A 144,179-nucleotide genomic window follows, 5' to 3' on the forward strand; every position below is an offset into this window, starting at 1 on the left:
TTCTAGGCGCATAAAAGGAGCTTTCATGATGGGACAGCAAGGCTAGCCCCATCAGGTCCTGTTTCCAGATTGACACACAACATAAGTAGCTGTGGTTTCTAAGAGGTCAAAAGAGACCTAGCTACCTACTTGGCTCTTCCCAGAATCAATTTTTCTGCACAGGGTGTTGTACGTGTAGTGAAGTGCCTAGAGAATAGACTGCCCTAGGTCTCTAAGAGCCCTGTGCATGTCCCAAAGCCTGAAGTGTTACACAGAACACTGTGCTGTAGTGGAAGTTGGAATGCAAGCCGTCTTTCTCCTTGAGATACGGTGACTTCAGGTCTGAGGTCCTCGAAGGACTTCAAAGCAGAGAGGTTTACTCAGTACAGCTCAGAATCGGGTGAGGAGGCAGACTTCCATGGTTTGCTGGCCTTGCTAGAACCGTGTTCCTGAGGCTGATGGTGAGCTGAGGAAATCTAGCTTTCCCAAGAAAGAGTGCAGTTTGTTATCTTTCACTCGGCCTAAAAAGGGGCACACTGAAGGGCCTACGGGTCTGAGTGTGGCCCAGCAGGCCCAGGGGAGTCCTGGGGTACTCAGAGTTCTTGTACGCAAATGGGTACTGACACGAGTGGGCCTGGAGTCCTGAGAAGAGTAGTACCTTTAAACTAATGCAGAACTGCGACTAAGGCCTCAAGGAAAATGCTGCACAACTACCCTTCTGGAGGGCAAATCAGAGCCTTAGGTCGAGGGTAGGGCGCACGTTGAGATTCTCCTTAGCTCTAGTGCAGGGCAGGATATGCTCCCCACCAGGGCCTGGAAGCACCCTCTTTCTTTCAAGAAAACTCATTTTCTTCCAGAGCCATGCCTGGAGTGGGGACAAGTCCGACAACCACAGTGTTTTTCAGGTAGCTTCAAGGCCGCATGAATGGAGCTTTCAAGACGGGAAAACAAGGCTTGTCTCCTAAGGCCGCCATTTCCAGGCTGACACGCAGAAGAAGCATCTGTGGTTTCTAACAGGTCAAAAGAGACCTAGCTCCTCACTGGGTCCTTGGAGAATCAACTTTTCTCTGCAGGGTGTTCTGCGTGTAGTGAACTGCCTAAATGAAAGAATTCCCTAGGTGTCCTGGGCTTCTGTGCATCTTCCAAAAGCCTGCGGCATTACACCAGAAAGTGTGCTCTAGTTGCACTTGGACCACAAGCCGACTTTCTCCTAGAGGTTGGTTGACTTCAGCTAGGAGCTGGTAGAAGGAACTGTAAGCAAAGAGTTTTCCTCAGTACAGCTCGGACTACTGTAAGCAGGCAGACTTGCATGGCATGTTGCCCCTATTACAACCGTGTTCCTGAGGCTGTTGGTGAGCTGCGGAAATCGAGCTCCCCCGAGGGAGCGTGCATCATGCTGCCCTTCACTCGGCACAGACACGAGGACTCCGAAGGGCCTACGTGTCTGAATGTTGATCTTCACCTCAGGGGAGCCTGGGGGGTACTCAGTGTCTCTGTACGGAAACGGGTGCAGACGCAAGGGAGCAGGAGTTTGAGAAGATTAGTACCGTGAAACTATTGCAGAAGGGCGACTAAGGCCTCATGGAAGCTGCGCACTCCTACCCTGCTGCATGGCATATCAGGGCCCTCCTTGGAAGCTAGGCCTCCCTTTGAGATTCCCTTTAGCTATAGAACAGAACAGGATGAGCTCTGACCGAGAAACTGGGATACCCTGTTTCTTCGTGAAACCTTTTTTTCCCTCTCACAGCCATGCCTGCCGTGAGTATAAGGCTGACAACCACAGTTTTTTTTAAGGGAGCTTCAAGGCGCAGAAGAGGAGCTTTCAAGGTGGGAAAACAAGGCCAGTCCCATCAAGCACCATCTCCAGGTTGACACGCAGCATAAGTGTCTCTGGCTTCTGGCAGGTCAAAAGAGACCTAGCTACCTCCCTGGCTCTTCCCTGATTCAAATTTTCTACACAGGGTGCTCTGTGTGTAGTGAACTCCCTAGACGAAAGAGTGCCCTAGGTCTCCTAGGGTCCTGTGCCTCTCCCAAAAGCCTCAAGTGTTCCACAGAAAACTGTGCTGAAGTGGAAGTTGCAATGCAAGCTGCCTTCCTCCTTGAGATACGGTGACTTCAGGTATGAGGTCCTAGAAAGACTTGTAAGCAGAGAGTTTTTCTCAGTACAGCTCAGACTAGGGTCACGAGGACGACTTCCATGGTATGCTGGGTTTTCTAGAATCGTGTTCATGAAACCTTCCTGTAGCTGGGGATACCTAGCTCCCCGAATGAAGCGTGCAGCGTGTTACCCTTCACTCCGCCTACCCATGGGCACCCTGACAGGCCTACGCATCTGATTGTGGCCCAGCAAGCCCAGGGAAGCCTTGGGGTACTCAGTGTCCGTGTACGGAAACGAGTGCTGCCGCGAGGGGTCTAGGAGTCCTGAATACCTTACTAGCGTTCAACTAAAGCAAGAGAGCGACTAAGGCCTCATGGAAGCTGTTGCACGCCTACTCCGCTACATGGCATATCAGGGCCCTCCTTCGAAGCGAGGGCTCACTTTGAGTTTCCCTTTAGCTATAAAACAGGACAGGATTAGCTCTGAATCAGAAACTGAAATACCCTGTCTCTTCGTGTAACCTCTTTTTCCCTCTCACAGCCATGCCTGCCGTGAGTATAAGCCAGACAACCACAGTGTTTTTAAGGGAGCTTCAAGGCACATAAGAGGAGCTTTCAAGGTGGGAAAACGAGGCCAGTCCCATCAGGCACCACCTCCAGGTTGACACGCAGCGTAAGTGTCTCCGGCTTCTGGCAGGTCAAAAGAGACCTAGCTACCTCCCTGGCTCTTCCTTGATTCAACTTTTCTACATAAGGTGCTCTGCGTGTAGCGAACTGCTTAGATGAAAGACTGCCCTAGGACTCCTAGGGCCCTGTGCCTCTCCCAAAATTCTGAAGTGTTACACACAAAACTGTGCTGTAGTGGAAGTTGCAATGCAAGCTGCCTTTCTCCTTGAGATACGGTGACTTCAGGTATGAGGTCCTAGAAGGACTTGTAAGCGGAGAGTTTTTCTCAGTACCGCTCAGAGTAGGGCAACGAGGACGAATTTCATGGTATGCTGGACTTGCTAGGACCGCGTTCATGAAGCCGTTGGCGAGCTGGGGATATCTAGCTCGCCCAAGGAAGAGTGCAGCGTGTGACTCTTCACTCGACCTACGCAGGGCCACCCTGAATGGCCTACGGGTCTGAGTGTGGCCCAGCAAGCTCAGGGGAGCCTGGGGGTGCTCAGGGTCCTTGTACGGAAACGAGTGCTGCCGCGAGGGGGTCTACGAGTCCTGAAAAGCTTACTAGCGTTCAACTAAAGCAGAAGAGCGACTAAGGCCTCATGGAAGCTGCTGCACGCCTACTCCGCTGCATGGCATGTCAGGGCCCTCCTTCGAAGCTAGGCCTCACTTTGAGTTTCCCTTTAGCTAGAGAACAGGACAGGATGAGCTCTGAATCAAAAACTGGAATACGTGTTTCTTCGTGAAACCTCTTTTTCCCTCTCACAGCCATGCCTGTCGTGAGTATAAGCCCGACACCAACAGTGTTTTTCAGTTAGCTTCTAGCTTCTAGGCGCATAAAAGGAGCTTTCATGATGGGACAGCAAGGCTAGCCCCATCAGGTCCTGTTTCCAGATTGACACACAACATAAGTAGCTGTGGTTTCTAAGAGGTCAAAAGAGACCTAGCTACCTACTTGGCTCTTCCCAGAATCAATTTTTCTGCACAGGGTGTTGTACGTGTAGTGAAGTGCCTAGAGAATAGACTGCCCTAGGTCTCTAAGAGCCCTGTGCATGTCCCAAAGCCTGAAGTGTTACACAGAACACTGTGCTGTAGTGGAAGTTGGAATGCAAGCCGTCTTTCTCCTTGAGATACGGTGACTTCAGGTCTGAGGTCCTCGAAGGACTTCAAAGCAGAGAGGTTTACTCAGTACAGCTCAGAATCGGGTGAGGAGGCAGACTTCCATGGTTTGCTGGCCTTGCTAGAACCGTGTTCCTGAGGCTGATGGTGAGCTGAGGAAATCTAGCTTTCCCAAGAAAGAGTGCAGTTTGTTATCTTTCACTCGGCCTAAAAAGGGGCACACTGAAGGGCCTACGGGTCTGAGTGTGGCCCAGCAGGCCCAGGGGAGTCCTGGGGTACTCAGAGTTCTTGTACGCAAATGGGTACTGACACGAGTGGGCCTGGAGTCCTGAGAAGAGTAGTACCTTTAAACTAATGCAGAACTGCGACTAAGGCCTCAAGGAAAATGCTGCACAACTACCCTTCTGGAGGGCAAATCAGAGCCTTAGGTCGAGGGTAGGGCGCACGTTGAGATTCTCCTTAGCTCTAGTGCAGGGCAGGATATGCTCCCCACCAGGGCCTGGAAGCACCCTCTTTCTTTCAAGAAAACTCATTTTCTTCCAGAGCCATGCCTGGAGTGGGGACAAGTCCGACAACCACAGTGTTTTTCAGGTAGCTTCAAGGCCGCATGAATGGAGCTTTCAAGACGGGAAAACAAGGCTTGTCTCCTAAGGCCGCCATTTCCAGGCTGACACGCAGAAGAAGCATCTGTGGTTTCTAACAGGTCAAAAGAGACCTAGCTCCTCACTGGGTCCTTGGAGAATCAACTTTTCTCTGCAGGGTGTTCTGCGTGTAGTGAACTGCCTAAATGAAAGAATTCCCTAGGTGTCCTGGGCTTCTGTGCATCTTCCAAAAGCCTGCGGCATTACACCAGAAAGTGTGCTCTAGTTGCACTTGGACCACAAGCCGACTTTCTCCTAGAGGTTGGTTGACTTCAGCTAGGAGCTGGTAGAAGGAACTGTAAGCAAAGAGTTTTCCTCAGTACAGCTCGGACTACTGTAAGCAGGCAGACTTGCATGGCATGTTGCCCCTATTACAACCGTGTTCCTGAGGCTGTTGGTGAGCTGCGGAAATCGAGCTCCCCCGAGGGAGCGTGCATCATGCTGCCCTTCACTCGGCACAGACACGAGGACTCCGAAGGGCCTACGTGTCTGAATGTTGATCTTCACCTCAGGGGAGCCTGGGGGGTACTCAGTGTCTCTGTACGGAAACGGGTGCAGACGCAAGGGAGCAGGAGTTTGAGAAGATTAGTACCGTGAAACTATTGCAGAAGGGCGACTAAGGCCTCATGGAAGCTGCGCACTCCTACCCTGCTGCATGGCATATCAGGGCCCTCCTTGGAAGCTAGGCCTCCCTTTGAGATTCCCTTTAGCTATAGAACAGAACAGGATGAGCTCTGACCGAGAAACTGGGATACCCTGTTTCTTCGTGAAACCTTTTTTTCCCTCTCACAGCCATGCCTGCCGTGAGTATAAGGCTGACAACCACAGTTTTTTTTAAGGGAGCTTCAAGGCGCAGAAGAGGAGCTTTCAAGGTGGGAAAACAAGGCCAGTCCCATCAAGCACCATCTCCAGGTTGACACGCAGCATAAGTGTCTCTGGCTTCTGGCAGGTCAAAAGAGACCTAGCTACCTCCCTGGCTCTTCCCTGATTCAAATTTTCTACACAGGGTGCTCTGTGTGTAGTGAACTCCCTAGACGAAAGAGTGCCCTAGGTCTCCTAGGGTCCTGTGCCTCTCCCAAAAGCCTCAAGTGTTCCACAGAAAACTGTGCTGAAGTGGAAGTTGCAATGCAAGCTGCCTTCCTCCTTGAGATACGGTGACTTAAGGTATGAGGTCCTAGAAGGACTTGTAAGCGGAGAGTTTTTCTCAGTACCGCTCAGACTAGGGTCACGAGGACGACTTCCATGGTATGCTGGGTTTTCTAGAATCGTGTTCATGAAACCTTTCTGTAGCTGGGGATACCTAGCTCCCCGAATGAAGCGTGCAGCGTGTTACCCTTCACTCCGCCTACCCATGGGCACCCTGACAGGCCTACGCATCTGATTGTGGCCCAGCAAGCCCAGGGAAGCGTTGGAGTACTCAGTGTCCTTGTACGGAAACGAGTGCTGCCGCGAGGGGTCTAGGAGTCCTGAATACCTTACTAGCGTTCAACTAAAGCAAGAGAGCGACTAAGGCCTCATGGAAGCTGTTGCACGCCTACTCCGCTACATGGCATATCAGGGCCCTCCTTCGAAGCGAGGGCTCACTTTGAGTTTCCCTTTAGCTATAAAACAGGACAGGATTAGCTCTGAATCAGAAACTGAAATACCCTGTCTCTTCGTGTAACCTCTTTTTCCCTCTCACAGCCATGCCTGCCGTGAGTATAAGCCAGACAACCACAGTGTTTTTAAGGGAGCTTCAAGGCACATAAGAGGAGCTTTCAAGGTGGGAAAACGAGGCCAGTCCCATCAGGCACCACCTCCAGGTTGACACGCAGCGTAAGTGTCTCCGGCTTCTGGCAGGTCAAAAGAGACCTAGCTACCTCCCTGGCTCTTCCTTGATTCAACTTTTCTACATAAGGTGCTCTGCGTGTAGCGAACTGCTTAGATGAAAGACTGCCCTAGGACTCCTAGGGCCCTGTGCCTCTCCTGAAGTGTTACACACAAAACTGTGCTGTAGTGGAAGTTGCAATGCAAGCTGCCTTTCTCCTTGAGATACGGTGACTTCAGGTATGAGGTCCTAGAAGGACTTGTAAGCGGAGAGTTTTTCTCAGTACCGCTCAGAGTAGGGCAACGAGGACGAATTTCATGGTATGCTGGACTTGCTAGGACCGCGTTCATGAAGCCGTTGGCGAGCTGGGGATATCTAGCTCGCCCAAGGAAGAGTGCAGCGTGTGACTCTTCACTCGACCTACGCAGGGCCACCCTGAATGGCCTACGGGTCTGAGTGTGGCCCAGCAAGCTCAGGGGAGCCTGGGGGTGCTCAGGGTCCTTGTACGGAAACGAGTGCTGCCGCGAGGGGGTCTACGAGTCCTGAAAAGCTTACTAGCGTTCAACTAAAGCAGAAGAGCGACTAAGGCCTCATGGAAGCTGCTGCACGCCTACTCCGCTGCATGGCATGTCAGGGCCCTCCTTCGAAGCTAGGCCTCACTTTGAGTTTCCCTTTAGCTAGAGAACAGGACAGGATGAGCTCTGAATCAGAAACTGGAATACGTGTTTCTTCGTGAAACCTCTTTTTCCCTCTCACAGCCATGCCTGTCGTGAGTATAAGCCCGACACCAACAGTGTTTTTCAGTTAGCTTCTAGCTTCTAGGCGCATAAAAGGAGCTTTCATGATGGGACAGCAAGGCTAGCCCCATCAGGTCCTGTTTCCAGATTGACACACAACATAAGTAGCTGTGGTTTCTAAGAGGTCAAAAGAGACCTAGCTACCTACTTGGCTCTTCCCAGAATCAATTTCTCTGCACAGGGTGTTGTACGTGTAGTGAAGTGCCTAGAGAATAGACTGCCCTAGGTCTCTAAGAGCCCTGTGCATGTCCCAAAGCCTGAAGTGTTACACAGAACACTGTGCTGTAGTGGAAGTTGGAATGCAAGCCGTCTTTCTCCTTGAGATACGGTGACTTCAGGTCTGAGGTCCTCGAAGGACTTCAAAGCAGAGAGGTTTACTCAGTACAGCTCAGAATCGGCTGAGGAGGCAGACTTCCATGGTTTGCTGGCCTTGCTAGAACCGTGTTCCTGAGGCTGATGGTGAGCTGAGGAAATCTAGCTTTCCCAAGAAAGAGTGCAGTTTGTTATCTTTCACTCGGCCTAAAAAGGGGCACACTGAAGGGCCTACGGGTCTGAGTGTGGCCCAGCAGGCCCAGGGGAGTCCTGGGGTACTCAGAGTTCTTGTACGCAAATGGGTACTGACACGAGTGGGCCTGGAGTCCTGAGAAGAGTAGTACCTTTAAACTAATGCAGAACTGCAACTAAGGCCTCAAGGAAAATGCTGCACAACTACCCTTCTGGAGGGCAAATCAGAGCCTTAGGTCGAGGGTAGGGCGCACGTTGAGATTCTCCTTAGCTCTAGTGCAGGGCAGGATATGCTCCCCACCAGGGCCTGGAAGCACCCTCTTTCTTTCAAGAAAACTCATTTTCTTCCAGAGCCATGCCTGGAGTGGGGACAAGTCCGACAACCACAGTGTTTTTCAGGTAGCTTCAAGGCCGCATGAATGGAGCTTTCAAGACGGGAAAACAAGGCTTGTCTCCTAAGGCCGCCATTTCCAGGCTGACACGCAGAAGAAGCATCTGTGGTTTCTAACAGGTCAAAAGAGACCTAGCTCCTCACTGGGTCCTTGGAGAATCAACTTTTCTCTGCAGGGTGTTCTGCGTGTAGTGAACTGCCTAAATGAAAGAATTCCCTAGGTGTCCTGGGCTTCTGTGCATCTTCCAAAAGCCTGCGGCATTACACCAGAAAGTGTGCTCTAGTTGCACTTGGACCACAAGCCGACTTTCTCCTAGAGGTTGGTTGACTTCAGCTAGGAGCTGGTAGAAGGAACTGTAAGCAAAGAGTTTTCCTCAGTACAGCTCGGACTACTGTAAGCAGGCAGACTTGCATGGCATGTTGCCCCTATTACAACCGTGTTCCTGAGGCTGTTGGTGAGCTGCGGAAATCGAGCTCCCCCGAGGGAGCGTGCATCATGCTGCCCTTCACTCGGCACAGACACGAGGACTCCGAAGGGCCTACGTGTCTGAATGTTGATCTTCACCTCAGGGGAGCCTGGGGGGTACTCAGTGTCTCTGTACGGAAACGGGTGCAGACGCAAGGGAGCAGGAGTTTGAGAAGATTAGTACCGTGAAACTATTGCAGAAGGGCGACTAAGGCCTCATGGAAGCTGCGCACTCCTACCCTGCTGCATGGCATATCAGGGCCCTCCTTGGAAGCTAGGCCTCCCTTTGAGATTCCCTTTAGCTATAGAACAGAACAGGATGAGCTCTGACCGAGAAACTGGGATACCCTGTTTCTTCGTGAAACCTTTTTTTCCCTCTCACAGCCATGCCTGCCGTGAGTATAAGCCAGACAACCACAGTGTTTTTAAGGGAGCTTCAAGGCACATAAGAGGAGCTTTCAAGGTGGGAAAACGAGGCCAGTCCCATCAGGCACCACCTCCAGGTTGACACGCAGCGTAAGTGTCTCCGGCTTCTGGCAGGTCAAAAGAGACCTAGCTACCTCCCTGGCTCTTCCTTGATTCAACTTTTCTACATAAGGTGCTCTGCGTGTAGCGAACTGCTTAGATGAAAGACTGCCCTAGGACTCCTAGGGCCCTGTGCCTCTCCTGAAGTGTTACACACAAAACTGTGCTGTAGTGGAAGTTGCAATGCAAGCTGCCTTTCTCCTTGAGATACGGTGACTTCAGGTATGAGGTCCTAGAAGGACTTGTAAGCGGAGAGTTTTTCTCAGTACCGCTCAGAGTAGGGCAACGAGGACGAATTTCATGGTATGCTGGACTTGCTAGGACCGCGTTCATGAAGCCGTTGGCGAGCTGGGGATATCTAGCTCGCCCAAGGAAGAGTGCAGCGTGTGACTCTTCACTCGACCTACGCAGGGCCACCCTGAATGGCCTACGGGTCTGAGTGTGGCCCAGCAAGCTCAGGGGAGCCTGGGGGTGCTCAGGGTCCTTGTACGGAAACGAGTGCTGCCGCGAGGGCTCTACGAGTCCTGAAAAGCTTACTAGCGTTCAACTAAAGCAGAAGAGCGACTAAGGCCTCCTGGAAGCTGCTGCACGCCTACTCCACTGCATGGCGTATCAGGGCCCTCCTTCGAAGCTAGGCCTCACTTTGAGTTTCCCTTTAGCTAGAGAACAGGACAGGATGAGCTCTGAATCAGAAACTGGAATACGTGTTTATTTGTGAAACCTCTTTTTCCCTCTCACAGCCATGACTGTCGTGACTATAAGCCCGACACCAACATTGTTTTTCAGTTAGCTTCTAGCTTCTAGGCGCATAAAAGGAGCTTTCATGATGGGACAGCAAGGCTAGCCCCTTCAGGTCCTGTTTCCAGATTGACACACAACATAAGTAGCTGTGGTTTCTAAGAGGTCAAAAGAGACCTAGCTACCTACTTGGCTCTTCCCAGAATCAATTTCTCTGCACAGGGTGTTGTACGTGTAGTGAAGTGCCTAGAGAATAGACTGCCCTAGGTCTCTAAGAGCCCTGTGCATGTCCCAAAGCCTGAAGTGTTACACAGAACACTGTGCTGTAGTGGAAGTTGGAATGCAAGCCGTCTTTCTCCTTGAGATACGGTGACTTCAGGTCTGAGGTCCTCGAAGGACTTCAAAGCAGAGAGGTTTACTCAGTACAGCTCAGAATCGGGTGAGGAGGCAGACTTCCATGGTTTGCTGGCCTTGCTAGAACCGTGTTCCTGAGGCTGATGGTGAGCTGAGGAAATCTAGCTTTCCCAAGAAAGAGTGCAGTTTGTTATCTTTCACTCGGCCTAAAAAGGGGCACACTGAAGGGCCTACGGGTCTGAGTGTGGCCCAGCAGGCCCAGGGGAGTCCTGGGGTACTCAGAGTTCTTGTACGCAAATGGGTACTGACACGAGTGGGCCTGGAGTCCTGAGAAGAGTAGTACCTTTAAACTAATGCAGAACTGCGACTAAGGCCTCAAGGAAAATGCTGCACAACTACCCTTCTGGAGGGCAAATCAGAGCCTTAGGTCGAGGGTAGGGCGCACGTTGAGATTCTCCTTAGCTCTAGTGCAGGGCAGGATATGCTCCCCACCAGGGCCTGGAAGCACCCTCTTTCTTTCAAGAAAACTCATTTTCTTCCAGAGCCATGCCTGGAGTGGGGACAAGTCCGACAACCACAGTGTTTTTCAGGTAGCTTCAAGGCCGCATGAATGGAGCTTTCAAGACGGGAAAACAAGGCTTGTCTCCTAAGGCCGCCATTTCCAGGCTGACACGCAGAAGAAGCATCTGTGGTTTCTAACAGGTCAAAAGAGACCTAGCTCCTCACTGGGTCCTTGGAGAATCAACTTTTCTCTGCAGGGTGTTCTGCGTGTAGTGAACTGCCTAAATGAAAGAATTCCCTAGGTGTCCTGGGCTTCTGTGCATCTTCCAAAAGCCTGCGGCATTACACCAGAAAGTGTGCTCTAGTTGCACTTGGACCACAAGCCGACTTTCTCCTAGAGGTTGGTTGACTTCAGCTAGGAGCTGGTAGAAGGAACTGTAAGCAAAGAGTTTTCCTCAGTACAGCTCGGACTACTGTAAGCAGGCAGACTTGCATGGCATGTTGCCCCTATTACAACCGTGTTCCTGAGGCTGTTGGTGAGCTGCGGAAATCGAGCTCCCCCGAGGGAGCGTGCATCATGCTGCCCTTCACTCGGCACAGACACGAGGACTCCGAAGGGCCTACGTGTCTGAATGTTGATCTTCACCTCAGGGGAGCCTGGGGGGTACTCAGTGTCTCTGTACGGAAACGGGTGCAGACGCAAGGGAGCAGGAGTTTGAGAAGATTAGTACCGTGAAACTATTGCAGAAGGGCGACTAAGGCCTCATGGAAGCTGCGCACTCCTACCCTGCTGCATGGCATATCAGGGCCCTCCTTGGAAGCTAGGCCTCCCTTTGAGATTCCCTTTAGCTATAGAACAGAACAGGATGAGCTCTGACCGAGAAACTGGGATACCCTGTTTCTTCGTGAAACCTTTTTTTCCCTCTCACAGCCATGCCTGCCGTGAGTATAAGGCTGACAACCACAGTTTTTTTTAAGGGAGCTTCAAGGCGCAGAAGAGGAGCTTTCAAGGTGGGAAAACAAGGCCAGTCCCATCAAGCACCATCTCCAGGTTGACACGCAGCATAAGTGTCTCTGGCTTCTGGCAGGTCAAAAGAGACCTAGCTACCTCCCTGGCTCTTCCCTGATTCAAATTTTCTACACAGGGTGCTCTGTGTGTAGTGAACTCCCTAGACGAAAGAGTGCCCTAGGTCTCCTAGGGTCCTGTGCCTCTCCCAAAAGCCTCAAGTGTTCCACAGAAAACTGTGCTGAAGTGGAAGTTGCAATGCAAGCTGCCTTCCTCCTTGAGATACGGTGACTTCAGGTATGAGGTCCTAGAAAGACTTGTAAGCAGAGAGTTTTTCTCAGTACAGCTCAGACTAGGGTCACGAGGACGACTTCCATGGTATGCTGGGTTTTCTAGAATCGTGTTCATGAAACCTTCCTGTAGCTGGGGATACCTAGCTCCCCGAATGAAGCGTGCAGCATGTTACCCTTCACTCCGCCTACCCATGGGCACCCTGACAGGCCTACGCATCTGATTGTGGCCCAGCAAGCCCAGGGAAGCCTTGGGGTACTCAGTGTCCGTGTACGGAAACGAGTGCTGCCGCGAGGGGTCTAGGAGTCCTGAATACCTTACTAGCGTTCAACTAAAGCAAGAGAGCGACTAAGGCCTCATGGAAGCTGTTGCACGCCTACTCCGCTACATGGCATATCAGGGCCCTCCTTCGAAGCGAGGGCTCACTTTGAGTTTCCCTTTAGCTATAAAACAGGACAGGATTAGCTCTGAATCAGAAACTGAAATACCCTGTCTCTTCGTGTAACCTCTTTTTCCCTCTCACAGCCATGCCTGCCGTGAGTATAAGCCAGACAACCACAGTGTTTTTAAGGGAGCTTCAAGGCACATAAGAGGAGCTTTCAAGGTGGGAAAACGAGGCCAGTCCCATCAGGCACCACCTCCAGGTTGACACGCAGCGTAAGTGTCTCCGGCTTCTGGCAGGTCAAAAGAGACCTAGCTACCTCCCTGGCTCTTCCTTGATTCAACTTTTCTACATAAGGTGCTCTGCGTGTAGCGAACTGCTTAGATGAAAGACTGCCCTAGGACTCCTAGGGCCCTGTGCCTCTCCCAAAATTCTGAAGTGTTACACACAAAACTGTGCTGTAGTGGAAGTTGCAATGCAAGCTGCCTTTCTCCTTGAGATACGGTGACTTCAGGTATGAGGTCCTAGAAGGACTTGTAAGCGGAGAGTTTTTCTCAGTACCGCTCAGAGTAGGGCAACGAGGACGAATTTCATGGTATGCTGGACTTGCTAGGACCGCGTTCATGAAGCCGTTGGCGAGCTGGGGATATCTAGCTCGCCCAAGGAAGAGTGCAGCGTGTGACTCTTCACTCGACCTACGCAGGGCCACCCTGAATGGCCTACGGGTCTGAGTGTGGCCCAGCAAGCTCAGGGGAGCCTGGGGGTGCTCAGGGTCCTTGTACGGAAACGAGTGCTGCCGCGAGGGGGTCTACGAGTCCTGAAAAGCTTACTAGCGTTCAACTAAAGCAGAAGAGCGACTAAGGCCTCATGGAAGCTGCTGCACGCCTACTCCGCTGCATGGCATGTCAGGGCCCTCCTTCGAAGCTAGGCCTCACTTTGAGTTTCCCTTTAGCTAGAGAACAGGACAGGATGAGCTCTGAATCAGAAACTGGAATACGTGTTTCTTCGTGAAACCTCTTTTTCCCTCTCACAGCCATGCCTGTCGTGAGTATAAGCCCGACACCAACAGTGTTTTTCAGTTAGCTTCTAGCTTCTAGGCGCATAAAAGGAGCTTTCATGATGGGACAGCAAGGCTAGCCCCATCAGGTCCTGTTTCCAGATTGACACACAACATAAGTAGCTGTGGTTTCTAAGAGGTCAAAAGAGACCTAGCTACCTACTTGGCTCTTCCCAGAATCAATTTTTCTGCACAGGGTGTTGTACGTGTAGTGAAGTGCCTAGAGAATAGACTGCCCTAGGTCTCTAAGAGCCCTGTGCATGTCCCAAAGCCTGAAGTGTTACACAGAACACTGTGCTGTAGTGGAAGTTGGAATGCAAGCCGTCTTTCTCCTTGAGATACGGTGACTTCAGGTCTGAGGTCCTCGAAGGACTTCAAAGCAGAGAGGTTTACTCAGTACAGCTCAGAATCGGGTGAGGAGGCAGACTTCCATGGTTTGCTGGCCTTGCTAGAACCGTGTTCCTGAGGCTGATGGTGAGCTGAGGAAATCTAGCTTTCCCAAGAAAGAGTGCAGTTTGTTATCTTTCACTCGGCCTAAAAAGGGGCACACTGAAGGGCCTACGGGTCTGAGTGTGGCCCAGCAGGCCCAGGGGAGTCCTGGGGTACTCAGAGTTCTTGTACGCAAATGGGTACTGACACGAGTGGGCCTGGAGTCCTGAGAAGAGTAGTACCTTTAAACTAATGCAGAACTGCGACTAAGGCCTCAAGGAAAATGCTGCACAACTACCCTTCTGGAGGGCAAATCAGAGCCTTAGGTCGAGGGTAGGGCGCACGTTGAGATTCTCCTTAGCTCTAGTGCAGGGCAGGATATGCTCCCCACCAGGGCCTGGAAGCACCCTCTTTCTTTCAAGAAAACTCATTTTCTTCCAGAGCCATGCCTGGAGTGGGGACAAGTCCGACAACCACAGTGTTTTTCAGGTAGCTTCAAGGCCGCATGAATGGAGCTTTCAAGACGGGAAAACAAGGCTTGTCTCCTAAGGCCGCCATTTCCAGGCTGACACGCAGAAGAAGCATCTGTGGTTTCTAACAGGTCAAAAGAGACCTAGCTCCTCACTGGGTCCTTGGAGAATCAACTTTTCTCTGCAGGGTGTTCTGCGTGTAGTGAACTGCCTAAATGAAAGAATTCCCTAGGTGTCCTGGGCTTCTGTGCATCTTCCAAAAGCCTGCGGCATTACACCAGAAAGTGTGCTCTAGTTGCACTTGGACCACAAGCCGACTTTCTCCTAGAGGTTGGTTGACTTCAGCTAGGAGCTGGTAGAAGGAACTGTAAGCAAAGAGTTTTCCTCAGTACAGCTCGGACTACTGTAAGCAGGCAGACTTGCATGGCATGTTGCCCCTATTACAACCGTGTTCCTGAGGCTGTTGGTGAGCTGCGGAAATCGAGCTCCCCCGAGGGAGCGTGCATCATGCTGCCCTTCACTCGGCACAGACACGAGGACTCCGAAGGGCCTACGTGTCTGAATGTTGATCTTCACCTCAGGGGAGCCTGGGGGGTACTCAGTGTCTCTGTACGGAAACGGGTGCAGACGCAAGGGAGCAGGAGTTTGAGAAGATTAGTACCGTGAAACTATTGCAGAAGGGCGACTAAGGCCTCATGGAAGCTGCGCACTCCTACCCTGCTGCATGGCATATCAGGGCCCTCCTTGGAAGCTAGGCCTCCCTTTGAGATTCCCTTTAGCTATAGAACAGAACAGGATGAGCTCTGACCGAGAAACTGGGATACCCTGTTTCTTCGTGAAACCTTTTTTTCCCTCTCACAGCCATGCCTGCCGTGAGTATAAGGCTGACAACCACAGTTTTTTTTAAGGGAGCTTCAAGGCGCAGAAGAGGAGCTTTCAAGGTGGGAAAACAAGGCCAGTCCCATCAAGCACCATCTCCAGGTTGACACGCAGCATAAGTGTCTCTGGCTTCTGGCAGGTCAAAAGAGACCTAGCTACCTCCCTGGCTCTTCCCTGATTCAAATTTTCTACACAGGGTGCTCTGTGTGTAGTGAACTCCCTAGACGAAAGAGTGCCCTAGGTCTCCTAGGGTCCTGTGCCTCTCCCAAAAGCCTCAAGTGTTCCACAGAAAACTGTGCTGAAGTGGAAGTTGCAATGCAAGCTGCCTTCCACCTTGAGATACGGTGACTTCAGGTATGAGGTCCTAGAAAGACTTGTAAGCAGAGAGTTTTTCTCAGTACAGCTCAGACTAGGGTCACGAGGACGACTTCCATGGTATGCTGGGTTTTCTAGAATCGTGTTCATGAAACCTTTCTGTAGCTGGGGATACCTAGCTCCCCGAATGAAGCGTGCAGCGTGTTACCCTTCACTCCGCCTACCCATGGGCACCCTGACAGGCCTACGCATCTGATTGTGGCCCAGCAAGCCCAGGGAAGCCTTGGGGTACTCAGTGTCCGTGTACGGAAACGAGTGCTGCCGCGAGGGGTCTAGGAGTCCTGAATACCTTACTAGCGTTCAACTAAAGCAAGAGAGCGACTAAGGCCTCATGGAAGCTGTTGCACGCCTACTCCGCTACATGGCATATCAGGGCCCTCCTTCGAAGCGAGGGCTCACTTTGAGTTTCCCTTTAGCTATAAAACAGGACAGGATTAGCTCTGAATCAGAAACTGAAATACCCTGTCTCTTCGTGTAACCTCTTTTTCCCTCTCACAGCCATGCCTGCCGTGAGTATAAGCCAGACAACCACAGTGTTTTTAAGGGAGCTTCAAGGCACATAAGAGGAGCTTTCAAGGTGGGAAAACGAGGCCAGTCCCATCAGGCACCACCTCCAGGTTGACACGCAGCGTAAGTGTCTCCGGCTTCTGGCAGGTCAAAAGAGACCTAGCTACCTCCCTGGCTCTTCCTTGATTCAACTTTTCTACATAAGGTGCTCTGCGTGTAGCGAACTGCTTAGATGAAAGACTGCCCTAGGACTCCTAGGGCCCTGTGCCTCTCCCAAAATTCTGAAGTGTTACACACAAAACTGTGCTGTAGTGGAAGTTGCAATGCAAGCTGCCTTTCTCCTTGAGATACGGTGACTTCAGGTATGAGGTCCTAGAAGGACTTGTAAGCGGAGAGTTTTTCTCAGTACCGCTCAGAGTAGGGCAACGAGGACGAATTTCATGGTATGCTGGACTTGCTAGGACCGCGTTCATGAAGCCGTTGGCGAGCTGGGGATATCTAGCTCGCCCAAGGAAGAGTGCAGCGTGTGACTCTTCACTCGACCTACGCAGGGCCACCCTGAATGGCCTACGGGTCTGAGTGTGGCCCAGCAAGCTCAGGGGAGCCTGGGGGTGCTCAGGGTCCTTGTACGGAAACGAGTGCTGCCGCGAGGGGGTCTACGAGTCCTGAAAAGCTTACTAGCGTTCAACTAAAGCAGAAGAGCGACTAAGGCCTCATGGAAGCTGCTGCACGCCTACTCCGCTGCATGGCATGTCAGGGCCCTCCTTCGAAGCTAGGCCTCACTTTGAGTTTCCCTTTAGCTAGAGAACAGGACAGGATGAGCTCTGAATCAGAAACTGGAATACGTGTTTCTTCGTGAAACCTCTTTTTCCCTCTCACAGCCATGCCTGTCGTGAGTATAAGCCCGACACCAACATTGTTTTTCAGTTAGCTTCTAGCTTCTAGGCGCATAAAAGGAGCTTTCATGATGGGACAGCAAGGCTAGCCCCATCAGGTCCTGTTTCCAGATTGACACACAACATAAGTAGCTGTGGTTTCTAAGAGGTCAAAAGAGACCTAGCTACCTACTTGGCTCTTCCCAGAATCAATTTTTCTGCACAGGGTGTTGTACGTGTAGTGAAGTGCCTAGAGAATAGACTGCCCTAGGTCTCTAAGAGCCCTGTGCATGTCCCAAAGCCTGAAGTGTTACACAGAACACTGTGCTGTAGTGGAAGTTGGAATGCAAGCCGTCTTTCTCCTTGAGATACGGTGACTTCAGGTCTGAGGTCCTCGAAGGACTTCAAAGCAGAGAGGTTTACTCAGTACAGCTCAGAATCGGCTGAGGAGGCAGACTTCCATGGTTTGCTGGCCTTGCTAGAACCGTGTTCCTGAGGCTGATGGTGAGCTGAGGAAATCTAGCTTTCCCAAGAAAGAGTGCAGTTTGTTATCTTTCACTCGGCCTAAAAAGGGGCACACTGAAGGGCCTACGGGTCTGAGTGTGGCCCAGCAAGCCCAGGGGAGTCCTGGGGTACTCAGAGTTCTTGTACGCAAATGGGTACTGACACGAGTGGGCCTGGAGTCCTGAGAAGAGTAGTACCTTTAAACTAATGCAGAACTGCCACTAAGGCCTCAAGGAAAATGCTGCACAACTATCCTTCTGGAGGGCAAATCAGAGCCTTAGGTCGAGGGTAGGGCGCACGTTGAGATTCCCCTTAGCTCTAGTGCAGGGCAGGATATGCTCCCCACCAGGGCCTGGAAGCACCCTCTTTCTTTCAAGAAAACTCATTTTCTTCCAGAGCCATGCCTGGAGTGAGGACAAGTCCGACAACCACAGTGTTTTTCAGGTAGCTTCAAGGCCGCATGAATGGAGCTTTCAAGACGGGAAAACAAGGCTTGTCTCCTAAGGCCGCCATTTCCAGGCTGACACGCAGAAGAAGCATCTGTGGTTTCTAACAGGTCAAAAGAGACCTAGCTCCTCACTGGGTCCTTGGAGAATCAACTTTTCTCTGCAGGGTGTTCTGCGTGTAGTGAACTGCCTAAATGAAAGAATTCCCTAGGTGTCCTGGGCTTCTGTGCATCTTCCAAAAGCCTGCGGCATTACACCAGAAAGTGTGCTCTAGTTGCACTTGGACCACAAGCCGACTTTCTCCTAGAGGTTGGTTGACTTCAGCTAGGAGCTGGTAGAAGGAACTGTAAGCAAAGAGTTTTCCTCAGTACAGCTCGGACTACTGTAAGCAGGCAGACTTGCATGGCATGTTGCCCCTATTACAACCGTGTTCCTGAGGCTGTTGGTGAGCTGCGGAAATCGAGCTCCCCCGAGGGAGCGTGCATCATGCTGCCCTTCACTCGGCACAGACACGAGGACTCCGAAGGGCCTACGTGTCTGAATGTTGATCTTCACCTCAGGGGAGCCTGGGGGGTACTCAGTGTCTCTGTACGGAAACGGGTGCAGACGCAAGGGAGCAGGAGTTTGAGAAGATTAGTACCGTGAAACTATTGCAGAAGGGCGACTAAGGCCTCATGGAAGCTGCGCACTCCTACCCTGCTGCATGGCATATCAGGGCCCTCCTTGGAAGCTAGGCCTCCCTTTGAGATTCCCTTTAGCTATAGAACAGAACAGGATGAGCTCTGACCGAGAAACTGGGATACCCTGTTTCTTCGTGAAACCTTTTTTTCCCTCTCACAGCCATGCCTGCCGTGAGTATAAGGCTGACAACCACAGTTTTTTTTAAGGGAGCTTCAAGGCGCAGAAGAGGAGCTTTCAAGGTGGGAAAACAAGGCCAGTCCCATCAAGCACCATCTCCAGGTTGACACGCAGCATAAGTGTCTCTGGCTTCTGGCAGGTCAAAAGAGACCTAGCTACCTCCCTGGCTCTTCCCTGATTCAAATTTTCTACACAGGGTGCTCTGTGTGTAGTGAACTCCCTAGACGAAAGAGTGCCCTAGGTCTCCTAGGGTCCTGTGCCTCTCCCAAAAGCCTCAAGTGTTCCACAGAAAACTGTGCTGAAGTGGAAGTTGCAATGCAAGCTGCCTTCCTCCTTGAGATACGGTGACTTAAGGTATGAGGTCCTAGAAGGACTTGTAAGCGGAGAGTTTTTCTCAGTACCGCTCAGACTAGGGTCACGAGGACGACTTCCATGGTATGCTGGGTTTTCTAGAATCGTGTTCATGAAACCTTTCTGTAGCTGGGGATACCTAGCTCCCCGAATGAAGCGTGCAGCGTGTTACCCTTCACTCCGCCTACCCATGGGCACCCTGACAGGCCTACGCATCTGATTGTGGCCCAGCAAGCCCAGGGAAGCGTTGGAGTACTCAGTGTCCTTGTACGGAAACGAGTGCTGCCGCGAGGGGTCTAGGAGTCCTGAATACCTTACTAGCGTTCAACTAAAGCAAGAGAGCGACTAAGGCCTCATGGAAGCTGTTGCACGCCTACTCCGCTACATGGCATATCAGGGCCCTCCTTCGAAGCGAGGGCTCACTTTGAGTTTCCCTTTAGCTATAAAACAGGACAGGATTAGCTCTGAATCAGAAACTGAAATACCCTGTCTCTTCGTGTAACCTCTTTTTCCCTCTCACAGCCATGCCTGCCGTGAGTATAAGCCAGACAACCACAGTGTTTTTAAGGGAGCTTCAAGGCACATAAGAGGAGCTTTCAAGGTGGGAAAACGAGGCCAGTCCCATCAGGCACCACCTCCAGGTTGACACGCAGCGTAAGTGTCTCCGGCTTCTGGCAGGTCAAAAGAGACCTAGCTACCTCCCTGGCTCTTCCTTGATTCAACTTTTCTACATAAGGTGCTCTGCGTGTAGCGAACTGCTTAGATGAAACACTGCCCTAGGACTCCTAGGGCCCTGTGCCTCTCCTGAAGTGTTACACACAAAACTGTGCTGTAGTGGAAGTTGCAATGCAAGCTGCCTTTCTCCTTGAGATACGGTGACTTCAGGTATGAGGTCCTAGAAGGACTTGTAAGCGGAGAGTTTTTCTCAGTACCGCTCAGAGTAGGGCAACGAGGACGAATTTCATGGTATGCTGGACTTGCTAGGACCGCGTTCATGAAGCCGTTGGCGAGCTGGGGATATCTAGCTCGCCCAAGGAAGAGTGCAGCGTGTGACTCTTCACTCGACCTACGCAGGGCCACCCTGAATGGCCTACGGGTCTGAGTGTGGCCCAGCAAGCTCAGGGGAGCCTGGGGGTGCTCAGGGTCCTTGTACGGAAACGAGTGCTGCCGCGAGGGGGTCTACGAGTCCTGAAAAGCTTACTAGCGTTCAACTAAAGCAGAAGAGCGACTAAGGCCTCATGGAAGCTGCTGCACGCCTACTCCGCTGCATGGCATGTCAGGGCCCTCCTTCGAAGCTAGGCCTCACTTTGAGTTTCCCTTTAGCTAGAGAACAGGACAGGATGAGCTCTGAATCAGAAACTGGAATACGTGTTTCTTCGTGAAACCTCTTTTTCCCTCTCACAGCCATGCCTGTCGTGAGTATAAGCCCGACACCAACATTGTTTTTCAGTTAGCTTCTAGCTTCTAGGCGCATAAAAGGAGCTTTCATGATGGGACAGCAAGGCTAGCCCCATCAGGTCCTGTTTCCAGATTGACACACAACATAAGTAGCTGTGGTTTCTAAGAGGTCAAAAGAGACCTAGCTACCTACTTGGCTCTTCCCAGAATCAATTTTTCTGCACAGGGTGTTGTACGTGTAGTGAAGTGCCTAGAGAATAGACTGCCCTAGGTCTCTAAGAGCCCTGTGCATGTCCCAAAGCCTGAAGTGTTACACAGAACACTGTGCTGTAGTGGAAGTTGGAATGCAAGCCGTCTTTCTCCTTGAGATACGGTGACTTCAGGTCTGAGGTCCTCGAAGGACTTCAAAGCAGAGAGGTTTACTCAGTACAGCTCAGAATCGGCTGAGGAGGCAGACTTCCATGGTTTGCTGGCCTTGCTAGAACCGTGTTCCTGAGGCTGATGGTGAGCTGAGGAAATCTAGCTTTCCCAAGAAAGAGTGCAGTTTGTTATCTTTCACTCGGCCTAAAAAGGGGCACACTGAAGGGCCTACGGGTCTGAGTGTGGCCCAGCAAGCCCAGGGGAGTCCTGGGGTACTCAGAGTTCTTGTACGCAAATGGGTACTGACACGAGTGGGCCTGGAGTCCTGAGAAGAGTAGTACCTTTAAACTAATGCAGAACTGCCACTAAGGCCTCAAGGAAAATGCTGCACAACTATCCTTCTGGAGGGCAAATCAGAGCCTTAGGTCGAGGGTAGGGCGCACGTTGAGATTCCCCTTAGCTCTAGTGCAGGGCAGGATATGCTCCCCACCAGGGCCTGGAAGCACCCTCTTTCTTTCAAGAAAACTCATTTTCTTCCAGAGCCATGCCTGGAGTGAGGACAAGTCCGACAACCACAGTGTTTTTCAGGTAGCTTCAAGGCCGCATGAATGGAGCTTTCAAGACGGGAAAACAAGGCTTGTCTCCTAAGGCCGCCATTTCCAGGCTGACACGCAGAAGAAGCATCTGTGGTTTCTAACAGGTCAAAAGAGACCTAGCTCCTCACTGGGTCCTTGGAGAATCAACTTTTCTCTGCAGGGTGTTCTGCGTGTAGTGAACTGCCTAAATGAAAGAATTCCCTAGGTGTCCTGGGCTTCTGTGCATCTTCCAAAAGCCTGCGGCATTACACCAGAAAGTGTGCTCTAGTTGCACTTGGACCACAAGCCGACTTTCTCCTAGAGGTTGGTTGACTTCAGCTAGGAGCTGGTAGAAGGAACTGTAAGCAAAGAGTTTTCCTCAGTACAGCTCGGACTACTGTAAGCAGGCAGACTTGCATGGCATGTTGCCCCTATTACAACCGTGTTCCTGAGGCTGTTGGTGAGCTGCGGAAATCGAGCTCCCCCGAGGGAGCGTGCATCATGCTGCCCTTCACTCGGCACAGACACGAGGACTCCGAAGGGCCTACGTGTCTGAATGTTGATCTTCACCTCAGGGGAGCCTGGGGGGTACTCAGTGTCTCTGTACGGAAACGGGTGCAGACGCAAGGGAGCAGGAGTTTGAGAAGATTAGTACCGTGAAACTATTGCAGAAGGGCGACTAAGGCCTCATGGAAGCTGCGCACTCCTACCCTGCTGCATGGCATATCAGGGCCCTCCTTGGAAGCTAGGCCTCCCTTTGAGATTCCCTTTAGCTATAGAACAGAACAGGATGAGCTCTGACCGAGAAACTGGGATACCCTGTTTCTTCGTGAAACCTTTTTTTCCCTCTCACAGCCATGCCTGCCGTGAGTATAAGGCTGACAACCACAGTTTTTTTTAAGGGAGCTTCAAGGCGCAGAAGAGGAGCTTTCAAGGTGGGAAAACAAGGCCAGTCCCATCAAGCACCATCTCCAGGTTGACACGCAGCATAAGTGTCTCTGGCTTCTGGCAGGTCAAAAGAGACCTAGCTACCTCCCTGGCTCTTCCCTGATTCAAATTTTCTACACAGGGTGCTCTGTGTGTAGTGAACTCCCTAGACGAAAGAGTGCCCTAGGTCTCCTAGGGTCCTGTGCCTCTCCCAAAAGCCTCAAGTGTTCCACAGAAAACTGTGCTGAAGTGGAAGTTGCAATGCAAGCTGCCTTCCTCCTTGAGATACGGTGACTTAAGGTATGAGGTCCTAGAAGGACTTGTAAGCGGAGAGTTTTTCTCAGTACCGCTCAGACTAGGGTCACGAGGACGACTTCCATGGTATGCTGGGTTTTCTAGAATCGTGTTCATGAAACCTTTCTGTAGCTGGGGATACCTAGCTCCCCGAATGAAGCGTGCAGCGTGTTACCCTTCACTCCGCCTACCCATGGGCACCCTGACAGGCCTACGCATCTGATTGTGGCCCAGCAAGCCCAGGGAAGCGTTGGAGTACTCAGTGTCCTTGTACGGAAACGAGTGCTGCCGCGAGGGGTCTAGGAGTCCTGAATACCTTACTAGCGTTCAACTAAAGCAAGAGAGCGACTAAGGCCTCATGGAAGCTGTTGCACGCCTACTCCGCTACATGGCATATCAGGGCCCTCCTTCGAAGCGAGGGCTCACTTTGAGTTTCCCTTTAGCTATAAAACAGGACAGGATTAGCTCTGAATCAGAAACTGAAATACCCTGTCTCTTCGTGTAACCTCTTTTTCCCTCTCACAGCCATGCCTGCCGTGAGTATAAGCCAGACAACCACAGTGTTTTTAAGGGAGCTTCAAGGCACATAAGAGGAGCTTTCAAGGTGGGAAAACGAGGCCAGTCCCATCAGGCACCACCTCCAGGTTGACACGCAGCGTAAGTGTCTCCGGCTTCTGGCAGGTCAAAAGAGACCTAGCTACCTCCCTGGCTCTTCCTTGATTCAACTTTTCTACATAAGGTGCTCTGCGTGTAGCGAACTGCTTAGATGAAACACTGCCCTAGGACTCCTAGGGCCCTGTGCCTCTCCTGAAGTGTTACACACAAAACTGTGCTGTAGTGGAAGTTGCAATGCAAGCTGCCTTTCTCCTTGAGATACGGTGACTTCAGGTATGAGGTCCTAGAAGGACTTGTAAGCGGAGAGTTTTTCTCAGTACCGCTCAGAGTAGGGCAACGAGGACGAATTTCATGGTATGCTGGACTTGCTAGGACCGCGTTCATGAAGCCGTTGGCGAGCTGGGGATATCTAGCTCGCCCAAGGAAGAGTGCAGCGTGTGACTCTTCACTCGACCTACGCAGGGCCACCCTGAATGGCCTACGGGTCTGAGTGTGGCCCAGCAAGCTCAGGGGAGCCTGGGGGTGCTCAGGGTCCTTGTACGGAAACGAGTGCTGCCGCGAGGGGGTCTACGAGTCCTGAAAAGCTTACTAGCGTTCAACTAAAGCAGAAGAGCGACTAAGGCCTCATGGAAGCTGCTGCACGCCTACTCCGCTGCATGGCATGTCAGGGCCCTCCTTCGAAGCTAGGCCTCACTTTGAGTTTCCCTTTAGCTAGAGAACAGGACAGGATGAGCTCTGAATCAGAAACTGGAATACGTGTTTCTTCGTGAAACCTCTTTTTCCCTCTCACAGCCATGCCTGTCGTGAGTATAAGCCCGACACCAACAGTGTTTTTCAGTTAGCTTCTAGCTTCTAGGCGCATAAAAGGAGCTTTCATGATGGGACAGCAAGGCTAGCCCCATCAGGTCCTGTTTCCAGATTGACACACAACATAAGTAGCTGTGGTTTCTAAGAGGTCAAAAGAGACCTAGCTACCTACTTGGCTCTTCCCAGAATCAATTTTTCTGCACAGGGTGTTGTACGTGTAGTGAAGTGCCTAGAGAATAGACTGCCCTAGGTCTCTAAGAGCCCTGTGCATGTCCCAAAGCCTGAAGTGTTACACAGAACACTGTGCTGTAGTGGAAGTTGGAATGCAAGCCGTCTTTCTCCTTGAGATACGGTGACTTCAGGTCTGAGGTCCTCGAAGGACTTCAAAGCAGAGAGGTTTACTCAGTACAGCTCAGAATCGGGTGAGGAGGCAGACTTCCATGGTTTGCTGGCCTTGCTAGAACCGTGTTCCTGAGGCTGATGGTGAGCTGAGGAAATCTAGCTTTCCCAAGAAAGAGTGCAGTTTGTTATCTTTCACTCGGCCTAAAAAGGGGCACACTGAAGGGCCTACGGGTCTGAGTGTGGCCCAGCAGGCCCAGGGGAGTCCTGGGGTACTCAGAGTTCTTGTACGCAAATGGGTACTGACACGAGTGGGCCTGGAGTCCTGAGAAGAGTAGTACCTTTAAACTAATGCAGAACTGCAACTAAGGCCTCAAGGAAAATGCTGCACAACTACCCTTCTGGAGGGCAAATCAGAGCCTTAGGTCGAGGGTAGGGCGCACGTTGAGATTCTCCTTAGCTCTAGTGCAGGGCAGGATATGCTCCCCACCAGGGCCTGGAAGCACCCTCTTTCTTTCAAGAAAACTCATTTTCTTCCAGAGCCATGCCTGGAGTGGGGACAAGTCCGACAACCACAGTGTTTTTCAGGTAGCTTCAAGGCCGCATGAATGGAGCTTTCAAGACGGGAAAACAAGGCTTGTCTCCTAAGGCCGCCATTTCCAGGCTGACACGCAGAAGAAGCATCTGTGGTTTCTAACAGGTCAAAAGAGACCTAGCTCCTCACTGGGTCCTTGGAGAATCAACTTTTCTCTGCAGGGTGTTCTGCGTGTAGTGAACTGCCTAAATGAAAGAATTCCCTAGGTGTCCTGGGCTTCTGTGCATCTTCCAAAAGCCTGCGGCATTACACCAGAAAGTGTGCTCTAGTTGCACTTGGACCACAAGCCGACTTTCTCCTAGAGGTTGGTTGACTTCAGCTAGGAGCTGGTAGAAGGAACTGTAAGCAAAGAGTTTTCCTCAGTACAGCTCGGACTACTGTAAGCAGGCAGACTTGCATGGCATGTTGCCCCTATTACAACCGTGTTCCTGAGGCTGTTGGTGAGCTGCGGAAATCGAGCTCCCCCGAGGGAGCGTGCATCATGCTGCCCTTCACTCGGCACAGACACGAGGACTCCGAAGGGCCTACGTGTCTGAATGTTGATCTTCACCTCAGGGGAGCCTGGGGGGTACTCAGTGTCTCTGTACGGAAACGGGTGCAGACGCAAGGGAGCAGGAGTTTGAGAAGATTAGTACCGTGAAACTATTGCAGAAGGGCGACTAAGGCCTCATGGAAGCTGCGCACTCCTACCCTGCTGCATGGCATATCAGGGCCCTCCTTGGAAGCTAGGCCTCCCTTTGAGATTCCCTTTAGCTATAGAACAGAACAGGATGAGCTCTGACCGAGAAACTGGGATACCCTGTTTCTTCGTGAAACCTTTTTTTCCCTCTCACAGCCATGCCTGCCGTGAGTATAAGCCAGACAACCACAGTGTTTTTAAGGGAGCTTCAAGGCACATAAGAGGAGCTTTCAAGGTGGGAAAACGAGGCCAGTCCCATCAGGCACCACCTCCAGGTTGACACGCAGCGTAAGTGTCTCCGGCTTCTGGCAGGTCAAAAGAGACCTAGCTACCTCCCTGGCTCTTCCTTGATTCAACTTTTCTACATAAGGTGCTCTGCGTGTAGCGAACTGCTTAGATGAAAGACTGCCCTAGGACTCCTAGGGCCCTGTGCCTCTCCTGAAGTGTTACACACAAAACTGTGCTGTAGTGGAAGTTGCAATGCAAGCTGCCTTTCTCCTTGAGATACGGTGACTTCAGGTATGAGGTCCTAGAAGGACTTGTAAGCGGAGAGTTTTTCTCAGTACCGCTCAGAGTAGGGCAACGAGGACGAATTTCATGGTATGCTGGACTTGCTAGGACCGCGTTCATGAAGCCGTTGGCGAGCTGGGGATATCTAGCTCGCCCAAGGAAGAGTGCAGCGTGTGACTCTTCACTCGACCTACGCAGGGCCACCCTGAATGGCCTACGGGTCTGAGTGTGGCCCAGCAAGCTCAGGGGAGCCTGGGGGTGCTCAGGGTCCTTGTACGGAAACGAGTGCTGCCGCGAGGGGTCTACGAGTCCTGAAAAGCTTACTAGCGTTCAACTAAAGCAGAAGAGCGACTAAGGCCTCATGGAAGCTGCTGCACGCCTACTCCGCTGCATGGCATATCAGGGCCCTCCTTCGAAGCTAGGCCTCACTTTGAGTTTCCCTTTAGCTAGAGAACAGGACAGGATGAGCTCTGAATCAGAAACTGGAATACGTGTTTCTTCGTGAAACCTCTTTTTCCCTCTCACAGCCATGCCTGTCGTGAGTATAAGCCCGACACCAACAGTGTTTTTCAGTTAGCTTCTAGCTTCTAGGCGCATAAAAGGAGCTTTCATGATGGGACAGCAAGGCTAGCCCCATCAGGTCCTGTTTCCAGATTGACACACAACATAAGTAGCTGTGGTTTCTAAGAGGTCAAAAGAGACCTAGCTACCTACTTGGCTCTTCCCAGAATCAATTTTTCTGCACAGGGTGTTGTACGTGTAGTGAAGTGCCTAGAGAATAGACTGCCCTAGGTCTCTAAGAGCCCTGTGCATGTCCCAAAGCCTGAAGTGTTACACAGAACACTGTGCTGTAGTGGAAGTTGGAATGCAAGCCGTCTTTCTCCTTGAGATACGGTGACTTCAGGTCTGAGGTCCTCGAAGGACTTCAAAGCAGAGAGGTTTACTCAGTACAGCTCAGAATCGGCTGAGGAGGCAGACTTCCATGGTTTGCTGGCCTTGCTAGAACCGTGTTCCTGAGGCTGATGGTGAGCTGAGGAAATCTAGCTTTCCCAAGAAAGAGTGCAGTTTGTTATCTTTCACTCGGCCTAAAAAGGGGCACACTGAAGGGCCTACGGGTCTGAATGTGGCCCAGCAGGCCCAGGGGAGTCCTGGGGTACTCAGAGTTCTTGTACGCAAATGGGTACTGACACGAGTGGGCCTGGAGTCCTGAGAAGACTAGTACCTTTAAACTAATGCAGAACTGCGACTAAGGCCTCAAGGAAAATGCTGCACAACTACCCTTCTGGAGGGCAAATCAGAGCCTTAGGTCGAGGGTAGGGCGCACGTTGAGATTCTCCTTAGCTCTAGTGCAGGGCAGGATATGCTCCCCACCAGGGCCTGGAAGCACCCTCTTTCTTTCAAGAAAACTCATTTTCTTCCAGAGCCATGCCTGGAGTGGGGACAAGTCCGACAACCACAGTGTTTTTCAGGTAGCTTCAAGGCCGCATGAATGGAGCTTTCAAGACGGGAAAACAAGGCTTGTCTCCTAAGGCCGCCATTTCCAGGCTGACACGCAGAAGAAGCATCTGTGGTTTCTAACAGGTCAAAAGAGACCTAGCTCCTCACTGGGTCCTTGGAGAATCAACTTTTCTCTGCAGGGTGTTCTGCGTGTAGTGAACTGCCTAAATGAAAGAATTCCCTAGGTGTCCTGGGCTTCTGTGCATCTTCCAAAAGCCTGCGGCATTACACCAGAAAGTGTGCTCTAGTTGCACTTGGACCACAAGCCGACTTTCTCCTAGAGGTTGGTTGACTTCAGCTAGGAGCTGGTAGAAGGAACTGTAAGCAAAGAGTTTTCCTCAGTACAGCTCGGACTACTGTAAGCAGGCAGACTTGCATGGCATGTTGCCCCTATTACAACCGTGTTCCTGAGGCTGTTGGTGAGCTGCGGAAATCGAGCTCCCCCGAGGGAGCGTGCATCATGCTGCCCTTCACTCGGCACAGACACGAGGACTCCGAAGGGCCTACGTGTCTGAATGTTGATCTTCACCTCAGGGGAGCCTGGGGGGTACTCAGTGTCTCTGTACGGAAACGGGTGCAGACGCAAGGGAGCAGGAGTTTGAGAAGATTAGTACCGTGAAACTATTGCAGAAGGGCGACTAAGGCCTCATGGAAGCTGCGCACTCCTACCCTGCTGCATGGCATATCAGGGCCCTCCTTGGAAGCTAGGCCTCCCTTTGAGATTCCCTTTAGCTATAGAACAGAACAGGATGAGCTCTGACCGAGAAACTGGGATACCCTGTTTCTTCGTGAAACCTTTTTTTCCCTCTCACAGCCATGCCTGCCGTGAGTATAAGGCTGACAACCACAGTTTTTTTTAAGGGAGCTTCAAGGCGCAGAAGAGGAGCTTTCAAGGTGGGAAAACAAGGCCAGTCCCATCAAGCACCATCTCCAGGTTGACACGCAGCATAAGTGTCTCTGGCTTCTGGCAGGTCAAAAGAGACCTAGCTACCTCCCTGGCTCTTCCCTGATTCAAATTTTCTACACAGGGTGCTCTGTGTGTAGTGAACTCCCTAGACGAAAGAGTGCCCTAGGTCTCCTAGGGTCCTGTGCCTCTCCCAAAAGCCTCAAGTGTTCCACAGAAAACTGTGCTGAAGTGGAAGTTGCAATGCAAGCTGCCTTCCACCTTGAGATACGGTGACTTCAGGTATGAGGTCCTAGAAAGACTTGTAAGCAGAGAGTTTTTCTCAGTACAGCTCAGACTAGGGTCACGAGGACGACTTCCATGGTATGCTGGGTTTTCTAGAATCGTGTTCATGAAACCTTTCTGTAGCTGGGGATACCTAGCTCCCCGAATGAAGCGTGCAGCGTGTTACCCTTCACTCCGCCTACCCATGGGCACCCTGACAGGCCTACGCATCTGATTGTGGCCCAGCAAGCCCAGGGAAGCCTTGGGGTACTCAGTGTCCGTGTACGGAAACGAGTGCTGCCGCGAGGGGTCTAGGAGTCCTGAATACCTTACTAGCGTTCAACTAAAGCAAGAGAGCGACTAAGGCCTCATGGAAGCTGTTGCACGCCTACTCCGCTACATGGCATATCAGGGCCCTCCTTCGAAGCGAGGGCTCACTTTGAGTTTCCCTTTAGCTATAAAACAGGACAGGATTAGCTCTGAATCAGAAACTGAAATACCCTGTCTCTTCGTGTAACCTCTTTTTCCCTCTCACAGCCATGCCTGCCGTGAGTATAAGCCAGACAACCACAGTGTTTTTAAGGGAGCTTCAAGGCACATAAGAGGAGCTTTCAAGGTGGGAAAACGAGGCCAGTCCCATCAGGCACCACCTCCAGGTTGACACGCAGCGTAAGTGTCTCCGGCTTCTGGCAGGTCAAAAGAGACCTAGCTACCTCCCTGGCTCTTCCTTGATTCAACTTTTCTACATAAGGTGCTCTGCGTGTAGCGAACTGCTTAGATGAAAGACTGCCCTAGGACTCCTAGGGCCCTGTGCCTCTCCCAAAATTCTGAAGTGTTACACACAAAACTGTGCTGTAGTGGAAGTTGCAATGCAAGCTGCCTTTCTCCTTGAGATACGGTGACTTCAGGTATGAGGTCCTAGAAGGACTTGTAAGCGGAGAGTTTTTCTCAGTACCGCTCAGAGTAGGGCAACGAGGACGAATTTCATGGTATGCTGGACTTGCTAGGACCGCGTTCATGAAGCCGTTGGCGAGCTGGGGATATCTAGCTCGCCCAAGGAAGAGTGCAGCGTGTGACTCTTCACTCGACCTACGCAGGGCCACCCTGAATGGCCTACGGGTCTGAGTGTGGCCCAGCAAGCTCAGGGGAGCCTGGGGGTGCTCAGGGTCCTTGTACGGAAACGAGTGCTGCCGCGAGGGGGTCTACGAGTCCTGAAAAGCTTACTAGCGTTCAACTAAAGCAGAAGAGCGACTAAGGCCTCATGGAAGCTGCTGCACGCCTACTCCGCTGCATGGCATGTCAGGGCCCTCCTTCGAAGCTAGGCCTCACTTTGAGTTTCCCTTTAGCTAGAGAACAGGACAGGATGAGCTCTGAATCAGAAACTGGAATACGTGTTTCTTCGTGAAACCTCTTTTTCCCTCTCACAGCCATGCCTGTCGTGAGTATAAGCCCGACACCAACAGTGTTTTTCAGTTAGCTTCTAGCTTCTAGGCGCATAAAAGGAGCTTTCATGATGGGACAGCAAGGCTAGCCCCATCAGGTCCTGTTTCCAGATTGACACACAACATAAGTAGCTGTGGTTTCTAAGAGGTCAAAAGAGACCTAGCTACCTACTTGGCTCTTCCCAGAATCAATTTTTCTGCACAGGGTGTTGTACGTGTAGTGAAGTGCCTAGAGAATAGACTGCCCTAGGTCTCTAAGAGCCCTGTGCATGTCCCAAAGCCTGAAGTGTTACACAGAACACTGTGCTGTAGTGGAAGTTGGAATGCAAGCCGTCTTTCTCCTTGAGATACGGTGACTTCAGGTCTGAGGTCCTCGAAGGACTTCAAAGCAGAGAGGTTTACTCAGTACAGCTCAGAATCGGCTGAGGAGGCAGACTTCCATGGTTTGCTGGCCTTGCTAGAACCGTGTTCCTGAGGCTGATGGTGAGCTGAGGAAATCTAGCTTTCCCAAGAAAGAGTGCAGTTTGTTATCTTTCACTCGGCCTAAAAAGGGGCACACTGAAGGGCCTACGGGTCTGAGTGTGGCCCAGCAAGCCCAGGGGAGTCCTGGGGTACTCAGAGTTCTTGTACGCAAATGGGTACTGACACGAGTGGGCCTGGAGTCCTGAGAAGAGTAGTACCTTTAAACTAATGCAGAACTGCGACTAAGGCCTCAAGGAAAATGCTGCACAACTATCCTTCTGGAGGGCAAATCAGAGCCTTAGGTCGAGGGTAGGGCGCACGTTGAGATTCCCCTTAGCTCTAGTGCAGGGCAGGATATGCTCCCCACCAGGGCCTGGAAGCACCCTCTTTCTTTCAAGAAAACTCATTTTCTTCCAGAGCCATGCCTGGAGTGAGGACAAGTCCGACAACCACAGTGTTTTTCAGGTAGCTTCAAGGCCGCATGAATGGAGCTTTCAAGACGGGAAAACAAGGCTTGTCTCCTAAGGCCGCCATTTCCAGGCTGACACGCAGAAGAAGCATCTGTGGTTTCTAACAGGTCAAAAGAGACCTAGCTCCTCACTGGGTCCTTGGAGAATCAACTTTTCTCTGCAGGGTGTTCTGCGTGTAGTGAACTGCCTAAATGAAAGAATTCCCTAGGTGTCCTGGGCTTCTGTGCATCTTCCAAAAGCCTGCGGCATTACACCAGAAAGTGTGCTCTAGTTGCACTTGGACCACAAGCCGACTTTCTCCTAGAGGTTGGTTGACTTCAGCTAGGAGCTGGTAGAAGGAACTGTAAGCAAAGAGTTTTCCTCAGTACAGCTCGGACTACTGTAAGCAGGCAGACTTGCATGGCATGTTGCCCCTATTACAACCGTGTTCCTGAGGCTGTTGGTGAGCTGCGGAAATCGAGCTCCCCCGAGGGAGCGTGCATCATGCTGCCCTTCACTCGGCACAGACACGAGGACTCCGAAGGGCCTACGTGTCTGAATGTTGATCTTCACCTCAGGGGAGCCTGGGGGGTACTCAGTGTCTCTGTACGGAAACGGGTGCAGACGCAAGGGAGCAGGAGTTTGAGAAGATTAGTACCGTGAAACTATTGCAGAAGGGCGACTAAGGCCTCATGGAAGCTGCGCACTCCTACCCTGCTGCATGGCATATCAGGGCCCTCCTTGGAAGCTAGGCCTCCCTTTGAGATTCCCTTTAGCTATAGAACAGAACAGGATGAGCTCTGACCGAGAAACTGGGATACCCTGTTTCTTCGTGAAACCTTGTTTTCCCTCTCACAGCCATGCCTGCCGTGAGTATAAGGCTGACAACCACAGTTTTTTTTAAGGGAGCTTCAAGGCGCAGAAGAGGAGCTTTCAAGGTGGGAAAACAAGGCCAGTCCCATCAAGCACCATCTCCAGGTTGACACGCAGCATAAGTGTCTCTGGCTTCTGGCAGGTCAAAAGAGACCTAGCTACCTCCCTGGCTCTTCCCTGATTCAAATTTTCTACACAGGGTGCTCTGTGTGTAGTGAACTCCCTAGACGAAAGAGTGCCCTAGGTCTCCTAGGGTCCTGTGCCTCTCCCAAAAGCCTCAAGTGTTCCACAGAAAACTGTGCTGAAGTGGAAGTTGCAATGCAAGCTGCCTTCCTCCTTGAGATACGGTGACTTAAGGTATGAGGTCGTAGAAGGACTTGTAAGCGGAGAGTTTTTCTCAGTACCGCTCAGACTAGGGTCACGAGGACGACTTCCATGGTATGCTGGGTTTTCTAGAATCGTGTTCATGAAACCTTTCTGTAGCTGGGGATACCTAGCTCCCCGAATGAAGCGTGCAGCGTGTTACCCTTCACTCCGCCTACCCATGGGCACCCTGACAGGCCTACGCATCTGATTGTGGCCCAGCAAGCCCAGGGAAGCGTTGGAGTACTCAGTGTCCTTGTACGGAAACGAGTGCTGCCGCGAGGGGTCTAGGAGTCCTGAATACCTTACTAGCGTTCAACTAAAGCAAGAGAGCGACTAAGGCCTCATGGAAGCTGTTGCACGCCTACTCCGCTACATGGCATATCAGGGCCCTCCTTCGAAGCGAGGGCTCACTTTGAGTTTCCCTTTAGCTATAAAACAGGACAGGATTAGCTCTGAATCAGAAACTGAAATACCCTGTCTCTTCGTGTAACCTCTTTTTCCCTCTCACAGCCATGCCTGCCGTGAGTATAAGCCAGACAACCACAGTGTTTTTAAGGGAGCTTCAAGGCACATAAGAGGAGCTTTCAAGGTGGGAAAACGAGGCCAGTCCCATCAGGCACCACCTCCAGGTTGACACGCAGCGTAAGTGTCTCCGGCTTCTGGCAGGTCAAAAGAGACCTAGCTACCTCCCTGGCTCTTCCTTGATTCAACTTTTCTACATAAGGTGCTCTGCGTGTAGCGAACTGCTTAGATGAAAGACTGCCCTAGGACTCCTAGGGCCCTGTGCCTCTCCTGAAGTGTTACACACAAAACTGTGCTGTAGTGGAAGTTGCAATGCAAGCTGCCTTTCTCCTTGAGATACGGTGACTTCAGGTATGAGGTCCTAGAAGGACTTGTAAGCGGAGAGTTTTTCTCAGTACCGCTCAGAGTAGGGCAACGAGGACGAATTTCATGGTATGCTGGACTTGCTAGGACCGCGTTCATGAAGCCGTTGGCGAGCTGGGGATATCTAGCTCGCCCAAGGAAGAGTGCAGCGTGTGACTCTTCACTCGACCTACGCAGGGCCACCCTGAATGGCCTACGGGTCTGAGTGTGGCCCAGCAAGCTCAGGGGAGCCTGGGGGTGCTCAGGGTCCTTGTACGGAAACGAGTGCTGCCGCGAGGGGGTCTACGAGTCCTGAAAAGCTTACTAGCGTTCAACTAAAGCAGAAGAGCGACTAAGGCCTCATGGAAGCTGCTGCACGCCTACTCCGCTGCATGGCATGTCAGGGCCCTCCTTCGAAGCTAGGCCTCACTTTGAGTTTCCCTTTAGCTAGAGAACAGGACAGGATGAGCTCTGAATCAGAAACTGGAATACGTGTTTCTTCGTGAAACCTCTTTTTCCCTCTCACAGCCATGCCTGTCGTGAGTATAAGCCCGACACCAACAGTGTTTTTCAGTTAGCTTCTAGCTTCTAGGCACATAAAAGGAGCTTTCATGATGGGACAGCAAGGCTAGCCCCATCAGGTCCTGTTTCCAGATTGACACACAACATAAGTAGCTGTGGTTTCTAAGAGGTCAAAAGAGACCTAGCTACCTACTTGGCTCTTCCCAGAATCAATTTCTCTGCACAGGGTGTTGTACGTGTAGTGAAGTGCCTAGAGAATAGACTGCCCTAGGTCTCTAAGAGCCCTGTGCATGTCCCAAAGCCTGAAGTGTTACACAGAACACTGTGCTGTAGTGGAAGTTGGAATGCAAGCCGTCTTTCTCCTTGAGATACGGTGACTTCAGGTCTGAGGTCCTCGAAGGACTTCAAAGCAGAGAGGTTTACTCAGTACAGCTCAGAATCGGCTGAGGAGGCAGACTTCCATGGTTTGCTGGCCTTGCTAGAACCGTGTTCCTGAGGCTGATGGTGAGCTGAGGAAATCTAGCTTTCCCAAGAAAGAGTGCAGTTTGTTATCTTTCACTCGGCCTAAAAAGGGGCACACTGAAGGGCCTACGGGTCTGAGTGTGGCCCAGCAGGCCCAGGGGAGTCCTGGGGTACTCAGAGTTCTTGTACGCAAATGGGTACTGACACGAGTGGGCCTGGAGTCCTGAGAAGAGTAGTACCTTTAAACTAATGCAGAACTGCAACTAAGGCCTCAAGGAAAATGCTGCACAACTACCCTTCTGGAGGGCAAATCAGAGCCTTAGGTCGAGGGTAGGGCGCACGTTGAGATTCTCCTTAGCTCTAGTGCAGGGCAGGATATGCTCCCCACCAGGGCCTGGAAGCACCCTCTTTCTTTCAAGAAAACTCATTTTCTTCCAGAGCCATGCCTGGAGTGGGGACAAGTCCGACAACCACAGTGTTTTTCAGGTAGCTTCAAGGCCGCATGAATGGAGCTTTCAAGACGGGAAAACAAGGCTTGTCTCCTAAGGCCGCCATTTCCAGGCTGACACGCAGAAGAAGCATCTGTGGTTTCTAACAGGTCAAAAGAGACCTAGCTCCTCACTGGGTCCTTGGAGAATCAACTTTTCTCTGCAGGGTGTTCTGCGTGTAGTGAACTGCCTAAATGAAAGAATTCCCTAGGTGTCCTGGGCTTCTGTGCATCTTCCAAAAGCCTGCGGCATTACACCAGAAAGTGTGCTCTAGTTGCACTTGGACCACAAGCCGACTTTCTCCTAGAGGTTGGTTGACTTCAGCTAGGAGCTGGTAGAAGGAACTGTAAGCAAAGAGTTTTCCTCAGTACAGCTCGGACTACTGTAAGCAGGCAGACTTGCATGGCATGTTGCCCCTATTACAACCGTGTTCCTGAGGCTGTTGGTGAGCTGCGGAAATCGAGCTCCCCCGAGGGAGCGTGCATCATGCTGCCCTTCACTCGGCACAGACACGAGGACTCCGAAGGGCCTACGTGTCTGAATGTTGATCTTCACCTCAGGGGAGCCTGGGGGGTACTCAGTGTCTCTGTACGGAAACGGGTGCAGACGCAAGGGAGCAGGAGTTTGAGAAGATTAGTACCGTGAAACTATTGCAGAAGGGCGACTAAGGCCTCATGGAAGCTGCGCACTCCTACCCTGCTGCATGGCATATCAGGGCCCTCCTTGGAAGCTAGGCCTCCCTTTGAGATTCCCTTTAGCTATAGAACAGAACAGGATGAGCTCTGACCGAGAAACTGGGATACCCTGTTTCTTCGTGAAACCTTTTTTTCCCTCTCACAGCCATGCCTGCCGTGAGTATAAGCCAGACAACCACAGTGTTTTTAAGGGAGCTTCAAGGCACATAAGAGGAGCTTTCAAGGTGGGAAAACGAGGCCAGTCCCATCAGGCACCACCTCCAGGTTGACACGCAGCGTAAGTGTCTCCGGCTTCTGGCAGGTCAAAAGAGACCTAGCTACCTCCCTGGCTCTTCCTTGATTCAACTTTTCTACATAAGGTGCTCTGCGTGTAGCGAACTGCTTAGATGAAAGACTGCCCTAGGACTCCTAGGGCCCTGTGCCTCTCCTGAAGTGTTACACACAAAACTGTGCTGTAGTGGAAGTTGCAATGCAAGCTGCCTTTCTCCTTGAGATACGGTGACTTCAGGTATGAGGTCCTAGAAGGACTTGTAAGCGGAGAGTTTTTCTCAGTACCGCTCAGAGTAGGGCAACGAGGACGAATTTCATGGTATGCTGGACTTGCTAGGACCGCGTTCATGAAGCCGTTGGCGAGCTGGGGATATCTAGCTCGCCCAAGGAAGAGTGCAGCGTGTGACTCTTCACTCGACCTACGCAGGGCCACCCTGAATGGCCTACGGGTCTGAGTGTGGCCCAGCAAGCTCAGGGGAGCCTGGGGGTGCTCAGGGTCCTTGTACGGAAACGAGTGCTGCCGCGAGGGGTCTACGAGTCCTGAAAAGCTTACTAGCGTTCAACTAAAGCAGAAGAGCGACTAAGGCCTCATGGAAGCTGCTGCACGCCTACTCCGCTGCATGGCATATCAGGGCCCTCCTTCGAAGCTAGGCCTCACTTTGAGTTTCCCTTTAGCTAGAGAACAGGACAGGATGAGCTCTGAATCAGAAACTGGAATACGTGTTTCTTCGTGAAACCTCTTTTTCCCTCTCACAGCCATGCCTGTCGTGAGTATAAGCCCGACACCAACAGTGTTTTTCAGTTAGCTTCTAGCTTCTAGGCGCATAAAAGGAGCTTTCATGATGGGACAGCAAGGCTAGCCCCATCAGGTCCTGTTTCCAGATTGACACACAACATAAGTAGCTGTGGTTTCTAAGAGGTCAAAAGAGACCTAGCTACCTACTTGGCTCTTCCCAGAATCAATTTTTCTGCACAGGGTGTTGTACGTGTAGTGAAGTGCCTAGAGAATAGACTGCCCTAGGTCTCTAAGAGCCCTGTGCATGTCCCAAAGCCTGAAGTGTTACACAGAACACTGTGCTGTAGTGGAAGTTGGAATGCAAGCCGTCTTTCTCCTTGAGATACGGTGACTTCAGGTCTGAGGTCCTCGAAGGACTTCAAAGCAGAGAGGTTTACTCAGTACAGCTCAGAATCGGCTGAGGAGGCAGACTTCCATGGTTTGCTGGCCTTGCTAGAACCGTGTTCCTGAGGCTGATGGTGAGCTGAGGAAATCTAGCTTTCCCAAGAAAGAGTGCAGTTTGTTATCTTTCACTCGGCCTAAAAAGGGGCACACTGAAGGGCCTACGGGTCTGAGTGTGGCCCAGCAGGCCCAGGGGAGTCCTGGGGTACTCAGAGTTCTTGTACGCAAATGGGTACTGACACGAGTGGGCCTGGAGTCCTGAGAAGACTAGTACCTTTAAACTAATGCAGAACTGCGACTAAGGCCTCAAGGAAAATGCTGCACAACTACCCTTCTGGAGGGCAAATCAGAGCCTTAGGTCGAGGGTAGGGCGCACGTTGAGATTCTCCTTAGCTCTAGTGCAGGGCAGGATATGCTCCCCACCAGGGCCTGGAAGCACCCTCTTTCTTTCAAGAAAACTCATTTTCTTCCAGAGCCATGCCTGGAGTGGGGACAAGTCCGACAACCACAGTGTTTTTCAGGTAGCTTCAAGGCCGCATGAATGGAGCTTTCAAGACGGGAAAACAAGGCTTGTCTCCTAAGGCCGCCATTTCCAGGCTGACACGCAGAAGAAGCATCTGTGGTTTCTAACAGGTCAAAAGAGACCTAGCTCCTCACTGGGTCCTTGGAGAATCAACTTTTCTCTGCAGGGTGTTCTGCGTGTAGTGAACTGCCTAAATGAAAGAATTCCCTAGGTGTCCTGGGCTTCTGTGCATCTTCCAAAAGCCTGCGGCATTACACCAGAAAGTGTGCTCTAGTTGCACTTGGACCACAAGCCGACTTTCTCCTAGAGGTTGGTTGACTTCAGCTAGGAGCTGGTAGAAGGAACTGTAAGCAAAGAGTTTTCCTCAGTACAGCTCGGACTACTGTAAGCAGGCAGACTTGCATGGCATGTTGCCCCTATTACAACCGTGTTCCTGAGGCTGTTGGTGAGCTGCGGAAATCGAGCTCCCCCGAGGGAGCGTGCATCATGCTGCCCTTCACTCGGCACAGACACGAGGACTCCGAAGGGCCTACGTGTCTGAATGTTGATCTTCACCTCAGGGGAGCCTGGGGGGTACTCAGTGTCTCTGTACGGAAACGGGTGCAGACGCAAGGGAGCAGGAGTTTGAGAAGATTAGTACCGTGAAACTATTGCAGAAGGGCGACTAAGGCCTCATGGAAGCTGCGCACTCCTACCCTGCTGCATGGCATATCAGGGCCCTCCTTGGAAGCTAGGCCTCCCTTTGAGATTCCCTTTAGCTATAGAACAGAACAGGATGAGCTCTGACCGAGAAACTGGGATACCCTGTTTCTTCGTGAAACCTTTTTTTCCCTCTCACAGCCATGCCTGCCGTGAGTATAAGGCTGACAACCACAGTTTTTTTTAAGGGAGCTTCAAGGCGCAGAAGAGGAGCTTTCAAGGTGGGAAAACAAGGCCAGTCCCATCAAGCACCATCTCCAGGTTGACACGCAGCATAAGTGTCTCTGGCTTCTGGCAGGTCAAAAGAGACCTAGCTACCTCCCTGGCTCTTCCCTGATTCAAATTTTCTACACAGGGTGCTCTGTGTGTAGTGAACTCCCTAGACGAAAGAGTGCCCTAGGTCTCCTAGGGTCCTGTGCCTCTCCCAAAAGCCTCAAGTGTTCCACAGAAAACTGTGCTGAAGTGGAAGTTGCAATGCAAGCTGCCTTCCACCTTGAGATACGGTGACTTCAGGTATGAGGTCCTAGAAAGACTTGTAAGCAGAGAGTTTTTCTCAGTACAGCTCAGACTAGGGTCACGAGGACGACTTCCATGGTATGCTGGGTTTTCTAGAATCGTGTTCATGAAACCTTTCTGTAGCTGGGGATACCTAGCTCCCCGAATGAAGCGTGCAGCGTGTTACCCTTCACTCCGCCTACCCATGGGCACCCTGACAGGCCTACGCATCTGATTGTGGCCCAGCAAGCCCAGGGAAGCCTTGGGGTACTCAGTGTCCGTGTACGGAAACGAGTGCTGCCGCGAGGGGTCTAGGAGTCCTGAATACCTTACTAGCGTTCAACTAAAGCAAGAGAGCGACTAAGGCCTCATGGAAGCTGTTGCACGCCTACTCCGCTACATGGCATATCAGGGCCCTCCTTCGAAGCGAGGGCTCACTTTGAGTTTCCCTTTAGCTATAAAACAGGACAGGATTAGCTCTGAATCAGAAACTGAAATACCCTGTCTCTTCGTGTAACCTCTTTTTCCCTCTCACAGCCATGCCTGCCGTGAGTATAAGCCAGACAACCACAGTGTTTTTAAGGGAGCTTCAAGGCACATAAGAGGAGCTTTCAAGGTGGGAAAACGAGGCCAGTCCCATCAGGCACCACCTCCAGGTTGACACGCAGCGTAAGTGTCTCCGGCTTCTGGCAGGTCAAAAGAGACCTAGCTACCTCCCTGGCTCTTCCTTGATTCAACTTTTCTACATAAGGTGCTCTGCGTGTAGCGAACTGCTTAGATGAAAGACTGCCCTAGGACTCCTAGGGCCCTGTGCCTCTCCCAAAATTCTGAAGTGTTACACACAAAACTGTGCTGTAGTGGAAGTTGCAATGCAAGCTGCCTTTCTCCTTGAGATACGGTGACTTCAGGTATGAGGTCCTAGAAGGACTTGTAAGCAGAGAGTTTTTCTCAGTACCGCTCAGAGTAGGGCAACGAGGACGAATTTCATGGTATGCTGGACTTGCTAGGACCGCGTTCATGAAGCCGTTGGCGAGCTGGGGATATCTAGCTCGCCCAAGGAAGAGTGCAGCGTGTGACTCTTCACTCGACCTACGCAGGGCCACCCTGAATGGCCTACGGGTCTGAGTGTGGCCCAGCAAGCTCAGGGGAGCCTGGGGGTGCTCAGGGTCCTTGTACGGAAACGAGTGCTGCCGCGAGGGGTCTACGAGTCCTGAAAAGCTTACTAGCGTTCAACTAAAGCAGAAGAGCGACTAAGGCCTCATGGAAGCTGCTGCACGCCTACTCCGCTGCATGGCATATCAGGGCCCTCCTTCGAAGCTAGGCCTCACTTTGAGTTTCCCTTTAGCTAGAGAACAGGACAGGATGAGCTCTGAATCAGAAACTGGAATACGTGTTTATTCGTGAAACCTCTTTTTCCCTCTCACAGCCATGACTGTCGTGACTATAAGCCCGACACCAACATTGTTTTTCAGTTAGCTTCTAGCTTCTAGGCGCATAAAAGGAGCTTTCATGATGGGACAGCAAGGCTAGCCCCATCAGGTCCTGTTTCCAGATTGACACACAACATAAGTAGCTGTGGTTTCTAAGAGGTCAAAAGAGACCTAGCTACCTACTTGGCTCTTCCCAGAATCAATTTCTCTGCACAGGGTGTTGTACGTGTAGTGAAGTGCCTAGAGAATAGACTGCCCTAGGTCTCTAAGAGCCCTGTGCATGTCCCAAAGCCTGAAGTGTTACACAGAACACTGTGCTGTAGTGGAAGTTGGAATGCAAGCCGTCTTTCTCCTTGAGATACGGTGACTTCAGGTCTGAGGTCCTCGAAGGACTTCAAAGCAGAGAGGTTTACTCAGTACAGCTCAGAATCGGCTGAGGAGGCAGATTTCCATGGTTTGCTGGCCTTGCTAGAACCGTGTTCCTGAGGCTGATGGTGAGCTGAGGAAATCTAGCTTTCCCAAGAAAGAGTGCAGTTTGTTATCTTTCACTCGGCCTAAAAAGGGGCACACTGAAGGGCCTACGGGTCTGAGTGTGGCCCAGCAGGCCCAGGGGAGTCCTGGGGTACTCAGAGTTCTTGTACGCAAATGGGTACTGACACGAGTGGGCCTGGAGTCCTGAGAAGACTAGTACCTTTAAACTAATGCAGAACTGCGACTAAGGCCTCAAGGAAAATGCTGCACAACTACCCTTCTGGAGGGCAAATCAGAGCCTTAGGTCGAGGGTAGGGCGCACGTTGAGATTCTCCTTAGCTCTAGTGCAGGGCAGGATATGCTCCCCACCAGGGCCTGGAAGCACCCTCTTTCTTTCAAGAAAACTCATTTTCTTCCAGAGCCATGCCTGGAGTGGGGACAAGTCCGACAACCACAGTGTTTTTCAGGTAGCTTCAAGGCCGCATGAATGGAGCTTTCAAGACGGGAAAACAAGGCTTGTCTCCTAAGGCCGCCATTTCCAGGCTGACACGCAGAAGAAGCATCTGTGGTTTCTAACAGGTCAAAAGAGACCTAGCTCCTCACTGGGTCCTTGGAGAATCAACTTTTCTCTGCAGGGTGTTCTGCGTGTAGTGAACTGCCTAAATGAAAGAATTCCCTAGGTGTCCTGGGCTTCTGTGCATCTTCCAAAAGCCTGCGGCATTACACCAGAAAGTGTGCTCTAGTTGCACTTGGACCACAAGCCGACTTTCTCCTAGAGGTTGGTTGACTTCAGCTAGGAGCTGGTAGAAGGAACTGTAAGCAAAGAGTTTTCCTCAGTACAGCTCGGACTACTGTAAGCAGGCAGACTTGCATGGCATGTTGCCCCTATTACAACCGTGTTCCTGAGGCTGTTGGTGAGCTGCGGAAATCGAGCTCCCCCGAGGGAGCGTGCATCATGCTGCCCTTCACTCGGCACAGACACGAGGACTCCGAAGGGCCTACGTGTCTGAATGTTGATCTTCACCTCAGGGGAGCCTGGGGGGTACTCAGTGTCTCTGTACGGAAACGGGTGCAGACGCAAGGGAGCAGGAGTTTGAGAAGATTAGTACCGTGAAACTATTGCAGAAGGGCGACTAAGGCCTCATGGAAGCTGCGCACTCCTACCCTGCTGCATGGCATATCAGGGCCCTCCTTGGAAGCTAGGCCTCCCTTTGAGATTCCCTTTAGCTATAGAACAGAACAGGATGAGCTCTGACCGAGAAACTGGGATACCCTGTTTCTTCGTGAAACCTTTTTTTCCCTCTCACAGCCATGCCTGCCGTGAGTATAAGGCTGACAACCACAGTTTTTTTTAAGGGAGCTTCAAGGCGCAGAAGAGGAGCTTTCAAGGTGGGAAAACAAGGCCAGTCCCATCAAGCACCATCTCCAGGTTGACACGCAGCATAAGTGTCTCTGGCTTCTGGCAGGTCAAAAGAGACCTAGCTACCTCCCTGGCTCTTCCCTGATTCAAATTTTCTACACAGGGTGCTCTGTGTGTAGTGAACTCCCTAGACGAAAGAGTGCCCTAGGTCTCCTAGGGTCCTGTGCCTCTCCCAAAAGCCTCAAGTGTTCCACAGAAAACTGTGCTGAAGTGGAAGTTGCAATGCAAGCTGCCTTCCACCTTGAGATACGGTGACTTCAGGTATGAGGTCCTAGAAAGACTTGTAAGCAGAGAGTTTTTCTCAGTACAGCTCAGACTAGGGTCACGAGGACGACTTCCATGGTATGCTGGGTTTTCTAGAATCGTGTTCATGAAACCTTTCTGTAGCTGGGGATACCTAGCTCCCCGAATGAAGCGTGCAGCGTGTTACCCTTCACTCCGCCTACCCATGGGCACCCTGACAGGCCTACGCATCTGATTGTGGCCCAGCAAGCCCAGGGAAGCCTTGGGGTACTCAGTGTCCGTGTACGGAAACGAGTGCTGCCGCGAGGGGTCTAGGAGTCCTGAATACCTTACTAGCGTTCAACTAAAGCAAGAGAGCGACTAAGGCCTCATGGAAGCTGTTGCACGCCTACTCCGCTACATGGCATATCAGGGCCCTCCTTCGAAGCGAGGGCTCACTTTGAGTTTCCCTTTAGCTATAAAACAGGACAGGATTAGCTCTGAATCAGAAACTGAAATACCCTGTCTCTTCGTGTAACCTCTTTTTCCCTCTCACAGCCATGCCTGCCGTGAGTATAAGCCAGACAACCACAGTGTTTTTAAGGGAGCTTCAAGGCACATAAGAGGAGCTTTCAAGGTGGGAAAACGAGGCCAGTCCCATCAGGCACCACCTCCAGGTTGACACGCAGCGTAAGTGTCTCCGGCTTCTGGCAGGTCAAAAGAGACCTAGCTACCTCCCTGGCTCTTCCTTGATTCAACTTTTCTACATAAGGTGCTCTGCGTGTAGCGAACTGCTTAGATGAAAGACTGCCCTAGGACTCCTAGGGCCCTGTGCCTCTCCCAAAATTCTGAAGTGTTACACACAAAACTGTGCTGTAGTGGAAGTTGCAATGCAAGCTGCCTTTCTCCTTGAGATACGGTGACTTCAGGTATGAGGTCCTAGAAGGACTTGTAAGCGGAGAGTTTTTCTCAGTACCGCTCAGAGTAGGGCAACGAGGACGAATTTCATGGTATGCTGGACTTGCTAGGACCGCGTTCATGAAGCCGTTGGCGAGCTGGGGATATCTAGCTCGCCCAAGGAAGAGTGCAGCGTGTGACTCTTCACTCGACCTACGCAGGGCCACCCTGAATGGCCTACGGGTCTGAGTGTGGCCCAGCAAGCTCAGGGGAGCCTGGGGGTGCTCAGGGTCCTTGTACGGAAACGAGTGCTGCCGCGAGGGGGTCTACGAGTCCTGAAAAGCTTACTAGCGTTCAACTAAAGCAGAAGAGCGACTAAGGCCTCATGGAAGCTGCTGCACGCCTACTCCGCTGCATGGCATGTCAGGGCCCTCCTTCGAAGCTAGGCCTCACTTTGAGTTTCCCTTTAGCTAGAGAACAGGACAGGATGAGCTCTGAATCAGAAACTGGAATACGTGTTTCTTCGTGAAACCTCTTTTTCCCTCTCACAGCCATGCCTGTCGTGAGTATAAGCCCGACACCAACAGTGTTTTTCAGTTAGCTTCTAGCTTCTAGGCGCATAAAAGGAGCTTTCATGATGGGACAGCAAGGCTAGCCCCATCAGGTCCTGTTTCCAGATTGACACACAACATAAGTAGCTGTGGTTTCTAAGAGGTCAAAAGAGACCTAGCTACCTACTTGGCTCTTCCCAGAATCAATTTTTCTGCACAGGGTGTTGTACGTGTAGTGAAGTGCCTAGAGAATAGACTGCCCTAGGTCTCTAAGAGCCCTGTGCATGTCCCAAAGCCTGAAGTGTTACACAGAACACTGTGCTGTAGTGGAAGTTGGAATGCAAGCCGTCTTTCTCCTTGAGATACGGTGACTTCAGGTCTGAGGTCCTCGAAGGACTTCAAAGCAGAGAGGTTTACTCAGTACAGCTCAGAATCGGCTGAGGAGGCAGACTTCCATGGTTTGCTGGCCTTGCTAGAACCGTGTTCCTGAGGCTGATGGTGAGCTGAGGAAATCTAGCTTTCCCAAGAAAGAGTGCAGTTTGTTATCTTTCACTCGGCCTAAAAAGGGGCACACTGAAGGGCCTACGGGTCTGAGTGTGGCCCAGCAAGCCCAGGGGAGTCCTGGGGTACTCAGAGTTCTTGTACGCAAATGGGTACTGACACGAGTGGGCCTGGAGTCCTGAGAAGAGTAGTACCTTTAAACTAATGCAGAACTGCGACTAAGGCCTCAAGGAAAATGCTGCACAACTATCCTTCTGGAGGGCAAATCAGAGCCTTAGGTCGAGGGTAGGGCGCACGTTGAGATTCCCCTTAGCTCTAGTGCAGGGCAGGATATGCTCCCCACCAGGGCCTGGAAGCACCCTCTTTCTTTCAAGAAAACTCATTTTCTTCCAGAGCCATGCCTGGAGTGAGGACAAGTCCGACAACCACAGTGTTTTTCAGGTAGCTTCAAGGCCGCATGAATGGAGCTTTCAAGACGGGAAAACAAGGCTTGTCTCCTAAGGCCGCCATTTCCAGGCTGACACGCAGAAGAAGCATCTGTGGTTTCTAACAGGTCAAAAGAGACCTAGCTCCTCACTGGGTCCTTGGAGAATCAACTTTTCTCTGCAGGGTGTTCTGCGTGTAGTGAACTGCCTAAATGAAAGAATTCCCTAGGTGTCCTGGGCTTCTGTGCATCTTCCAAAAGCCTGCGGCATTACACCAGAAAGTGTGCTCTAGTTGCACTTGGACCACAAGCCGACTTTCTCCTAGAGGTTGGTTGACTTCAGCTAGGAGCTGGTAGAAGGAACTGTAAGCAAAGAGTTTTCCTCAGTACAGCTCGGACTACTGTAAGCAGGCAGACTTGCATGGCATGTTGCCCCTATTACAACCGTGTTCCTGAGGCTGTTGGTGAGCTGCGGAAATCGAGCTCCCCCGAGGGAGCGTGCATCATGCTGCCCTTCACTCGGCACAGACACGAGGACTCCGAAGGGCCTACGTGTCTGAATGTTGATCTTCACCTCAGGGGAGCCTGGGGGGTACTCAGTGTCTCTGTACGGAAACGGGTGCAGACGCAAGGGAGCAGGAGTTTGAGAAGATTAGTACCGTGAAACTATTGCAGAAGGGCGACTAAGGCCTCATGGAAGCTGCGCACTCCTACCCTGCTGCATGGCATATCAGGGCCCTCCTTGGAAGCTAGGCCTCCCTTTGAGATTCCCTTTAGCTATAGAACAGAACAGGATGAGCTCTGACCGAGAAACTGGGATACCCTGTTTCTTCGTGAAACCTTTTTTTCCCTCTCACAGCCATGCCTGCCGTGAGTATAAGGCTGACAACCACAGTTTTTTTTAAGGGAGCTTCAAGGCGCAGAAGAGGAGCTTTCAAGGTGGGAAAACAAGGCCAGTCCCATCAAGCACCATCTCCAGGTTGACACGCAGCATAAGTGTCTCTGGCTTCTGGCAGGTCAAAAGAGACCTAGCTACCTCCCTGGCTCTTCCCTGATTCAAATTTTCTACACAGGGTGCTCTGTGTGTAGTGAACTCCCTAGACGAAAGAGTGCCCTAGGTCTCCTAGGGTCCTGTGCCTCTCCCAAAAGCCTCAAGTGTTCCACAGAAAACTGTGCTGAAGTGGAAGTTGCAATGCAAGCTGCCTTCCTCCTTGAGATACGGTGACTTAAGGTATGAGGTCCTAGAAGGACTTGTAAGCGGAGAGTTTTTCTCAGTACCGCTCAGACTAGGGTCACGAGGACGACTTCCATGGTATGCTGGGTTTTCTAGAATCGTGTTCATGAAACCTTTCTGTAGCTGGGGATACCTAGCTCCCCGAATGAAGCGTGCAGCGTGTTACCCTTCACTCCGCCTACCCATGGGCACCCTGACAGGCCTACGCATCTGATTGTGGCCCAGCAAGCCCAGGGAAGCGTTGGAGTACTCAGTGTCCTTGTACGGAAACGAGTGCTGCCGCGAGGGGTCTAGGAGTCCTGAATACCTTACTAGCGTTCAACTAAAGCAAGAGAGCGACTAAGGCCTCATGGAAGCTGTTGCACGCCTACTCCGCTACATGGCATATCAGGGCCCTCCTTCGAAGCGAGGGCTCACTTTGAGTTTCCCTTTAGCTATAAAACAGGACAGGATTAGCTCTGAATCAGAAACTGAAATACCCTGTCTCTTCGTGTAACCTCTTTTTCCCTCTCACAGCCATGCCTGCCGTGAGTATAAGCCAGACAACCACAGTGTTTTTAAGGGAGCTTCAAGGCACATAAGAGGAGCTTTCAAGGTGGGAAAACGAGGCCAGTCCCATCAGGCACCACCTCCAGGTTGACACGCAGCGTAAGTGTCTCCGGCTTCTGGCAGGTCAAAAGAGACCTAGCTACCTCCCTGGCTCTTCCTTGATTCAACTTTTCTACATAAGGTGCTCTGCGTGTAGCGAACTGCTTAGATGAAAGACTGCCCTAGGACTCCTAGGGCCCTGTGCCTCTCCTGAAGTGTTACACACAAAACTGTGCTGTAGTGGAAGTTGCAATGCAAGCTGCCTTTCTCCTTGAGATACGGTGACTTCAGGTATGAGGTCCTAGAAGGACTTGTAAGCGGAGAGTTTTTCTCAGTACCGCTCAGAGTAGGGCAACGAGGACGAATTTCATGGTATGCTGGACTTGCTAGGACCGCGTTCATGAAGCCGTTGGCGAGCTGGGGATATCTAGCTCGCCCAAGGAAGAGTGCAGCGTGTGACTCTTCACTCGACCTACGCAGGGCCACCCTGAATGGCCTACGGGTCTGAGTGTGGCCCAGCAAGCTCAGGGGAGCCTGGGGGTGCTCAGGGTCCTTGTACGGAAACGAGTGCTGCCGCGAGGGGGTCTACGAGTCCTGAAAAGCTTACTAGCGTTCAACTAAAGCAGAAGAGCGACTAAGGCCTCATGGAAGCTGCTGCACGCCTACTCCGCTGCATGGCATGTCAGGGCCCTCCTTCGAAGCTAGGCCTCACTTTGAGTTTCCCTTTAGCTAGAGAACAGGACAGGATGAGCTCTGAATCAGAAACTGGAATACGTGTTTCTTCGTGAAACCTCTTTTTCCCTCTCACAGCCATGCCTGTCGTGAGTATAAGCCCGACACCAACAGTGTTTTTCAGTTAGCTTCTAGCTTCTAGGCGCATAAAAGGAGCTTTCATGATGGGACAGCAAGGCTAGCCCCATCAGGTCCTGTTTCCAGATTGACACACAACATAAGTAGCTGTGGTTTCTAAGAGGTCAAAAGAGACCTAGCTACCTACTTGGCTCTTCCCAGAATCAATTTTTCTGCACAGGGTGTTGTACGTGTAGTGAAGTGCCTAGAGAATAGACTGCCCTAGGTCTCTAAGAGCCCTGTGCATGTCCCAAAGCCTGAAGTGTTACACAGAACACTGTGCTGTAGTGGAAGTTGGAATGCAAGCCGTCTTTCTCCTTGAGATACGGTGACTTCAGGTCTGAGGTCCTCGAAGGACTTCAAAGCAGAGAGGTTTACTCAGTACAGCTCAGAATCGGCTGAGGAGGCAGACTTCCATGGTTTGCTGGCCTTGCTAGAACCGTGTTCCTGAGGCTGATGGTGAGCTGAGGAAATCTAGCTTTCCCAAGAAAGAGTGCAGTTTGTTATCTTTCACTCGGCCTAAAAAGGGGCACACTGAAGGGCCTACGGGTCTGAGTGTGGCCCAGCAAGCCCAGGGGAGTCCTGGGGTACTCAGAGTTCTTGTACGCAAATGGGTACTGACACGAGTGGGCCTGGAGTCCTGAGAAGAGTAGTACCTTTAAACTAATGCAGAACTGCGACTAAGGCCTCAAGGAAAATGCTGCACAACTATCCTTCTGGAGGGCAAATCAGAGCCTTAGGTCGAGGGTAGGGCGCACGTTGAGATTCCCCTTAGCTCTAGTGCAGGGCAGGATATGCTCCCCACCAGGGCCTGGAAGCACCCTCTTTCTTTCGAGAAAACTCATTTTCTTCCAGAGCCATGCCTGGAGTGAGGACAAGTCCGACAACCACAGTGTTTTTCAGGTAGCTTCAAGGCCGCATGAATGGAGCTTTCAAGACGGGAAAACAAGGCTTGTCTCCTAAGGCCGCCATTTCCAGGCTGACACGCAGAAGAAGCATCTGTGGTTTCTAACAGGTCAAAAGAGACCTAGCTCCTCACTGGGTCCTTGGAGAATCAACTTTTCTCTGCAGGGTGTTCTGCGTGTAGTGAACTGCCTAAATGAAAGAATTCCCTAGGTGTCCTGGGCTTCTGTGCATCTTCCAAAAGCCTGCGGCATTACACCAGAAAGTGTGCTCTAGTTGCACTTGGACCACAAGCCGACTTTCTCCTAGAGGTTGGTTGACTTCAGCTAGGAGCTGGTAGAAGGAACTGTAAGCAAAGAGTTTTCCTCAGTACAGCTCGGACTACTGTAAGCAGGCAGACTTCCATGGCATGTTGCCCCTATTACAACCGTGTTCCTGAGGCTGTTGGTGAGCTGCGGAAATCGAGCTCCCCCGAGGGAGCGTGCATCATGCTGCCCTTCACTCGGCACAGACACGAGGACTCCGAAGGGCCTACGTGTCTGAATGTTGATCTTCACCTCAGGGGAGCCTGGGGGGTACTCAGTGTCTCTGTACGGAAACGGGTGCAGACGCAAGGGAGCAGGAGTTTGAGAAGATTAGTACCGTGAAACTATTGCAGAAGGGCGACTAAGGCCTCATGGAAGCTGCGCACTCCTACCCTGCTGCATGGCATATCAGGGCCCTCCTTGGAAGCTAGGCCTCCCTTTGAGATTCCCTTTAGCTATAGAACAGAACAGGATGAGCTCTGACCGAGAAACTGGGATACCCTGTTTCTTCGTGAAACCTTTTTTTCCCTCTCACAGCCATGCCTGCCGTGAGTATAAGGCTGACAACCACAGTTTTTTTTAAGGGAGCTTCAAGGCGCAGAAGAGGAGCTTTCAAGGTGGGAAAACAAGGCCAGTCCCATCAAGCACCATCTCCAGGTTGACACGCAGCATAAGTGTCTCTGGCTTCTGGCAGGTCAAAAGAGACCTAGCTACCTCCCTGGCTCTTCCCTGATTCAAATTTTCTACACAGGGTGCTCTGTGTGTAGTGAACTCCCTAGACGAAAGAGTGCCCTAGGTCTCCTAGGGTCCTGTGCCTCTCCCAAAAGCCTCAAGTGTTCCACAGAAAACTGTGCTGAAGTGGAAGTTGCAATGCAAGCTGCCTTCCACCTTGAGATACGGTGACTTCAGGTATGAGGTCCTAGAAAGACTTGTAAGCAGAGAGTTTTTCTCAGTACAGCTCAGACTAGGGTCACGAGGACGACTTCCATGGTATGCTGGGTTTTCTAGAATCGTGTTCATGAAACCTTTCTGTAGCTGGGGATACCTAGCTCCCCGAATGAAGCGTGCAGCGTGTTACCCTTCACTCCGCCTACCCATGGGCACCCTGACAGGCCTACGCATCTGATTGTGGCCCAGCAAGCCCAGGGAAGCCTTGGGGTACTCAGTGTCCGTGTACGGAAACGAGTGCTGCCGCGAGGGGTCTAGGAGTCCTGAATACCTTACTAGCGTTCAACTAAAGCAAGAGAGCGACTAAGGCCTCATGGAAGCTGTTGCACGCCTACTCCGCTACATGGCATATCAGGGCCCTCCTTCGAAGCGAGGGCTCACTTTGAGTTTCCCTTTAGCTATAAAACAGGACAGGATTAGCTCTGAATCAGAAACTGAAATACCCTGTCTCTTCGTGTAACCTCTTTTTCCCTCTCACAGCCATGCCTGCCGTGAGTATAAGCCAGACAACCACAGTGTTTTTAAGGGAGCTTCAAGGCACATAAGAGGAGCTTTCAAGGTGGGAAAACGAGGCCAGTCCCATCAGGCACCACCTCCAGGTTGACACGCAGCGTAAGTGTCTCCGGCTTCTGGCAGGTCAAAAGAGACCTAGCTACCTCCCTGGCTCTTCCTTGATTCAACTTTTCTACATAAGGTGCTCTGCGTGTAGCGAACTGCTTAGATGAAAGACTGCCCTAGGACTCCTAGGGCCCTGTGCCTCTCCCAAAATTCTGAAGTGTTACACACAAAACTGTGCTGTAGTGGAAGTTGCAATGCAAGCTGCCTTTCTCCTTGAGATACGGTGACTTCAGGTATGAGGTCCTAGAAGGACTTGTAAGCGGAGAGTTTTTCTCAGTACCGCTCAGAGTAGGGCAACGAGGACGAATTTCATGGTATGCTGGACTTGCTAGGACCGCGTTCATGAAGCCGTTGGCGAGCTGGGGATATCTAGCTCGCCCAAGGAAGAGTGCAGCGTGTGACTCTTCACTCGACCTACGCAGGGCCACCCTGAATGGCCTACGGGTCTGAGTGTGGCCCAGCAAGCTCAGGGGAGCCTGGGGGTGCTCAGGGTCCTTGTACGGAAACGAGTGCTGCCGCGAGGGGGTCTACGAGTCCTGAAAAGCTTACTAGCGTTCAACTAAAGCAGAAGAGCGACTAAGGCCTCATGGAAGCTGCTGCACGCCTACTCCGCTGCATGGCATATCAGGGCCCTCCTTCGAAGCTAGGCCTCACTTTGAGTTTCCCTTTAGCTAGAGAACAGGACAGGATGAGCTCTGAATCAGAAACTGGAATACGTGTTTCTTCGTGAAACCTCTTTTTCCCTCTCACAGCCATGCCTGTCGTGAGTATAAGCCCGACACCAACAGTGTTTTTCAGTTAGCTTCTAGCTTCTAGGCGCATAAAAGGAGCTTTCATGATGGGACAGCAAGGCTAGCCCCATCAGGTCCTGTTTCCAGATTGACACACAACATAAGTAGCTGTGGTTTCTAAGAGGTCAAAAGAGACCTAGCTACCTACTTGGCTCTTCCCAGAATCAATTTCTCTGCACAGGGTGTTGTACGTGTAGTGAAGTGCCTAGAGAATAGACTGCCCTAGGTCTCTAAGAGCCCTGTGCATGTCCCAAAGCCTGAAGTGTTACACAGAACACTGTGCTGTAGTGGAAGTTGGAATGCAAGCCGTCTTTCTCCTTGAGATACGGTGACTTCAGGTCTGAGGTCCTCGAAGGACTTCAAAGCAGAGAGGTTTACTCAGTACAGCTCAGAATCGGCTGAGGAGGCAGACTTCCATGGTTTGCTGGCCTTGCTAGAACCGTGTTCCTGAGGCTGATGGTGAGCTGAGGAAATCTAGCTTTCCCAAGAAAGAGTGCAGTTTGTTATCTTTCGCTCGGCCTAAAAAGGGGCACACTGAAGGGCCTACGGGTCTGAGTGTGGCCCAGCAAGCCCAGGGGAGTCCTGGGGTACTCAGAGTTCTTGTACGCAAATGGGTACTGACACGAGTGGGCCTGGAGTCCTGAGAAGAGTAGTACCTTTAAACTAATGCAGAACTGCGACTAAGGCCTCAAGGAAAATGCTGCACAACTATCCTTCTGGAGGGCAAATCAGAGCCTTAGGTCGAGGGTAGGGCGCACGTTGAGATTCCCCTTAGCTCTAGTGCAGGGCAGGATATGCTCCCCACCAGGGCCTGGAAGCACCCTCTTTCTTTCGAGAAAACTCATTTTCTTCCAGAGCCATGCCTGGAGTGAGGACAAGTCCGACAACCACAGTGTTTTTCAGGTAGCTTCAAGGCCGCATGAATGGAGCTTTCAAGACGGGAAAACAAGGCTTGTCTCCTAAGGCCGCCATTTCCAGGCTGACACGCAGAAGAAGCATCTGTGGTTTCTAACAGGTCAAAAGAGACCTAGCTCCTCACTGGGTCCTTGGAGAATCAACTTTTCTCTGCAGGGTGTTCTGCGTGTAGTGAACTGCCTAAATGAAAGAATTCCCTAGGTGTCCTGGGCTTCTGTGCATCTTCCAAAAGCCTGCGGCATTACACCAGAAAGTGTGCTCTAGTTGCACTTGGACCACAAGCCGACTTTCTCCTAGAGGTTGGTTGACTTCAGCTAGGAGCTGGTAGAAGGAACTGTAAGCAAAGAGTTTTCCTCAGTACAGCTCGGACTACTGTAAGCAGGCAGACTTCCATGGCATGTTGCCCCTATTACAACCGTGTTCCTGAGGCTGTTGGTGAGCTGAGGAAATCGAGCTCCCCCGAGGGAGCGTGCATCATGCTGCCCTTCACTCGGCACAGACACGAGGACTCCGAAGGGCCTACGTGTCTGAATGTTGATCTTCACCTCAGGGGAGCCTGGGGGGTACTCAGTGTCTCTGTACGGAAACGGGTGCAGACGCAAGGGAGCAGGAGTTTGAGAAGATTAGTACCGTGAAACTATTGCAGAAGGGCGACTAAGGCCTCATGGAAGCTGCGCACTCCTACCCTGCTGCATGGCATATCAGGGCCCTCCTTGGAAGCTAGGCCTCCCTTTGAGATTCCCTTTAGCTATAGAACAGAACAGGATGAGCTCTGACCGAGAAACTGGGATACCCTGTTTCTTCGTGAAACCTTTTTTTCCCTCTCACAGCCATGCCTGCCGTGAGTATAAGGCTGACAACCACAGTTTTTTTTAAGGGAGCTTCAAGGCGCAGAAGAGGAGCTTTCAAGGTGGGAAAACAAGGCCAGTCCCATCAAGCACCATCTCCAGGTTGACACGCAGCATAAGTGTCTCTGGCTTCTGGCAGGTCAAAAGAGACCTAGCTACCTCCCTGGCTCTTCCCTGATTCAAATTTTCTACACAGGGTGCTCTGTGTGTAGTGAACTCCCTAGACGAAAGAGTGCCCTAGGTCTCCTAGGGTCCTGTGCCTCTCCCAAAAGCCTCAAGTGTTCCACAGAAAACTGTGCTGAAGTGGAAGTTGCAATGCAAGCTGCCTTCCACCTTGAGATACGGTGACTTCAGGTATGAGGTCCTAGAAAGACTTGTAAGCAGAGAGTTTTTCTCAGTACAGCTCAGACTAGGGTCACGAGGACGACTTCCATGGTATGCTGGGTTTTCTAGAATCGTGTTCATGAAACCTTTCTGTAGCTGGGGATACCTAGCTCCCCGAATGAAGCGTGCAGCGTGTTACCCTTCACTCCGCCTACCCATGGGCACCCTGACAGGCCTACGCATCTGATTGTGGCCCAGCAAGCCCAGGGAAGCCTTGGGGTACTCAGTGTCCGTGTACGGAAACGAGTGCTGCCGCGAGGGGTCTAGGAGTCCTGAATACCTTACTAGCGTTCAACTAAAGCAAGAGAGCGACTAAGGCCTCATGGAAGCTGTTGCACGCCTACTCCGCTACATGGCATATCAGGGCCCTCCTTCGAAGCGAGGGCTCACTTTGAGTTTCCCTTTAGCTATAAAACAGGACAGGATTAGCTCTGAATCAGAAACTGAAATACCCTGTCTCTTCGTGTAACCTCTTTTTCCCTCTCACAGCCATGCCTGCCGTGAGTATAAGCCAGACAACCACAGTGTTTTTAAGGGAGCTTCAAGGCACATAAGAGGAGCTTTCAAGGTGGGAAAACGAGGCCAGTCCCATCAGGCACCACCTCCAGGTTGACACGCAGCGTAAGTGTCTCCGGCTTCTGGCAGGTCAAAAGAGACCTAGCTACCTCCCTGGCTCTTCCTTGATTCAACTTTTCTACATAAGGTGCTCTGCGTGTAGCGAACTGCTTAGATGAAAGACTGCCCTAGGACTCCTAGGGCCCTGTGCCTCTCCCAAAATTCTGAAGTGTTACACACAAAACTGTGCTGTAGTGGAAGTTGCAATGCAAGCTGCCTTTCTCCTTGAGATACGGTGACTTCAGGTATGAGGTCCTAGAAGGACTTGTAAGCGGAGAGTTTTTCTCAGTACCGCTCAGAGTAGGGCAACGAGGACGAATTTCATGGTATGCTGGACTTGCTAGGACCGCGTTCATGAAGCCGTTGGCGAGCTGGGGATATCTAGCTCGCCCAAGGAAGAGTGCAGCGTGTGACTCTTCACTCGACCTACGCAGGGCCACCCTGAATGGCCTACGGGTCTGAGTGTGGCCCAGCAAGCTCAGGGGAGCCTGGGGGTGCTCAGGGTCCTTGTACGGAAACGAGTGCTGCCGCGAGGGGGTCTACGAGTCCTGAAAAGCTTACTAGCGTTCAACTAAAGCAGAAGAGCGACTAAGGCCTCATGGAAGCTGCTGCACGCCTACTCCGCTGCATGGCATGTCAGGGCCCTCCTTCGAAGCTAGGCCTCACTTTGAGTTTCCCTTTAGCTAGAGAACAGGACAGGATGAGCTCTGAATCAGAAACTGGAATACGTGTTTCTTCGTGAAACCTCTTTTTCCCTCTCACAGCCATGCCTGTCGTGAGTATAAGCCCGACACCAACAGTGTTTTTCAGTTAGCTTCTAGCTTCTAGGCGCATAAAAGGAGCTTTCATGATGGGACAGCAAGGCTAGCCCCATCAGGTCCTGTTTCCAGATTGACACACAACATAAGTAGCTGTGGTTTCTAAGAGGTCAAAAGAGACCTAGCTACCTACTTGGCTCTTCCCAGAATCAATTTTTCTGCACAGGGTGTTGTACGTGTAGTGAAGTGCCTAGAGAATAGACTGCCCTAGGTCTCTAAGAGCCCTGTGCATGTCCCAAAGCCTGAAGTGTTACACAGAACACTGTGCTGTAGTGGAAGTTGGAATGCAAGCCGTCTTTCTCCTTGAGATACGGTGACTTCAGGTCTGAGGTCCTCGAAGGACTTCAAAGCAGAGAGGTTTACTCAGTACAGCTCAGAATCGGCTGAGGAGGCAGACTTCCATGGTTTGCTGGCCTTGCTAGAACCGTGTTCCTGAGGCTGATGGTGAGCTGAGGAAATCTAGCTTTCCCAAGAAAGAGTGCAGTTTGTTATCTTTCACTCGGCCTAAAAAGGGGCACACTGAAGGGCCTACGGGTCTGAGTGTGGCCCAGCAAGCCCAGGGGAGTCCTGGGGTACTCAGAGTTCTTGTACGCAAATGGGTACTGACACGAGTGGGCCTGGAGTCCTGAGAAGAGTAGTACCTTTAAACTAATGCAGAACTGCCACTAAGGCCTCAAGGAAAATGCTGCACAACTATCCTTCTGGAGGGCAAATCAGAGCCTTAGGTCGAGGGTAGGGCGCACGTTGAGATTCCCCTTAGCTCTAGTGCAGGGCAGGATATGCTCCCCACCAGGGCCTGGAAGCACCCTCTTTCTTTCAAGAAAACTCATTTTCTTCCAGAGCCATGCCTGGAGTGAGGACAAGTCCGACAACCACAGTGTTTTTCAGGTAGCTTCAAGGCCGCATGAATGGAGCTTTCAAGACGGGAAAACAAGGCTTGTCTCCTAAGGCCGCCATTTCCAGGCTGACACGCAGAAGAAGCATCTGTGGTTTCTAACAGGTCAAAAGAGACCTAGCTCCTCACTGGGTCCTTGGAGAATCAACTTTTCTCTGCAGGGTGTTCTGCGTGTAGTGAACTGCCTAAATGAAAGAATTCCCTAGGTGTCCTGGGCTTCTGTGCATCTTCCAAAAGCCTGCGGCATTACACCAGAAAGTGTGCTCTAGTTGCACTTGGACCACAAGCCGACTTTCTCCTAGAGGTTGGTTGACTTCAGCTAGGAGCTGGTAGAAGGAACTGTAAGCAAAGAGTTTTCCTCAGTACAGCTCGGACTACTGTAAGCAGGCAGACTTGCATGGCATGTTGCCCCTATTACAACCGTGTTCCTGAGGCTGTTGGTGAGCTGCGGAAATCGAGCTCCCCCGAGGGAGCGTGCATCATGCTGCCCTTCACTCGGCACAGACACGAGGACTCCGAAGGGCCTACGTGTCTGAATGTTGATCTTCACCTCAGGGGAGCCTGGGGGGTACTCAGTGTCTCTGTACGGAAACGGGTGCAGACGCAAGGGAGCAGGAGTTTGAGAAGATTAGTACCGTGAAACTATTGCAGAAGGGCGACTAAGGCCTCATGGAAGCTGCGCACTCCTACCCTGCTGCATGGCATATCAGGGCCCTCCTTGGAAGCTAGGCCTCCCTTTGAGATTCCCTTTAGCTATAGAACAGAACAGGATGAGCTCTGACCGAGAAACTGGGATACCCTGTTTCTTCGTGAAACCTTTTTTTCCCTCTCACAGCCATGCCTGCCGTGAGTATAAGGCTGACAACCACAGTTTTTTTTAAGGGAGCTTCAAGGCGCAGAAGAGGAGCTTTCAAGGTGGGAAAACAAGGCCAGTCCCATCAAGCACCATCTCCAGGTTGACACGCAGCATAAGTGTCTCTGGCTTCTGGCAGGTCAAAAGAGACCTAGCTACCTCCCTGGCTCTTCCCTGATTCAAATTTTCTACACAGGGTGCTCTGTGTGTAGTGAACTCCCTAGACGAAAGAGTGCCCTAGGTCTCCTAGGGTCCTGTGCCTCTCCCAAAAGCCTCAAGTGTTCCACAGAAAACTGTGCTGAAGTGGAAGTTGCAATGCAAGCTGCCTTCCTCCTTGAGATACGGTGACTTAAGGTATGAGGTCCTAGAAGGACTTGTAAGCGGAGAGTTTTTCTCAGTACCGCTCAGACTAGGGTCACGAGGACGACTTCCATGGTATGCTGGGTTTTCTAGAATCGTGTTCATGAAACCTTTCTGTAGCTGGGGATACCTAGCTCCCCGAATGAAGCGTGCAGCGTGTTACCCTTCACTCCGCCTACCCATGGGCACCCTGACAGGCCTACGCATCTGATTGTGGCCCAGCAAGCCCAGGGAAGCGTTGGAGTACTCAGTGTCCTTGTACGGAAACGAGTGCTGCCGCGAGGGGTCTAGGAGTCCTGAATACCTTACTAGCGTTCAACTAAAGCAAGAGAGCGACTAAGGCCTCATGGAAGCTGTTGCACGCCTACTCCGCTACATGGCATATCAGGGCCCTCCTTCGAAGCGAGGGCTCACTTTGAGTTTCCCTTTAGCTATAAAACAGGACAGGATTAGCTCTGAATCAGAAACTGAAATACCCTGTCTCTTCGTGTAACCTCTTTTTCCCTCTCACAGCCATGCCTGCCGTGAGTATAAGCCAGACAACCACAGTGTTTTTAAGGGAGCTTCAAGGCACATAAGAGGAGCTTTCAAGGTGGGAAAACGAGGCCAGTCCCATCAGGCACCACCTCCAGGTTGACACGCAGCGTAAGTGTCTCCGGCTTCTGGCAGGTCAAAAGAGACCTAGCTACCTCCCTGGCTCTTCCTTGATTCAACTTTTCTACATAAGGTGCTCTGCGTGTAGCGAACTGCTTAGATGAAAGACTGCCCTAGGACTCCTAGGGCCCTGTGCCTCTCCTGAAGTGTTACACACAAAACTGTGCTGTAGTGGAAGTTGCAATGCAAGCTGCCTTTCTCCTTGAGATACGGTGACTTCAGGTATGAGGTCCTAGAAGGACTTGTAAGCGGAGAGTTTTTCTCAGTACCGCTCAGAGTAGGGCAACGAGGACGAATTTCATGGTATGCTGGACTTGCTAGGACCGCGTTCATGAAGCCGTTGGCGAGCTGGGGATATCTAGCTCGCCCAAGGAAGAGTGCAGCGTGTGACTCTTCACTCGACCTACGCAGGGCCACCCTGAATGGCCTACGGGTCTGAGTGTGGCCCAGCAAGCTCAGGGGAGCCTGGGGGTGCTCAGGGTCCTTGTACGGAAACGAGTGCTGCCGCGAGGGGGTCTACGAGTCCTGAAAAGCTTACTAGCGTTCAACTAAAGCAGAAGAGCGACTAAGGCCTCATGGAAGCTGCTGCACGCCTACTCCGCTGCATGGCATGTCAGGGCCCTCCTTCGAAGCTAGGCCTCACTTTGAGTTTCCCTTTAGCTAGAGAACAGGACAGGATGAGCTCTGAATCAGAAACTGGAATACGTGTTTCTTCGTGAAACCTCTTTTTCCCTCTCACAGCCATGCCTGTCGTGAGTATAAGCCCGACACCAACAGTGTTTTTCAGTTAGCTTCTAGCTTCTAGGCACATAAAAGGAGCTTTCATGATGGGACAGCAAGGCTAGCCCCATCAGGTCCTGTTTCCAGATTGACACACAACATAAGTAGCTGTGGTTTCTAAGAGGTCAAAAGAGACCTAGCTACCTACTTGGCTCTTCCCAGAATCAATTTCTCTGCACAGGGTGTTGTACGTGTAGTGAAGTGCCTAGAGAATAGACTGCCCTAGGTCTCTAAGAGCCCTGTGCATGTCCCAAAGCCTGAAGTGTTACACAGAACACTGTGCTGTAGTGGAAGTTGGAATGCAAGCCGTCTTTCTCCTTGAGATACGGTGACTTCAGGTCTGAGGTCCTCGAAGGACTTCAAAGCAGAGAGGTTTACTCAGTACAGCTCAGAATCGGCTGAGGAGGCAGACTTCCATGGTTTGCTGGCCTTGCTAGAACCGTGTTCCTGAGGCTGATGGTGAGCTGAGGAAATCTAGCTTTCCCAAGAAAGAGTGCAGTTTGTTATCTTTCACTCGGCCTAAAAAGGGGCACACTGAAGGGCCTACGGGTCTGAGTGTGGCCCAGCAGGCCCAGGGGAGTCCTGGGGTACTCAGAGTTCTTGTACGCAAATGGGTACTGACACGAGTGGGCCTGGAGTCCTGAGAAGAGTAGTACCTTTAAACTAATGCAGAACTGCAACTAAGGCCTCAAGGAAAATGCTGCACAACTACCCTTCTGGAGGGCAAATCAGAGCCTTAGGTCGAGGGTAGGGCGCACGTTGAGATTCTCCTTAGCTCTAGTGCAGGGCAGGATATGCTCCCCACCAGGGCCTGGAAGCACCCTCTTTCTTTCAAGAAAACTCATTTTCTTCCAGAGCCATGCCTGGAGTGGGGACAAGTCCGACAACCACAGTGTTTTTCAGGTAGCTTCAAGGCCGCATGAATGGAGCTTTCAAGACGGGAAAACAAGGCTTGTCTCCTAAGGCCGCCATTTCCAGGCTGACACGCAGAAGAAGCATCTGTGGTTTCTAACAGGTCAAAAGAGACCTAGCTCCTCACTGGGTCCTTGGAGAATCAACTTTTCTCTGCAGGGTGTTCTGCGTGTAGTGAACTGCCTAAATGAAAGAATTCCCTAGGTGTCCTGGGCTTCTGTGCATCTTCCAAAAGCCTGCGGCATTACACCAGAAAGTGTGCTCTAGTTGCACTTGGACCACAAGCCGACTTTCTCCTAGAGGTTGGTTGACTTCAGCTAGGAGCTGGTAGAAGGAACTGTAAGCAAAGAGTTTTCCTCAGTACAGCTCGGACTACTGTAAGCAGGCAGACTTGCATGGCATGTTGCCCCTATTACAACCGTGTTCCTGAGGCTGTTGGTGAGCTGCGGAAATCGAGCTCCCCCGAGGGAGCGTGCATCATGCTGCCCTTCACTCGGCACAGACACGAGGACTCCGAAGGGCCTACGTGTCTGAATGTTGATCTTCACCTCAGGGGAGCCTGGGGGGTACTCAGTGTCTCTGTACGGAAACGGGTGCAGACGCAAGGGAGCAGGAGTTTGAGAAGATTAGTACCGTGAAACTATTGCAGAAGGGCGACTAAGGCCTCATGGAAGCTGCGCACTCCTACCCTGCTGCATGGCATATCAGGGCCCTCCTTGGAAGCTAGGCCTCCCTTTGAGATTCCCTTTAGCTATAGAACAGAACAGGATGAGCTCTGACCGAGAAACTGGGATACCCTGTTTCTTCGTGAAACCTTTTTTTCCCTCTCACAGCCATGCCTGCCGTGAGTATAAGCCAGACAACCACAGTGTTTTTAAGGGAGCTTCAAGGCACATAAGAGGAGCTTTCAAGGTGGGAAAACGAGGCCAGTCCCATCAGGCACCACCTCCAGGTTGACACGCAGCGTAAGTGTCTCCGGCTTCTGGCAGGTCAAAAGAGACCTAGCTACCTCCCTGGCTCTTCCTTGATTCAACTTTTCTACATAAGGTGCTCTGCGTGTAGCGAACTGCTTAGATGAAAGACTGCCCTAGGACTCCTAGGGCCCTGTGCCTCTCCTGAAGTGTTACACACAAAACTGTGCTGTAGTGGAAGTTGCAATGCAAGCTGCCTTTCTCCTTGAGATACGGTGACTTCAGGTATGAGGTCCTAGAAGGACTTGTAAGCGGAGAGTTTTTCTCAGTACCGCTCAGAGTAGGGCAACGAGGACGAATTTCATGGTATGCTGGACTTGCTAGGACCGCGTTCATGAAGCCGTTGGCGAGCTGGGGATATCTAGCTCGCCCAAGGAAGAGTGCAGCGTGTGACTCTTCACTCGACCTACGCAGGGCCACCCTGAATGGCCTACGGGTCTGAGTGTGGCCCAGCAAGCTCAGGGGAGCCTGGGGGTGCTCAGGGTCCTTGTACGGAAACGAGTGCTGCCGCGAGGGGTCTACGAGTCCTGAAAAGCTTACTAGCGTTCAACTAAAGCAGAAGAGCGACTAAGGCCTCATGGAAGCTGCTGCACGCCTACTCCGCTGCATGGCATATCAGGGCCCTCCTTCGAAGCTAGGCCTCACTTTGAGTTTCCCTTTAGCTAGAGAACAGGACAGGATGAGCTCTGAATCAGAAACTGGAATACGTGTTTCTTCGTGAAACCTCTTTTTCCCTCTCACAGCCATGCCTGTCGTGAGTATAAGCCCGACACCAACAGTGTTTTTCAGTTAGCTTCTAGCTTCTAGGCGCATAAAAGGAGCTTTCATGATGGGACAGCAAGGCTAGCCCCATCAGGTCCTGTTTCCAGATTGACACACAACATAAGTAGCTGTGGTTTCTAAGAGGTCAAAAGAGACCTAGCTACCTACTTGGCTCTTCCCAGAATCAATTTTTCTGCACAGGGTGTTGTACGTGTAGTGAAGTGCCTAGAGAATAGACTGCCCTAGGTCTCTAAGAGCCCTGTGCATGTCCCAAAGCCTGAAGTGTTACACAGAACACTGTGCTGTAGTGGAAGTTGGAATGCAAGCCGTCTTTCTCCTTGAGATACGGTGACTTCAGGTCTGAGGTCCTCGAAGGACTTCAAAGCAGAGAGGTTTACTCAGTACAGCTCAGAATCGGCTGAGGAGGCAGACTTCCATGGTTTGCTGGCCTTGCTAGAACCGTGTTCCTGAGGCTGATGGTGAGCTGAGGAAATCTAGCTTTCCCAAGAAAGAGTGCAGTTTGTTATCTTTCACTCGGCCTAAAAAGGGGCACACTGAAGGGCCTACGGGTCTGAATGTGGCCCAGCAGGCCCAGGGGAGTCCTGGGGTACTCAGAGTTCTTGTACGCAAATGGGTACTGACACGAGTGGGCCTGGAGTCCTGAGAAGACTAGTACCTTTAAACTAATGCAGAACTGCGACTAAGGCCTCAAGGAAAATGCTGCACAACTACCCTTCTGGAGGGCAAATCAGAGCCTTAGGTCGAGGGTAGGGCGCACGTTGAGATTCTCCTTAGCTCTAGTGCAGGGCAGGATATGCTCCCCACCAGGGCCTGGAAGCACCCTCTTTCTTTCAAGAAAACTCATTTTCTTCCAGAGCCATGCCTGGAGTGGGGACAAGTCCGACAACCACAGTGTTTTTCAGGTAGCTTCAAGGCCGCATGAATGGAGCTTTCAAGACGGGAAAACAAGGCTTGTCTCCTAAGGCCGCCATTTCCAGGCTGACACGCAGAAGAAGCATCTGTGGTTTCTAACAGGTCAAAAGAGACCTAGCTCCTCACTGGGTCCTTGGAGAATCAACTTTTCTCTGCAGGGTGTTCTGCGTGTAGTGAACTGCCTAAATGAAAGAATTCCCTAGGTGTCCTGGGCTTCTGTGCATCTTCCAAAAGCCTGCGGCATTACACCAGAAAGTGTGCTCTAGTTGCACTTGGACCACAAGCCGACTTTCTCCTAGAGGTTGGTTGACTTCAGCTAGGAGCTGGTAGAAGGAACTGTAAGCAAAGAGTTTTCCTCAGTACAGCTCGGACTACTGTAAGCAGGCAGACTTGCATGGCATGTTGCCCCTATTACAACCGTGTTCCTGAGGCTGTTGGTGAGCTGCGGAAATCGAGCTCCCCCGAGGGAGCGTGCATCATGCTGCCCTTCACTCGGCACAGACACGAGGACTCCGAAGGGCCTACGTGTCTGAATGTTGATCTTCACCTCAGGGGAGCCTGGGGGGTACTCAGTGTCTCTGTACGGAAACGGGTGCAGACGCAAGGGAGCAGGAGTTTGAGAAGATTAGTACCGTGAAACTATTGCAGAAGGGCGACTAAGGCCTCATGGAAGCTGCGCACTCCTACCCTGCTGCATGGCATATCAGGGCCCTCCTTGGAAGCTAGGCCTCCCTTTGAGATTCCCTTTAGCTATAGAACAGAACAGGATGAGCTCTGACCGAGAAACTGGGATACCCTGTTTCTTCGTGAAACCTTTTTTTCCCTCTCACAGCCATGCCTGCCGTGAGTATAAGGCTGACAACCACAGTTTTTTTTAAGGGAGCTTCAAGGCGCAGAAGAGGAGCTTTCAAGGTGGGAAAACAAGGCCAGTCCCATCAAGCACCATCTCCAGGTTGACACGCAGCATAAGTGTCTCTGGCTTCTGGCAGGTCAAAAGAGACCTAGCTACCTCCCTGGCTCTTCCCTGATTCAAATTTTCTACACAGGGTGCTCTGTGTGTAGTGAACTCCCTAGACGAAAGAGTGCCCTAGGTCTCCTAGGGTCCTGTGCCTCTCCCAAAAGCCTCAAGTGTTCCACAGAAAACTGTGCTGAAGTGGAAGTTGCAATGCAAGCTGCCTTCCACCTTGAGATACGGTGACTTCAGGTATGAGGTCCTAGAAAGACTTGTAAGCAGAGAGTTTTTCTCAGTACAGCTCAGACTAGGGTCACGAGGACGACTTCCATGGTATGCTGGGTTTTCTAGAATCGTGTTCATGAAACCTTTCTGTAGCTGGGGATACCTAGCTCCCCGAATGAAGCGTGCAGCGTGTTACCCTTCACTCCGCCTACCCATGGGCACCCTGACAGGCCTACGCATCTGATTGTGGCCCAGCAAGCCCAGGGAAGCCTTGGGGTACTCAGTGTCCGTGTACGGAAACGAGTGCTGCCGCGAGGGGTCTAGGAGTCCTGAATACCTTACTAGCGTTCAACTAAAGCAAGAGAGCGACTAAGGCCTCATGGAAGCTGTTGCACGCCTACTCCGCTACATGGCATATCAGGGCCCTCCTTCGAAGCGAGGGCTCACTTTGAGTTTCCCTTTAGCTATAAAACAGGACAGGATTAGCTCTGAATCAGAAACTGAAATACCCTGTCTCTTCGTGTAACCTCTTTTTCCCTCTCACAGCCATGCCTGCCGTGAGTATAAGCCAGACAACCACAGTGTTTTTAAGGGAGCTTCAAGGCACATAAGAGGAGCTTTCAAGGTGGGAAAACGAGGCCAGTCCCATCAGGCACCACCTCCAGGTTGACACGCAGCGTAAGTGTCTCCGGCTTCTGGCAGGTCAAAAGAGACCTAGCTACCTCCCTGGCTCTTCCTTGATTCAACTTTTCTACATAAGGTGCTCTGCGTGTAGCGAACTGCTTAGATGAAAGACTGCCCTAGGACTCCTAGGGCCCTGTGCCTCTCCCAAAATTCTGAAGTGTTACACACAAAACTGTGCTGTAGTGGAAGTTGCAATGCAAGCTGCCTTTCTCCTTGAGATACGGTGACTTCAGGTATGAGGTCCTAGAAGGACTTGTAAGCAGAGAGTTTTTCTCAGTACCGCTCAGAGTAGGGCAACGAGGACGAATTTCATGGTATGCTGGACTTGCTAGGACCGCGTTCATGAAGCCGTTGGCGAGCTGGGGATATCTAGCTCGCCCAAGGAAGAGTGCAGCGTGTGACTCTTCACTCGACCTACGCAGGGCCACCCTGAATGGCCTACGGGTCTGAGTGTGGCCCAGCAAGCTCAGGGGAGCCTGGGGGTGCTCAGGGTCCTTGTACGGAAACGAGTGCTGCCGCGAGGGGTCTACGAGTCCTGAAAAGCTTACTAGCGTTCAACTAAAGCAGAAGAGCGACTAAGGCCTCATGGAAGCTGCTGCACGCCTACTCCGCTGCATGGCATATCAGGGCCCTCCTTCGAAGCTAGGCCTCACTTTGAGTTTCCCTTTAGCTAGAGAACAGGACAGGATGAGCTCTGAATCAGAAACTGGAATACGTGTTTATTCGTGAAACCTCTTTTTCCCTCTCACAGCCATGACTGTCGTGACTATAAGCCCGACACCAACATTGTTTTTCAGTTAGCTTCTAGCTTCTAGGCGCATAAAAGGAGCTTTCATGATGGGACAGCAAGGCTAGCCCCATCAGGTCCTGTTTCCAGATTGACACACAACATAAGTAGCTGTGGTTTCTAAGAGGTCAAAAGAGACCTAGCTACCTACTTGGCTCTTCCCAGAATCAATTTCTCTGCACAGGGTGTTGTACGTGTAGTGAAGTGCCTAGAGAATAGACTGCCCTAGGTCTCTAAGAGCCCTGTGCATGTCCCAAAGCCTGAAGTGTTACACAGAACACTGTGCTGTAGTGGAAGTTGGAATGCAAGCCGTCTTTCTCCTTGAGATACGGTGACTTCAGGTCTGAGGTCCTCGAAGGACTTCAAAGCAGAGAGGTTTACTCAGTACAGCTCAGAATCGGCTGAGGAGGCAGATTTCCATGGTTTGCTGGCCTTGCTAGAACCGTGTTCCTGAGGCTGATGGTGAGCTGAGGAAATCTAGCTTTCCCAAGAAAGAGTGCAGTTTGTTATCTTTCACTCGGCCTAAAAAGGGGCACACTGAAGGGCCTACGGGTCTGAGTGTGGCCCAGCAGGCCCAGGGGAGTCCTGGGGTACTCAGAGTTCTTGTACGCAAATGGGTACTGACACGAGTGGGCCTGGAGTCCTGAGAAGACTAGTACCTTTAAACTAATGCAGAACTGCGACTAAGGCCTCAAGGAAAATGCTGCACAACTACCCTTCTGGAGGGCAAATCAGAGCCTTAGGTCGAGGGTAGGGCGCACGTTGAGATTCTCCTTAGCTCTAGTGCAGGGCAGGATATGCTCCCCACCAGGGCCTGGAAGCACCCTCTTTCTTTCAAGAAAACTCATTTTCTTCCAGAGCCATGCCTGGAGTGGGGACAAGTCCGACAACCACAGTGTTTTTCAGGTAGCTTCAAGGCCGCATGAATGGAGCTTTCAAGACGGGAAAACAAGGCTTGTCTCCTAAGGCCGCCATTTCCAGGCTGACACGCAGAAGAAGCATCTGTGGTTTCTAACAGGTCAAAAGAGACCTAGCTCCTCACTGGGTCCTTGGAGAATCAACTTTTCTCTGCAGGGTGTTCTGCGTGTAGTGAACTGCCTAAATGAAAGAATTCCCTAGGTGTCCTGGGCTTCTGTGCATCTTCCAAAAGCCTGCGGCATTACACCAGAAAGTGTGCTCTAGTTGCACTTGGACCACAAGCCGACTTTCTCCTAGAGGTTGGTTGACTTCAGCTAGGAGCTGGTAGAAGGAACTGTAAGCAAAGAGTTTTCCTCAGTACAGCTCGGACTACTGTAAGCAGGCAGACTTGCATGGCATGTTGCCCCTATTACAACCGTGTTCCTGAGGCTGTTGGTGAGCTGCGGAAATCGAGCTCCCCCGAGGGAGCGTGCATCATGCTGCCCTTCACTCGGCACAGACACGAGGACTCCGAAGGGCCTACGTGTCTGAATGTTGATCTTCACCTCAGGGGAGCCTGGGGGGTACTCAGTGTCTCTGTACGGAAACGGGTGCAGACGCAAGGGAGCAGGAGTTTGAGAAGATTAGTACCGTGAAACTATTGCAGAAGGGCGACTAAGGCCTCATGGAAGCTGCGCACTCCTACCCTGCTGCATGGCATATCAGGGCCCTCCTTGGAAGCTAGGCCTCCCTTTGAGATTCCCTTTAGCTATAGAACAGAACAGGATGAGCTCTGACCGAGAAACTGGGATACCCTGTTTCTTCGTGAAACCTTTTTTTCCCTCTCACAGCCATGCCTGCCGTGAGTATAAGGCTGACAACCACAGTTTTTTTTAAGGGAGCTTCAAGGCGCAGAAGAGGAGCTTTCAAGGTGGGAAAACAAGGCCAGTCCCATCAAGCACCATCTCCAGGTTGACACGCAGCATAAGTGTCTCTGGCTTCTGGCAGGTCAAAAGAGACCTAGCTACCTCCCTGGCTCTTCCCTGATTCAAATTTTCTACACAGGGTGCTCTGTGTGTAGTGAACTCCCTAGACGAAAGAGTGCCCTAGGTCTCCTAGGGTCCTGTGCCTCTCCCAAAAGCCTCAAGTGTTCCACAGAAAACTGTGCTGAAGTGGAAGTTGCAATGCAAGCTGCCTTCCACCTTGAGATACGGTGACTTCAGGTATGAGGTCCTAGAAAGACTTGTAAGCAGAGAGTTTTTCTCAGTACAGCTCAGACTAGGGTCACGAGGACGACTTCCATGGTATGCTGGGTTTTCTAGAATCGTGTTCATGAAACCTTTCTGTAGCTGGGGATACCTAGCTCCCCGAATGAAGCGTGCAGCGTGTTACCCTTCACTCCGCCTACCCATGGGCACCCTGACAGGCCTACGCATCTGATTGTGGCCCAGCAAGCCCAGGGAAGCCTTGGGGTACTCAGTGTCCGTGTACGGAAACGAGTGCTGCCGCGAGGGGTCTAGGAGTCCTGAATACCTTACTAGCGTTCAACTAAAGCAAGAGAGCGACTAAGGCCTCATGGAAGCTGTTGCACGCCTACTCCGCTACATGGCATATCAGGGCCCTCCTTCGAAGCGAGGGCTCACTTTGAGTTTCCCTTTAGCTATAAAACAGGACAGGATTAGCTCTGAATCAGAAACTGAAATACCCTGTCTCTTCGTGTAACCTCTTTTTCCCTCTCACAGCCATGCCTGCCGTGAGTATAAGCCAGACAACCACAGTGTTTTTAAGGGAGCTTCAAGGCACATAAGAGGAGCTTTCAAGGTGGGAAAACGAGGCCAGTCCCATCAGGCACCACCTCCAGGTTGACACGCAGCGTAAGTGTCTCCGGCTTCTGGCAGGTCAAAAGAGACCTAGCTACCTCCCTGGCTCTTCCTTGATTCAACTTTTCTACATAAGGTGCTCTGCGTGTAGCGAACTGCTTAGATGAAAGACTGCCCTAGGACTCCTAGGGCCCTGTGCCTCTCCCAAAATTCTGAAGTGTTACACACAAAACTGTGCTGTAGTGGAAGTTGCAATGCAAGCTGCCTTTCTCCTTGAGATACGGTGACTTCAGGTATGAGGTCCTAGAAGGACTTGTAAGCGGAGAGTTTTTCTCAGTACCGCTCAGAGTAGGGCAACGAGGACGAATTTCATGGTATGCTGGACTTGCTAGGACCGCGTTCATGAAGCCGTTGGCGAGCTGGGGATATCTAGCTCGCCCAAGGAAGAGTGCAGCGTGTGACTCTTCACTCGACCTACGCAGGGCCACCCTGAATGGCCTACGGGTCTGAGTGTGGCCCAGCAAGCTCAGGGGAGCCTGGGGGTGCTCAGGGTCCTTGTACGGAAACGAGTGCTGCCGCGAGGGGGTCTACGAGTCCTGAAAAGCTTACTAGCGTTCAACTAAAGCAGAAGAGCGACTAAGGCCTCATGGAAGCTGCTGCACGCCTACTCCGCTGCATGGCATGTCAGGGCCCTCCTTCGAAGCTAGGCCTCACTTTGAGTTTCCCTTTAGCTAGAGAACAGGACAGGATGAGCTCTGAATCAGAAACTGGAATACGTGTTTCTTCGTGAAACCTCTTTTTCCCTCTCACAGCCATGCCTGTCGTGAGTATAAGCCCGACACCAACAGTGTTTTTCAGTTAGCTTCTAGCTTCTAGGCGCATAAAAGGAGCTTTCATGATGGGACAGCAAGGCTAGCCCCATCAGGTCCTGTTTCCAGATTGACACACAACATAAGTAGCTGTGGTTTCTAAGAGGTCAAAAGAGACCTAGCTACCTACTTGGCTCTTCCCAGAATCAATTTTTCTGCACAGGGTGTTGTACGTGTAGTGAAGTGCCTAGAGAATAGACTGCCCTAGGTCTCTAAGAGCCCTGTGCATGTCCCAAAGCCTGAAGTGTTACACAGAACACTGTGCTGTAGTGGAAGTTGGAATGCAAGCCGTCTTTCTCCTTGAGATACGGTGACTTCAGGTCTGAGGTCCTCGAAGGACTTCAAAGCAGAGAGGTTTACTCAGTACAGCTCAGAATCGGCTGAGGAGGCAGACTTCCATGGTTTGCTGGCCTTGCTAGAACCGTGTTCCTGAGGCTGATGGTGAGCTGAGGAAATCTAGCTTTCCCAAGAAAGAGTGCAGTTTGTTATCTTTCACTCGGCCTAAAAAGGGGCACACTGAAGGGCCTACGGGTCTGAGTGTGGCCCAGCAAGCCCAGGGGAGTCCTGGGGTACTCAGAGTTCTTGTACGCAAATGGGTACTGACACGAGTGGGCCTGGAGTCCTGAGAAGAGTAGTACCTTTAAACTAATGCAGAACTGCGACTAAGGCCTCAAGGAAAATGCTGCACAACTATCCTTCTGGAGGGCAAATCAGAGCCTTAGGTCGAGGGTAGGGCGCACGTTGAGATTCCCCTTAGCTCTAGTGCAGGGCAGGATATGCTCCCCACCAGGGCCTGGAAGCACCCTCTTTCTTTCAAGAAAACTCATTTTCTTCCAGAGCCATGCCTGGAGTGAGGACAAGTCCGACAACCACAGTGTTTTTCAGGTAGCTTCAAGGCCGCATGAATGGAGCTTTCAAGACGGGAAAACAAGGCTTGTCTCCTAAGGCCGCCATTTCCAGGCTGACACGCAGAAGAAGCATCTGTGGTTTCTAACAGGTCAAAAGAGACCTAGCTCCTCACTGGGTCCTTGGAGAATCAACTTTTCTCTGCAGGGTGTTCTGCGTGTAGTGAACTGCCTAAATGAAAGAATTCCCTAGGTGTCCTGGGCTTCTGTGCATCTTCCAAAAGCCTGCGGCATTACACCAGAAAGTGTGCTCTAGTTGCACTTGGACCACAAGCCGACTTTCTCCTAGAGGTTGGTTGACTTCAGCTAGGAGCTGGTAGAAGGAACTGTAAGCAAAGAGTTTTCCTCAGTACAGCTCGGACTACTGTAAGCAGGCAGACTTGCATGGCATGTTGCCCCTATTACAACCGTGTTCCTGAGGCTGTTGGTGAGCTGCGGAAATCGAGCTCCCCCGAGGGAGCGTGCATCATGCTGCCCTTCACTCGGCACAGACACGAGGACTCCGAAGGGCCTACGTGTCTGAATGTTGATCTTCACCTCAGGGGAGCCTGGGGGGTACTCAGTGTCTCTGTACGGAAACGGGTGCAGACGCAAGGGAGCAGGAGTTTGAGAAGATTAGTACCGTGAAAGTATTGCAGAAGGGCGACTAAGGCCTCATGGAAGCTGCGCACTCCTACCCTGCTGCATGGCATATCAGGGCCCTCCTTGGAAGCTAGGCCTCCCTTTGAGATTCCCTTTAGCTATAGAACAGAACAGGATGAGCTCTGACCGAGAAACTGGGATACCCTGTTTCTTCGTGAAACCTTTTTTTCCCTCTCACAGCCATGCCTGCCGTGAGTATAAGGCTGACAACCACAGTTTTTTTTAAGGGAGCTTCAAGGCGCAGAAGAGGAGCTTTCAAGGTGGGAAAACAAGGCCAGTCCCATCAAGCACCATCTCCAGGTTGACACGCAGCATAAGTGTCTCTGGCTTCTGGCAGGTCAAAAGAGACCTAGCTACCTCCCTGGCTCTTCCCTGATTCAAATTTTCTACACAGGGTGCTCTGTGTGTAGTGAACTCCCTAGACGAAAGAGTGCCCTAGGTCTCCTAGGGTCCTGTGCCTCTCCCAAAAGCCTCAAGTGTTCCACAGAAAACTGTGCTGAAGTGGAAGTTGCAATGCAAGCTGCCTTCCTCCTTGAGATACGGTGACTTAAGGTATGAGGTCCTAGAAGGACTTGTAAGCGGAGAGTTTTTCTCAGTACCGCTCAGACTAGGGTCACGAGGACGACTTCCATGGTATGCTGGGTTTTCTAGAATCGTGTTCATGAAACCTTTCTGTAGCTGGGGATACCTAGCTCCCCGAATGAAGCGTGCAGCGTGTTACCCTTCACTCCGCCTACCCATGGGCACCCTGACAGGCCTACGCATCTGATTGTGGCCCAGCAAGCCCAGGGAAGCGTTGGAGTACTCAGTGTCCTTGTACGGAAACGAGTGCTGCCGCGAGGGGTCTAGGAGTCCTGAATACCTTACTAGCGTTCAACTAAAGCAAGAGAGCGACTAAGGCCTCATGGAAGCTGTTGCACGCCTACTCCGCTACATGGCATATCAGGGCCCTCCTTCGAAGCGAGGGCTCACTTTGAGTTTCCCTTTAGCTATAAAACAGGACAGGATTAGCTCTGAATCAGAAACTGAAATACCCTGTCTCTTCGTGTAACCTCTTTTTCCCTCTCACAGCCATGCCTGCCGTGAGTATAAGCCAGACAACCACAGTGTTTTTAAGGGAGCTTCAAGGCACATAAGAGGAGCTTTCAAGGTGGGAAAACGAGGCCAGTCCCATCAGGCACCACCTCCAGGTTGACACGCAGCGTAAGTGTCTCCGGCTTCTGGCAGGTCAAAAGAGACCTAGCTACCTCCCTGGCTCTTCCTTGATTCAACTTTTCTACATAAGGTGCTCTGCGTGTAGCGAACTGCTTAGATGAAAGACTGCCCTAGGACTCCTAGGGCCCTGTGCCTCTCCTGAAGTGTTACACACAAAACTGTGCTGTAGTGGAAGTTGCAATGCAAGCTGCCTTTCTCCTTGAGATACGGTGACTTCAGGTATGAGGTCCTAGAAGGACTTGTAAGCGGAGAGTTTTTCTCAGTACCGCTCAGAGTAGGGCAACGAGGACGAATTTCATGGTATGCTGGACTTGCTAGGACCGCGTTCATGAAGCCGTTGGCGAGCTGGGGATATCTAGCTCGCCCAAGGAAGAGTGCAGCGTGTGACTCTTCACTCGACCTACGCAGGGCCACCCTGAATGGCCTACGGGTCTGAGTGTGGCCCAGCAAGCTCAGGGGAGCCTGGGGGTGCTCAGGGTCCTTGTACGGAAACGAGTGCTGCCGCGAGGGGGTCTACGAGTCCTGAAAAGCTTACTAGCGTTCAACTAAAGCAGAAGAGCGACTAAGGCCTCATGGAAGCTGCTGCACGCCTACTCCGCTGCATGGCATGTCAGGGCCCTCCTTCGAAGCTAGGCCTCACTTTGAGTTTCCCTTTAGCTAGAGAACAGGACAGGATGAGCTCTGAATCAGAAACTGGAATACGTGTTTCTTCGTGAAACCTCTTTTTCCCTCTCACAGCCATGCCTGTCGTGAGTATAAGCCCGACACCAACAGTGTTTTTCAGTTAGCTTCTAGCTTCTAGGCGCATAAAAGGAGCTTTCATGATGGGACAGCAAGGCTAGCCCCATCAGGTCCTGTTTCCAGATTGACACACAACATAAGTAGCTGTGGTTTCTAAGAGGTCAAAAGAGACCTAGCTACCTACTTGGCTCTTCCCAGAATCAATTTTTCTGCACAGGGTGTTGTACGTGTAGTGAAGTGCCTAGAGAATAGACTGCCCTAGGTCTCTAAGAGCCCTGTGCATGTCCCAAAGCCTGAAGTGTTACACAGAACACTGTGCTGTAGTGGAAGTTGGAATGCAAGCCGTCTTTCTCCTTGAGATACGGTGACTTCAGGTCTGAGGTCCTCGAAGGACTTCAAAGCAGAGAGGTTTACTCAGTACAGCTCAGAATCGGCTGAGGAGGCAGACTTCCATGGTTTGCTGGCCTTGCTAGAACCGTGTTCCTGAGGCTGATGGTGAGCTGAGGAAATCTAGCTTTCCCAAGAAAGAGTGCAGTTTGTTATCTTTCACTCGGCCTAAAAAGGGGCACACTGAAGGGCCTACGGGTCTGAGTGTGGCCCAGCAAGCCCAGGGGAGTCCTGGGGTACTCAGAGTTCTTGTACGCAAATGGGTACTGACACGAGTGGGCCTGGAGTCCTGAGAAGAGTAGTACCTTTAAACTAATGCAGAACTGCGACTAAGGCCTCAAGGAAAATGCTGCACAACTATCCTTCTGGAGGGCAAATCAGAGCCTTAGGTCGAGGGTAGGGCGCACGTTGAGATTCCCCTTAGCTCTAGTGCAGGGCAGGATATGCTCCCCACCAGGGCCTGGAAGCACCCTCTTTCTTTCGAGAAAACTCATTTTCTTCCAGAGCCATGCCTGGAGTGAGGACAAGTCCGACAACCACAGTGTTTTTCAGGTAGCTTCAAGGCCGCATGAATGGAGCTTTCAAGACGGGAAAACAAGGCTTGTCTCCTAAGGCCGCCATTTCCAGGCTGACACGCAGAAGAAGCATCTGTGGTTTCTAACAGGTCAAAAGAGACCTAGCTCCTCACTGGGTCCTTGGAGAATCAACTTTTCTCTGCAGGGTGTTCTGCGTGTAGTGAACTGCCTAAATGAAAGAATTCCCTAGGTGTCCTGGGCTTCTGTGCATCTTCCAAAAGCCTGCGGCATTACACCAGAAAGTGTGCTCTAGTTGCACTTGGACCACAAGCCGACTTTCTCCTAGAGGTTGGTTGACTTCAGCTAGGAGCTGGTAGAAGGAACTGTAAGCAAAGAGTTTTCCTCAGTACAGCTCGGACTACTGTAAGCAGGCAGACTTCCATGGCATGTTGCCCCTATTACAACCGTGTTCCTGAGGCTGTTGGTGAGCTGCGGAAATCGAGCTCCCCCGAGGGAGCGTGCATCATGCTGCCCTTCACTCGGCACAGACACGAGGACTCCGAAGGGCCTACGTGTCTGAATGTTGATCTTCACCTCAGGGGAGCCTGGGGGGTACTCAGTGTCTCTGTACGGAAACGGGTGCAGACGCAAGGGAGCAGGAGTTTGAGAAGATTAGTACCGTGAAACTATTGCAGAAGGGCGACTAAGGACTCATGGAAGCTGCGCACTCCTACCCTGCTGCATGGCATATCAGGGCCCTCCTTGGAAGCTAGGCCTCCCTTTGAGATTCCCTTTAGCTATAGAACAGAACAGGATGAGCTCTGACCGAGAAACTGGGATACCCTGTTTCTTCGTGAAACCTTTTTTTCCCTCTCACAGCCATGCCTGCCGTGAGTATAAGGCTGACAACCACAGTTTTTTTTAAGGGAGCTTCAAGGCGCAGAAGAGGAGCTTTCAAGGTGGGAAAACAAGGCCAGTCCCATCAAGCACCATCTCCAGGTTGACACGCAGCATAAGTGTCTCTGGCTTCTGGCAGGTCAAAAGAGACCTAGCTACCTCCCTGGCTCTTCCCTGATTCAAATTTTCTACACAGGGTGCTCTGTGTGTAGTGAACTCCCTAGACGAAAGAGTGCCCTAGGTCTCCTAGGGTCCTGTGCCTCTCCCAAAAGCCTCAAGTGTTCCACAGAAAACTGTGCTGAAGTGGAAGTTGCAATGCAAGCTGCCTTCCACCTTGAGATACGGTGACTTCAGGTATGAGGTCCTAGAAAGACTTGTAAGCAGAGAGTTTTTCTCAGTACAGCTCAGACTAGGGTCACGAGGACGACTTCCATGGTATGCTGGGTTTTCTAGAATCGTGTTCATGAAACCTTTCTGTAGCTGGGGATACCTAGCTCCCCGAATGAAGCGTGCAGCGTGTTACCCTTCACTCCGCCTACCCATGGGCACCCTGACAGGCCTACGCATCTGATTGTGGCCCAGCAAGCCCAGGGAAGCCTTGGGGTACTCAGTGTCCGTGTACGGAAACGAGTGCTGCCGCGAGGGGTCTAGGAGTCCTGAATACCTTACTAGCGTTCAACTAAAGCAAGAGAGCGACTAAGGCCTCATGGAAGCTGTTGCACGCCTACTCCGCTACATGGCATATCAGGGCCCTCCTTCGAAGCGAGGGCTCACTTTGAGTTTCCCTTTAGCTATAAAACAGGACAGGATTAGCTCTGAATCAGAAACTGAAATACCCTGTCTCTTCGTGTAACCTCTTTTTCCCTCTCACAGCCATGCCTGCCGTGAGTATAAGCCAGACAACCACAGTGTTTTTAAGGGAGCTTCAAGGCACATAAGAGGAGCTTTCAAGGTGGGAAAACGAGGCCAGTCCCATCAGGCACCACCTCCAGGTTGACACGCAGCGTAAGTGTCTCCGGCTTCTGGCAGGTCAAAAGAGACCTAGCTACCTCCCTGGCTCTTCCTTGATTCAACTTTTCTACATAAGGTGCTCTGCGTGTAGCGAACTGCTTAGATGAAAGACTGCCCTAGGACTCCTAGGGCCCTGTGCCTCTCCCAAAATTCTGAAGTGTTACACACAAAACTGTGCTGTAGTGGAAGTTGCAATGCAAGCTGCCTTTCTCCTTGAGATACGGTGACTTCAGGTATGAGGTCCTAGAAGGACTTGTAAGCGGAGAGTTTTTCTCAGTACCGCTCAGAGTAGGGCAACGAGGACGAATTTCATGGTATGCTGGACTTGCTAGGACCGCGTTCATGAAGCCGTTGGCGAGCTGGGGATATCTAGCTCGCCCAAGGAAGAGTGCAGCGTGTGACTCTTCACTCGACCTACGCAGGGCCACCCTGAATGGCCTACGGGTCTGAGTGTGGCCCAGCAAGCTCAGGGGAGCCTGGGGGTGCTCAGGGTCCTTGTACGGAAACGAGTGCTGCCGCGAGGGGGTCTACGAGTCCTGAAAAGCTTACTAGCGTTCAACTAAAGCAGAAGAGCGACTAAGGCCTCATGGAAGCTGCTGCACGCCTACTCCGCTGCATGGCATATCAGGGCCCTCCTTCGAAGCTAGGCCTCACTTTGAGTTTCCCTTTAGCTAGAGAACAGGACAGGATGAGCTCTGAATCAGAAACTGGAATACGTGTTTCTTCGTGAAACCTCTTTTTCCCTCTCACAGCCATGCCTGTCGTGAGTATAAGCCCGACACCAACAGTGTTTTTCAGTTAGCTTCTAGCTTCTAGGCGCATAAAAGGAGCTTTCATGATGGGACAGCAAGGCTAGCCCCATCAGGTCCTGTTTCCAGATTGACACACAACATAAGTAGCTGTGGTTTCTAAGAGGTCAAAAGAGACCTAGCTACCTACTTGGCTCTTCCCAGAATCAATTTCTCTGCACAGGGTGTTGTACGTGTAGTGAAGTGCCTAGAGAATAGACTGCCCTAGGTCTCTAAGAGCCCTGTGCATGTCCCAAAGCCTGAAGTGTTACACAGAACACTGTGCTGTAGTGGAAGTTGGAATGCAAGCCGTCTTTCTCCTTGAGATACGGTGACTTCAGGTCTGAGGTCCTCGAAGGACTTCAAAGCAGAGAGGTTTACTCAGTACAGCTCAGAATCGGCTGAGGAGGCAGACTTCCATGGTTTGCTGGCCTTGCTAGAACCGTGTTCCTGAGGCTGATGGTGAGCTGAGGAAATCTAGCTTTCCCAAGAAAGAGTGCAGTTTGTTATCTTTCGCTCGGCCTAAAAAGGGGCACACTGAAGGGCCTACGGGTCTGAGTGTGGCCCAGCAAGCCCAGGGGAGTCCTGGGGTACTCAGAGTTCTTGTACGCAAATGGGTACTGACACGAGTGGGCCTGGAGTCCTGAGAAGAGTAGTACCTTTAAACTAATGCAGAACTGCGACTAAGGCCTCAAGGAAAATGCTGCACAACTATCCTTCTGGAGGGCAAATCAGAGCCTTAGGTCGAGGGTAGGGCGCACGTTGAGATTCCCCTTAGCTCTAGTGCAGGGCAGGATATGCTCCCCACCAGGGCCTGGAAGCACCCTCTTTCTTTCGAGAAAACTCATTTTCTTCCAGAGCCATGCCTGGAGTGAGGACAAGTCCGACAACCACAGTGTTTTTCAGGTAGCTTCAAGGCCGCATGAATGGAGCTTTCAAGACGGGAAAACAAGGCTTGTCTCCTAAGGCCGCCATTTCCAGGCTGACACGCAGAAGAAGCATCTGTGGTTTCTAACAGGTCAAAAGAGACCTAGCTCCTCACTGGGTCCTTGGAGAATCAACTTTTCTCTGCAGGGTGTTCTGCGTGTAGTGAACTGCCTAAATGAAAGAATTCCCTAGGTGTCCTGGGCTTCTGTGCATCTTCCAAAAGCCTGCGGCATTACACCAGAAAGTGTGCTCTAGTTGCACTTGGACCACAAGCCGACTTTCTCCTAGAGGTTGGTTGACTTCAGCTAGGAGCTGGTAGAAGGAACTGTAAGCAAAGAGTTTTCCTCAGTACAGCTCGGACTACTGTAAGCAGGCAGACTTCCATGGCATGTTGCCCCTATTACAACCGTGTTCCTGAGGCTGTTGGTGAGCTGAGGAAATCGAGCTCCCCCGAGGGAGCGTGCATCATGCTGCCCTTCACTCGGCACAGACACGAGGACTCCGAAGGGCCTACGTGTCTGAATGTTGATCTTCACCTCAGGGGAGCCTGGGGGGTACTCAGTGTCTCTGTACGGAAACGGGTGCAGACGCAAGGGAGCAGGAGTTTGAGAAGATTAGTACCGTGAAACTATTGCAGAAGGGCGACTAAGGCCTCATGGAAGCTGCGCACTCCTACCCTGCTGCATGGCATATCAGGGCCCTCCTTGGAAGCTAGGCCTCCCTTTGAGATTCCCTTTAGCTATAGAACAGAACAGGATGAGCTCTGACCGAGAAACTGGGATACCCTGTTTCTTCGTGAAACCTTTTTTTCCCTCTCACAGCCATGCCTGCCGTGAGTATAAGGCTGACAACCACAGTTTTTTTTAAGGGAGCTTCAAGGCGCAGAAGAGGAGCTTTCAAGGTGGGAAAACAAGGCCAGTCCCATCAAGCACCATCTCCAGGTTGACACGCAGCATAAGTGTCTCTGGCTTCTGGCAGGTCAAAAGAGACCTAGCTACCTCCCTGGCTCTTCCCTGATTCAAATTTTCTACACAGGGTGCTCTGTGTGTAGTGAACTCCCTAGACGAAAGAGTGCCCTAGGTCTCCTAGGGTCCTGTGCCTCTCCCAAAAGCCTCAAGTGTTCCACAGAAAACTGTGCTGAAGTGGAAGTTGCAATGCAAGCTGCCTTCCACCTTGAGATACGGTGACTTCAGGTATGAGGTCCTAGAAAGACTTGTAAGCAGAGAGTTTTTCTCAGTACAGCTCAGACTAGGGTCACGAGGACGACTTCCATGGTATGCTGGGTTTTCTAGAATCGTGTTCATGAAACCTTTCTGTAGCTGGGGATACCTAGCTCCCCGAATGAAGCGTGCAGCGTGTTACCCTTCACTCCGCCTACCCATGGGCACCCTGACAGGCCTACGCATCTGATTGTGGCCCAGCAAGCCCAGGGAAGCCTTGGGGTACTCAGTGTCCGTGTACGGAAACGAGTGCTGCCGCGAGGGGTCTAGGAGTCCTGAATACCTTACTAGCGTTCAACTAAAGCAAGAGAGCGACTAAGGCCTCATGGAAGCTGTTGCACGCCTACTCCGCTACATGGCATATCAGGGCCCTCCTTCGAAGCGAGGGCTCACTTTGAGTTTCCCTTTAGCTATAAAACAGGACAGGATTAGCTCTGAATCAGAAACTGAAATACCCTGTCTCTTCGTGTAACCTCTTTTTCCCTCTCACAGCCATGCCTGCCGTGAGTATAAGCCAGACAACCACAGTGTTTTTAAGGGAGCTTCAAGGCACATAAGAGGAGCTTTCAAGGTGGGAAAACGAGGCCAGTCCCATCAGGCACCACCTCCAGGTTGACACGCAGCGTAAGTGTCTCCGGCTTCTGGCAGGTCAAAAGAGACCTAGCTACCTCCCTGGCTCTTCCTTGATTCAACTTTTCTACATAAGGTGCTCTGCGTGTAGCGAACTGCTTAGATGAAAGACTGCCCTAGGACTCCTAGGGCCCTGTGCCTCTCCCAAAATTCTGAAGTGTTACACACAAAACTGTGCTGTAGTGGAAGTTGCAATGCAAGCTGCCTTTCTCCTTGAGATACGGTGACTTCAGGTATGAGGTCCTAGAAGGACTTGTAAGCGGAGAGTTTTTCTCAGTACCGCTCAGAGTAGGGCAACGAGGACGAATTTCATGGTATGCTGGACTTGCTAGGACCGCGTTCATGAAGCCGTTGGCGAGCTGGGGATATCTAGCTCGCCCAAGGAAGAGTGCAGCGTGTGACTCTTCACTCGACCTACGCAGGGCCACCCTGAATGGCCTACGGGTCTGAGTGTGGCCCAGCAAGCTCAGGGGAGCCTGGGGGTGCTCAGGGTCCTTGTACGGAAACGAGTGCTGCCGCGAGGGGGTCTACGAGTCCTGAAAAGCTTACTAGCGTTCAACTAAAGCAGAAGAGCGACTAAGGCCTCATGGAAGCTGCTGCACGCCTACTCCGCTGCATGGCATATCAGGGCCCTCCTTCGAAGCTAGGCCTCACTTTGAGTTTCCCTTTAGCTAGAGAACAGGACAGGATGAGCTCTGAATCAGAAACTGGAATACGTGTTTCTTCGTGAAACCTCTTTTTCCCTCTCACAGCCATGCCTGTCGTGAGTATAAGCCCGACACCAACAGTGTTTTTCAGTTAGCTTCTAGCTTCTAGGCGCATAAAAGGAGCTTTCATGATGGGACAGCAAGGCTAGCCCCATCAGGTCCTGTTTCCAGATTGACACACAACATAAGTAGCTGTGGTTTCTAAGAGGTCAAAAGAGACCTAGCTACCTACTTGGCTCTTCCCAGAATCAATTTCTCTGCACAGGGTGTTGTACGTGTAGTGAAGTGCCTAGAGAATAGACTGCCCTAGGTCTCTAAGAGCCCTGTGCATGTCCCAAAGCCTGAAGTGTTACACAGAACACTGTGCTGTAGTGGAAGTTGGAATGCAAGCCGTCTTTCTCCTTGAGATACGGTGACTTCAGGTCTGAGGTCCTCGAAGGACTTCAAAGCAGAGAGGTTTACTCAGTACAGCTCAGAATCGGCTGAGGAGGCAGACTTCCATGGTTTGCTGGCCTTGCTAGAACCGTGTTCCTGAGGCTGATGGTGAGCTGAGGAAATCTAGCTTTCCCAAGAAAGAGTGCAGTTTGTTATCTTTCGCTCGGCCTAAAAAGGGGCACACTGAAGGGCCTACGGGTCTGAGTGTGGCCCAGCAAGCCCAGGGGAGTCCTGGGGTACTCAGAGTTCTTGTACGCAAATGGGTACTGACACGAGTGGGCCTGGAGTCCTGAGAAGAGTAGTACCTTTAAACTAATGCAGAACTGCGACTAAGGCCTCAAGGAAAATGCTGCACAACTATCCTTCTGGAGGGCAAATCAGAGCCTTAGGTCGAGGGTAGGGCGCACGTTGAGATTCCCCTTAGCTCTAGTGCAGGGCAGGATATGCTCCCCACCAGGGCCTGGAAGCACCCTCTTTCTTTCGAGAAAACTCATTTTCTTCCAGAGCCATGCCTGGAGTGAGGACAAGTCCGACAACCACAGTGTTTTTCAGGTAGCTTCAAGGCCGCATGAATGGAGCTTTCAAGACGGGAAAACAAGGCTTGTCTCCTAAGGCCGCCATTTCCAGGCTGACACGCAGAAGAAGCATCTGTGGTTTCTAACAGGTCAAAAGAGACCTAGCTCCTCACTGGGTCCTTGGAGAATCAACTTTTCTCTGCAGGGTGTTCTGCGTGTAGTGAACTGCCTAAATGAAAGAATTCCCTAGGTGTCCTGGGCTTCTGTGCATCTTCCAAAAGCCTGCGGCATTACACCAGAAAGTGTGCTCTAGTTGCACTTGGACCACAAGCCGACTTTCTCCTAGAGGTTGGTTGACTTCAGCTAGGAGCTGGTAGAAGGAATTGTAAGCAAAGAGTTTTCCTCAGTACAGCTCGGACTACTGTAAGCAGGCAGACTTCCATGGCATGTTGCCCCTATTACAACCGTGTTCCTGAGGCTGTTGGTGAGCTGAGGAAATCGAGCTCCCCCGAGGGAGCGTGCATCATGCTGCCCTTCACTCGGCACAGACACGAGGACTCCGAAGGGCCTACGTGTCTGAATGTTGATCTTCACCTCAGGGGAGCCTGGGGGGTACTCAGTGTCTCTGTACGGAAACGGGTGCAGACGCAAGGGAGCAGGAGTTTGAGAAGATTAGTACCGTGAAACTATTGCAGAAGGGCGACTAAGGCCTCATGGAAGCTGCGCACTCCTACCCTGCTGCATGGCATATCAGGGCCCTCCTTGGAAGCTAGGCCTCCCTTTGAGATTCCCTTTAGCTATAGAACAGAACAGGATGAGCTCTGACCGAGAAACTGGGATACCCTGTTTCTTCGTGAAACCTTTTTTTCCCTCTCACAGCCATGCCTGCCGTGAGTATAAGGCTGACAACCACAGTTTTTTTTAAGGGAGCTTCAAGGCGCAGAAGAGGAGCTTTCAAGGTGGGAAAACAAGGCCAGTCCCATCAAGCACCATCTCCAGGTTGACACGCAGCATAAGTGTCTCTGGCTTCTGGCAGGTCAAAAGAGACCTAGCTACCTCCCTGGCTCTTCCCTGATTCAAATTTTCTACACAGGGTGCTCTGTGTGTAGTGAACTCCCTAGACGAAAGAGTGCCCTAGGTCTCCTAGGGTCCTGTGCCTCTCCCAAAAGCCTCAAGTGTTCCACAGAAAACTGTGCTGAAGTGGAAGTTGCAATGCAAGCTGCCTTCCACCTTGAGATACGGTGACTTCAGGTATGAGGTCCTAGAAAGACTTGTAAGCAGAGAGTTTTTCTCAGTACAGCTCAGACTAGGGTCACGAGGACGACTTCCATGGTATGCTGGGTTTTCTAGAATCGTGTTCATGAAACCTTTCTGTAGCTGGGGATACCTAGCTCCCCGAATGAAGCGTGCAGCGTGTTACCCTTCACTCCGCCTACCCATGGGCACCCTGACAGGCCTACGCATCTGATTGTGGCCCAGCAAGCCCAGGGAAGCCTTGGGGTACTCAGTGTCCGTGTACGGAAACGAGTGCTGCCGCGAGGGGTCTAGGAGTCCTGAATACCTTACTAGCGTTCAACTAAAGCAAGAGAGCGACTAAGGCCTCATGGAAGCTGTTGCACGCCTACTCCGCTACATGGCATATCAGGGCCCTCCTTCGAAGCGAGGGCTCACTTTGAGTTTCCCTTTAGCTATAAAACAGGACAGGATTAGCTCTGAATCAGAAACTGAAATACCCTGTCTCTTCGTGTAACCTCTTTTTCCCTCTCACAGCCATGCCTGCCGTGAGTATAAGCCAGACAACCACAGTGTTTTTAGGGAGCTTCAAGGCACATAAGAGGAGCTTTCAAGGTGGGAAAACGAGGCCAGTCCCATCAGGCACCACCTCCAGGTTGACACGCAGCGTAAGTGTCTCCGGCTTCTGGCAGGTCAAAAGAGACCTAGCTACCTCCCTGGCTCTTCCTTGATTCAACTTTTCTACATAAGGTGCTCTGCGTGTAGCGAACTGCTTAGATGAAAGACTGCCCTAGGACTCCTAGGGCCCTGTGCCTCTCCCAAAATTCTGAAGTGTTACACACAAAACTGTGCTGTAGTGGAAGTTGCAATGCAAGCTGCCTTTCTCCTTGAGATACGGTGACTTCAGGTATGAGGTCCTAGAAGGACTTGTAAGCGGAGAGTTTTTCTCAGTACCGCTCAGAGTAGGGCAACGAGGACGAATTTCATGGTATGCTGGACTTGCTAGGACCGTGTTCATGAAGCCGTTGGCGAGCTGGGGATATCTAGCTCGCCCAAGGAAGAGTGCAGCGTGTGACTCTTCACTCGACCTACGCAGGGCCACCCTGAATGGCCTACGGGTCTGAGTGTGGCCCAGCAAGCTCAGGGGAGCCTGGGGGTGCTCAGGGTCCTTGTACGGAAACGAGTGCTGCCGCGAGGGGTCTACGAGTCCTGAAAAGCTTACTAGCGTTCAACTAAAGCAGAAGAGCGACTAAGGCCTCATAGAAGCTGCTGCACGCCTACTCCGCTGCATGGCATATCAGGGCCCTCCTTCGAAGCTAGGCCTCACTTTGAGTTTCCCTTTAGCTAGAGAACAGGACAGGATGAGCTCTGAATCAGAAACTGGAATACGTGTTTCTTCGTGAAACCTCTTTTTCCCTCTCACAGCCATGCCTGTCGTGAGCATAAGCCCGACACCAACATTGTTTTTCAGTTAGCTTCTAGCTTCTAGGCGCATAAAAGGAGCTTTCATGATGGGACAGCAAGGCTAGCCCCATCAGGTCCTGTTTCCAGATTGACACACAACATAAGTAGCTGTGGTTTCTAAGAGGTCAAAAGAGACCTAGCTACCTACTTGGCTCTTCCCAGAATCAATTTTTCTGCACAGGGTGTTGTACGTGTAGTGAAGTGCCTAGAGAATAGACTGCCCTAGGTCTCTAAGAGCCCTGTGCATGTCCCAAAGCCTGAAGTGTTACACAGAACACTGTGCTGTAGTGGAAGTTGGAATGCAAGCCGTCTTTCTCCTTGAGATACGGTGACTTCAGGTCTGAGGTCCTCGAAGGACTTCAAAGCAGAGAGGTTTACTCAGTACAGCTCAGAATCGGCTGAGGAGGCAGACTTCCATGGTTTGCTGGCCTTGCTAGAACCGTGTTCCTGAGGCTGATGGTGAGCTGAGGAAATCTAGCTTTCCCAAGAAAGAGTGCAGTTTGTTATCTTTCACTCGGCCTAAAAAGGGGCACACTGAAGGGCCTACGGGTCTGAGTGTGGCCCAGCAGGCCCAGGGGAGTCCTGGGGTACTCAGAGTTCTTGTACGCAAATGGGTACTGACACGAGTGGGCCTGGAGTCCTGAGAAGACTAGTACCTTTAAACTAATGCAGAACTGCGACTAAGGCCTCAAGGAAAATGCTGCACAACTACCCTTCTGGAGGGCAAATCAGAGCCTTAGGTCGAGGGTAGGGCGCACGTTGAGATTCTCCTTAGCTCTAGTGCAGGGCAGGATATGCTCCCCACCAGGGCCTGGAAGCACCCTCTTTCTTTCAAGAAAACTCATTTTCTTCCAGAGCCATGCCTGGAGTGGGGACAAGTCCGACAACCACAGTGTTTTTCAGGTAGCTTCAAGGCCGCATGAATGGAGCTTTCAAGACGGGAAAACAAGGCTTGTCTCCTAAGGCCGCCATTTCCAGGCTGACACGCAGAAGAAGCATCTGTGGTTTCTAACAGGTCAAAAGAGACCTAGCTCCTCACTGGGTCCTTGGAGAATCAACTTTTCTCTGCAGGGTGTTCTGCGTGTAGTGAACTGCCTAAATGAAAGAATTCCCTAGGTGTCCTGGGCTTCTGTGCATCTTCCAAAAGCCTGCGGCATTACACCAGAAAGTGTGCTCTAGTTGCACTTGGACCACAAGCCGACTTTCTCCTAGAGGTTGGTTGACTTCAGCTAGGAGCTGGTAGAAGGAACTGTAAGCAAAGAGTTTTCCTCAGTACAGCTCGGACTACTGTAAGCAGGCAGACTTGCATGGCATGTTGCCCCTATTACAACCGTGTTCCTGAGGCTGTTGGTGAGCTGCGGAAATCGAGCTCCCCCGAGGGAGCGTGCATCATGCTGCCCTTCACTCGGCACAGACACGGGTACTCCGAAGGGCCTACGTGTCTGAATGTTGATCTTCACCTCAGGGGAGCCTGGGGGGTACTCAGTGTCTCTGTACGGAAACGGGTGCAGACGCAAGGGAGCAGGAGTTTGAGAAGATTAGTACCGTGAAACTATTGCAGAAGGGCGACTAAGGCCTCATGGAAGCTGCGCACTCCTACCCTGCTGCATGGCATATCAGGGCCCTCCTTTGAAGCTAGGCCTCCCTTTGAGATTCCCTTTAGCTATAGAACAGAACAGGATGAGCTCTGACCGAGAAACTGGGATACCCTGTTTCTTCGTGAAACCTTGTTTTCCCTCTCACAGCCATGCCTGCCGTGAGTATAAGGCTGACAACCACAGTTTTTTTTAAGGGAGCTTCAAGGCGCAGAAGAGGAGCTTTCAAGGTGGGAAAACAAGGCCAGTCCCATCAAGCACCATCTCCAGGTTGACACGCAGCATAAGTGTCTCTGGCTTCTGGCAGGTCAAAAGAGACCTAGCTACCTCCCTGGCTCTTCCCTGATTCAAATTTTCTACACAGGGTGCTCTGTGTGTAGTGAACTCCCTAGACGAAAGAGTGCCCTAGGTCTCCTAGGGTCCTGTGCCTCTCCCAAAAGCCTCAAGTGTTCCACAGAAAACTGTGCTGAAGTGGAAGTTGCAATGCAAGCTGCCTTCCTCCTTGAGATACGGTGACTTAAGGTATGAGGTCGTAGAAGGACTTGTAAGCGGAGAGTTTTTCTCAGTACCGCTCAGACTAGGGTCACGAGGACGACTTCCATGGTATGCTGGGTTTTCTAGAATCGTGTTCATGAAACCTTTCTGTAGCTGGGGATACCTAGCTCCCCGAATGAAGCGTGCAGCGTGTTACCCTTCACTCCGCCTACCCATGGGCACCCTGACAGGCCTACGCATCTGATTGTGGCCCAGCAAGCCCAGGGAAGCGTTGGAGTACTCAGTGTCCTTGTACGGAAACGAGTGCTGCCGCGAGGGGTCTAGGAGTCCTGAATACCTTACTAGCGTTCAACTAAAGCAAGAGAGCGACTAAGGCCTCATGGAAGCTGTTGCACGCCTACTCCGCTACATGGCATATCAGGGCCCTCCTTCGAAGCGAGGGCTCACTTTGAGTTTCCCTTTAGCTATAAAACAGGACAGGATTAGCTCTGAATCAGAAACTGAAATACCCTGTCTCTTCGTGTAACCTCTTTTTCCCTCTCACAGCCATGCCTGCCGTGAGTATAAGCCAGACAACCACAGTGTTTTTAAGGGAGCTTCAAGGCACATAAGAGGAGCTTTCAAGGTGGGAAAACGAGGCCAGTCCCATCAGGCACCACCTCCAGGTTGACACGCAGCGTAAGTGTCTCCGGCTTCTGGCAGGTCAAAAGAGACCTAGCTACCTCCCTGGCTCTTCCTTGATTCAACTTTTCTACATAAGGTGCTCTGCGTGTAGCGAACTGCTTAGATGAAAGACTGCCCTAGGACTCCTAGGGCCCTGTGCCTCTCCCAAAATTCTGAAGTGTTACACACAAAACTGTGCTGTAGTGGAAGTTGCAATGCAAGCTGCCTTTCTCCTTGAGATACGGTGACTTCAGGTATGAGGTCCTAGAAGGACTTGTAAGCGGAGAGTTTTTCTCAGTACCGCTCAGAGTAGGGCAACGAGGACGAATTTCATGGTATGCTGGACTTGCTAGGACCGCGTTCATGAAGCCGTTGGCGAGCTGGGGATATCTAGCTCGCCCAAGGAAGAGTGCAGCGTGTGACTCTTCACTCGACCTACGCAGGGCCACCCTGAATGGCCTACGGGTCTGAGTGTGGCCCAGCAAGCTCAGGGGAGCCTGGGGGTGCTCAGGGTCCTTGTACGGAAACGAGTGCTGCCGCGAGGGGGTCTACGAGTCCTGAAAAGCTTACTAGCGTTCAACTAAAGCAGAAGAGCGACTAAGGCCTCATGGAAGCTGCTGCACGCCTACTCCGCTGCATGGCATGTCAGGGCCCTCCTTCGAAGCTAGGCCTCACTTTGAGTTTCCCTTTAGCTAGAGAACAGGACAGGATGAGCTCTGAATCAGAAACTGGAATACGTGTTTCTTCGTGAAACCTCTTTTTCCCTCTCACAGCCATGCCTGTCGTGAGTATAAGCCCGACACCAACATTGTTTTTCAGTTAGCTTCTAGCTTCTAGGCGCATAAAAGGAGCTTTCATGATGGGACAGCAAGGCTAGCCCCATCAGGTCCTGTTTCCAGATTGACACACAACATAAGTAGCTGTGGTTTCTAAGAGGTCAAAAGAGACCTAGCTACCTACTTGGCTCTTCCCAGAATCAATTTTTCTGCACAGGGTGTTGTACGTGTAGTGAAGTGCCTAGAGAATAGACTGCCCTAGGTCTCTAAGAGCCCTGTGCATGTCCCAAAGCCTGAAGTGTTACACAGAACACTGTGCTGTAGTGGAAGTTGGAATGCAAGCCGTCTTTCTCCTTGAGATACGGTGACTTCAGGTCTGAGGTCCTCGAAGGACTTCAAAGCAGAGAGGTTTACTCAGTACAGCTCAGAATCGGCTGAGGAGGCAGACTTCCATGGTTTGCTGGCCTTGCTAGAACCGTGTTCCTGAGGCTGATGGTGAGCTGAGGAAATCTAGCTTTCCCAAGAAAGAGTGCAGTTTGTTATCTTTCACTCGGCCTAAAAAGGGGCACACTGAAGGGCCTACGGGTCTGAGTGTGGCCCAGCAAGCCCAGGGGAGTCCTGGGGTACTCAGAGTTCTTGTACGCAAATGGGTACTGACACGAGTGGGCCTGGAGTCCTGAGAAGAGTAGTACCTTTAAACTAATGCAGAACTGCGACTAAGGCCTCAAGGAAAATGCTGCACAACTATCCTTCTGGAGGGCAAATCAGAGCCTTAGGTCGAGGGTAGGGCGCACGTTGAGATTCCCCTTAGCTCTAGTGCAGGGCAGGATATGCTCCCCACCAGGGCCTGGAAGCACCCTCTTTCTTTCAAGAAAACTCATTTTCTTCCAGAGCCATGCCTGGAGTGAGGACAAGTCCGACAACCACAGTGTTTTTCAGGTAGCTTCAAGGCCGCATGAATGGAGCTTTCAAGACGGGAAAACAAGGCTTGTCTCCTAAGGCCGCCATTTCCAGGCTGACACGCAGAAGAAGCATCTGTGGTTTCTAACAGGTCAAAAGAGACCTAGCTCCTCACTGGGTCCTTGGAGAATCAACTTTTCTCTGCAGGGTGTTCTGCGTGTAGTGAACTGCCTAAATGAAAGAATTCCCTAGGTGTCCTGGGCTTCTGTGCATCTTCCAAAAGCCTGCGGCATTACACCAGAAAGTGTGCTCTAGTTGCACTTGGACCACAAGCCGACTTTCTCCTAGAGGTTGGTTGACTTCAGCTAGGAGCTGGTAGAAGGAATTGTAAGCAAAGAGTTTTCCTCAGTACAGCTCGGACTACTGTAAGCAGGCAGACTTCCATGGCATGTTGCCCCTATTACAACCGTGTTCCTGAGGCTGTTGGTGAGCTGAGGAAATCGAGCTCCCCCGAGGGAGCGTGCATCATGCTGCCCTTCACTCGGCACAGACACGGGTACTCCGAAGGGCCTACGTGTCTGAATGTTGATCTTCACCTCAGGGGAGCCTGGGGGGTACTCAGTGTCTCTGTACGGAAACGGGTGCAGACGCAAGGGAGCAGGAGTTTGAGAAGATTAGTACCGTGAAACTATTGCAGAAGGGTGACTAATGCCTCATGGAAGCTGCGCACTCCTACCCTGCTGCATGGCATATCAGGGCCCTCCTTGGAAGCTAGGCCTCCCTTTGAGATTCCCTTTAGCTATAGAACAGAACAGGATGAGCTCTGACCGAGAAACTGGGATACCCTGTTTCTTCGTGAAACCTTTTTTTCCCTCTCACAGCCATGCCTGCCGTGAGTATAAGGCTGACAACCACAGTTTTTTTTAAGGGAGCTTCAAGGCGCAGAAGAGGAGCTTTCAAGGTGGGAAAACAAGGCCAGTCCCATCAAGCACCATCTCCAGGTTGACACGCAGCATAAGTGTCTCTGGCTTCTGGCAGGTCAAAAGAGACCTAGCTACCTCCCTGGCTCTTCCCTGATTCAAATTTTCTACACAGGGTGCTCTGTGTGTAGTGAACTCCCTAGACGAAAGAGTGCCCTAGGTCTCCTAGGGTCCTGTGCCTCTCCCAAAAGCCTCAAGTGTTCCACAGAAAACTGTGCTGAAGTGGAAGTTGCAATGCAAGCTGCCTTCCACCTTGAGATACGGTGACTTCAGGTATGAGGTCCTAGAAAGACTTGTAAGCAGAGAGTTTTTCTCAGTACAGCTCAGACTAGGGTCACGAGGACGACTTCCATGGTATGCTGGGTTTTCTAGAATCGTGTTCATGAAACCTTTCTGTAGCTGGGGATACCTAGCTCCCCGAATGAAGCGTGCAGCGTGTTACCCTTCACTCCGCCTACCCATGGGCACCCTGACAGGCCTACGCATCTGATTGTGGCCCAGCAAGCCCAGGGAAGCCTTGGGGTACTCAGTGTCCGTGTACGGAAACGAGTGCTGCCGCGAGGGGTCTAGGAGTCCTGAATACCTTACTAGCGTTCAACTAAAGCAAGAGAGCGACTAAGGCCTCATGGAAGCTGTTGCACGCCTACTCCGCTACATGGCATATCAGGGCCCTCCTTCGAAGCGAGGGCTCACTTTGAGTTTCCCTTTAGCTATAAAACAGGACAGGATGAGCTCTGAATCAGAAACTGAAATACCCTGTCTCTTCGTGTAACCTCTTTTTCCCTCTCACAGCCATGCCTGCCGTGAGTATAAGCCAGACAACCACAGTGTTTTTAAGGGAGCTTCAAGGCACATAAGAGGAGCTTTCAAGGTGGGAAAACGAGGCCAGTCCCATCAGGCACCACCTCCAGGTTGACACGCAGCGTAAGTGTCTCCGGCTTCTGGCAGGTCAAAAGAGACCTAGCTACCTCCCTGGCTCTTCCTTGATTCAACTTTTCTACATAAGGTGCTCTGCGTGTAGCGAACTGCTTAGATGAAAGACTGCCCTAGGACTCCTAGGGCCCTGTGCCTCTCCCAAAATTCTGAAGTGTTACACACAAAACTGTGCTGTAGTGGAAGTTGCAATGCAAGCTGCCTTTCTCCTTGAGATACGGTGACTTCAGGTATGAGGTCCTAGAAGGACTTGTAAGCGGAGAGTTTTTCTCAGTACCGCTCAGAGTAGGGCAACGAGGACGAATTTCATGGTATGCTGGACTTGCTAGGACCGCGTTCATGAAGCCGTTGGCGAGCTGGGGATATCTAGCTCGCCCAAGGAAGAGTGCAGCGTGTGACTCTTCACTCGACCTACGCAGGGCCACCCTGAATGGCCTACGGGTCTGAGTGTGGCCCAGCAAGCTCAGGGGAGCCTGGGGGTGCTCAGGGTCCTTGTACGGAAACGAGTGCTGCCGCGAGGGGGTCTACGAGTCCTGAAAAGCTTACTAGCGTTCAACTAAAGCAGAAGAGTGACTAAGGCCTCATGGAAGCTGCTGCACGCCTACTCCGCTGCATGGCATGTCAGGGCCCTCCTTCGAAGCTAGGCCTCACTTTGAGTTTCCCTTTAGCTAGAGAACAAGACAGGATGAGCTCTGAATCAGAAACTGGAATACGTGTTTCTTCGTGAAACCTCTTTTTCCCTCTCACAGCCATGCCTGTCGTGAGTATAAGCCCGACACCAACAGTGTTTTTCAGTTAGCTTCTAGCTTCTAGGCACATAAAAGGAGCTTTCATGATGGGACAGCAAGGCTAGCCCCATCAGGTCCTGTTTCCAGATTGACACACAACATAAGTAGCTGTGGTTTCTAAGAGGTCAAAAGAGACCTAGCTACCTACTTGGCTCTGCCCAGAATCAATTTTTCTGCACAGGGTGTTGTACGTGTAGTGAAGTGCCTAGAGAATAGACTGCCCTAGGTCTCTAAGAGCCCTGTGCATGTCCCAAAGCCTGAAGTGTTACACAGAACACTGTGCTGTAGTGGAAGTTGGAATGCAAGCCGTCTTTCTCCTTGAGATACGGTGACTTCAGGTCTGAGGTCCTCGAAGGACTTCAAAGCAGAGAGGTTTACTCAGTACAGCTCAGAATCGGCTGAGGAGGCAGACTTCCATGGTTTGCTGGCCTTGCTAGAACCGTGTTCCTGAGGCTGATGGTGAGCTGAGGAAATCTAGCTTTCCCAAGAAAGAGTGCAGTTTGTTATCTTTCACTCGGCCTAAAAAGGGCACACTGAAGGGCCTACGGGTCTGAGTGTGGCCCAGCAAGCCCAGGGGAGTCCTGGGGTACTCAGAGTTCTTGTACGCAAATGGGTACTGACACGAGTGGGCCTGGAGTCCTGAGAAGAGTAGTACCTTTAAACTAATGCAGAACTGCGACTAAGGCCTCAAGGAAAATGCTGCACAACTATCCTTCTGGAGGGCAAATCAGAGCCATAGGTCGAGGGTAGGGCGCACGTTGAGATTCCCCTTAGCTCTAGTGCAGGGCAGGATATGCTCCCCACCAGGGCCTGGAAGCACCCTCTTTCTTTCGAGAAAACTCATTTTCTTCCAGAGCCATGCCTGGAGTGAGGACAAGTCCGACAACCACAGTGTTTTTCAGGTAGCTTCAAGGCCGCATGAATGGAGCTTTCAAGACGGGAAAACAAGGCTTGTCTCCTAAGGCCGCCATTTCCAGGCTGACACGCAGAAGAAGCATCTGTGGTTTCTAACAGGTCAAAAGAGACCTAGCTCCTCACTGGGTCCTTGGAGAATCAACTTTTCTCTGCAGGGTGTTCTGCGTGTAGTGAACTGCCTAAATGAAAGAATTCCCTAGGTGTCCTGGGCTTCTGTGCATCTTCCAAAAGCCTGCGGTGTTACACTAGAAAGTGTGCTCTAGTTGCACTTGGACCACAAGCCGACTTTCTCCTAGAGGTTGGTTGACTTCAGCTAGGAGCTGGTAGAAGGAATTGTAAGCAAAGAGTTTTCCTCAGTACAGCTCGGACTACTGTAAGCAGGCAGACTTGCATGGCATGTTGCCCCTATTACAACCGTGTTCCTGAGGCTGTTGGTGAGCTGAGGAAATCGAGCTCCCCCGAGGGAGCGTGCATCATGCTGCCCTTTACTCGGCACAGACACGGGGACTCCGAAGGGCCTACGTGTCTGAATGTTGATCTTCACCTCAGGGGAGCCTGGGGGGTACTCAGTGTCTCTGTACGGAAACGGGTGCAGACGCAAGGGAGCAGGAGTCCTGAGAAGATTAGTACCGTTAAACTAATGCAGAAGTGCGACTAAGGCCTCATGGAAGCTGCGCACTCCTACCCTGCTGCATGGCATATCAGGGCCCTCCTTCGAAGCTAGGCCTCCCTTTGAGATTCCCTTTAGCTATAGAACAGAACAGGATGAGCTCTGACCGAGAAACTGGGATACCCTGTTTCTTCGTGAAACCTTTTTTTCCCTCTCACAGCCATGCCTGCCGTGAGTATAAGGCTGACAACCACAGTTTTTTTTAAGGGAGCTTCAAGGCGCAGAAGAGGAGCTTTCAAGGGTGGAAAACAAGGCGAGTCCCATCAAGCACCATCTCCAGGTTGACACGCAGCATAAGTGTCTCTGGCTTCTGGCAGGTCAAAAGAGACCTAGCTACCTCCCTGTCTCTTCCCTGATTCAAATTTTCTACACAGGGTGCTCTGTGTGTAGTGAACTCCCTAGACGAAAGAGTGCCCTAGGTCTCCTAGGGTCCTGTGCCTCTCCCAAAAGCCTGAAGTGTTCCACAGAAAACTGTGCTGAAGTGGAAGTTGCAATGCAAGCTGCCTTTAACCTTGAGATACGGTGACTTCAGGTATGAGGTCCTAGAAAGACTTGTAAGCAGAGAGTTTTTCTCAGTACAGCTCAGACTAGGGTCACGAGGACGACTTCCATGGTATGCTGGGTTTTCTAGAATCGTGTTCATGAAACCTTTCTGTAGCTGGGGATACCTAGCTCCCCGAATGAAGCGTGCAGCGTCTTACGCTTCACTCCGCCTACCCATGCGCACCCTGACAGGCCTACGCATCTGATTGTGGCCCAGCAAGCCCAGGGAAGCCTTGGAGTACTCAGTGTCCTTGTACGGAAACGAGTGCTGCCGCGAGGGGTCTAGGAGTCCTGAATACCTTACTAGCGTTCAACTAAAGCAAGAGAGCGACTAAGGCCTCATGGAAGCTGTTGCACGCCTACTCCGCTACATGGCATATCAGGGCCCTCCTTCGAAGCGAGGGCTCACTTTGAGTTTCCCTTTAGCTATAAAACAGGACAGGATTAGCTCTGAATCAGAAACTGAAATGCCCTGTCTCTTCTTGTAACCTCTTTTTCCCTCTCACAGCCATGCCTGCCGTGATTATAAGCCAGACAACCACAGTGTTTTTAAGGGAGCTTCAAGGCACATAAGAGGAGCTTTCAAGGTGGGAAAACGAGGCCAGTCTCATCAGGCACCACCTCCAGGTTGACACGCAGCGTAAGTGTCTCTGGCTTCTGGCAGGTCAAAAGAGACCTAGCTACCTCCCTGGCTCTTCCTTGATTCAACTTTTCTACATAAGGTGCTCTGCGTGTAGCGAACTGCTTAGATGAAAGACTGCCCTAGGACTCCTAGGGCCCTGTGCCTCTCCCAAAATTCTGAAGTGTTACACACAAAACTGTGCTGTAGTGGAAGTTGCAATGCAAGCTGCCTTTCTCCTTGAGATACGGTGACTTCAGGTATGAGGTCCTAGAAGGACTTGTAAGCGGAGAGTTTTTCTCAGTACCGCTCAGAGTAGGGCAACGAGGACGAATTTCATGGTATGCTGGACTTGCTAGGACCGCGTTCATGAAGCCGTTGGCGAGCTGGGGATATCTAGCTCGCCCAAGGAAGAGTGCAGCGTGTGACTCTTCACTCGACCTACGCAGGGCCACCCTGAATGGCCTACGGGTCTGAGTGTGGCCCAGCAAGCTCAGGGGAGCCTGGGGGTGCTCAGGGTCCTTGTACGGAAACGAGTGCTGCCGCGAGGGGTCTACGAGTCCTGAAAAGCTTACTAGCGTTCAACTAAAGCAGAAGAGCGACTAAGGCCTCATGGAAGCTGCTGCACGCCTACTCCGCTGCATGGCATGTCAGGGCCCTCCTTCGAAGCTAGGCCTCACTTTGAGTTTCCCTTTAGCTAGAGAACAGGACAGGATGAGCTCTGAATCAGAAACTGGAATACGTGTTTCTTCGTGAAACCTCTTTTTCCCTCTCACAGCCATGCCTGTCGTGAGTATAAGCCCGACACCAACAGTGTTTTTCAGTTAGCTTCTAGCTTCTAGGCACATAAAAGGAGCTTTCATGATGGGACAGCAAGGCTAGCCCCATCAGGTCCTGTTTCCAGATTGACACACAACATAAGTAGCTGTGGTTTCTAAGAGGTCAAAAGAGACCTAGCTACCTACTTGGCTCTGCCCAGAATCAATTTTTCTGCACAGGGTGTTGTACGTGTAGTGAAGTGCCTAGAGAATAGACTGCCCTAGGTCTCTAAGAGCCCTGTGCATGTCCCAAAGCCTGAAGTGTTACACAGAACACTGTGCTGTAGTGGAAGTTGGAATGCAAGCCGTCTTTCTCCTTGAGATACGGTGACTTCAGGTCTGAGGTCCTCGAAGGACTTCAAAGCAGAGAGGTTTACTCAGTACAGCTCAGAATCGGGTGAGGAGGCAGACTTCCATGGTTTGCTGGCCTTGCTAGAACCGTGTTCCTGAGGCTGATGGTGAGCTGAGGAAATCTAGCTTTCCCAAGAAAGAGTGCAGTTTGTTATCTTTCACTCGGCCTAAAAAGGGGCACACAGAAGGGCCTACGGGTCTGAGTGTGGCCCAGCAAGCCCAGGGGAGTCCTGGGGTACTCAGAGTTCTTGTACGCAAATGGGTACTGACACGAGTGGGCCTGGAGTCCTGAGAAGACTAGTACCTTTAAACTAATGCAGAACTGCGACTAAGGCCTCAAGGAAAATGCTGCACAACTATCCTTCTGGAGGGCAAATCAGAGCCATAGGTCGAGGGTAGGGCGCACGTTGAGATTCCCCTTAGCTCTAGTGCAGGGCAGGATATGCTCCCCACCAGGGCCTGGAAGCACCCTCTTTCTTTCGAGAAAACTCATTTTCTTCCAGAGCCATGCCTGGAGTGAGGACAAGTCCGACAACCACAGTGTTTTTCAGGTAGCTTCAAGGCCGCATGAATGGAGCTTTCAAGACGGGAAAACAAGGCTTGTCTCCTAAGGCCGCCATTTCTAGGTTGACATGCAGAAGAAGCATCTGTGGTTTCTAACAGGTCAAAAGAGACCTAGCTCCTCACTGGGTCCTTGGAGAATCAACTTTTCTCTGCAGGGTGTTCTGCGTGTAGTGAACTGCCTAAATGAAAGAATTCCCTAGGTGTCCTGGGCTTCTGTGCATCTTCCAAAAGCCTGCGGCATTACACCAGAAAGTGTGCTCTAGTTGCACTTGGACCACAAGCCGACTTTCTCCTAGAGGTTGGTTGACTTCAGCTAGGAGCTGGTAGAAGGAATTGTATGCAAAGAGTTTTTCTCAGTACAGCTCGGACTACTGTAAGCAGGCAGACTTGCATGGCATGCTGCACCTCTTACAACCGTGTTCCTGAGGCTGTTGGTGAGCTGAGGAAATCTAGCTCCCCCGAGGGAGCGTGCAACATGCTTCCCTTCATTCGGGAAACATACCGGTACTCCGAAAGGTCTACGTGTCTGAATGATGCTCAGCAAGTCAGGGCATCGTGGGCTTACTCATTGTCCTTGTATGGAAATGGATGCTGCCGTGAGACTTCTAGGCATCCTGAAAAGCTTACTACAGTTCAACTAAAGCAGAAGAAAAATTAAGGCCTCATGGAAGCTGCTGCACACCTACCCTGCTCCCTGGCATACCAGAGTCCTCCTTCGAAGCTAGGGCTTACTTTGAATTTTCCTTTAGCTAAAGGACAGGACAGGATGAGCTCCCATCCAGAAACTGGAATACCCTGTTTCTTCGTGAAAGCTTTTTTTCCTCTCACAGCCATGCCTGCAGTGAGTATAAGCCCGACAAACACAGTGTTTTTCCAGTAGCTTCAAGGTGCATAAAAGGAGCTTTCAAGATGGGAAATCAAGGTTAGTCCCATTAGGCCCCGTGTCCAGGTTTACACGCAGCAGAAATATCTGTGGTTTCCAACAGGTCAAAAGAGACCGCGCTACCTACTTGGCTCTTCCCTGAATCAACTTTTCTGCATAGGGTGTTGTATTTGTAGAGAACTGCCTAGACAAAACACTGCCCTAGGTCTCCTAGGGCCCTGTGCATGTACCAAAAGCCTGAAATGTTACACAGAAAACTGAGTTTTAGTGGAAGTTGGAATGCAAGCTCTCTCTCTCCTTTAGATGCGGTGACTTAAGGTATGAGGTCCTCGAAGGATTTCTGCACAGAAAGGTTTTCTCAGTACAGCTCAGACTAGGTCAATGAGGCACACTTCCATGGTATGCTCTACTTTCTAGGACCGTGTTCCTGAAGCTCTTGGTGAGCTGAGGAAATCTAGCTGTCCCAAGGAATAGTGCAGTGTGTTGTCTTTCCCTCAGACTACACAGGGCTACTCCGAAGGCCCTACAGGACTGAGTGTGGCCCAGCAAGCCCAGGGTACCCTGGGTACTCAGAGTTGTTGTACAGAAACGGGTGCTGCCGCAAGGGGCCTAGGATCCTCAGAAGCTTACTACCGTTTAATGGAGAACTGTGACTAAGGCCTCATGGAACGTGCTGCATGCCTATCTTTCTGGATCGCAAATCAGGGCCTTAGGTCGAGGCTAGAGCTCACGTTGAGTTTCCCCTTAGCTGTAGAGCAGGGCAGGATGATCTCCCACCCCAGAACTGGAAGCACCCTGTTTCTTTCGAGAAAACTCATTTTCTTCTCACAGCCATGCCTGCAGTGAGTAGAGGTCTGGCAACCACAGCGTTTTTCAGGTAGCTTCAAGGCCGCGTGAATAGAGATTTCAAAATGGTAAAAGAAGGCTTGCCGCTTTAGAACCCATATCCACGTTGATGCGCAGCCTATGTACGTGTGGTTTCTAACAAGTGAAGGGCACACAAACTACCCACTGGGCCCTTCCGTGAATGAACTTTTCTATGAAGTGTGTTCTGCGTGTAGCAAACTGCCTCTATGAAGGAATGCCCTAGGTCAGCCTCGGGGACTGTGCATCTTCCAAAATCCGGCAGTTACACGAAAGACTGCTTTTGTTGAAGTTGGAACGCAAGCTGAATTTCTCCTTGAGGTAGGGTGACTTCAGGTATGAGGTCCAGGAGGAATGCTAAGCAGAGGGTTTTTCTCAGTACAGCTCAGACTAGGGCATTAGGCAGAAGTCCATGGCATGCTGGATTGGCTAGAACCATGTTCCGGAAGCTGCTGGAGAGCTGAGGAAATCTCACTCTCTGAAGGAAGTGTACAAGTTGCTGCCCTTCATTCAGCATACACAGGGGTACTCCGAAGGACCCACGGGGCTGTATGTTGCTCAGGAAGCTCAGGGGGGCCTGGGACTACTCAGTGTTCTTGTACGGAAACGTGTGCTGACACGAGGAGCCTAGGAGTCTTGAAGAGCTTAGTACTGTTAAACTAAAGCAGAACAGCGACTACTGCCTCATGGAAACTGCTGCACACCTATCATTCTGCATGCAGTTCAGGGCCTTATTTCGAGGCTGCTCCTCAGTTGAGTTTCCCTTTTGCTATAGGGCAGGGAGGATGAGCTCCCAACCAGGAACTGGAAGTACTGTGTTTCTTTCTTGAAAACTCTTTTTCTTCTCAGAGCCATGCCTGCAGGGACTAGAAGCACAGCAACAACAGTGTTTTTTAGGTTTTTTCCGGCCGCAAGAATGGAGCTTTCAAAATGGGAAAACCAGGCTTTTCGCTATAGACCCCATGTCTAGATTGACACTCAGCCTAAATATGTGTGGTTTCTAACAAGTAAAAGAGACACAAGCTACCCACTGTGCCCTAAACTGAATCAACTTTTTTAAGCAGGGAGTTCTGCGAGTAGCGAACTGCCTCAATGAAGGAATGCCCTCGGTTGGCCGAGGGGCCTATGCATCTTCCAAAATCTGGCAGTGTTACATGAAGAACTGTTCTTTAGTTGAAGTTGCAATGCAAGCTGAATTTCCCCTTGAGGTATGGTGACTTCATGTATGAGGTCCGAGGAAGAATGCGAAGCAGAGATATTTTCTCAGTACACCTCAGACTAGAGCAATGAGGCAGAAGTCCATGGCATGCTGGATTGGCTAAAACCGTGTTCCAGAAGCTTTTGGAGAGCTGAGGATATCTAGCTCTCTGAAGGAAGAGTGCAGTGTGCTGCCCATCACTCAGCATTCACAGTGGTACTAGAGGGACCTACAGGGCTAGATGTTGCTCAAGAGGCTCAGTGGAACCTGGGGGTACTTAGTGTTGTTTTAGGGAAACGGGTGCAGATGCGAGGAGCCTAGGAGTCCTGAAAAGCTTACTACTGTTAAACTACAGCAGAAGAGGGACTACAGCCTCATGGAAGCTGCTGCACGCCTACCCTGCTGCATGCAATTCAGGGCCTTACGTCGAGGCTAGGGTTCACGTGGAGTTTCGCTTTAGCTATTGAGCAGGGCAGGATCAGCTCCCTACTCAGGAACTGGAAGTACCCTGTTTCTTTTGAGAAAATTCTTTTTCTTCTCAGAGCCATGCCTGCAGTGACTGGAAGCCCAGCAACAACAGTGTTTTTCAGGGAGTTTCAAGGCCGCATGAATGGAGCTTTCAACTTGGGAAAACAAGGCGTGTCTCATCAGGCCCCCATTTCCAGGTTGACACGCAGCATAAGTACCTGTGGTTTCTAACAAGTCAATAGGGAAAGAGCTATTCACTGGGCCCTCCATGAAGCATCCTTTCTAAGCAGGGTGTTCTCTGTATAGTCAACTGCCAAAATGATAGAATTCCCTAGGTCGGCCTAGGGGCCTCTGCATCTTCCAGAAAACTGCAGTTTTACACGAAGAAGTGTGCTTTAGTTGCAGTTCGAAAGCAAGCCGACTTTCTACTTCAGGTAGTGTAAGTTCAGCTACGAGGTCGTAAAAGTAATGTATTCAGAGTGTTTTTCTCAATGTAGCTCAGACTCGGCCAATGTGGCAGACTTCCATGACATGCTGGGTTGGCTAGAAGCATGTTCCGGAAGCTGTTGGAAAGCTGAGGAAGTGTAGCTCTCCCAAGGAAGTGTGCAAGGTGCTGCCCATCTATCGGCATACACAGGGGTACTCCGAAGGGCCTATAGGGCTGGATGTTGCTCAGGAGGCCCAGGTTGGGCCTGGGACTACTCAGTGTTCTTGTACGGAAACGCGTGCTGACGCGAGGGGCTTAGGAGTCCTTAAAAGCTTACTACTGTTAAAGTAAAGCAAAAAACGACTACTGCCTCATGGAAACGCTGCACACCTACCATTCTGGTTGCAATCCAGGGCCTTACTTCGAGCCTACGGCTCAGTTGAGTGTCCCCTTAGCTATACAGCATTGAGGAGGAGCTCCCAACCAGGAACGGGAAGCACCCTGTTTCATTCGGGAAAACTATTTTTCTTCCCAGAGCCATGTCAGCAGGGAGTAGAAGCCTGGCAACAACAGTGTTTTTCAGGTAGCTTCAAGGCCGCATGAATGGAGCTTTCAAGACGGGAAAACAAGGCTTGTCTCATCGGGCCCTCATTTCCAGGTTGACATGCAGAAGAAGTATCTGTGGTTTCTAACAAGTCAAAAGAGACCTAGCTACTCATTGGGTCCTTCCTGAATGAAATTTCCTATGCAGGGTGTTCTGCGTGTAGTGAACTGCCTAAACGAACGAATGCACCTGGTGTCGTAGGTTTATGTGCATCTTCCAAAAGCCTGCAGCATTACACCAAAAACTGTGCTTTAGTTGCACTTGGAATGCAAGCCGAGTTTCTCCTTGAGCTAGGGTGACTTCAGGTATGAGGTGCTAGAATGAATTATAAGCAAAGAGTTTTTCTCAGTACAGCTCAGACTAGGGCAATGAGGCAGACTCCCATGGCATGCTGCACCTTCTACAACCGTGTTCCTGAGGCTGTTGGTGAGCTGAGAAAATCTAGCTCTCCTGAGGAAGTGTGCAACATTCTGCCCTTCACTCGGCACACACATGGGTTCTCCGAAGTGTCTAGGTGTCTGAATGCAGCTCAGCAACTCAGGGGAGCCAGGGGGTACTCAGTGTTCTTGTATGGAAACGGATCCTGACGCAAGGGGTCTAGTAGTCCTGAAAAGCCTACTACCATTCAACTAAACAGAACAGCGACTAAGGCCTCATGGAAGCTGCTGCACGTCTACCCTGCTACTTGGCATATCAGGGCCCTACTTCGAAGCTAGGGCTCACTTTGAGTTTCCCTTTAGCTATAGAACAGGACAGGATGAGCTCCCACCCAGAAAGTGGAATACCCTGTTTCTTCGTGAAAAGTTATTTCCTCTCACAGCCATGCCTGCAGTGAGTATAAGCCTGTCAACAACAGTGTTTTCAGGTAGCTTCAAGGCATATAAAAGGAGCTTTCAAGACGGGAAACCAAGGCTTGTCTCATCAGGCCCCCATTTCCAGGTAGACACGCAGCAGAAGTGTCTGTGGTTTCTAACAAGACAAAAGAGGCCTAGCTACCTACTTGGCTCTTCCCTGAATCAACTTTTCTACACAGGGTGTTCTGCATGTAGCGAACTCCCTAGACGAAAGAATGCCCTAGATGGCCTAGGTTCCTGTGCATCTTCCAAAAGTCTGAAGTGTTACACAGAAAACTATGCTTTAGTGGAAGTTGGAACGCAAGCCAACTTTCTCCTTGAGGTACGGTGACTTCAGGTATGAGGTCCTAGAAGGAATTGTAAGCAGAGAGTTTTTCTCAGTACAGCTCAGACTAGGGCAATGAGGCAGACGTCAATGGCATTCTGGACTGGCTAGAACCGTGTTCCAGAAGCTGTTTGAGAGCTCAGGAAATCTAGCTCTCCCAAGGAAGAGTGCAGTGTGTTGCCCTTTACTCGGCATACACAAGGGTACCCTGAAGCGCCTACAACGCTAAATGTTGCTCAGCAGGCCCAAGGGAGCCTGGGGGTACTCAGTGTTCTTGTACAGAAACAGGTGTTGACGAGAGGGCCCTGGAGTCCTGAAGAGCTTACTTCCGTTAAACTAATGCAGAACTGAGACTAAGGCCTCATGGAAACTGGTGCACGCCTACTTTTCTGGATGGCAAATCAGGGCATTACGTCTAGGCTATGGCTCATGTTGAGTTTCTCCTTAGCTATAGAGAAGGGCAGGATGCGCTCCCACCCAGGAACTGGAAGCACCCTGTTTCATTCGAGAAAACTCATTTTCTTCTCAGAGCCATGCCTGCCGTGAGTATATGTCCTGCAACAACAGGGTTTTCCAGGTAGCTTAATGCCCGCATGAATGGAGTTTTCAGAATGGGAAAACAAGGTTTGTCCCATCAGGCCCCCATTTCCAGGTTGACATGAAGGATAAGTATCTGTGGTTTCTAACAACTCGAAAGAGACCTAGTTATCCACTGGGCCCTTCCCAGAATTAACTTTTCTATGCAGGGTGTTCTGTGTGTAGCGAACTGCCTAAACGAAGAATTCCGTAGGTCAGCCTAGGGCCTGTGCATCTTCCAAAAGCCTGCAAAGTCACAGGAAGAACTGTGATTTAGTTGAAGTTGGATGCAAGCTGACTTTCTCCTTAGGATGGGTGATTTCAGGTATGAGGTCGTAGAAAGAATTCTAAGCAGAGTGTTTTTCTCAGTACAGCTCAAATGAGGGCCATGAGGCAGAGTCCAACGGCATGCTGGACTGGCTAAAACCATGTTCCAGAAGCTGTTGGAGAGCTGAGGAAATCTAGCTCTGCCAAGGAAGAGAGCAGTGTGTTGCCCATCTCTCAGCATACACAGGGGTATTCGAAGGACCTATGGGGCTAGATGTTGCTCAGCAGGCCCAGGGGAACCTGGGGGTACTCAGTGTTCTTGTTCAGAAACGGGTGCTGATGGGAGTGGCCTAGGAGTTCTGAAAAGCTTATTACCTTAAACCTAAAGCAGAACAGCGACTAAGGCCTCATGGAAACTGCTTCATACCTACCTTTCTGCATGGCAAATCCGGGCCTTACTTCGAGGCTAGTGTTCACGTTGAGCTTCCCTTTAGCTATAGAGCAGGGCAGGATGAGCTCCCACCCAGGAACTGGAAGCACCCTGTTTCATTCGAGAAAATTCATTTTCTTCTCAGAGCCATGTCTGCAGTGACTGGACACCCGGCAAAAACTGTTTTTCAGGTGGCTTCAAGGCTGCATGAATGGAGCTTTCAAAATGGGAAAACAAGGCTTGTCCAATGAGGCTCCCATTTCCAGGTTGACACGCAGTATAGGTACCTGTGGTTTCTAACAAGTCAAAAGTGACACAAGCTCCCCACTCGGCCCTTCTCTGAATCAACTTTTCTACGCAGGGTGTTCTGCGTGTAGACAACTCCCTAAACGGAGCAATGCCCTAGGTCACCCTAGGGGCCTGTGGGTCTTCCAAATGCCTGCAGTGTTACACGAAGAACTGTGCTTTAGTTGAAGTTGGAACGCAAGCCGAACTTCCCTTGAAGTAGGGTGACTTCAGGTATGAGGTCCTAGAAGGAATGCTAACCAGAGTGTTTTTCTCACTACAGCTCAGACAAGGGCAATGGAGCAGACTTCCATGGCATGCTGGAGAGGCTAGAACCATGATCCAGAAGCTTTTGGAGAGCTGAGGAGATCTAGCTCTCCCAATGAAAAGTGCATTGTGTTGCCCTACACTCAGCATACACAGCGGAACTCCAAAGGGCCTACGGGGTTGGATGTTGCTCAGCAGGCCCAGAGGAGCCTGGGGGTACTCAGTGTTCTTGTACAGAAACGGGTGCTGATGCGAGGGGCCTAGGAGTCCTGAAAAGTTTACTACCGTTAAACTAAAGCAGAACTGCGACTAAGGCCTATGGAATCTGCTGCATGCCTACCCGTCTGCATGAAATTCAGGGCCTTACATCGAGGCTAGTGCTCATGTTGAGTTTCCCTTTAGCTATAGAGCAGGGCAGGATGAGCTCACCCCCAGGAACTGGAAGCACCCTGTTTCTTTCAAGAAAACTCATTTTCTTTTCAGAGCCATGCCTGCAGTGAGTAGAAGCCTGGCAACAACAGTGTTTTTCAGGTAGCTTTAAGGCCACATGAATGGAACTTTCAAAATGGGAAAACAAGTCTTGTCCCATCAGGCCCGCAATTCCAGGTTGACATGCAGCACAAATAACTGTGGCTTCTAACAAGTCAAAAGAGACACAATCTACCCATTGGGTCCTTCCCTGAATCAACTTTTCTACACAGGGTGTTCTGCGTGTAGCGAACTGCCTAAACGAAGGAATGCCCTAGGTCAACCTAGGGGCCTGTGCATCTTCCAAAAGCCTGCAGTGTTGTATGAAGAACTGTGCTTTAGTTGTAGTTGGAACGCAAGCCATCTTTCTCCTTGAGGTAGGCTGACTTCAGGTATGAGGTCTTAGAAGGAATTCTAAGCAGAGTGTTTTTCTCACTACAGCTCAGACTAGGGCAATGAGGCAGATTTCCATGGCATTCTGGACTGGCTAGAACTGTATTCCGGAAGCTGTTGGAGACCTGAGGATAGACAGAGGAAATCTATCTCTCCCAAGGAATAGCGCAGTGTGTTGCCCTTCACTCAGCATACAGAGTGGTACTCTGAAGGGCCTACAGGGCTGGATCTTGCTCAGCAGGCCCAGAGGAGCCGGGAACTCAGTGTTCTTGTACGGAAACGGGTGCTGATCCATTGGGGCCTAGGAGTCCTGAAAGGCTTACTACCTTTAAACTAAAGCAGAACAGCGACTAAGGCCTCATGGAAACTGCTGACTGCCTACCCTTCTGGATGGCAAATGAGGGCCTTACTTCGAGACCAGTGCCCACATTGAGTTTCCCTTTAGCTATAGAGCAGGGCAGGAGAGCTCCCACCCAGAACAGGAAGCACCATGTTTCTTTCGAGAAAACTAATTTTTTCTACTCAGGAAATTGCTGCACACCAAACTAGGCGGATGGGAAATACTGAATCTTAACACTGAGGCTCGAGTTCACAATCGTTTGCCCATTAGCTGAAGGGTACTGTGGGATGAGCTCCTAGCAAGGAATTGAGATCATGCTCTTTATTCGCAGAAAAGTCACTTTTCTTCGCAGAGGCATTCCGGCAGTGAATAGAGGTTGGGCAAGATCAACGTTTTTCAGGCAGCTTTCAGTCCACAACTGCCTAGCTTTCCAAACCGGAAAATACCAGTTTTCCTGGCTGTACTCTAGTTCAGCTTGGATTACACAGCGTTATCTAGACGTCATTTCCGACTAGCTAAAAGAGACCATGCGACACAATACGCCCTTCAATGAAGAAATATCTGGACGCAGGGAGTTCTACCTGTCCTACTTGGATACCTGTCTTAATGCCCTAGGTTGGCCTAGGTGACTTTGAACCTTCCCAGTGCCTCACAGTGTTACTGATCAATCTGTACTTTTTTCAGGCTGGACCTAAAGTCTAGTTTGCACCTGAGTGAGACATACGGCAGGTAAGAGTTCGCGGAAAGAAACGTAGGCACAGTGTGTTTTTCAGTGACGCTCCGATGTACTCACTGTGGCAGACGTGAATGGAACGAAAGACTGGCTAGAACTGTGTTCCAGAGGCTCTTGTAATGCTCTGGAACTCTAGCTCTCCCACAAAGAAAGCACATCATGACCCATTCATCTGCATATCAGGAGTTGTTCCCAAAGGTCTGTTTCGCTTGATGTTGCTCAGAAGCCACAGAAGTGACTTAACTGTACTCAGGGTTCTTCCCCAGAAATTCGGGAATACGCGAGTGTCCTGAGTCTTTAGAGGCATGCTGGAGTTCAAGCTGTCCTTCGCCTAAGGTGTCACGGAAACTGCCACACGCCTCTCTTTGTTGATGGGGAAAAAAAGCACCTGACCTGGAGGCTAGAGGTCACGGTTAGTTAGCCCATTTGCTAAAAAGTGTGTGGCATGAGCTCTTACCAAGGAATTGCAAGCACCGGGTTTCTTTGGAGCACACTCACTTTTCCTCCCAGAGGCTTCATGCAGTGAATACCAGATGGGCACCATGAGGGTTTATGAGGCAGCTTTGAGGCCACAGCTAATATCAAATCATTATGTTGTACACTTGAATCTAATATAATGGTACATGTCAATTACATTTTGATTTAAAAAAAGGCATGGCATTGTAATTTAAAAACGTCTCACAAAGACACTCTTTCAGAAAACAGAAAAAAAGGGAACATTCTCTATTTTTTTTCATTAGGGAAGCAAAGTTTTTTTCCAAAACCTAACAAGTACATCCAAAAAAAGAAAAACTAAAGGTATTCTTTATGAAGGTAATAAAGATTATAGAAGATATAATAGGAAAATATTTTCATGACCTTGGAGTATAGAAAGATATTTATTTATGACAGAAAAATGTAGATGTCCACTATCAACACTTTTATTAGACATTGTACTGGAGATGTAGCTTATTCAAGGTGAGAAAATGAAGCTATCATTATTAAGAAACAGCATTATCTTGTATGCAGGAAATCCAAAAGATGTATAGATAAATAATTTGAAAGAGTTCCAAAATGTTTGGTAAGGGGCTACACATGTCAATATACAAAAATTAATCTAGGGGGCGCTGGGCAAGATGGCGGAAGAGTAAGAGGCGGAGATCACCTTCCTTCCCACAGATACATTAGAAATACATCTATATGTGGAACTGCTCCTACAGAACGCCCACTGAACGCTGGCAGAAGACGTCAGGCCTCCCAAAAAGCAAGAAACTCCCCACGTACTTGGGTAGGGCAAAAGAAAAAAGAAATAACAGAGACAAAAGAAGAGGGACTGGACCTGCACCAGTGGGAGGGAGCTGTGAAGGAGGAAAGGTTTCCACACACTAGGAAGCCCCTTCACGGGCGGAGACTGTGGGGGGCAGAGGGGGGAAGCTTCGGAGCCACGGAGGAGAGCACAGCCACAGGGGTGCGGAGGGCAAAGCGGAGAGATTCCCGCAAAGAGGCTCAGCGCCGAGCAGCACTCACCAGCCCGAGAGGCTTGTCTGCTCACCCGCCGGGGCGGGTGGGGGCTGGGAGCTGAGGCTCGGGCTTCGGTCGCGTCGGATCGCAGGGAGAGGACTGGGGTTAGCTGCGTGAACACAGCCGGAAGGGGGCTAGTGCGCCACAGCTAGCCAGGAGGGAGTCCGGGAAAAAGTCTGCAGCTGCTGAAGAGGCAAGAGACTTTTTCTTGCCTCTTTGTTTCGCGGTGTGCAAGGAGAGGGGATTCAGAGCACCGCCTAAACGAGATCCAGATACGGGCGCGAGCCGCAGCTATCAGCGCGGACCCCAGAGACGGGCATGAGACGCTAAGGCTGCTGCTGCCACCACCAAGAAGCCTGTGTGCGAGCACAGGTCACTATCCACACCGCCCCTCCCGGGAGCCTGTGCAGCCCACCACAGCCAGGCTCCCGTGATCCAGGGACAACTTCCCTGGGAGAACGCATGGCACACCTCAGGCTGCTGCAACATCACGCCAGCCTCTGCCGCTGCAGGCTCGCCCTGCATCCATACCCTTCCCTCCCCCCAGCCTGAGTGAGCCAGAGCCCCCAAAGCAGCTGCTCCTTTAACCCCGTCCTGTCTGAGCGAAGAACAGATGCCCTCAGGCGACCTACACGCAGAGGCAGGTCCAAATCCAAAGCTGAACCCCGGGAGCTCTACAAACAAAGAAGAGAAAGGGAAATTTCTCCCAGCAGCCTCAGAAGCAGCAGATTAAAGCTCCACAAACAACTTGATGTACCTGCATCTGTTGAATACCTGAATAGACAACGAATCATCCCAAATTCAGGAGGTGGACTTTGGGAGCAGGATATATTAATTTTTCCCCTTTTCCTTTTTTTTGTGAGTGTATATGTGTATGCTTCTGGGTGAGATTTTGTCTGTATAGCTTTGCTTTCACCATTAGTCCTAGCGTTCGGTTCGTCCGTTTTGTTTGTTTTTTTACTTAAAAAATTTTTTTCTTAATAAATTTTTTCTTAATAATTTTTTCCTTATTTTTTATTTTAAAAAATTAAAAATTTTTTCTTAATAAATGTTTTCCTTAATAATTTTTTCTTATTTTTATTATAAAAAATTAATAAATTTATTTTAAAAAATTAAAAAAAATTTTTTTCCTTAATAATTTTTTTCCTAATAATTGTTTTACTTATTTTTTATTATAATAGCTTTATTTTATTTTATTTTATCCTCTTTCTTTCTTTCTTTCTTTCTTTCTTTCTTTCTTTCTTTCTTTCTTTCTTTCTATTTTTTCTCCCTTTTATTCTGAGCCGTGTGGATGAAAGGCTCTTGGTGCTCCAGCCAGGCATCAGGGCTGTGCCTCTGAGGTGGGAGAGCCAACTTCAGGACACTGGTCCACAAGAGACCTCCCAGCTCCACGTAATACCAAACGGTGAAAATCTCTCAGAGATCTCCATCTCAACATCAAGACCCAGCTTCACTCAATGACCAGCAGGCTACAGTGCTGGACACCCTATGCCTAACAAATAGCAAGACAGGAACACAGCCCCATCCATTAGCAGAGAGACTGCCTAAAATCATAATAAGGCCACAGACACCCCAAAACACACCACCAGATGTGGACGTGTCCACCAGAAAGACAAGATCCAACCTCATCCACCAGAACACAGGCACTAGTCCCCTCCACCAGGAAGCCTACACAACCCACTGAACCAACCTTAGCCACTGGGGACAGATACCAAAACCAACAGGAACTACGAACCTCCAGCCTGCGAAAAGGAGACCCCAAACACAGTAAGATAAGCAAAATGAGAACACAGAAAAACACACAGCAGATGAAGGAGCAGGGTCAAAACACACCAGACTGAACAAATGAAGAGGAAATAGGCAGTCTATCTGAAAAAGAATTCAGAATAATGATAGTAAAGATGATACAAAATCTTGGAAATAGAATAGACAAAATGCAAGAAACATTTAACAAGGAACTAGAAGAACTAAAGAGGAATGAAGCAACGATGAAAAACACAATAAATGAAATTAAAAATACTCTAGAAGGGATCAATAGCAGAATAACTGAGGCAGAAGAACGGGTAAGTGACCTGGAAGATAAAATAGTGGAAATAACTACTGCAGAGCAGAATAAAGAAAAAAGAATGAAAAGAACTGAGGACAGTCTCAGAGAGCTCTGGGACAACATTAAATGCACCGACATTCGATCTATAGGGGTCCCAGAAGAAGAAGAGAAAAAGAAAGGGACTGAGAAAATATTTGAAGAGATTATAGTTGAAAAATTCCCTAATATGGGAAAGGATATAGTTAATCAAGTCCTGGAAGCACAGAGTGTCCCATATTGGATAAATCCAAGGAGAAACACGCCAAGACACATATTAATCAAACTATCAAAAATTAAATATAAAGAAAACATATTAAAAGCAGCAAGGGAAAAACAACAAATAACACCCAAGGGAATCCCCATAAGGTTAACAGCTGATCTTTCAGCTGAAACTCTGCAAGCCAAAAGGGAGTGGCAGGATATACTTAAAGTGATGAAGGAGAAAAACCTACAACCAAGATTACTCTACCCAGCAAGGATCTCATTCAGATTTGATGGAGAAATTAAAACCTTTACAGACAAGCAAAAGCTGAGAGAGTTCAGCACCACCAAACCAGCTTTGCAACAAATGCTAAAGGAACTTCTCTAGGCAAGAAACACAAGAGAAGGAAAACACCTACGATAACAAACCCAAAACAATTAAGAAAATGGGAATAGGAACATACATATCGATAATTACCTTAAATGTAAATGGATTAAATGCTCCCACCAAAAGGCACAGACTGGCTGAATGGATACAAAAACAAGACCCATATATATGCTGTCTACAAGAGACCCACTTCAGACCTAGGGACACATACAAACTGAAAGTGAGGGGATGGAAAAAGATATTCCATGCAAATGGAAATCAAAAGAAAGCTGGAGTAGCAATTCTCATATCAGACAAAATAGACTTTAAAATAAAGACTATTACAAGAGACAAAGAAGGACACTATAGAATGATCAAGGGATCGATCCAAGAAGAAGGTATAACAATTGTAAATATTTATGCACCCAACATAGGAGCACCTCAATACATAAGGCAAATACTAACAGCCATAAAAGGGGAAATCGACAGCAACACAATCATAGTAGGGGACTTTAACACCTCACTTTCACCAAAGGACAGACCATCCAAAATGAAAATAAATAAGGAAACACAAGCTTTAAATGATACATTAAACAAGATGGACGTAATTGATATTTATAGGACATTCCACCCAAAAACAACAGAATACACATTTTTCTCAAGTGCTCATGGAACATTCTCCAGGATAGATCATATCTTGGGTCACAAATCAAGCCTTGGTAAATTAAAGAAAATTGAAATCGTATCAAGTATCTTTTCCAACCACAACGTTATGAGACTAGATATCAATTACAGGAAAAGATCTGTAAAAAATACAAACACCTGGAGGCTACCCAATACACTACTTAATAATGAAGTGATCACTGAAGAAATCAAAGGGGAAATCAAAAAATACCTAGAAACAAATGACAATGGAGACACGACGACCCAAAACCTATGGGATGCAGCAAAAGCAGTGCTAAGAGGGAAGTTTATAGCAATACAAGCCTACATCAAGAAACAGGAAACATCTCGAATAAACAACGTAACCTTGCACCTAAAGCAATTAGAGAAAGAACAAAAAACCCCAAAGCTAGCAGAAAGAAAGAAATCATAAAGATCAGATCAGAAATAAATGAAAAATAAATGAAGGAGACGATAGCAAAGATCAATAAAACTAAAAGCTGGTTCTTTGAGAAGATAAACAAAATTGATAAACCATTAGCCAGACTCATCAAGAGAAAAAGGGAGAAGACTCAAATCAATAGAATTCGAAATGAAAAGGGAGAAGTAACCACTGACACTGCAGAAATACAAACGATCATGAGAGATTACTACAAGCAACTCTATGCCAATAAAATGGACAACCTGGAAGAAATGGACAGATTCTTAGAAATGCACAAACTGCCGAGACTGAACCAGGAAGAAATAGAAAATATGAACAGACCAATCACAAGCACTGAAATTGAAACTGTGATTAAAAACCTTCCAACAAACAAAAGCCCAGGACCAAATGGCTTCACAGGCGAATTCTATCAAACATTTAGAGAAGAGCTAACACCTATCCTTCTCAAACTCTTCCAAAATATTGCAGAGGGAGGAACACTCCCAAACTCATTCTACGAGGCCCCCATCACCCTGATACCAAAACCAGACAAAGATGTCACAAAGAAAGAAAACTACAGGCCAATATCACTGATGAACATAGATGCAAAAATCCTCAACAAAATACTAGCAAACAGAATCCAACAGCACATTAAAAGGATCATACACCATGATCAAGTGGGGTTTATTCCAGGAATGCAAGGATTCTTCAATATACGCAAATCAATCGACGTGATACATCATATTAACAAAATGAAGGAGAAAAACCATATGATCATCTCAATAGATGCAGAGAAAGCTTTCGACAAAATTCAACACCCATTTTTGATAAAAGCCCTGCAGAAAGTAGGCATAGAGGGAACTTTCCTCAACATAATAAAGTCCATATATGACAAACCCACAGCCAACATTGTCCTCAATGGTGAAAAACTGAAACCATTTCCACTAAGATCAGGAACAAGACAAGCTTGCCCACTCTCACCACTATTATTCAACATTGTTTTGGAAGTGTTAGCCACAGCAATCAGAGAAGAAAAAGAAATAAAAGGAATCCAAATCGGAAAAGAAGAAGTAAAGCTGTCACTGTTTGCAGATGACATGATACTATACATAGAGAATCCTAAAGATGCTACCAGAAAACTACTAGAGCTAATCAATGAATTTGGTAAAGTAGCAGGATACAAAATTAATGCACAGAAATCTCTTGCATTCCTATACACTAATGATGAAAAATCTGAAAGTGAAATTAAGAAAACACTCCCATTTACCATTGCAACAAAAAGAATAAAATATCTAGGAATAAACCTACCTAAGGAGACAAAAGACCTGTATGCAGAAAATTATAAGACACTGATGAAAGAAATTAAAGATGATACCAACAGATGGAGAGATATACCATGTTCTTGGATTGGAAGAATAAACATTGTGAAAATGACTATACTACCCAAAGCAATCTACAGATTCAGTGCAATCCCTATCAAACTACCAATGGCATTTTTCACAGAACTAGAACAAAAAATTTCACAATTTCTATGGAAACACAAAAGACCCCGAATAGCCAAAGCAACCTTGAGAACAAAAAATGGAGCTGGAGGAATCAGGCTCCCTGACTTCAGACTACATTACAAAGCTACAGTAATCAAGACAGTTTGGTACTGGCACAAAAACAGAAACATAGATCAATGGAACAGGATAGAAAGCCCAGAGATAAACCCACGCACATATGGTCACCTTATCTTTGATAAAGGAGGCAAGCATATACAGTGGAGAAAAGACAGCCTCTTCAATAAGTGGTGCTGGGAAAACTGGACAGGTACATGTAAAAGTATGAATTTAGAACACTCCCTAACACCATACACAAAAATAAACTCAAAATGTATTAAAGACCTAAATGTAAGGCCAGACACTATCAAACTCTTAGAGGAAAACCTAGGCAGAACACTCTATGACATACATCACAGCAAGATCCTTTTTGACCCAACTCCTAGAGAAATGGAAATAAAAACACAAATAAACAAATGGGACCTAATGAAACTTAAAAGCTTTTGCACAGCAAAGGAAACCATAAACAAGACCAAAAGACAACCCTCAGAATGGGAGAAAATATTTGCAAATGAAGCAACTGACAAAGGATTAATCTCCAAGATTTACAAGCAGCTCATGCAGCTCAGTAACAAAAAAACAAACAACCCATTCCAAAAATGGGCAGAGGACCTGAATGGACGTTTCTCCAAGGGAGACATGCGGATTGCCGGCAGACACATGGAGGAATGCTCGGCATCATTGATCATTGGAGAGATGCGGATCGAAGCTACGGTGGGATATCGTCTCGCACCGGTCAGAGTGGCCATCATCGAAAAATCTAGAAACAATAAATGCTGGAGAGGGTGTGGAGAGGGGGGAACGCTCTTGCACTGTTGGTGGGAATGTGGATTGGTGCAGCCACTGTGGGGAACAGTGTGGAGGTTCCTTAGAGAAGTGAAAGTGGGGCTGCCATGTGACCCAGCAATCCCACTACTGGGCATATACCCTGAGAAAACCATAATTCAAAAAGAGTCATGTACCAAAATGTTCATTGCAGCTCTATTTACAGTGGCCAGGATGTGGAAGCGACCTAGGTGTCCATCATTGGATGAATGGATAAAGAAGATGTGGCACATATATAAATGGAATATTACTCAGCCATAAAAATAAACAAAATGGAGGTATTTGTAGTGAGGTGGATGGAGTTAGAGTCTGTCATACAGAGTGAAGTAAGTCAGAAAGAGAAGAACAAATGCAGTATGCTAACACATATATATGGAATCTAAGGAAAAAAAAAAAGGTCATGGAGAACCTAGTGGCAAGACGGGAATAAAGACACAGACCTACCAGAGAATGGACTTGAGGATATGGGGAGGGGGAGGGGTAAGATGTGACAGGATGAGAGAGTGGCATGGACATATATACACTACCAAATGTAAAATAGATAGCTAGTGGGAAACAGCCGCATAGCACAGGGAGATCAGCTTGGTGCTTTGTGACCAAGACAGGTGGGATAGGGAGGGTGGGAGGGAGGGAGATGTAAGAGGGAAGAGATATGGGAACATATGTTTATGTATAACTGATTCACTTTGTTATAAAGCAGAAACTAACACACCATTGTAAAGCAATTATACTCCAATAAAGATGTTAAAAAAAATAATCTTATTTCTATATATTGGAAAAATAATTTAAAACATTCACATTATGATAGTAAAAAAAAAATCATCAAATACTTACAAATAAATCCTGCAAGACCTCTCCATATAAAACCATCAAGAATTATTGTAAAAAGTGAAAAATATAAATGGTAGAATATTCATGGATTGGACATACCAATATGAAAGGATGCTAATTGTTCCCAGATTTATTCATGTCTTCAATAAAATCCCTATAGAAATACCAAAACTTTCTTTAGGATAACTAATAAACTGATTCTTAATCTGTGGAACTGAAACAGGCTTAAGTTAAGCCAAGATTGTTTTAATGAAGATCAAAGTAGAATAACAAAACAATATGCAGCAACAATAATGTAAGGAGTTTAGTACTGGCTCAACCAATGGAAAAAAAACAGACTACAGAAATAGGAGTATTCATGTTTAGATGATTTATGATAAGAGTGACCCTGCAGAGCAGTGGGTAAGTATGGACTTTTTAATAAATGGTCTATGTAAATTGTATATCTGAAAGGGAAAAAAAGAATTTTAACCCTACCTCATACCATATACTAACATCAATCTCAGATGTACTGAAAATCTAAATGTGAAAGACAATAAAAATAATGTTTCTATAACAAAGAAGACTATCTTCATAACTTGGAATATACAGACTTTTATTCCAAATAAAAATAAATCTATATAACAGATTTGTTATATACTTGTGGTTCAAATATAAATCCTCTATAAAAATCATCAAAGGTACAATCATTAAAATCCAGTTTGTCAAAATACTTAACATTTTGATATGTTATTTTCTGAGGAAAGTGCTAAAAATACATTCAACTTTTAATCTAAAGAAGTCACCAAACTTTTAAAACTCATCTTCTATATTCAAAGTATTACATATTTTAAAATTATTAATACATTAATTATTTTTAAATTATTACGTTCAAAATAATAGCCTAGCACACTGAAAAGTTCTCAAAACCAAAAAATTTAGTGATGTTCTGTATACTCTAGGTACTTGATAGCAAACTGCAGTCATATTTTTATAACAAGTTTTTAAGTATATTTTAAACAAGCTTTATAACAAAAGACACTCATTAATAATGGCAATGGCAATGCCAGTTGTCTACAACATAATATTTTTGTGAACCATAAACATATTTAAATACATATTTACTCTAATAAGCTATGGAATCAATATAATTCCATGTGCTATTTTACTACAATATACTATAAAATAGTATCTCTGTGTTTACAAAGATATTACTATAACTACATGCTAGTTAAATAACTACATCTTTGTTGAAATATGTTTCCTAGACAAAGCTATGGATGCTCCAAACCCTGGTAAAAAATAAAAAAAAAAGGTTTCGAATAAAAAATTTAAACTTCAAGAGACTGATTCTAGCAGGAAGTTCATCAAATAAGTATGTTCTGCTCTACTGAGCATTATCCAAGTCAGAAACGAGGCTTTTATGCTAACTCTGCTAGAAAAATAAGCCAAAACCTTTTTCTCACCTTTTTTATGTTGAAAATTTTTAAACCTGTAGAAAAAAAATTATAGTATTACGAAAACCATTTTTCTAAAGCCAGCAATCAACACTTTGTCACTTTCTCAAGCCCCCTACTCTCACTCCACTTCCTTGGCTCATTTCCCACTTCTTTTTGGCTGAAACATTTGCATGATTTGCAAACATGATGACACTTCACACTTAAGTAATTCAGTATATATCTCGTAAGAAATAGGAGACATTTTTCTACATTTATTACAGTTAAAATAAAACTATCACACTAAAAAATTCATAGTGGATATAATATTATGTACAATATGGCCATATTCAAAGTTCCTCAATCGTCACCCAAATAGCGTTTTTAGCAGTTTTAGAATCAGCTTGTCAGTAGCTACAAACATGTATTTGGGGAGATGATTTGGATTGTATTTAATCTTTAGTTAATTGGGGGAGAATAGGAATCTTGATCTTAGTAAGCCTTCTAATACATGTACACAGTATCTTTCCCAATTTATTTAGATGATATAGAGGGTTTTGAGGTGAGAAAGGACACACTCTACTGTATCATGATAGACTCCAGTGTGGTAGTGATAGAAGCAGGGACAATACAGGAGGCTACTCCAGCAACCCTAGTGTGAAATGATGGTATTAAAGTTTTAGCAGTGGTGGCAATTTAAAGAGGTCTGATATTGGATGTATTCTGAAGGTGGAACCAGTGGCATGAGTGTGAGAGTGCTTGCTTCCATACAACCTTGCAAATAGGGTTCTGTCAAACTTTTTGGATGTTTGCCAATGTAATTATTTTAAAAGTGTTGTGTCTCATGTAGCTTTTCTCAGAATTCTCTTGTCATGAGTGACATAGAGCATCACTCTGTGGTCCATTTGTATTTCTTTCTTGGTGTACTGTATTCTGTAACACATTTTCTACTATTTTGTTGATCTTTCACTTGTCAATGCCTACTAACCCTTCATATGTTATGGAGATTAGCCCTTTACCTGTGATGAGTAACCTCAATTTATAATTTATATTTTAACCTTGCTATGATTGTTTCCTTTGCCATAAAGAAAGCTTTCATTTTCATAATGAAGTATTTAAGTCTTTTCTTATATAGTCAGTTTCGGCACAAATTGTTAAAGAATCTTCCATGTTATCTTCTAATACTTGATTCACTTTATTTTACATTTACACACTAATCCATTTGAAGCTTATTCTGCTGAATAGCATAAAGATCTAACTTTCTTATCCCAGATGGCTACCAAATTATCCCTATGACATTTATGGAAAAATCCAGCTTTTCCACATACTTTTGAGGTATCATCTTTATTACATTTAAGAAATGGTACATATTTGCATCTATTTCTAATTGTCTCTTTTGTTGTTTAGGTCAGTATGCTCCATCATGTAGCAAGACCACTGTTTTAATTATTGAGGCTTTAAAAAGTGTTTGAATATTTGGTAGGGCAGCTCCATCAAAACTGCTTAAACAGTTTCTGGCTATACATGCTTATTTAGTTGTCCATATTAACTTCTGAATCAAGATAACCAAGCTGAATCAATAAATATATAAAAAAGCTAACACGTGATGACCAAATTACATTTATTTCAAGAATGCAGTCTGAGCTAAGAATCAAAATCAGTGCAGTTCACCATACTAACAGAGTAAAGGAGAGAAATCATGTGATCATATCATTACCTGCAAAAAAATTTTAATAAAATTTAATAGTTAGAGATAACAAAAACAGAAAAATATATTAGGACATGTAAATAATATTGTGCTAGTTATGTGAGTGACCCCAAAGTCTAAGACAAAATTGGGACCATGATAGATATGCTTTGTAACTTTTGTTTTAAACTTTCAAGTGTAAACATAATAAAAATTAGTTCCCAACAGCACATTTATGATGCCCATCAGTGTCATTTAAGGACATGACTATGGGGTACACCTAGGAGGAGTGGCAGCAAATGGATCCTGCTCAGAGGACGCTGTACAGAGATGTAAGTAATACTAGAGAACTACAGCCACCTCATTTCAGTGAGTAAATATAACTAACCCACATAATTCCCTACATAATTCAATGTAGTTTACTTAAAAATATTTTTGTCACCTAGACTGAGGTCTAGTTTATACAAAATAAAATTCAGTATTTTTGCGTGTATAATTCAATGAGTTTTGACAAGTGTATCATTTTTTTATCTATCACCATGACATAGAATATTTTCTTCATCCTAAAAAGTTTTATTGTATGCCTCCCACCATTACGTCTTTTGCCCTGGCAGCCACTAGTCTGCTTTCTATCACAATAGTTTTGCCTTTCGAGAAGTCTATATAAACGGAATCACAAAAAAAAGTATTTACTCTTTTGTGTCTGACTTCTTTTACTTGCCATAGTGCTTTTGAGGCTCATCCAATTTGCTGTATATATCAGTAAGTATTTTTTGTTTTGTTTTATTTTTTTTAATCTAAGCAATACTCTGTTGTATGGCCATTCCACATTTGCTTATTTATTCAGCACTTGCTAGACTGGGTTATTTCAAGTTTTTAGCTTTTGTGAATAAAACTATTGTAACATTCAATTCTAAGCTTTAGTGTGGAAATGTTTTAATTTCTCTTGCATAAATACAGAGGACTTAGTTTGCTGTATCTTGTATTAAGGGTATATTTAACTTTATATGAAACTGCCATATATTTCCAAAGAGGCTATGTCACTTTGCATTCCCGTCAGGGATGTATTAGAATTTTAGTGGCTGCACATTCCTCACAATGAATGGAATTACCAATTTTATTTTTAACAAATATAGAGTTCTTATTGGAGTTTATCTTTCATATCCCTGACAGGTACTGATGTTGAACATTTTCCACATGCTTCATGGTCTTTAATAAGTCTATTTTATGCCAAGTGCTGATTGATATATTGGCCTTTTTTTGGTTTTAAGTTAAAGAATGTTATAAATTCTCTCTCTCTCTCTCTCTCTATATATATATATATATTTTTTTTATCAAGATAAATATATTGTAAATATTTCTCCATACCTATAACCCTCCTCATCCACTGCCCCAAGGCTGAGGATTCCCTTCTTGATTCTTTAACAGCGTTTTTTTTAAAAAAATTATTTATTTATTTATTTTTGGCTGTGTTGGGTCTTCGTTTCTGTGTGAGGGCTTTCTCTAGTTGCGGCAAGTGGGGGCCACTCTTCATCGCCGTGCGTGGGCCTCTCACTATCGTGGCCTCTCTTGTTGCAGAGCATGGGCTCCAGACACGCAGGCTCAGTAGTTGTGGCTCACGGGCCTAGTTGCTCTGCGGCATGTGGGATCTTCCCAGACCAGGGCTCGAACCCGTGTCCCCTGCATTGGCAGGCAGATTCTCAACCACTGCGCTACCAGGGAAGCCCTTTAACAGTGTTTTTAAGGAGAAGTCTTAAATTTTGATGAAGTCCAATTTTTAATCATCGTTTTCTTTATACTTCATACTTTTTGTGCTCTTTTTAAGAAATTTTTGCCTTACTGAAGATTAAGATTTTCTCCTAAATTGCCTTCTAGAAGTTTTATAGTTTTAAAGTGTTACATTTAGTTCTATAATCTATTTCCATTTAATTGCTTTATATGGTATGAAGCAAGAGTTTAAGGTCATTTTAAAATATATATTCAATTATATCTTTGCAATTTCCTCAAAAGATTATCCTTTCCCACAATGACTTGCCTTGCATCTTTTCAGAGAATTGGTTATATGTGGGTCTGCTTCTGGACTTCATATTTGTTCCATTGATCTATGTATTTATCTTCACACAAATGCCACACTCTTGATCAATATACATTTGTATTAAGTTTTGAAATTAAGCAGGTAAAGTTCTTCTTGTTTGTTTTGTTGTTTTGCTATTATGATTTTTTTTACTTTTTTCATGTAAATTTTAGAATCATTTGTCATTTTCTCTAAAATCCCTGTTGAGATTCCAATTAGGAGTATTACCTTGACACTATAGATCAATGTGAGGAGAAATTATACCATCACAATATTGAGTTTTCTGATCCAGGGAGATTTATTTAGATCAACTTTAACTTTCTCTTGTGATTGTTTGTTGGTAGAATATAGAGTTATAGATGTTTTGGAGACTATTATATATCTTACGTATAATATATGGCAATGTCATTGGAGATTATAAACTTCTTACTTTGTTTTTATTCTGTTTAATAATAATAACATTATTATTAACTTTATTGAACTAAGATGGCCAGTATAATATTGAATGCAAGTGGTAAGAGAGAACATCTACAGTATCTGTACCATTTTGCATTTCCATTAACAGTGTGAGAGTTCCATTGTCCTACATCCTCATAAGCAAGTTTGTTAAGGATTTTTTGTATCTAGGTTTTAAAGGGATATTTATATATTCCTCTTTTTGTAATATCTTATGATTCTTACTTCATGGTAACACTCACCACAGAAAATGCATTGGGAAGTGTCATCAGATTTTCTATTTTCTAAGTGTTAGTGTATAATTGACATTATTTCTTGTTAACAGTTGTGTAGAATTCACCATTAAAGCCATCATGGCCTGAAGTTTTCTTTGTGGAAACATGAAACAGTGGTCTTGGTACATGATTTCCATTATGAATTAAATTTCTTTGATATAGTGCTATTCATCTTATCTATTTCTTGAGTGAATTTTGTACATTATGCTCTTTAAGAAACTTGTCCATTTCATCTTCGTAACTAAAATTTTAGCATAATTGTCTATAATATACCTATTCTCCATTTATTATCTGTAGGATCTGTAGTGATACCCCATATTTCATTCCTACTTTGAGTAATTTGGGTCTTCCTTCATGTTTTCCTATCAGTCCAGCTAGATGTTTATTAAGTGTATCAATATTTTTGAAGAACCAGGTTTTGGTTTTATTGATTTTTCTCTATTTTTCTGTCTTTTTAGTTTATAAGTTTTAGTGCTTGTCTTTTCCATTTCTCATCTTCTAATAATTTGAGTTTAATATATTCTTTAGCTTTTTAAGATAGAGGCTAGATCAGTTATTTACATATTTCTTCTGTTTTAATATAAGCAACGGAATATTATATACTTTCTTCAGGCATTCCTTTAGCTGAATCCCAAATATTTTGGTATGTTCTTTTCATTTTTATTTAGGTCAAGATATTTATTTTTTCTTTCTGGTGTCTTCTCTAATTCATTGTTTATACAGATGTGTGCTGTTTATTTTACAAATATTTGAGCATTCCCCAAGTTACTTCTGTTACTAATTTCTAAAGAAAAACTATCAATCTCCTCTTTTGGAACACTTTGGCTTAATAGCCAGGTCCACATGATCCTTTTCTTCATTTTCTTTCTTGCCTCCCTTAGCCTGAATAATACTTACCTTGACCTGTGTTAAAGCTTCTATTCTGGGGAACTTGTTGTCCAGTGGCTGAATCAGTTTTTTGGAGGCTTTCTCTGAGGCACAAAAGAAAAATTTCTCAGATTGTCTGGCAGCATCAATTGAACAAACCAGTCAGTCTGACCCTGGGTGACTATCTTATTACCTGGATGTTCATGTTTTTCATTGTAAGCCCAGATCAGTGTTATGGTGATCCTAAGGAAGTTTTAGCTTCCCCTATTGCCACCCACAATGCTTATCAGATAATAGAATCATGTCAGGTACCCTACTGTTTAATAATGGATGCCAAGACCCACTTCAGAAAGAGCTGATCAGTCTTTACATGTTCTTCCTACTCATGTTGTGGTGGGGATAGTGGCTTGGGGCATGGTGGCTTGGAGCATAGTCTTGATCACTTAGCGACTGAGTGATGCCCATTCCTTGTCATCCAGCAAAACTTGCAAGGCTACTTTATGTGCTAGCCAGATAAGCCAAATTTCAATAGTCTCAATGGAGTTTTGCCAGAACCTCTCTCTAATTTCTCTTTTCCCATTCATTTAAAGAATGAACCTCACTTCATCTCTGAGTAACTAAACTTCCCTTGATCACCAGAGAGTATTTTCTATAGTTACCACCATGGATCAGAGGAAAAGTGGGTTCTCTTTCTGGTAATGTAGAAGGGTGAACAACAACCATGGATTCTTTTTTAACTTTGTGGGATCCTCCCTCCTTATTCTCTAAGTATTGATACAACTCACCAGGTGTCTCCTGGATGACAGTCAAAATCTATTTGTCTCCTTGTCACTAAACAGTTCAGCAACAAGATGCAGGTCCGCTTGTCAGACTCCTATTCCATACCTAGGTAGTTGGCCTGCCAAAAAGGCATTGCAATCTTATCATCTTTTGGGACAAAGGGGTTAAAAGTCTGACCTAGTCAATCTATCCGGAGTAGGTGGGGCCAAAGTCCCGTTAAGTGTGACCTCTTTTACCTCAAGAAAAATGGACCAAGTTTTGAAGAAGTTACAATTTTTGTATCAGGAGAATTCTTTACTGTGTAAAAGACAGCATTTTTTCCTTTGTCAGAGGGATTCAATATTATGAGTCCATCTACATTGTTTCAAGAAATTTTGCAAGTAAAATCCAAGCAGGCCCTTGAATTTTGTTGGGGCTTATCAACCTTGGCTTACTCCAGCAGCTAAGGTCACTGAGATGATTTTTAAATTGCTTACCAACATGATAACACTTTATAAGCATTTTCAGTTCAAACATGTTAACATATGAATTCTAATTACACATTTTTACAACAATACATACAATTAGTTAGCTCAGAGACTCACTCACAACATAATTTAACTTATTTTTTTTCTCTTCACTATAAATTTTGCCCAAACGCTATTAGACATTTTTCAACAGAAACATAGACCAATGAGTTTTCTGAGGCACTTCAGGAGTTACTCAGCAGCTGCCAGAAGAACATCTTATCTTCACAACTAGAGCCCACAGGGTGGGGTGGGGGGTGAACAGAGGGAACAGCTCCCACCAGAAAGCATAGCTTTGTATTTACTTTTGGTTTTAAGTAGAAATTTCCTAAGCCTCAATAAATGCACTATTTTAGGACAATGTTTTGAACTTAAAATGTGCAATATTTCATTTGGACCTTAAGGATTTTATGAAAACCCAAGCATAAAACAGATCTCATGGTAAGGGTGGTTGAATTTTTTTTTTTTAAGGCTATAGCAAGTTAGGATCACACAGTGACACATATATGTATTTATTCAGATTAATACAAAAATTTTATTGCTAAGTTTCTAACATCTGAGGCCCTTTTCTTGGTGCTAAGCGTAAACAAATATCCAGTAATTTTCATCTTATTTTTGTTTTGACATATATGTACTTTAAATAATTAGAGCTCTGAAGATCAAAACTTATAAAGGGAAACTTGGCTCACCTGTTAAGGAAGTCTCCAGAAATTGAAATGAATTCTATCCTGCAATCCCTTGGAAGGAAAATAATTAGAAAATGGTGAAAAGAGAGCATGAAAATTCTGGCAAGTTTGCATAGACCCTATGGGAAAAAAAGACATGCTCCCTCCAGGACATATGCCATGTTTCATTTCTTTGTTTTTACTGTATGTAACATAAAATTGACCATTTTAACCATTTTTAAGTGTACAGTTCAGTGACATTAAGTACACTCACAATGTTATACAACCATCACTACTACCCATTTTTGGAAATTGCTCATCTCAAACAGAAAGTCTGTATCCATTAAGTAACTATTTCCAATTCATTCCTTCTCTAGCTTAGAAGTTAAACTTCTCATATTAAAAAAATTCAAAATAGTACTTTTAGAGGCCTTCAGAGGCAGGTAAAAGACTTTACATTCATACTTTTACTATTTTCATCATCCAGGTGAAAAAAGTTTAGATATCTCAGGTGACGTGTGGTGTGCACACCCGTATGTATCAGTAATCTGTATTCTACTTTCTGCTTTTATGAGTTCTAGGTACTTAATATAAGTGGAACCATATGTTATCTGTCATTTTGTATCTGGCTTATTTCACTTAGCATGATGTTTCAAGGTTCATCCATGTTCTAGCAAGTAGCAGAATTTCATTCTTTTTTAAGGCTGAGTAACATTCTGTGGTATATGTATATCACATTTTGTTTATCCATTCACCCATTGCCAGACACTTGGGTTGCTTTCAACTTTGGTCTATTGTGAATAATGCTGCCATGGACATTGGTGTGCAGGTATCTGTGTGAATCTCTGCTTTTAATTATTTTGGGTATATACCTAGAAATGGAATCATATGATAATTCTATGTTTAACTTGTTGACGAACTACCAAACTGTCTTCCAACACAGGCTGTACCATTTCACATTCCCACCAGCATTGCACAAGGGTTCCAATTTCCCCCCACCAACACTTGCTATTTTACATTTTTTCAATAATAGCCATCCTAAATGGGTGTGAATTGGTTTTTAATTGTGACATATATTTGCATCTCCCTAATGACTAGTGATGTCGAGCATATTTTCTTGTGCTTATAGGCCATTTGTGTATCTTCTTTGGCAAAAACGTCTAATTCAAATTCTTTGCCCAGGGCTTCCCTGGTGGCAGAGTGGTTAAGAATCCACCTGCCAATGCAGGGGACACTGGTTTGAGTCCTGGTCCAGGAGGATTCCACATGCCGCGGAGCAACTAAGCCAGTGCGTCACAACTACTGAGCCTGCACTCTAGAGCCTGCAAGCCACAACTACTGAAGCCCGCACACCTAGAGCCTGTGCTCCGCAACAAGAGAAGCCACCACAATGAGAAGCCTGTGCACCACAATGAAGAGTAGCCCCCACTCGCTGCAACTAGAGAAAGCCCGTGTGCAGCAACGAAATAAATAAAAATAAATAAATTTTTAAAAATCCTTTGCCCATTTCTTAATTAGGTTGATTGTCTTGTTGTTTTTTATTGTAGTTCTTTATATATTCTGGATACTAAACTTCTATCAGATATATGATTTGCCAATATTTTCTCTCATTCTGTGGGTTGTCTTTTCACTCTCTTGATAGTATCCTTTGATTCACAAAACTTAAAAATTTTGATTAAATCCAATTTATCTACTCTTTACTTTTGTTGCCTTGTCTCTTTGTACAATATTCAAAACATTTCCCCAACCAATGTCATGAAGATTTTTCCCTTCTAAGAGACGTATAGTTTTAGCTCTTGCATTTAGGTTTTTGATTCATTTTGAGTTAATTTTTGTATATGGTGTAACATAAGGATCCAATTTATTCATTTACATGTGGATATGCAGGTTTTCTAGCATTTTTTGTTGAAAAGACTCTCCTTGCCCCATTGAATAGTCCTGGTAACACTTTTGAAAATAAATTAGCCATATAAATGAGGATTTAATTCTGAGCTCTATATTCTATTCCACTGGTCCATATGTCTATATTATGCCAGTATTCTTTTGATTTCTGTAGCTTTGAAGTAAGTTTTGAAATCAACAAGTGTGAGATCTCCAACTTTGTTACTTTGAAGATTGCTTTGACTATTCATGGTCCTTTGAGATTCCATATGAATTTTAGGATGGGTTTTTCTATTTCTGCAAAAACGTCACTGGGATTTTGCTAGAGATTGTATTGAAACTAGTCAGCTTTGGGAGTATTTCCAACCTCATGATATTAAATATTCTAACCTGTGGATATAGGATGTCTTTGCATTTATTTATATCTTCTTTAATTTCTTTCAGCAACATTTTGTAGTTTTCAGTGTACAAGTCTTTCACCTTCTTCATTAAATTTATTGCTAAGTATTTTATTCTTTTAGATGCTATTGTAAATTGAATTGGTTCCTTATTCCTTTTCAGCTTGTTCATTTTTAGTGTATAGAAATGCATCTGATTTTTGTGTGTTTATTTTGTATCCTGAAACTTGTCAAATTTATTAGGTCTAATAGGTTTTTGTAATGGAATATTTATGGTCTTATACATAAAGATCATGTTTTCTGTGAACAGAGATAATTTTACTTTTTCCTTTCCAATTTGGACTTCTTGTTATTTCTTTTCTTATCCAGTTGCTATAGCCAGAACATCAAATACTATGCTGAGTAGAAGTGCCAAAAGCAGGCATCCTTGTCCTATTTCTGATCTCATGGAAAAGTCTTTCACCATCAAATATGACATTGGCTGTGAATTTTTCATATATGGTCTTTATGATGTTGAGGAAGTTTCCTTTTATTCCTCATTTATTAAGATTTTTAATCATGAGAGGGTGTTGACTTTTGTCAAATGTCTTTATACATCAATTGTGTTTATTTTTTCCCTTCCTTCAGGGAATATGGTGTATTAAATTGATTGAATTTCATATGGAACCATCCATGCATTCTGGGAGTAGATCTTTCTTGGTCATGATACTTTTAATAGTTTGCTGAATTCAGTTGGCTAGTATTTTCTTGAGGATTTTTGCATCAGTATTCATAAGCGATATTGGTCTGTAATTTTTTATGCTGTCTTTTTAAAAACATTTAAACAACAGCAAAAAAACAAACAGTTCACCCACTTCTCCCAACACCCATCCCAACCTCTGGAAACCACCAATCTGTTCTCTTTATATATGAGCTTGTTTTTTTCCTTTTCTTTTGTTTAGATTCCACTTATAAGAGAGATCATACAGTATCTTCCTCTGATTTATTTCACTTAGTATGTCCTCTAGGTCTATCCATGTCATTGCAGATGGCAAAGTTTTATTCTTTTTTATGGATGAGTAATATTCCATATATATCTAGATGTGAGATCTATCTATCTATATAGATAGATAGATCTCACATCTTCTTTATAACTTCACTAATCATTTATTCTGCAGTGTCTGATCTGTTAATCCAATCCAGTGTTGGATTTTTGAAAAATTATTTTTAATTTCTTAAAGTTCAATTTGGGTCTTTTTTATACCTTCCATATCTTTTCTCATGTTCATAATTTCCTTTATCTTATTAAACATATGGAGTATATTTATGAGTTATTTTAACATCTATGTCTTTTAATTTTTGTGTGTGTGTGTGTGTTTCGTCTAGTTTCACTTGCTTGTAGGGGGCCGTGGGCAGAGGCCTTGCCCCAACCCCTCAAACCAGAGTTCCTAGTGCAAAACCATTGTGCCCGACACTGAAGCTCCTGTCTTTTAATTTTTATCACATGGTTTATTTCTTGTTCTGTTTCTACTTTTTTTTCCCTCCTGGTTTTAGGTTGTATTTTTCTGCTTCTTTGCATAACTGGTAGTTTTTTTATTAGATGGTAGATAATGTGAATTTACATTGTTGAGTGCTATATTCTGAGTTAATTTTTAAAGTATTTTGGAACTTTATTTTCACATGCAGTTAAGTCACTTGGAATCAGTTTGATCCTTTCAAGAATGGCTTTTAGGGTTCATTATGAAGGGTCTGGACCATCCTTTACTCTAGGATTACTTTGGCCCCTTTACTAAGGCAACAAAGTTATGAGAACTCTACACAGTCACCCATATATAAGAGGTCTTTCTATACTGGCTGGTGGAAACACAAACTATTTTCAGCTGTATGTGGTTTTTGGTATGTTTTCAGCCTATTCCTTTCTGGTAGTTCTTTCCTTGACCTTGGATAGTTTCCTTACATGTATACACAGGCCAATATTCTGCCAAATACTCAAAGAGAACTTTCTGCCAATTCTCATAGCTTTTCCTTTGGTCATCTCTTTTTTCTCTGTGATTTTTTTTCATATAAATTCTAGTCCATTCACCTATATCAACTCTGAATTCTGTCTCCTTAAGTCAGTGAAATTACCAGGGAGGTTATTAGTTTCCTTTTTCTGTCCTATTGCCTGGAAAAGCTCCAGGTAGTAGGTTGTGACAACCATATATTTCCACTTCATTTGTTTTCCTTGTCAAAGAGATCACCATCCTGCACTGCCTGTTGTCTGATGTCTAACACCTTTATTTCATAGTTTTCCAGTTGTTTAAAATGATAAAATAAAGGTCTTTCCTATAATTCCATTATGGCCAGAAGTGAAGTCATTTTCCAATCCTTTTTTTAAAAACACATGGACTTTTATTAAAGTTTAATGTCATTTAGGTTTGTGATTCAGGGGTCTAAGATGATTGATCCCATTTGGACAACGCAAAAATGCTTTTGTTGTCACCTCCTCCCAAAAAGTTAATATGAAAACTTCATTTGACCAGTACTGAAGTTGTATCTTTCTCTACCTTCAGAAGCATCAAAATCCATGTGGCTGGACAATAACCTAAATTATTTTTCATTTAAACTGCACTGTGGAGAAACTGGAACCCTTGTACACTGTTGCTGGAAATGTAAAATGGGGCAGCCAGTATGGAAAATGGTATGGAGGTTTCTCAGAAAAATTAAAAATAGAACTACCATATGATCTAGTTATCCTACTTATGGGTATGTATTCAAAATTTAAATTAGGATCTCAAAGAGATACCTGCACTTACATGTTCATTGCAGTGCTATTCAAAACAGCCAAGATATGAAAACCTAAATGTCCATTTATAGATGAACAAAGAATATGTGTTATATACATACAATGGAATATTATCATTAAAAAGGAAAGGAATCTTGCCAAATGTGACAACATGGATGAACCTAGAGAACCTTATAGTAAGTGAACTAAGACAGTCACAAAAGGACAAATACTGCATAATTTCATGTATATTAAAAAATATAAAATAAATTCATAGAAACAGGGAGTAATATAGTGGTTGCCAAAGGCTTGGGAAGGGAGGAAATGGGGAACTGCTGTTCAACATATATAATGCTTCAGTTATACAAGATGATAGAGATTTACTGTACAACATTGTACCTACAGTTAACAATACTGTATTATACACTTTAAAATGTGTTAGAGTAGATCTCATGTTGTAGTCTTCCCAGAATAAAAAATAAATAAAATAAAATAACAAATCTGTTTTACAAAACCTTAAGTGATATTCAAGTTGGATCAAGGAGAACCTCCATTGCTATTAGAGGAAGAATTTCTGAAGAGAAGGGCCCAGATGAGTTATTGAATACTGGCAGAAAGTATCTGTTGTGTCAGTCTCAGCCTATTAATAGTGATGCTCAGGACTTCCCTGACAGTCCAGTGGTTAAGATTTTGCACTTCTACTGCAGGGGGCATGGGTTCAATCCCTGGTCAGGGAACTAAGTTCCACATGCCTTGTGGCCAAAAAACCAAAACATAAAATAGAAGCAATATTGTAACAAATTCAATAAAGACTTTAAAAAATGGTCCACATCAAAAAAAAAAAAGTCTTAAAAAAATAGTGATGCTCTTGTTTATGCTCTTGGGCATGCACCTGGCCCAATATTACTCACATCAAGCTCCCACAGATATTTCCTCCACTGGGCTCAAAGTTGTGGCTGAACCTACCCTTGTGGTTCTTATAATTGCAAGACATACTTTAGCACAAACCATCAGGGACCTTTGAGGGAAAAGATTTATTATTCATAGGTACTAGAGGGTACATGGCATGCCTAAGGGCCATAAAGTGAGATTTCAGGTAGCAGAGAGAGAGCGAGGGAGAGAGAAAGCATAAGCAGACCTGGGATTTGCCTTTATTAGGGTCCAACGGTGGGGTGTCTAGAGTTTTGCAGGTTCACTCTTTATTGGCTAATTGAAAGCACAAGAGTGGGAATTAGGGTATAAGAAAGGAGAAGAGGGGGTCAATCAAGCCATCAGTTACCTAGGTTACCCAGGGTCTGAAAGTGGGTGGGGGAAGCTTAAGTTCTTATCTGGCTTTTTCACTAGTAACTGTGTCATACAAATGGCAGTATGTTTATTCAAGAAGGATATATTTTAAAATAGATGCCTTGGCAATCAAAAGCTTAATGTCAGGCACTTACATTACAGTATTTGGGGTAAATTAAATCCTAGAATAGTAAGAAGTGGATACTTAACATTTTTAAAGATGCTCCTTTTATAATCCTTACTGTTGGAAGTTTAGAAAAACATATTTAAAGTGAAAGAGTAAGGTATATGGTAGGGTATGGAACATAAAATTTCTTATTTTCTCATTTTTTCAAAGGTAGACACCAAGAATATGACTTAAATCTGATAAATTAAATAATATAACTATACATAACATTAAAAGATAAAAACTAAGGAACAATATGAAGGCAACTAAATTTGGAGATTAAAGTATGGATAGGAAAAGAGAGTAAATGTACTAATTTTTTCATTGGTTAGATAATGTCTAAATAAGCTGTCTAATAAACTTGCTCCAATGATGGTAATGTTCTATACCTGCACTGTCCAATATGGTAGCTACTTGCTACCTGTAGCTACTGAGCATTTTAAACGTGGCTAGTGTGACTGAGGAAATGAATTTTTAATTGCATTTAATAATTTAAATGTAAAGATGTTCAATGTAGCTAGTGGCTACATCAGCAGATAGCAAAAATCTACACAAATAGATACTCTTTGGAATTATATAAGATTCTAGTTTACAACTTTTAAGAACTGTAAAAGGTATGAAATTTTACCCTATACACAAACTAGTTTAATGGATGTTGGCAGAAGATAAAAGACTCCAGGTCAAAGACAAAAGACTTCATTGCAATGAAGCAATAAAAATATCCAGAGTACCATCAAGTTTTTGTTATTTGGATGGAATGCAGAGCTTGTTAGATATTCTGAGTACAAGATTATGTTTGGAAATGAAAAATTTAAGAGGGACAAATAGCTTGTCTAGACTAGAACAGATAACAAAGTGGACTTTGGAGTGGTGGCATGACAGCTAATGTGCATGCAGTTGGTATAAAACTTTTTCTAGAATGCTGTCTCTTAATTCTTCCATTTGTTGGTACTTAAAGCAGTGAGCTCAGGGCCATATTAGGTCTTTATCATAGGCCTGACATTGTTCTGTGGAATGTGGGTAGTAGCAGGATAATAAAAATCAAGTATACACAAAAACTTTTATGATAAACATAAAGAATATGTATAAGATTCTCAGAGTCAATAAAAACTAGATAGCTTGATTGTAAAACATGATTTTCAAAGATGTACAACGTACAATGATTTTTCAAAGATTTAATATACATATACTTTGTGAAATAATTACCACAATCAAGTTAATTAACATATCCATCACTTCTAATGTATACAATTTTTATTCGTCAGCAATAACTCAATAACCTTCAAAAAATAAAGACGCTCAGAGCTGAAGTTATATCCCCTGAAAAAATAAAGTGTGTATGTATATATGTGTGTGATATGCTATATGTGGTTACGTAATAGAAAGTTCCATTTACTAAGTACCTATTTTGTGTCAGGTTCTTATACTCACATCTAATACTACCTGACAAAAGTGCAGGATATGTATCCTCATCCGCAGTTTAATAGACACTGAAGTTCAGAGACATTCAATACTTCTAAGTTACGTGACTAGTAAGTGGCAAACTGGAAATTTATATTTTTCTATATAATATGAAAACATTCAATAACTTACCTCAAGTCATCAAGTAAGTGGTTGATAGGGAGGATTATAATTCCTGGTTATGACTGTGGGTTCAATGTACAGAGTCAAGAATTTGTAATCTGAGAATGTGTGTGAAACAAAAATTCATTTTCCACAGTGGGACAGGTATAATCAGGTGGGCATATCTTTTGAAAGACTGTCGCCACATGTAACTTGAAACATCAGTATCAAAATAAATTTTTGAAAGTCTGGGAAACATAACAAAACTAGATATCTTGTGAAGTAGATGGATAAAAGAGTTAAAGACCAGTCAGGAGAATGACTGGAATGGCAAAAATGAGTGAACAAATTAAAAAGAGGGAAATTAAAATTTGATGATGAGGAAGATCACTGTTGAACAACACTGATATAATAAATAAAGATATCAGAGCCAAGATAGAGCAAAAAACCCAGTCCAGGTGGAAAGATGACTTTTACTTCCACCAGTTTTATACTTCCTCTTCTGCATTTGTGTATCTGTGAATAAAAACCAAGAAAATTAGAGCTTGTGCTGTAAGTCTAGTCTCTTAAATATAGGTAATTTTTCCCATTTTAACTTTATTTTGAGGATGTATAGAATGGAAAAGAGAGAAATGAAACTTGTAAGCATATAGACTAATAAGTATCCTATCACTATAATCTGTATGTGACAATTTGAGAATATAGACCCTATTATTCCTTCCCAATAATACCCTTATCCTGATCATGCATTGATTTTCCTTTTTATTCTACTTACTGTTCATAATCTTTGTTTAATTCATCCTATTGTCTGATTTGCCAGTTCCCACAATTAACCAATCCTAAAACCCATTGTTCTCTACTCATTGACCCCCCCTTCCCTTATTTTCCTTCACTACTAGGCTTCAAAACTTATTATTTCTAAAATGCTAAATACCTATGGTTATTCAGTGCCAGTTTCTTCTCCACTTTTCAAACACAGAAAATTTTTCCAGACAGATTTTTTCCAAACAAAGAGAGTATAGAAAATATACACTTATAATTATGTTGTTATCCGGATGCTAGACCAGAAATCAAAGTGTCTATTTAACAATAGGGCCTAGATATATAAGCCCAACTCCATAAGAAAGATGTTAAGATTCCTAAGAAATTTTAATATTTTCCTCATTTTTAAAAGACTATCAACCTGATAATCTCTTACAAAAGAGCAAAGAATAAAGAAAATACTTGTGACAAGTTTTATTCACCACCAAAAAAACTTTCTACAGAGCAAGAGAAAGTTTCTAAGGAAACATGAAATCTGGGCATAAATATATTTTCTTCAAGAAAAATGGCCCATAAATATGACACTACACCATCAATATTTGAAAAAGTGAAATGGCTCCTCAATATTAGCGATCAGAGGACTCATATTGGAAACATATCCTATAAGGATAGTCAAAATGTTAAAGCCTTTAGAACCGTTGAATGATGCCAGTGAAAATGGGGGAGTGGAGGGCCTCAAGGGCCAATCCCTTCATAGAAACACCAAAAAATTTAAATAAATTAATTAATAGCAAAAACTCAGAATCAACTTTATCAAAACTCTGGAAGATAGTCAACAATGCAACCACACAAATGCTAAGCCAAAAAAGAGACAACTTAAACATGGTGTTTAAGTAATCTCTGTCAAACCACTAGATGAATACAAGCTAAGAAACACATTTCGGAGGCTATGCAAGACACAGAATGTAGTCTTAAAAATTAATTTATAAAAGCCATTAAACAACAACAACAAAACAATTACAACCTACAGGAAGCAACAGTAACAAACCCTGAGGATAGGAAATAATTTTATTCCAGAGTGTCCACATTATAGTATTTTAAATGTCCTATTTACAACAAAAATGATGAGGCATGCAAAGAAACAAGAAAGGATGGCCCGTTTACAAGAAAAGAGAAATTAAGAGAAAGTGTCCCTGTGGAAGAACAGACGTTGGACTTACTAGACTTTAAACCAAATGTCTTAATAGGGTAAAAGAGCTAAAGGAAGCCATGGACAAAAGAATAAATAAAACTGGGAACAAACTGTATGAAGAAATTACAGAATATAAATATGGAGATAGAAACTATAAAAGGAACCAAATAGAAATTCTGGACATGAAAAGTACAATAATCAAAAATGAACAAGCCACTAGAGGCTTTCAAACAACAGATGTGAGCAGGCAGAATCAAGAATAAACACACTTGAAGACAGGACATTTTAAATTCTACAGTCTGAGGACCAGAAAGAAAAAAGAACGAACAAAAGTGAGTAGTACCTAAGAAACCTGTGGAACACCATCACACATATAAACATACACATAATGGGAGTGCCAGAAAGAGAAGAGAAAAAGAAAGAGGGATAAAGAATATTTGAATAATGGCTGAGACATTCCAAATTTGGTAAAAGACATGAAACTACACATACAAGATGCTCAATCAAGTCCCAAGTAAGATAAACACAAAGAGATACACACCAAGACACATTATACTCAAACTGTCAAAAGCCAAAGCCATAGCCAAAGAGAGAATCTAGAAAGCAGCAAGAGAGAAGTAACTTGTCAAGTACAGGGGATCCTCAATAAAATTAGCAACAAATTTCCCATCAGAAACCATGGAAGCCAGAGAGCAGTGCGAAGACATATGTAAAGTGCTCAAAGAAGTAAACCATCAATCAAGAATTCTATATCCAACAAAATTGTTCTTCAGAAATGAGGGAGAAATAATATATTCCAGGATAAACAGAAGAATAGGGAGTTTGCTTTCACTACACCAGTCCTAAAAAATGTTAAAAGGAGTCCTTCAGGTTGAAATAAAAGGACACTAGACATTAACTCAAAGCCAAATGATGAAATAAAGAATACTGATAAAGATAATTAAATAAGTAAATATAAAAGCCAGTGTTGTTGTATTTTGGGTTGTAACTTTTTTTTGTATATGATTTAAAAGACAAATGCATAAAACAGTAATTACAAATCTACGTCAATGGGCACAATGTATAAAGATGTATGTTGCAACAATAAAACATAAAGTGGAAGGGACTGAGCTGTAAAGGAGTTCAATTGTATACTACTGAGACTAATTTCTATATTATTGAACTAAGTTGGTATTAATTCAAAATATATTGTTAAAATTTAAGATATTAACTGTAATCACCAGAATAACCACTAAGAATATAAGTGTAAAATACACAGAAAAAGGCAATGAGAACAGAATCAAAACAGTACACTAAATAAGACAGATTAAGCTCAAAAGAAGATCTAATGGAGGAAGTGAGGAACAAAAAAGATATAGAAAACAAATAAAATGGCAGACTGATTTGCTTATCAGTAATTACATTAAATGTAAATGAATCAAAATCTCTAGTTCTTTATCTGGTAGAAAAGATAAAGAAAACAAGATCCAACTATATGTTGTATATACTCTTCTAGTTACTCATTTTAGATCTAAGGACATATATAACTTGAAAATGAAAGGATAGAAAAAAAAAAACTCCATGCAAATATTAATCAAAAGAGATCAAATGTGGCTATACAAACAGAAAAGATAGACTTTAGGTCAAAAAGTGTTACAAGAGACAAAGAAGAACATTATATAATGGTAAAAGAGTCAATTCACCAAGAATATGTCAAAATTATAAATACATATGCACCAAATATTATGAAGCAAACACTGACAGAATTGATTGGGAAAATGACAGCTCTACACTAATATTAGGAGACTTAAACACTGTATTAAACAACCAGACAAAAGATCAACAAGGAAATAGAGGATTTGAACAACATTATAGACCAATTGGATCCAACAAACATATACAGAATATACCACCCAACAACAGCAGAATACACATTTTTGCAAGTGTACATGGAACATTTTCCATGATATACCATGTTAGGACACAAAACAAGTCTTAATAAATTTTGAAAGACAAATCATACAAAGTATCTTTTCTGATCACAAAGGAAAGAAACAAGAAATCAATATCAAAAGGAAAATTGGAAAATTCTCAAATATGTAGGAATTAAACACACTCTTTAACAACAAATTGGTCAAAGAAGATATCACAAGAGAAATTGTAAAATATCTTGAGACATATGAAAATGAAAACAACATACTAAAACTTATGAAATGCTGCAAAAGCAGTACTAAGAGAGAAATTTATAGTTGAAAAGCCTTACATAAAGAAAAGTCTCAAATTAACAACCAAACTTCACACCTGAAGTAACCAGAAAAAGAAGCAAAAGTCAAAGCGAATGCTAGCAGAAGGAAGGAAATAATAAAGATTAGAGCAGGGATAAACAACAGAGAATAGAAAAAATGAGTAAAAACTAGAGTTGGTTCTTCTTAAAGTTCAACAAAATCAACAAAATTTTAACTATATTGATTAAGAGAAAAAGACTCAGATAACTAAAATCAGAAGATACCAAATTTACAGAAATTAAAAGAATTGTGAGAGTACTATGAACAATTGTATGCTAACAAATTGAAAAACCTAGATGAAATGGACAAATTCCTAGAAACAGACATCTACCAAGATAGAATCATGAAGAAACAGAAAATCTGAAGAGACCTATAAGTATTATAAAAATATTGAATCAGTAATCAGACTAAATCAAATTAAATCAAGTTGAATTAGTAATCAAGTCAAAAACTTCCAAACAAAGAAAAGCCCAGGACCAGATGGCTACACTAGTGATTTTTACTAAACATTTAAAGAAAAAGTTACACTAACCCGTCTCAAACTCTTCCTAAAAAATTAAAGAGGAGGGAACATTTCCTAACTCATTTTAAGAGGTCAGCATTGCCCTCATATCAAAGCCAGACAAAGACAGTATAAGGAAAGTACAGACCAACATTCCATATGCATGTTGATGCACAAATTCGTAAGAAAATACTATCAAACCAAATTGAGCAACTTATTAAAAGTATTATGCACCATGACCAAATGGGATTTAATTCTATAATGCAAGGATGGTTCAAGATATAAAAATCAATGTAATACACCACATTAACAGAAGGACAAGGAAAAAAAATCACATGATCATCTCAATTGCTATAGAAAAAGCATTTGATAATATTTAACATCCTTTAATAATATAAAAACTCAACAAACTAGAACTAGAAGGGAACTACATCAAGAAAACAAAAGCCATATATGAAAACCCACAGCCAATATCATACTCAATGGTGAAAGACTGAAAGCTTTTCCTCTACAATAAGAAACATGACAAGGATATCCTTGCCACTTCCATTAAATTGGCAATACTTCTATTAAACAGTACTGTGAGTCCTAGCCAGAGTAATTAGGCAACAAAAATAAATAAAAATCATCCAAAGTGGAAAGGAAGTAGTTAAGTTATCACTGTTCACAGGCAACATGAACTTATAAGTGGAAAATCCTAAAAATTCCACATTAAACTAGTTAGGACTAATAAACAAATTCAGCAAATTCAGTATGAAGAATACAAAATTAACATGCAGAAATCAGTTGTGTTTCAATACACTGGCAATGAACAATTAAAATGGAAATTTAAAAAATTAAATTTAAAAAGTAATTCCACTTACAGTAGCATCAAAAAAATAAAATAAAAATATGTAGGAATAAACAACCAAGGAGGTGAAAACTTGTAGACTGAAAACTACAAGGTGGCTGAAAGATGTTAAAGAAGACACAAATAAATAGAAAGATATCCCATGTTCATAGACTTGAAGACTTATTACAGGCATACCTCAGAAACATTGCAGGTTTAGTTCCTGACCACCATAATAAAGTGAACACTGCAATAAAGTGAGGCATATGGATTTTTTTGGTTTCCCAGTGCATAAAAAACTATGTTTATACTGTACAGCAAGTGTGAAATAGCATTATGTCTAAAATATATACATACTTTAATTTAAAAAATTTTATTGCTAAAAACTGCTAACCATCATCTGAGCCTTCAGCAAGTTGTAGAAGTAATATCAAAGATCACTGATCACAGATGACCACAACAAATACAATAATAATGAAAAAGTTTGAAATATTGTGAGAATAACCAAAATGTGACAGAGACATGAAGTGAGCAAATGCTGTTTAAAAATGGTGCTAATAGACTTGCTCAATGCAGGATTGCCAAAGTGCAGTAAAACAAGACATGTCTGTATTGTTAAGATGACAATACTACTCAAAGCTATCTACAGATTCAATACAATCCCTATCAAATTCCCAATTGAGGCAGGAGATAGATGGGCCACCAGGCTGAGCAGCTGGAATCTGTCCCCTGTGGACAGATACTCCAAGATAAAGATAATGGCAGGAGCAAGGAAGAGCTGAGTCCCGCTTGGATAAAAGATAAAGAAACCACATATTTCTCATATTTCTCATTCTTGAGGTCAAGGAAACCTCCCCGACTACATATGTGCAGAAAGACCCCCTTGGGGGGTCAAGAAGGGTGGGAGTGCCACCCCATAATAGGTGGTGTCAACCTCCCCATAGGCCTCTGTGCTGGAATCCATCTTGGCAAAAAGATGCGCATGCATGTTGGATAGGGCCCTAGGAAAAGAAATGAGATAAATGGCCAAAGGTAAACAAAGACCCAGAAGAACTGCCCCACATAAGTGATTTGAATCACTTTTCTGGTGCGCTCCTCCTCATTAGGGAGGACGCCCACACCATTTCTCTCCAGGTATGTATCTCTGCCTTGCTTCTGTTTTAAATAAACAAACTGTTTCTCTGTGTGTTCTCCCACATGTTGTGCTGTGTCTCTAACAATAAACTTTTTTTCTGTTTTTACAGTTTTTGCCTCCTTGAGAAATTCATTTTTCAATGGGGGCAAGAATCAGGGCAACTTTGCTTCTAGCCTCTAGCCCCTGGTGGACTGGTGGCTAGGATTCCTGGTTTTCACCCAGGCTACCCCAGGTTCAATTCCTGGGCAGGGAACTAAGATTTCGCTTTAAGCCGCCACTCACTGCTGTCTCCTCAAGATCACAATGACTTTTTTTTGCAGAAATAGAAAAATTAATCCTAAAATTCATATGAAATCTCCTAGGTTCATCTCCTAGAATTCATATGAACCCTGAATAGCCAAAATGATCTTGAAAAACAACAAGTTGGAGATCTCACACTTGCTGATTTCTAAACTTATTACAAAGCTATTGTAATCAAAATAGTGTGGTTCTGTCATAAAGTCAGACAAATAGACCAATGGAATGGAATGGATATCCCAGCAATAAACCCTTGCACACATGGTCAAATATTTTTGACAAGGAAGCCAAGGGCATTTAATGGGGCAAGAACAGTCTTTTCAACGGATGGTGTTGTGAAAACTGGATATTCACATACAAAAATAAAAATGAAATTGGTCCCTTATCTTATATACAAACATTAACTCAAAATGAATCAGAGACTTAAATTTAAGTTCAAAAGCTATACAACTCTTAGTACAAAACAGGGGGAAATCTTCATGACATTGGCATTGGCAACGATTTTTGAATATGATACCAAATGCACAGGCAGCAAAAGAAAAAATAGATAATTGGAATTCATAAAAATCAAAAAGTTTTGTACATAAAGCATTATCAACAGTAAAAAGGCAACCCATGGAATCAGAGAATATATTTGCAAATCATGTATTTGATAACGGATTGATAGCCAGACATATAAGGAATTCTCAAAACTCATTAACAGAAAACAATCTGATTCAAAATGGGCAAAAGACTTGAATAGCCGTTTCTCCAATGGTGATATACAAATGGTCAATAAGCAAGTGAAAAGATTTTCCATATCATTAGTCTTAAGGAATACAAATTAAAACCAAGAGATAATACTTCATACTCATTAGTATGGTAATTATTCAAAAACAAAACAAAACCAAAAAAAACACTGGAAAATAACAAGTGTTGATGAGGATGTGGAGAAATTGGAATGTTTGTACATTGCTGCAAAGGTGTAGCTACTGTAGGAAAAAATATAGTCGGTCCTCAAAAAATTAAACAGCATTACCACATGATCCAGAAATTCCACTTCTGGGCATATACCTAAAAGAACTGAAAGCAAGAACTCGAATATTTATATACTCATGTTCACAGCAGCATTATTCACAACAGCCAAAATGTGGAAGCAAACCAAGTGTCCATTAACTGATAAATGGCTAAACAAAATATGATATACACATACAATGGAGTATATTCAGAATGAAATTCCGATACCTGCTACCACATGGATGAATCTTAAAGACACTATGCTAGGTGAAATAACCAATCATAAAAGGACAAATATTGTATGATTTCACTTATACAAGGTACCTAGAGTCGTCAAATTCATAGAATAAAAAGTAGAGTGGTGATGTCCTGGGCCTGGGTTGCTCTTCTCCACCTGAAGCTCTATACTCATTAAATAATAACTCCCCATTTTTTCACTCACCTTCCATGGAAGTCACAGTCACTTGACCGAAAGCAAGAGAGCAACATCTAAATGCAGAGGCACAGGGTCAGATCTGGGGCTCCCCCCCTGGTTTCTGCTTCTAAGGACAAGTTCTGGGGACTGGAGGTAAGTGGGGAGAGCCCAGAGAACCAGGTATGATCTGATGGGCTTGTAGTCCTTGGCCTTTTCCAGTCCCACTTTTCTCCTTCACCCTCTATAGTCCCATTCTCACCAATTTCCCTCTACCCACACTGATTCCTCCAACACACACGCATGCACGTACACATGCATATAAACACCCTCCTCTTCCCCACTTTCCCAGTGGGATCTCAGGGCTCTGGGCAGTTGCAGGAGGGGTTGGAGGTAGAGGGAGTCTAGAGGTCTCTCATTTTTCCCCCCACAGTTTCCTTCCATGATGGTGGGGTTTTAAAAGAAGCCTCACTTAGAGGGGGAGGCAGAGAAAGGGATGTGTTGGGAGGGGGGAAATGCATGAAGAGCTCTGGGATAAGGGCAGGGAGTAGACTCTCCTCTTTTCGCCCATGTCAGGCAATTTAGAGAAAGTGCCAAACAACTAAGTGATGCACCTTTTCAGGTCTCTGCCTGACAAACCCCTTCACATGCCCCAGTTATCCTGGAGATCTGATCCCTGCAGGATTTTTTTCCTACGTCCTCCTGGGTTGGTTGGAAGACAGGGTGTAGGGTACATATCTCTTCCATTATATAAATGCTAAATAACTCAGAATGATTCTCCAAAGAGCTAAGGCCAACTTATATCCCACCAGACTTCTAAATAGCCCCCTTTCTGGTGGTACACAATAGGATTTTGGTATTCTTTCTCACTAGTTCTTGCTCTTGCTCTCCATTTCTTTGATTATCCTTGTCTTGGTCTAGTTAAACTGGGAGAGATGAACATTTTCATATATTGAACTTTTTAAAAAATAAGAAATAGTGACTTTATAAAGGAAAGAAGTGCACATTGCTTTGCATTCTTTATTACTGAAATTTGCTTAACAATCTAGCTGAGACAAAAGAGGAAGTAGTTCAATAGTCTGACTTGTTCTCTCTGAGCAAATCAAAGGAAAATCGTTAAAGGCCTCAAGTGTCTAAGCTTGACGTTTATATTTTCTATAACTGTAACAAAAACTCCCATATAGGGCTCTTGCTTTTCCTGCTTGGGGGCTTACTCCTCCATTCTTCACATGGTTTTCTTCTTCACATGGTTTCCTCCATGTCATCCTTCAAATCTCAGTTTAAGTGCCACCTCTTCAGAGAAACCTTCTCCGACTACCTTGAGAATTCCTGTCCTTGCCTTCTGCTCCCAACATAGTCCTTATCTCCACCTCTAGACTCTAAGCTCCAGGAAGGCAAGCTATGTCCTGTTTATCACCAGGAATCAACTTTTTAGTAGTATCTGGCAGATGTAGATAGTTTTTCTTTACTGAGGAAATATTTGTAAATACACATCATCAGTGAAACAGATACAAGATCCCTGTCCTCAGGAAGCTGACTTTCTGTTGCAATAGACACACTTAGGAAACTTTATGAAGTGAAAGAACTAAGGGAAAAAGAAAGATAAGAGTAACTGAGGAGTGTAATGCTACTATGAACGTTCGCCAACTCAATTAGCTTTACTTCTATGAAAATATATTTCCTGAAATAACTAGAAGCCTGGAGGTAAGTCACTCAGGATTTGGTCATTCAATGAACTAATGACAACAAGACTCTTATATCTACTCATCATGTTGGCTTAACCTTTGAGCTCTTCTTATGGTTATAAGAGACTACACTACAGTCTATAATAATGACTAAAGGGAGCAAAGGACAGTTTATTTCTTTTGAGTATTTTTCTGTAATAAAGAGTCTGACACCATTTTTTAATGTTTGCTGACAGCTTTTAAGCTTCACCTCTCCCTCTACCCTTTGTGCCCACATCTAGGTAAGCTGATAAGAAAGCCTGAGTGATCCTTCTTTTGGTACTGGCAGCAAAATGTCCCCTACTGAGGCTTGGAAACTTTCACCCCAACCCACTCTCTAACCGCCAATAATAACCCAGGCTGGTCTCCTTTCCTTGCTCTCTCAAGCCATTTTAGATCTTGAGAGGCCTGTTCTTTTCTCCCCAAGGACCTCAATTATGTAAGTAATAAAACTTTTCATACAATCTTGGTGTGTCTGTGGCATCATTGATCTTTACATCCAAATCAGTATTTGGATGGGGGACCATCTGTCTCTGCAGACCATACCACTGTCTGTGAGGAAAAGATTTCTGAGAACTCTCTAGAGCCTGTTGCTCATAGTTGATTGCTCGAATCAAGTCACATTTTTACATGTAAGCAAATATTTGTTAAGGGAAAGGAGGTCAACATGATTGGCTTTAGACCAATGACTATTAAAGCCTTAGGCCAGGTCTTGATCCCCAAACCTTGTGCAAAATGAAGCAATAGCTTCCTCCAGTGGAACAGTCATTCCCAGATAGTTCCATGTTCAAAATTAGATTGGCCCCTTGGATTGAGCAAGCTGTGAGCATTCTTGGACAATTAAGGCAGAAGGAGATTGTTTTGGGAAGAGATATCCTGGGCTCTCTTTCCTCAGATAATTGTAGCTTAAGTGATGGAGAATAAATATGCTGCTATTCATTCCCAAGCTGTGGAATGGTCACATGGGTCTATTGAGAAATATTCATGTATATAGATACAAATGTGTGGTGTTAATAAAACAAAAACTTAACTTTTGACAGATGGCTTTATGATTATTTTATCAATCTGTCTAAAAGTCCGTCACACTGTATACAGGCATTGAAACACATGTTTAACTGACTCTAAATTCAGGGTTTATTTCCAAATCTTACCTAGACAAGGAAGGCATCTAACCCAGATAGTTCTAGTGGCAGAATTCCCCATCTTATAAAGAGCTATCAGATTTCTAGAAAAATATCCATAAGTGAGAGACCAAGATTAACGAATGTACTAAGAAAATATGAATGTATATGTTGTATTTATGTATTTATAAATGTATAGGGAAGGCATAATGTTAAGTCTGTACTTGAACAAAACAACTATTTGGGATGCACAGAAACAATAACATCACAATTTTAAAATGGGAAAAAAAGAAAAGATAACATTTCCCCGTGGTCATATAATTTTAATCAGAAACTATACAATTCAAATGCGCAAGGACTTGCAAAAAAATTCAGATCTAAAAATACTATGAATAAATAAATAACTGCCCAGTTTTACCTCCTGAATAGGAGGTCCTAGTCTATGAAAACAGGGACAACTAGTAACCCACCCCAGAACAAAAAGAAATAATATTTGAGGTAGATAACTAATCATCCACCATTGACTAGGCAAGTACAAGTTTTAGAATTCAACTTAATTCACTAAAGTTTTAAAAGTATGTATTTTAACTTAAAATTTCAATAAAAGTTGAAATAAGTAAATAATAATTTCAATAAAAGTTATCTAATATACACTAAAGTAGAAATATCTGTATTTATGAGTCAGGAATTTTTCATTGACTTTCCTTTACATTTAACATGTATATTGATGATATAAATTGTGACACAGTGTGGATTCAGATCTTTGGGGGGGGGGGGTGTATGTGTGTGTGTGTGTCCAAAAATCGTTAAAATAAAAGTGTAAATGAAAAGGTATGAAAAAGGAGTCCAACTGCAAGTTGATCCTATAGAAAGAATATACAAAATCTGATTCTGAGACAAGTTGGGGTCAATTCTTGGCACTTTACTCTGTTGCAGTTACCTTTTTTAAAACTTTTAAAAATTTATTTAAAGGAAAACTAGTAGACAATCATTCTGCTTCAATTCACATTTTAGCTTATGTTTGAAAACAATTTTTGCCATTTTGCTGCAAGAGTATTTTTCTATTTGCTAGTTCTAGGGTATCGTTCCAATTCTAAAGCACTAACATTAGCATAAAACAATGGCAAAATATTCAATCATTTTTTTTCCCTCCTGAAAACTGCTATGCTATCTACACTGAAAATAGAACATCCAACTAGGCTTTTTCTGTAAAAAGGATAAAAACACATCACAAGGGATCATAACATACACATCCTAAAGCACACAACCTACCTGAGGTAACTATTAGTGTACATATTTAAAATAATTTGCCTTATTAAAATTTCCATGGTCAGAGAATGTGTTTCAGACAAACCATTATTTTCTTCTTACATTTCACTATTTTACAAATTATGCCAAAAAAATTGTTAATATCACAAATGCCTATTTTCAAAAGCCAACTTCTCAGCATTTTTATTGATCACATTTGGAAAGCCTTATGCTACTATTTAAAAGTCATCATAAGCTAATTCATTTGGTCAAATAATTCTACATCATTAGTTTGAAATAACAATTAAATGGCTACAGCATCAAGAGATTGAATTTTAATTGTAAACTACAGAAATGACAAAGCACTTCATACTACTTTTTAAAAAATACTGAAAACTAACAAAAGAGATCCTGAGAATTACATCAGCACCCCCAAGGTAAGCATAGAGCATCATGTATGGAGTTTGACTAAATTTCAAAAGATCTGTTCATACAGCTTAAAAACAATGCAATTCAAAATACAATAAACAAAAATAAACTTCTGGTTTCCATCTGATAAAGCCTGAAAGTCATCACTCCCATCCTCACAACAAGAATAAAGCTGAACAAACTGAAACCCAACAACTCTTCTTAGATTCACCAGAAAAATGAGATCATAAGACAAACTATTGCGGGGAGGAGAGAAGATGGCAGAAGAGTAAGACGCGGAGATCACCTTCCTTCCCACAGATACAGTAGAAATACATCTACACGTGGAACTGCTCCTACAGAACACCCACTGAACGCTGGCAGAAAACGTCAGACCTCCCAAAAGGCAAGAAACTCCCCCCGTACTTGGGTAGGGCAAAAGAAAAAAGAAATAACAGAGACAAAAGAATAGGGACGGCACCTGCACCAGTGGGAGGGAGCTGTGAAGGAGGAAAGGTTTCCACACACTAGGAAGCCCCTTCGCGGGGAGAGACTGCGGGTGGCAGAGGGGGGAAGCTTCAGAGCCACAGAAGAGAGCGCAGCCACAGGGGTGCGGAGGGCAAAGCGGAGAGATTCCCGTATGGAGGCTCGGCGCAAACCAGCACTCACCAGCCCGAGAGGCTTGTCTGCTCAGCCGCCGGGGCGGGCGGGGCTGGGAGCTGAGGCTCCAGCTTCGGTCGGATCGCAGGGAGAGGACTGGGGTTGGCGGCGTGAACACAGCCTGAAGGGGTTAGTACACCACAGCTAGCCGGGAGGGAGTCCGGGAAAAAGTCTGCAGCTGCCGAAGAGGCAAGAGACTTTTTCTTCCCTGTTTCCTGGTGCGCGAGGAGAGGGGATTCAGAGCGCCGCCTAAACGAACTCCAGAGACTGGCGTGAGCCGCGGCTATCAGCGCGGACCCCAGAGACGGGCGTGAGACGCTGGGGCTGCTGCTGCCACCTCCAAAAAGCCTGTGTGCGAGCACAGGGCACTCTCCACACCGCCCCTCCCGGGAGCCCGTGCAGCCCGACACTGCCAGCGTCCCGTGATCCAGGGACAACTTCCCCGGGAGAACGCACTGCGCACCTCAGGCTGGTGCAACGTCACGCCGGCCTCTGACGCCGCAGGCTCGCCCTGCCTCCTCCGTACCCCTCCCTCCCCGCGGCCTGGGTGAGCCAGAGCCCCCGAAGCAGCTGCTCCTTTAACCCCGTCCTGTCTGGGCGGGGAACAGATGCCCTCAGGCGACCTACACGCAGAGGCGGGTCCAAATCCAAAGCTGATCCCCAGGAGCTGTGCGAACAGAGACGAGGAGGGGAAATCTCTCCCAGCAGCCTCAGAAGCAGCGGATTAAAACTCCACAAACAACTTGATGTGCCTGCATCTGTTGAATACCTGAATAGACAACGAATCATCCCAAATTCAGGAGGTGGACTTTGGGAGCAGGATATATTAATTTTTCCCCTTTTCCTTTTTTTTTGTGAGTGTATATGTATATGCTTCTGGGGGAGATTTTGTCTGTATAGCTTTGCTTTATAATAGCTTTATTTTACTTCACTATATTATAGCCTCTTTCTTTCTTTCTTTCTTTCTATTTTTTCTCCCTTTTACTCTGAGCCGTGTGGACGAAAGGCTCTTGGTGCTTCAGCCAGGCATCAGGGCCGTACCTCGGAGGTGGGAGAGCCAACTTCAGGACACTGGTCCACAAGAGACCTCCCAGCTCCACGTAATACCAAACGGCAAAAATCTCTCAGAGATCTCCATCTCAACATCAAGACCCAGCATCACTCAATGACCAGCAAGCTACAGTGCTGGACACCCTATGCCAAACAACTAGCAAGACAGGAACACAGCCCCATCCATTAGCAGAGAGGCTGCCTAAAATCATAATAAGGCCACAGACACCCCAAAATACACCACCAGACGTGGACGTGCCCACTAGAAAGACAAGATCCAGCCTCATCCACCAGAGCTCAGGCACTAATTCCCTCCACCAGGAAGCCTACACAACCCACTGAACCAACCTTAGCCACTGGGGACAGATACCAAAAACAACGGGAACTACGAACCTGCAACCTGTGATAAGGAGACCACAAACACAGTAAGATAAGCAAAACGAGACGACAGAAAAACACACAGCAGATGAAGGAGCAGGGTCAAAACACACTAGACTTAACAAATGAAGAGGAAATAGGTAGTCTACCTGAAAAAGAATTCAGAATAATGATAGTAAGGATGATCCAAAATCTTGGAAATAGAATAGACAAAATGCAAGAAACATTTAACAAGGACGTAGAAGAACTAAAGAGGAACCAAGCAATGATGAAAAACAAAATAAATGAAATTAAAAATACTCTAGATGGGATCAATAGCAGAATAACTGAGGCAGAAGAAAGGATAAGTGACCTGGAAGATAAAATGGTGGAAATAACTACTGCAGAGCAGGATAAAGAAAAAAGAATGAAAAGAACTGAGGACAGTCTCAGAGACCTCTGGGACAACATTAAACGCACCAACATTCGAATTATAGGGGTCCCAGAAGAAGAAGAGAAAAAGAAAGGGACTGAGAAAATATTTGAAGAGATTATAGTTGAAAACTTGCCTAATATGGGAAAGGAAATAGTTAATCAAGTCCTGGAAGCACAGAGAGTCCCATACAGGATAAACCCAAGGAGAAACACGCCAAGACACATATTAATCAAACTGTCAAAAATTAAATATAAGGAAAACATATTAAAGGCAGCAAGGGAACAAAAACAAATAACACACAAGGGGATTCCCCATAAGGTTAACAGCTGACCTTTCAGCAGAAACTCTGCAAGCCAGAAGGGAGTGGCAGGATATACTTAAAGTGATGAAGGAGAAAAACCTACAACCAAGATTACTCTACCCAGCAAGGATCTCATTCAGATGTGATGGAGAAATTAAAACCTTTACAGACAAGCAAAAGCTGAGAGAGTTCAGCACCACCAAACCAGCTTTACAACAAATGCTAAAGGAACTTCTCTAGGCAAGAAACACAAGAGAAGGAAAACACCTACAATAACAAACCCAAAGCATTTAAGAAAATGGGAATAGGAACATACATATCGATAATTACCTTGAATGTAAATGGATTAAATGCTCC

The sequence above is a fragment of the Balaenoptera borealis genome, assembly GCF_965194805.1.
Source record: "Balaenoptera borealis genome assembly, chromosome: 8".
NCBI classification, from domain to species: Eukaryota; Metazoa; Chordata; class Mammalia; order Artiodactyla; family Balaenopteridae; genus Balaenoptera; species Balaenoptera borealis.